Here is a 144,179-nt window from a genome sequence, read left to right as displayed (position 1 = left end):
GCACACTTTGTAGGGCAGCTCTTGAAGACCACTTGGGAACTTTGGTTAGTGCTGAATCCTGCAGCAAGAATCATGACTGGGGCCTAGTCTTGGAATCATGTTACCAGATATATTGGTCATTCCACTATTTTTAGATGCAATTTGCAATGCTAGTTATTACTTTGAAAGCCCTAAACAGCTTGGGAGGACTGCCCATCTGCTCTGTGAATTTACTGTTTGTGCCACTACATGCTGAGGCAGAGTTGGTGGCAACGCGGAAGACGACTTTCTTTCTCTGTGACAACACTGCCTATGTGGAATTTACTGCACCGGCAGGTTGGATGAGGTAGAAAGGTCAGTGTTCTACTGCCATCTAAAGGTTTAACTGTTTCAGCAGAACTGGGTCTTCTGCTGGTGAGTTTGGGATTGTCATTTTGGCTCTTTGCTGTTGTGGCATTGTGTGTTGTTTTGCTCTTTTACTTGATAATAGGATTGGGGTTGTTTTTGTCAATTTGATTTGTCTCATTACCACAGTTAATGCTGCTACCTTTGTTTTTAACTACTGTCATTTTTAAGAGTGTCATCGGAGACTATAAATGCAGTCAGCATTGTATGAGCAACCGAAACAAGTTGCAATATTTGGGGGGTGGGTGAAGAGCCTTGCAATCATGTCGGCACTTCCTCTGTGGCACTGGGAAGGGGTCCAGGGCTGCATCTCATGTGTTGTAACTGCTGGACTTGACTCTCATTTCCTTTGCTTCTATCCTCCTTTGGTGCACCTTCAATAATTTAAAGTTACTTCACCATTCTGCTTTCTTTCTGGGGAGAGAGCGAGAGAGGTGGGCATGAACAGTGTCTCTTACAGGGATCCTAGAGAAAACATCCATGGATCTTGCTGGAGGGCGTGTAAGTGCTTCCACAAGGTGTGCTGGTGAGTCAAGCCCCGAAACCAGTTCTCCAGGAAAGCCCAAAAACATTTAAATGCTTGTGTATGGAAATCTGAGGGGACACAGGTGGCACTGTGGTCTAAACCACTGAGCCTCTTGGGCTTGCCAATCAGATTGGCGGTTCGAATCCCTGAGACGGGGTGAGCTCCCGTTGCTCAGTCCCTGCTCCTGCCAACCTAGCAGTTCAAAAGCATGCCAGAAGAGCAAGTAGATAAATAGGTACTGCTCCTGTGGGAAGGTAAACGGCGTTTCTGTGCGCTGCTCTGGTTTCACCAGAAACAGCTTAGTCATGCTGGCCACATGACCGGGGAAAACTGTCTGTGGACAAACGTCGGCTCCCTCGGTCTGTAAAGTGAGATGAGTGCTGCAACCCCAGAGTCGTCTGCAACTGGACTTAACTGTCAGGAGTCCTTTACCTTTACATCGAAATCTGAACTTGGCATCTCCTTCCCTCTCCCCAGCAGTAAAAACAAAGTGTAGATGTGTGTGAATGGACTTTTTGGAATGCTAGATCACAGGTCACCAACCATTTTGAACCCATGAGCAGTAGTTCCAAGCATGAAACTGGGCATGTGTATTCAGGTGAGATTTTCTGAAAGGAGGAGACAAGTCAGTCACTGCGACATTTTAAAGAGGGGCAGAATACTTAATGTTTAGATCTCACTACAGCCATCCCATGTCTGGGCAGAGGAATCCCTTTGTTGAGGCTTGTTAAAAAACTCTGTGTAATAAATGCCTTGCTATACTTCTAAGGCTGGAGATGGGTAATTAAGCATTTTGAATACGAACCATGTTGCTAGATGCTGGCTGGAATGAACTTGAACATTATTTGTATAGGTCTACTTTCTATGGTGACAAATCACAGCAGATATTCCTTTAATTCAGTGCCTGACGGTCAAAAATATTTTTACTGAATATATATATATTTAAGTGCCTTTCTTTCTTGAAATAAGAGACTGAAACTCCCACTTTCCCTTCTGTGCTTATAGCCACTCATCTTCTCTTGTGTTGAGTTCAAGTACTGGACCAATGCTCCCTCTGTATTTCTTTGCTCAAGGTCTGCTTGGTGTAAAACATTGACCAACAGAATACCTTACCTCATATTTTAGCTTGTTCTGATAAAAAAAACCACACACAGAGTTATGCAAAAACGTATGTTTTTCTTAAAGCATGGTTTAAGGCAAGCCTTATCGTCTCAACAGCTTCTTGTTAAGACCATTAGCAACCCCTCTGGTCCAGAAAGTATTCAACTCTATATGTGTCACAAAGGACCTGTCCTTTACTGGTGGGATTTGGTGATAGAAGTCTGTATAATACCTTGACATCTAGTGCTGCAGCAAGATATAGAATTGGCGAGAGAGAAATTGTGTGTGTCTTGTAAGTAGTTCAGGGCTCAATGCAAAGATGACATAGTCTGTTTGAAAGGCTCGCTCTAATTCAACTATTAGCTAATTGAAGCACTATTAGTAGTCTGGTACTGTGTGTAGAACTTTGTACAATTACACATTTACTTGCATAAATCAGGTACAGCTGATATCATAAAAAACTAACATATAAACACTGAACATGTTTTATTTTCTGCGTAAATGAAAACATCCAGTTGAAAATAATTAAAATATATATTCTGTTACAAACACTTGATAAGAGTTGATATCATGCTATATATATAGTACAAGGTTAAGTTTCAGTATGGCATTCTTGTTTCGTGTACACAATGCAATGCACACCCTTTCCCCTATTCAATGGCAAAAACCCACACTCCCAAAATGCATGAAGGAGGCTAAAATATTTGTATAAACATTTTAAAACCAACTGTAGGTTATATAAAATGAGTTGAACTATAAGATACTTGTTCTTCCAGTTGACGGCTAAAAATAACCACATGCATGCAAGATTGGGGTTTTCTCCATATTCAAATCTATTTTTTAATATTCTCTATTATGGAGTGGAATAAGCCACAGTTATTAGAATACACATTGTATTTTACAGTGTCTCTCTTCCACATGCTAGTTTGTATTAACAGCATTCAGAATTGCCACATTAGAAGCAAAAAGTTTGTCCAAGTATCGCGGATTAAAAAGTGTGGATAAATTTGGTAATTTTTTGAGTATGCGTAAATTTCACTTAGCCAATAACCGCAGAAAAAATGTGCGGGGGTCTCACAGACTGCAGCCACCAACATAAATGCCAAGTATTTGCTATCACATTACCCATGTCATGCATCTATTTTTCATTAAGATTAATTTCATAAAATATATTGCAGCCCTTGCAGCTCGATTCCAAACATCTGCAAGAGCTGTGTGGCACAGTTCCAAAGCCATTCTGGGCTGGTATAATGGTTTGTACACTTAATAGAGGGAACTATTTAGCAGACACAACAAATATTAACATCAGGCTGTTCATAAAATACAACACACCTCTGAAGTGAACTCATTTAAATCATATTGCAGTGATTTAAAGAAATATTTAAGCCTGGAAATTGTTTTGAGACTTTGCGGTACTTTTTGCTGAACCTGAGTAATACTAGTATACCAGCAAGCAAGGCATTTTCAAATGAGTAATGTGTAAAAATACTTTCTTTAACTAGACACATTTGATATAAAAAAGGCAATAAGAAATATAAAATCTACCTTCCTTTTTGGACTACATCTTCTCTATCATCACTTGTACTAGTACATACAGTACATTCCATTTCCTACACAGCAAATGTACACAATTGTCCCTGATATGATATTGGCAGTGACAGCAAAATGTTTTACTATCAGCACTTCTTGTAGCTTATAGAAACAGCACCAAAGTGTATAATACACACACACATCCATGTGCAGTTCAACTTCTTTGTTAAAATTGTAAAAAAAAAAATCTACTTTAAAAGAAGCTGAGGGCAAGATAGAAATTCAGAACAAAAAAAAAGTCACCACACTTTTTTTCCAGAAATCTTCCCAGAACAAAATGGCTCAGCACGACATGATGAAAATCCAAAATATTGCATAGTACAGGGACATTCCCCTGCATGAATCCACCTGTCCTTTGATTGTTTCTTATCCCTCCAGAAATGGAAAGCAAAGTAGACAGGTGTTAAGTCAATAACAGCAAGAAGACACATTCACTTTCATCCAGCAAGGGTGATCCACATGCAGCAAAAGGTGCTTTGTGGAGTTCAGACCCGTGCGTCTAGTACTAGAGCTGCGTGCAGAAATACTTGCTGGATTACACAGAACCTAACAAACTTCAGTGCAGTCAGGCCTGAAAGCATGAAATCATCTGTTTGGAGTGATAGAGAAAATGGTTATAGGCCTTTTTCTTCCCCTCCCCACCCTGTCCTCCAGCAAGAAGCCTGTAGTTGTACGAGTGTCAAGAAATGATCATAGTGCTCAGCAGAGTGTTCACAAAGCCTCATACTGGGCATAACAATCTGTAAACAGAGGCCAAAATGGATTGTGCATGGGGGTTTTTACTGGTAAAACTTTTATCTCTACAGTTTGTCATCTGTCACAGTGCAAAAGTACCTTTTAAAAGACTTTCCAAAAAAATGAACACTATGTACAGCACAGAGGCATGTATCGTACTCACACACAAATATACAAGCGCATGAACGTTTTATGTTCACGTTAAGCTCCAGAGACGGAATGATTCAAAATGATAGGTGGCACAGGTTCCAGTGAGCGAGGAGGAAATTTGTTCACTCACCTGGAAAAGTTGGCTGTTCAAATCAGCCACGAGAACTTCCTTCTCAAAAAAGAAAAAGAAATACTGCCAGCTTAAATTGTCAACACTACAAAAATTCCCCTCATAATTTAAAACTCTTTACAAAAGCTTTCTTTTGTTTTTAAACACACAGCGCGCACACATACAGAACATTTCATATGGCTATTCCCTTTGTGGAAACCTATGTAGCATAACTGAATAGTGATCTCCTGGAGTATCAGGATGTTAACCGAGAAGTGAACTCACTGCAGACATTAATACCTTTTCCCGTTTAGCATTATTAATTCAGTCACCTTTGCAAAACAAAGAATGTTAAGATCCTGATAGCATATTTTAATTCCTTTGGAAATTCAGCTGTTTTGGTTCTGAATGAAAATGCACCAGCTGAAGCCAAATGGTTGCAAATATATTTAGAACTTCCCATGTAAATACCCATGGCACTGCCTTTCCCTGCACCTTGAAAATTTTGTAAATACAAAAATGTAACTACTTTCTCTTGACAACAAATTTCATATTGTGGGGAAGAAACTTCTGGAAACCAGTGACAGTTTAGGACTGCACAGTGAATGGAACACTGGACACGATCTGCTGGAAACTTGTTTTGCTGAAGTGAATGGACCATCTCCCATCCATTTCTAAGATGCTCAGTTAGGCAAAGTTCCCGCTGTATTGTGCCTTCCCCCATCTTGATGAACCTGAGAGGTTGTCCAACAAACATGTGACATTATAGTTGTGCATCAGTTGCCTAGTATTTCCCTTGCTTAAGTCTCTCAATGTGGTAGCACAGCTTTAGTGCAGGCCCCAACTTCAGTCCCATGTATTTCATTATCATATCACTCCTCAGTAGCAAGAGAGCCTTTCCATCAATTTCCTGTGGAAAGAGCACACAATAAGGATTAACCACCTGGTAATATCTTGGTCTAGAATCCTTGAAAGAAAAAATAGTACTAGGCTTGCATGAAACAATGTGCATCTGTGTGTAATAAGCTCAACAAGATACAGTAGGTTGTAGAGTACAGCCTTGGGGAACATCATACAGAGAATGATAAATTATGACCTGGGGCAGTCTTTGACAACCTTGTACCCTCCAGAACACCTGTGCTGGCAGGGACAGATGGGAGCTGTAATCCCAATCATCTGGAGGGCGGTAAAGGCTGACCTAGGGTCTTCGTCACGATTGTGAATGGAAGGAGCCCTTCTATTTGTGAAGCCTAATTAGGTGGTCTAAACCACTGAGCCTTTGGGCTTGCCGATCAGAAGGTCAGTGGTTCGAATCCCCGCGACAGGGTGAGCTCCCGTTGCTCGGTCCCTGCTCCTGCCAACCTAGCAGTTCGAAAGCACACCAAAAAGTGCAAGTAGATAAATAGGTACAGCTCCAGCGGGAAGGTAAACGGCGTTTATGTGCGCTGCTCTGGTTTTGGTGTTCCGTTGCACCAGAAGCAGTTTATGTCTTGCTGGCCACATGACTCGGAAAAACTGCGAACAAATGCCAGCTCCCTCGGCCTGTAAAGCGAGATGAGCACTGCAACCCCAGTCGTCTACGACTGGACTTAACTGTCAGGGGTCCTTTACCTTTAATTAGGATACTTTTTACAGCAAAGTATTTGTAGACAGAGCTTTTTTTAAAGCTAGTCTCAAGGATATTGCCAAAATACTTCTGAACGTAAGTGCACTATTTGTGTTAAATTATTTTATATAGCAGAAACCCTGCCAAGCAAAGAAAATTCTAAATTCTAAATAGTTTCTGCAGGGAAACTATTTATTTGTATGCTGCCTTTCCAGAGTTCATGCTCAAGGCAGTTTACAACATGAAAAAAAAAACCCTCAACCACAACTTAACAAAAGTAGTCAAAAATAATAAACAAAACATTAAAATATACAAAACCAAACTGAACCATTTCCGAATAAATCACAACATGATCTAAAATACAAAAAACCAGCATCAACAACCCCAAGGCCCAAGAGTCTGTTCAGCAGCCTCATTTTTTCGTAGTGGGAGTCAGTCAGCTATAGCCTCAAACTGGGAACCAATTTCAATTTGAGCTGGGAATTGATTTTAGTCCTTTAAATGTTTCCTACCAAAAATGCCTGGTTGGATGGTGTATGCTTTTAACAATCAAGCAGTATATAAATTTTATGACATAAAAGTTTTGCTGGGATTTTTTTTAACCAAAAGACTGGAAAGTTTTGCCTGCCAAAATAAAAACAAAATGCAGAGATTATGTAGTCTCCAGTGGGCTGCCAGAGAATTACACAATAACAGGTCAAGCTTCACAGGCTAATAGAGGCGACTTCTACTTTGAGAAATAATGAGCATTTGTAGTGAAGAACCCAACAGAGAATGTGATTCATCACAATGGATGGCTTCTAGTGAGCTTGCTATAGGTTTTTTTTTGTTTGTTTTTAAAGCAAAATGGTTTGTGTGCCTGGAAAAAAACCCACAATCTCTCAAAGGTTGTGCCCAAGTTTTTTTACTCTCATGTAGTACAATAGACTGGGACGCGGGTGGCACTGTGGGTTAAACCACAGAGCCTAAGACTTGCCGATCAGAAGGTTGGCAGTTCGAATCCTCGCGACGGGGTGAGCTCCCATTGCTCGGTCCCTGCTCCTGCCAACCTAGCAGTTCGAAAGCACGTCAAAGTGCAAGTAGATAAATAGGTACCACTCCAGCGGGAAGGTAAACGGCATTTCCGTGTGCTGCTCTGGTTCGCCAGAAGCGGCTTAGTCATGCTGGCTGTACGCCGGCTCCCTGGGCCAGTAAAGCGAGATGAGTGCCGCAACCCCAGAGTCGGCCACGACTGGACCTAATAGTCAGGGGTCCTTTAGTACAATATACTAAATGTTGTAATATAAGCAAACAGCCTCCTTACGTGTCTTCTGAAGAGTTCTGCGTGAGGCGCTAATGCCTGAGGGTCAGCTTCTTTCACGAATCGCATGACTTCATCTATCGACCACATAGAAGGATCCTTACTGGGTACACGGGAGGGTTCTCGTTTTAGCGTGCTGAGGTCGGGTCCTGTTGTGGAGCTTGCAGCTTAAATATAAAAAATCAAGAAACTGAGGAAGGTGGAAATGCCGTTTGTATAACCAGCTCATTTTGGACACACAACATCAAGTTCTTGGGCTTCCATTTATAAATAAGAGGGGGCAGATTTCCACATGGTGATCCTTCCCTGCCATTCCTTGTGAGTGCCTCTCCATATAAGAAGGATTATATTTAATAACAATCTGTAAACACTTAGTGCTTTTTATTATTATTCATGCTGTGGTTAAATATACATTTGACTGCATTACTGGTTAATTAAGAAGGGTGGTAGGAGGGAAAATACCATATGGTGACTTTTTATATCTATAAAAGATCACATATGTTTCTCTTAAGGCTCCACTACACTTGATGTTCTGCCTACAGAAAAGAGTGAACTGGTATTTGTGAAATGCAACAATTAGCTCATCTGGCCAGACTTTCATAGGTTAGGAAGACCTGAATAATACAGATTACACCACACTATATTTAAGGTACAGCAGGTTCAAAAATAGAAGTGACAACTGAGAATTAACTACCTACCAACTTCTGAGATATCAAGGAGAGTTGAGGAAATACCTAAAACACTGTTAAGGAAGACAGGAATCTTCAAGCATGATTTTTCCCTACATTTCAGAAATGGCTCTTCAGTGACCTACAACCAGCCAATCCCTTATAAACTCATTACAACATGAGGAATCTCTACAGAGCAAGATTGGGTGGCTAACTTGATTTCTGGCATGTCTGATAACTTTGCAAGTTTTGACTTCTTTTTCAAATCCTTGCATATCAAAGCACGTTCAGAACCTGCTTTATAAACTAGTTTTTGTTCAACAAGGCAAAAAAAAGCAATAATATATGAGTTTATATATTGTTAAGAAGACAAAACAGAGCATGGACTTTTAAAGAACTAGATTGTACCTTCAATCCTCCTCTGCAGCCTATTCCTGTTGACTTCATAGTAACTGCTGTTCCCAGCAGAACTTGACGACAGTCTCCGTAGAATTGGTGCTGTGTTTGAGGTAGCAGTCACTGGCGGAAGAGAATTCCTGTAATAGGCTGCACTCCCTGAGGTTCGATATTCAGTGGAATTCCGGCAGTTAGGGCTTGCGGGATTGACTAAATTAAGTGCAGAATCCATTGAGTCCTCTGAAAATCTGTGTTCTTTGGAAGTGCCATTTTCTTCACTTGGCAAGGTTTCCGCTGTATAAAGTAATTTAACATAAATAATGCATTTACATTAGGAAGTATTATGGCAATATCCTTGATAATAGGGTAGGGGTTTTTTTTTGGGGGGGGGAGCTATATCTACAAATTCTTTGCTGTAAAAAGGGCAGGTATTCTAATTAGGCATCTATGAATGGAAGGGCTTCCTCCATTCAAAGACAAGAACAAGACAGCATTTTTCCCATCTGCAGTGGACAGCCTGATGCTGTTTATTGCCAGTGCACCATCGCTCCCCAGATTATAGTGGAAAAGACACAGAAGTAAGAGGGACTGTGGCTATATGGTAACTAGATTCCCCATAAAAAATACACAAACAAGGGCGATTTCAGAGAAAAGGGCTCCTGTAGAAGTGGCAGTAATCCCAGAAGTGTATGGATTTGGGGTGTAATTTACGAATTGGTGAAGTAAGGAAACTATGCCTATACATATTCATTTCTCTAGTTTTCATTAGAATCAACGTGCAGCTTGTTTTGCCTGTCCTAGTACTGAACAATATATGTAGATGTAAACCCAATGAAATCAGTGAGCTACACCATATAGTGCAGTCCTGAGGAAGTAGCCTAGTGTGTTATGTGTGTTGAATATTCCCCCTATCCTTCCAAGCTGGGTGTGCCTGCCACAGAATCCAGTACACGCCTGGACTGCATGAGAAAATAAGAAGAGTCCCTTCTGGACCAAGCCAGTCACCCATCTAGTCCAGCATGCTGTGGTCACAGTGACCAGATGCCCATGGGAAGCTTGCGAGGGGGACCCAAGGACAACAGCCTCTGACAATGGAAGTGAAACATAGCCATCATGGCTAGTAGCTACTTATCCTCCTATTCATGTGGGTTCTGGTGTGCTCTTGGGCTAGACTGCCTAGAAATGCAGTGCTTCTTTTGTAAAGAAATATAACAATAGTTACCTTCGGAGGGATGAGCTTCAGTCCTTGGTAGTTTAGGAGACAGGGGGGCAGTATAGGACGGCGAATCCTGAGAATATCGCTTTGTACTTCTGTTGTCAGAGATTTCCTCTTTTGCTGGGAGAGGAAAAAAAGGATTCATTTTTTTAAAAAAACAACCACCCACTTCTAATTGCCTTATGTAGTCCCTACATTTCCTTTGGGGAAATGCTTTGGGCTGGTTCCTGTAGAAAAAACACCTATGGGAACCCCTGTGGGTTTTTCTGCATTGGATGGGTCTGTGAATACCTTGCTCATAAACCTTTCTATGCAAAAATGTATGCCAATCTTCCATTCTGGTGTAACCACTTCCCTGTATGTGCTCCTCTGCAGAAATCGTTCCAAAGCGCTGTCACTGGAGAAAACAGTTACGATGATACCATTTGGTATTCATGAAGGGCTCCTTTCCCATGCATGTGCTGATAACATTAGGTGTAAAGTTTATCTCCCCACAGTAGCTGTAGGCAGAAATCCCTGTTCAGTTTTGTAGAAGCTTTTGGTGTTCCCTTGTGTTCTCAGATCAGTTCTCTAACGGAAAGCCATTAGAAAGACCAAGCTCTAGGAAGTTGATAAGGCGCTTCCAGAGCTGGCATCCAAGATGGTAACTGTCCAGAGAGGGTCTCCAAGAGGAGCTTCTTTCTGAAGATTTGACTCCTGAAGCTACCAGGGAAGAGGCAGATGAACTGACCTGGGCAGATGCACCTGATCTCTGAAATTAGTCCACTGAAGAGGTCAGGTGCAATGCCATGCCTAAGGGGTGACTTAGTTCATCAAGACCATAAGCTCCAAAATGTTTGCTAGGATTTTGGTGCAAGGAGGCAAAACCAAAACGGAGAACAACTTGACCATGACAGAGGGATGGCTATGGACAAGAGTCCTCATGAAGAGAAGAAGGAAGGCGAAATATAGAGCAGAAACCAAAGGGCCCTCTCTCTTTTTAAGTTCAGAGGTATAGGAAAAAGCTGAGGCAAATGGAGAGCAGGGGAAAAAAGTTAGCAATGAGCTGACCAAGGGGCAGGAAAAGAGTGAAGGATAAGACACAACTGAGGTAAAAAATATTTTTTAAAAAACACTACTGGAGGAAAAGACTAGAGGTACTAAACAGACACACAAACCATTAAAACAAAAGCAAAACTATATACAGTAATACGCCAGAAGCAAAGATCATGGAGAAAGCATGCATGCCATGAACACACTTGGTTCATGATCTGAGAACATAAGAAGCCTCTAAAAATATGAACAGTGATTTCTGCCTTCAGTCATTAGGGGGAGCTGAACTCCCCACCTGATGTCACCCGTAAGCAGGAAAAAAAGGTGTATTCTACACTGAAAAAGGAAACACAGTATATCACAGAGGGACTGCAGTCAATTTGCTCGTTGCAGCATGCAGCAATTGACATAATAAGCAATGATTAAAATGTGCATACTTAACCATCTGTGCATCTTTTTTTTAATGGCCATGGCAGATGCCAAACTACAATTTCTCAAAAATATTGAAAGCACAGCCTTCAACTATTTCAGCTCCTGAAAATTGTGGGTACAGAAATAATAAGCTTGGAAGGGTATCATGTGACAAAGAGAGTGAGCCAGGAAATCTGACCACTTCCCATCTCTCCCCAGTCATGCGCATCCTCAGTGGCCTTAGGCTTTCAGCCACATTTCTCTCAGCCCCTTGTTTCATATACATAATTCATACAGGGATAACGGACCTTTCATAGGACAGTCGATGAGTTACTGCAATAACACACTTGGCATGCATGATGGAAATGCTGTTTGAGCATTTTTTTTAGGAAGTAACTCCGCTTTTTAATCGCTGTTTTCTAACAGAAAAGCTTCTGAAAATGCATTGTTTTAGAAAATTAAGTAATAATGTAATGCCTAGACAACTGTGAAACATCTGAACATGGCTATCTGAGGAAACAATATATATAATCTCATGTTCACACAGCAATCCTATGTATGGCTATCTAAAAGTTAAGTTCTACTGAGTTCAATGGGACTTACTCCCAGGTAAGTATACAATATATATGGATTGCAACCACGGTCAATTTCTAATAAGTGCAATAAATAAATAATATTCCTTTATAAATCTGATGGGGGGGGGGAGACAAAAACCAAAATTATTTAATCCACACCAAAAATCCAGCAGCATAAATATGAGGCTTGATGGCGAAGAGTGTCAAATTTTAAAATTGCTTATCAAAATCAGTTTGCTTTCTTTCTGAAACAGCCAATGACCAGGATGATGCCTGAGCAGCAACTGGTGTGGAATTAGCCCTACAAAAGGCACAAGGGAATATTCTGTTTTTCTTTATATGTCAAAATCTAGGAACAAGCTAAGACACTAAAACCTATTTTTAAAATCAAGAATCATAAATTCCTATGCCACGCTACACCAGAGAGGTTTCCTTTTAAGACTTAAGGTTGCAAAATCCATTGAATTTATCAGTGCTTGCTTATGATTGTGCACACATGGTATCAGGCAGCAAAGAAAAACAACAACACATCTTAAGCACAAGACTTAAAATGGCTCGCCCTAGATTAGTTTACACTGTGTTTTGTTTTGTTTTAAATACATACCATAACTTCTAAAAATGCAGGGTGGCGGAGGGCATTACCTGGTTTGTTTCTATCATATTCGGTGGGGCTGTATGCACTTCCCATGTAAGGGCTGAAGGGCTGGCTGCTGAAAAGGTTATCACACTGCAGGCTGTGGCAGAGCTTCTCCAAGAAGCGCAGGACAAACGAGGCACTGTTTACAGAAGGAAGACTGATGGCGTGCTTCTCCCCATCAAAGGAGGCTATAGGGCAAAAGAAGACCTCAAATCACGGCGGGATTGATTGAAACACCAGTGCCTATGGGAGAAGACCTCCGGTTTGACAGAAACAAAGGGGGTAAAAGGCAGAACATTTTGCTGTGCTTCTTGTGTTGTCTTTGCCAATTTCAATACCAAAGCTTGAACGTTTGTCCCTTGGCTAATCCGGAGTAACTAAGCTACCCTTTAAATAAAGGCAGCGCCGTAGTCTGATACAAGTTTTGTTATATGGCTGTAGATTTATCATCAAAGGCCTGGCTCCCGTATCACATTGAACCATAGTAAAACAAATCAAGGTTTTCATGTGAATGAAAGGTTGCTCAAAAGTTCCCAAAACAATTCTTCCCTGCTCCGCCACCGATGAAAAAAAATTAATCTAGCTTGAGTCATGAGAATGTAGGCTTGTGGTTTTCTCTTGGCTTAGTGCCTGTGGTTTGTTTGGAGGAAACAAACGGTGAGCCAGAGGGTGAAACAACACGACTAACCAGACACTGGCTTTGCTTAAGTCTGTGGCTCAGCAGCAGCAGCATGGGAACTTTGGAGCAGCATGCATCATCACGCTGTACCTGCACATGGTTTAATATGACACGTGAACTGGGCTGGTGTCTCGGATGCAGGTAGCTTGTAAGGGGAAGCTTTTGGTCCTCCTTGACCCCTTCTCAAAACGAGCGGGACTTGGGCTACCTGTAATCATCAGAGTAGCAACTGTTCTGCTGACTGCTGGTACTGTCCCTGTTTTGTATTTTGCTTAAATCAAGGACAACAGCAAACACTGCAAAGCTGAAACTTCTGCTTTGTTTTATGCTTGGAAATAGCTGGACAGTTGTTTTCTTAACCTAGAGAGACCCCGCAATGGCAAAATTTGAGGCTGCTGTACTGGTACAACTCTGGCTGCAATCCCAGCCCACCTGACCTGAAAGTAAGCCCCAAATAATTCAATAGGAATTATCTCTGAGTAAAAATGCCTGTGATTGCCCTGGCAAATGGCACTCCTTGCATTTTATAAGACACTTTAAAAGCTACTTTATATATATGTTGCTTTGTATTCATAAATACCAAGGGCTCGTTAATTTACACCCACAGCTGAAGTCTTCTATAACTTCTTGCATCCCATAAACATCCTGTGTACAATAATGGGGTCTTACAAATGAAGCTGATATCTGACTGTTAAATCTATGCCAGTAGACTGACATTTCCTTTTGCGTACAGAAGATGTGAACAAAGATTAGCGACCATTCACAGTATGCACATCACAAGTTATACTGCGGGAAATGAAGGTTTAGGCATACCATAGTTCATTATCCTCATCTGGCATTAATACAGAGAGAATAAAGTAAGGCAAACACTTTTTAATGCCATATGAATTAAGGCTAACTTGTGTCCTGAGGATTGCTTCTGCCAGGAGAAAAGTGACAAGCAGCAGCCACTAATTTAGAACTGGAGAAATATTTAAACAACACAACTGCCCTCAGAACAGTGAGGGAATAAAGATGCTATCCCTTCCACACTTCTAAAATATAATTAGAGGAAAAGAATAGCAGCAACAGCATCTCAGTTAAAAATCCATTTTACTCTTTGCTCTTTTACTAGAAAACAACAGCATAAACATGGTTTCCATTTTTAAAAAAATATTTAGATAATGTAAGCATAAAGAAACCTAGTTCTACCATTTACCGCAGGATCAAATAAATAAAATGAAGTGTGTCATTTACACAATTGTGCCACACTAATCTTTGGTCTTGATTTTGCACCAAATCTAAAACTGAATCACATTTTACTAATAAGTTAAGAAAACCTGCTACTATTGCTCATTCATTTGCTGGATTCTACCCAAGTATACTTTGCCATTATCAACATGTTTCACGGCCTCCTGGTTTGTTTTATTAGTTCTGCTGCTGCTTTTATTATACTGCTTTATTACGTTCCGTTTTTATTGACATTTGATTGTATTTAACGGTTAGCTTCTTTGAGACTCTGCAAAAAGAAGGGATATAAATCCATTTATATATAAAAATAAAACCAATAAAATACCAGTGATGATCTCTCCCGCATGGTGCCCCGACTTCAGGAATCCAAAGACTGTTTTTGATTGATAGGCACAGTCCACACAGGCTTGCACAGCCTGCTGAAGCACTACATTCACAGGACCTGGTCCAAAATGATCAGGAAGCTGCTGAACCTTCTTTTTGTCCAGATGAGGCCCAGAGTTTCCGTGTTTGTTAACATAGACACAAACTATGAGAAAAAAGGAGGATTGTCAATATTTTTTTTAAAAAAAGAAGAATTTGCAAACAATGCATTCCAGACCAAATAATATTTCATAAAGGTTTCATTGAGAATGGACTGGATGAACATCTTCTATACATTTCTATCTATTTCAAAAGCTTGCAAATAGCTAAACGGTAATTAGATGATGAACAGAGGAGCTGGTGCTCTGCATGTAAAAACAAGGTAAAGGATCCCTAGACAGTTAGGTCCAGTCAAAGGCGACTATGGGGTTGTGGCACTCATCTCACTTTCAGGCCGAGGGAGCTGGTGTTTGTCCACAGACAGCTTTCTGGGTCATGTGGCCAGCATGACTAAACCACTTCTGGTGCAACAAGACACTGACGGAAACCAGAGTGCACGGAAACGGTGTTTACCTTCCCTATTGATCTACTTGCACTGGTGCGCTTTTGAACTGCTAGGTTGGCAGGAGCTGGGAGAGAGCAACGGGAGCTCACCCCGTTGGGGGGATTCGAACCACCGACCTTCTGATCGGCAAGCCCAAAAGGCTCAGTGGTTTAGACCACAGCGCCACCCATGTCCTGTATGTAAAATCTACCCACAGTAAACAAACTACTTCCATCAGCTTTATTTAACCTCCAACTCCAACAGGTGGTGGTGAAACCACAAATGTCCACACACTTGCCACATCTAGACAAGCCTAACTGACTTTGCCAAATTATATACCCAGATTCCTTGCTTTTTCCTGTTATCCTCCAGAACTATAGAGCTAACAAATATGCCTTTAGGAGCAAATGCTGCTCCTTCCCTTCTATATTTTGTCTGCCCTTGTAATAACCCCAGATCAAGGTACTCTTCCTATATTTGGATAGGGAACGTTGGCTACAAGTGTCTTGGTAAAGTCACACTGAATATGTGGCAGGAAATTAATGTGTTCATGGTGTGAAAATCTTCAACATATGCACTTGAAAATATAGTTTGTTGATGTTGATGAGAGGTAACTGCTGCATGCCCATGATACATGGAATGAGAGAAAAGCAGAAACAGAAACAGAAGATAAGAAGAATACAGTGGTACCTTGGTTTATGAACTTAATCCATTCCGGAAGTCTGTTCTTAAACCAAAGCGTTCTTAAACCAAGCCGTGTTTTTCCATAGCAGCGGGGGACTCAATTTACAAATGGAACACAATCAACAGGAAGTGGAACATGTTCTGCTTCCAAGGCAAAGTTCACAAACCAAAACACCTACTTCCGGGTTTGCAGTGTTCTTAATCCAAGTTGTTCATAAACTAAGCTGTTCTTAAACCAAGGTACCACTGTAGTAAAAATGAGGGGTAGGGTATAGGCAGCAGGAAAACAGAAGGTCAGAATTAAGGCAAGGAAAAATAAGATCAGAAGGCAGGGGGGAGGGAAAAGACAAGATAACAGAACATGGTGAATGAAAAATGAAAGGAGGAAAGAGGAATTTCAAAGCAAAACAAGAAAGGTGGCGAGGAAAGCAAAAGATTAAATAAACACACTTTCAGGACTGGATATGCAATGGAGAGTGAAACAGAAGGTGAAAAGGGGGAGTTAGCCGCAACATGGAAATCTAGAAGGCAAAGGAAATGGGGTTGCAGAAAAGCTGAATGGTTGTTAGATGGGTAAACGGTCAAAAACGACAGAGCAGGGAGAGAAAGAATAGGACCAAGCCACAGAGACACTTTGAATACTGCTTTGGAGAAATAATCTGCTCTTATATCTGACAGAGCCAGATACTTATTCAGCCTGTGCAGGGAAGTAACAAGCAAACTGTTCAGCCACGCAACAAGACACAAGAAGATACCAGAGACCAATAGAGGCCTATTTTGTGCAGGTAGAGCGCTGCTAACTCTGAAGGCAGCGAAAGAAATGTCTAGCAAGAAATGAAAGCCAAGTGGGAGATTTGGGAACAAGGTGCTAGCAGTAGCACACACCATTGCTTCATTTTCCAATCACTACTACTACTTCCTATTTTTATATTATATTATATTATATTATATTATATTATATTATATTATATTATATTATATTATATTATATTATATTTATTTTATTTTATTTTATTTTATTTTATTTTATTTTATTTTATTTTACTACTGTGTACATGCTAACTAGAAGTAAAACAATGCACCCAGTTACCTGCATTTCTAGTTTAGTGGACTTTCATGCATCCATAAAAGATGCTACTTAAAAAAGAAAAGTTACTGGGCCCACACTCTGCTTTCTTCTGAGAGGTGATAGAGGAAACACATATCCAGAGAGTTTCAAACCTGTACACAAAATGAGGAGTCGGATCCAGTGTCAAAGGCTGTTGTTCACTTTCACACAAACAGAGGCAGCAGCCTTACACTGAGTCAGACATAGGCCTATCCAGCTCAATAATGTTTACAACAGACTGACAGTCGCTCTCCATGGTTTCAAACAGGGCATTCCCTGCCATACCTAGAGATGTTGACGACTGACCCAGGGACCACCTGTGTGCAAGCAGATGCTCTAACACTTAGCTACAGACCAGTATCTGAATCCATTTACTTTTACCAGTGCTTTCATGACACTCTGGAACCAGAGTACCCCAATACCCCAGAAGATTTATACAGACAGACATGCAAGCTATAGATCATTTTACCTGTTGAAATGACAGCCGCTGTTACGCCAGTGATACTAGGTCCATCTTTGTGTATTTGAGGTGCGCTGTTGTCCACTTTTGCAGAGGTAAGGGGCGGAGGAAATACTGGAGATTGCACTGGTAAGATTTTTTTCTGGAAAAAGAAGAAATATATTTATCGTAAATTTTAAAAAATATAACTGTTTCTTTCCTATCAGAAGACAGACAGCCTTCAGATCACCATTTGCTGAAGTTATCTTATTTCTCTTAACTGTAGAATGCTGCCAGAAGAGTATAAAGACTAGATCTTTGCAACTCCCAGTCCCAACCCATTTTTCAAGGGTTCTCCAGAAGGGTCAGCATCAGAATCTCATCACAAGCTAGGGAACCACATGAGATAATCTGTTAAGACTGGCCAGCACACAAAAAGCCAGCTCAAGATTACTTCACACATCACTACCATATTAAGTACAGTGGTAGGTTCAGGTAGCTTCAGGCATTGTAAGCCACATCAGTTGTGTCCCACTTGCATGTCTAGTTCCCATGGATAATAAAGTTGCTGATACTTTAATTGATAATGATGGCAGATGCTGATATCTACAGCTGTCCTTGCAACCACTAGCAAAAATGCATGCTTTAATTAGCGATCTTTGCCAGTAAAGTTAGCCTGCACCGAAGCAGCTCTTTTTAAAGCAGAGAGTCAACACGAAATTAAATAAAGGGATATTTCTTTTGGCAACCACATTACATTAACACTGAATGGGTAGCAACGGGTAGCTGAGGACAAATAAGTGGTTCATAAATTAACGAAATAATATCTCTTTCATATAAGTATCAAGGTGATTTAATGTCAAACAATTTAAAAAGCAAAAATAGGTAAAAAAAACAACAACTAAGGATTGATTTTAATACCTGAAGCTCCAAGGCCTAAAATGTTCACTAATAGCATGTACAAAAGGGCAAATCCAGCTCAAAAGAAGAGGCCTACTAGGTAGGTAAGGGATAAAGTGGTCTCTCAAGTAATCTGGTCGCAAGTGTACTCTCCCTGTATCAGCAAATGTAGCAATCTAAATATATCTTTATATTTATCTTTGTCTCCAATACATTCAATAAAATATATTGTTTGCACCTTTTATTATTGTTATTTCTATACTGCCCTTCATCTGAGGATCACAGGGTGGTTTACAATATAAAAACACAAAAATACATAACATAGTAACAAACAAAAACAATGCCCCGCCCCTGTTTAAAAGGCCATAGATTTTTTTTTAATGGTCACAGGCCTAGAAGAAGGGGAATGTTTTTGCCTGTCGCCAATTGATACGCAACGAAGGTGCCAGGTGAGTTTCCCTGGAGAGAGCATTCCACAAGTGGGGAGCCACCACAGAAAAAAGCTTGTTCCCGTGTTGCCACCCTTCAGACCTCTCATGAAGGGGGCACAAAAAGAAAAGCCTCAGATAATGATTACATGATATGGGGCGGTTTATAGGGGAAGAAGTGGTCCTTGAGGTATCGTGGTCCTGAGCCATGTAAGGCTTTATACATCAAAACCAGCACTTTGAGCTGAGCTTGGGACCTAATTGGCAGCCAGGGCAGTCAGGACAGGATTGGCATTGTTATGTTCAAACCGTCTTGCCCTGGTGAGCAACCTGGCCGCTGAAGTCAGCACCAGCTGAAGTTTCACTGCAGTAATCTAGAGTTTACCAGAGCACAGATGACAGAAGTCCCTTGTCCAGGTAAGGGTGCAGCTGGGCCACTAGCCAAAGCTGATGGAAGGCACTCTGCGACACCAAGACCACCTGAGCTTCAAGTGACAGCAATGGATCCAGAATTACCCCGAAGCTGCTGTAACCTGAACAGGAACCTGTGCTCCTTCAAAGGGAGTGTAACCTTGAAAAAGATGCTGCGTTCAATACGACACACCTAGTAAACTGCTTGCACAATTGGACATTTCAAAAAGAAACTCGGGTGGGGAAATCAGTACAAAATAAGCTGGGGAAACATAAAAACCATCTACTGCAATTGTGATGGTAAACAGATTTGCTCTCACCTTCCTTCCTGGTTTCAAGCCTTTTTTCCTTTTTTTGAGATTCTCTTTTTGAGATGTGTTTTTCGCTACAGGGGTGTTTTTGGGAGACCTGCCTTTCCTAGGGACTGCAGGTGGAGCCGCTGGTTTCCCCCGGCTAGGCTTCCTTCCCCTTGATGTAGGAGGAGGAACAGGAGCAGATTTCTGAGGAGACTGCATTGAGCGCCGGGTCACTTTGGAAGGGGACGTTTGAGGTTTCGAATTATTCTTTGTACCCGAAACTGTGAAGGAAGTCAAATATACATTTATCAGAATGCATACACTTCAGGAAGCAGTATTCTTTAAAAAGTTTGATTACACTTCAAAGTATGTTGACAACAAGATATTTTCAAGTGATTTTGAACTGAAACAAGGACTGCTAACTTATAAACCAGATAGGGAAGTGGTGCTTCTGACGGCAAGCTTGATGTGCAGAAATATGCAAGTGGGTAATGTTAATGTTCATGCAAAGAAAAGCTAGTTTCTGTACATCAAGAAACTGCTGCTAGAGGCACAAAATTGGGCCATGTGATTTCTTTTCTGGCAACACCAGTTAGGACATAACGAGATAACAAAGAGCTCCACCCCCCAAAAAAGCCCTAAATGAAATTTAATGGAACTTCTTGGCAACATGCTTTGAGTTTTGCTTTCACAGGCCCTACTGAAATGAATGGAATTTGTTCAAGAATATTTGTGGTAATTCTTTATGAACAGCAAGTCTCATATATATATATATATATATATATATATATATATATATATATATGCAGGTTTTGGTGTCCTCGGGTGTCTTCCCGTGTAAAAGTTTTACACGGGAAGACACCCGAGGACACCAAAACCTGCATTCCTGTACCCGTGAAAATCTACGAAAGCAAATATATATATATATATATATATATATATATATATATATATATATATATATCTCCATGCTTCTGATTAACTGAAAAAGTTTTGATCATTCTGCCTTCTACCCCTTGGCTTTCCAGTCATGTGGATTCCTGTGATTGGTTTCATTTGGTCAAGGAAGTACGCCGTTCAATTCCTTCATGTGTCTTACAGAAGAAGATTGCTTCTCCACCCCCTTATAAAGCATATATATTTCACATAAAAATAAATGTAGTTTTGATGTTTCCGTTGAGCTTGTTTTTCTCGTATCCAAGAAAAACCCCAAAGTAATTTTAAAGTCCCACAGTTGGTAAAACAATGTCTACCCTTGTCTAAATGCAGCTGTTTCAATGTGAAAGGGAAAACACTTGTTTTCAAAAATAAAATTGTGGCACCATTTTGGACCAATTAAACACTGGAAAACTATGTTTAAAAGATATAACCAAGGTTGCATGGTCTGTTTTTGTGTAAAGCAGGTAAATTCTACAGAGAGAACACATTCATAGAAAATAAAAAATATATTTTATTTATGTGACAAAAAATTTTAACACATGAAATCTGGCACAGCTCCTATGTATATTGTTTGACTAGACCACACCCTACAGATTATACTTTTCTTTTTCATACAGCTTTATATAGTTCTGGAGACGTTTTTAGGTAACTAAACAGTGTTGCTTTTCTTCTTCATCACATTCAAAAGTTATCAACCACTTGTATTATACTACTGTTGAAGAATGAAACATTTCTAAAAAGGTACATTTGTGTGAAGTTAAATTCCATGTATTCCCATGTTCAGAAAATCATCACTGGTGTAAAAATTGAAAAATTAAAGTTTTTATTACAAAATGTAATTTCACTGCACACAAACACAAATTTCATCACACACTCTCACGCCACACTCACGCATTGCAAAACAACAGTTATCTGGATTAAACATGTTTGTGCTACAGTCTATTGCTGCCTCCACTGAAATGTCAATGGATTAACGTGCAGCAAAAATCTGAGAGGACAGCAGAGTTCACAAATACAAAGAAAACACCCTTCAATGCCACAGGTTGTAAAATAGCAGGTACACGCTTTTACACACAGTAACTTTCTGCTCTTTGGAATAAATGATGGATAGTGCCTGCTGAACAAAGGCTGCAAATGGAGTAATAATGAGCCCCTGCTGGAACGCTATATAAAAACAATTTCCTTTAAACAGGTCTCCTACCTTTATATTCCAGAGATGCAGATGTCATTTACATTAGCCACTTGTAAGGTTCAAGACCCAATCTCATAGGACTGCTTTTTTAGACTGAAAAAGCAAATCTGCAACAAAGCCCACACTGCCTGGACAGCGGGCACTGAAATTTTGCAGGAGCAAATCAGGGTGCAGCAATTTGCATTTGTTGGTTTAAGAGGAAGAGGAAGGGGGAGGGCAACAGAGTGGAGGGGAGAGACTGCTAAAGCAATTCACATATTGTCTGTGGGCTCTATTGACAGTGACCATCAGTCACCTGCTCATACTTCCTTAACCACCCCCTCTTGAGGAGGGGATCAAAGGTTACATGGGGTCAGAGAATCTGGAAAGGGTGAAAGGACAAGCCAAGAAATCTAGCTGCCAACACAACTGTATCATGTACAGAGGTCTCTCAGCTGAGCTACAGGAGCCAAAACTTGAAAACCATTTTGTAATCTCAACAGGATTTGTATTAAAACATTAGTGCATTAAAATATTAGTTTATTAAAACGGGACCGGGGGGGGGGGTATTGGCAGTGTCTCTTTGTAATTAATATATAATGTGCAGTTGGAAGGGGGTGGGCAGCCCTTTTGCTCTTTTCAGGCCATTGCTTTGCATTACAATGGCCCTCTCCATTCCACAAACAAAACAAAGCATTTTGTTTCTCGCTGAGCTGGCAAAACAATTGAGACATCAAGCATTCAGGTCTCTTGTGGGTACTCTAGCTATGCAGCAGCCCCTGCTTAAAACTCTGATCCTAAGCAACAACTTTATTAAAGTCTTTTCAAACCAAAGTCTTATACTAACTGGAGCAACAATGCATCTTGAAAAGATGGAACAAGAAGCAAAGGATGTTAACACGGCTTTCTCTATTGAGAGTACTGATTGCTTATAGAGCTTTCAGTATCACAGAGTGCAAACATATAACAGCAACTAGGATGCTTCAATTGCTTCTACAATTGCTTATCCTTGTTTTGATAAGGTGTGAGAATATGCATTAAACATTATGTGTAGACCTATGAAAAAGACTAAAAAATTATTGGCGCTTACAACTTTTCCACATCTGTTCATTTATTTTAGGATCCATAAGCAGACCCAGAATAGTCAAACCCTACTATTACCAAATAGTCAGATGTTGCAGCTCCATATAAGACAAATTATGGTCTTCTGAAACAGGAAGGAGATAGTTGCTCAGCTTTTTCAGGGAACCTGCTTTTTAATGCATCTAGAAAAAACTACTTAATGCATCTAGAAATAGTTGCTAGAAAAACTATTTGAAAAACTGTGTGGACAGTAGCTATGCTGGTGCCATAAGCAACTCAACAGCTGAGCAGCATCTCTTGACATTACTGTAATGAGAACAAAATATAGTACACCAATGTAAGAGAGGGAGAGGGAGGGAAAGAGAGAGACGCACATGCACAAGAGAAATAATGCAATCGTAATTGTGGAAAAGTTTATTAAGGAGATGTGAAATGCCACTACTTCTGACAATGATAACACTGGCTAAGTTCAGACATAACGAAAAACCATGGGATAATTTTGCTTCTGATTTTAAACACAGCTTTCATTACATCCAATGTCATGGAACGGTAAGTCTGTTTAAGTGATGACTTGTGAGAACAAGCCATGTTCCAGAACCACTTTTCCCTGATCATAGGAAACCATGGTTTACATATTATCCAAAGAAGCTTCCAACCACCTTCCTTAGCACAACAGTGGGGGAGAGGGAAGCATGCAACTCCCAAGGGTTGCTACACCTTGCTCAGGTAACATGACCCTACGGTCTCTCATTACATCTGAACTGGTGGCAAGCGTAAAGTTATCAAGGTTTGTCTCTCTTTGGCAGCAATCCTATATTCATGAACATGAGGGGAAGCTACATTGCAAGGATAGTAAATGATAGAGCAGAGTCACCAATATTTTTGGACTAGTGGGCAAATTTTGTAGGGTGACAGTCACAAAACCTTCGTAGCCACCATGGCACCATGACACTGGGATGATGATCCCTGGTGCTAGTGAATACATTTAATTAAAGCTAGTGGGATGCCTTAGGCTTTATCTCATCCTACTTAGATTTTGCTATTGCATTTAATGATGATGGGAAACACACAAAAACCAACACATTTTTCCTTAAAGCTTCTCTGTCAGCTGTATCAAAGCCTTAAAGGCACAGGCTTAAAAGCAAAGATGGACCAGATGAGCCTGACGTGTGGAATTTAACAAATAAAAAATTCTTACCACTATTCCCTGGTGGCTGTAGAGCATCTCCTGTTAAATCGCACCATCCGACTGGAAAGATATCCCGAGAATCATATTTACACCAATAGTCAAATGCCCCTCGCCAGCCATCAAAGGTAATAAAAACTTCGTTTCCTTTAACATTCCCAATGGTTGCGGGACATATTAAATAAGGATTTTTTCTGTCTATTGCTTCTAGCTTCATTCCAACTTTAAAACAGTTTGGAGAAGGCTTTGTAGGTTCCTGCCAAAACAAAAGAGCCAAACAGGTATGTACACATGAGATCTTGGAGGGAAATGAGTTTCATATAACCTTGATGCCTAAAAGGACTCATGCTCCAAAAGATACGTAGTACTGGGGGGGAAATATGTTAGCGTTTTTCCTGTATTTTCTATGGTCCAGAGCTCCTCCATGGACAAAAATTCATGTTTCTAAGCTAAATGACAGGTTTTATGAGTGATAAAAAGCAGCAAAGAATTTAAAAGCAAGAATTTAAAAGAAATCAACAAAAGGACACTTTGGAGTATTTAGTTATTTACAATATTTCTATTAACGCCTATCAACAAGAAGTCCATTTTTTGTTGTTGAAAATTTAAGATATGTATTTCTTTCCTTAATTACTGATGAAAAAAGCAGAACTACCAAGCAACATATTTCCAACGCCTTGATAATCACAAGAAGAATAAGTTGTTACACTGTTGTAAAAAACATAAAGTAGTTTGCAGTGTCACCCGTCAGTGTTGAGACCATGAACTGACCAATTACCATCTTCAAGTCTATGCCTAAAGCAGGTTTGTAAGCAAACAGGAGACTCTCTTATAAAGCCATTTGAATTTGCATAATGTGACTTCAATGCATGTTCAAATGATGAATTGCTTCCATGATGGCATTTTGTTTCCTACTCTTCCTTGGTTTTATTGTTCATTAGATTGATTTCCAAGTTTTGTGGGGAAGGACATGCATTATTAATAAAAAGGGGCATAGCTTCATTTGTAAAATTGTCCATGTAACTAAAAGGACAATTTAAGTTGTAAATATAACTTATATTCTTTTCCCTTACATAATTAAGGCACGTTATTTCATTTCTTCACTTTGTAAATCAACCCACTTCATTTTCTTTGCAGAACAGACTTGTACTGTTCCAGCTTTGGTGCAATTCATGAAGTTTATTTATTTATTTCATAACATTTCTGTTCCACTTGAGTGCAAAAAAAACCCCAACCAAACCTCAAAGCAGTTTACAAAATGAGTAACACAATAAAATAATCAGCAAAAAAGTTTAAAACATCCAAATTTACTACTACTACTACCACTACTACTGTTTGAATTTATATACTGCCTTATACCTGGAGGTCTCAGGGTGGTTCACAGAACAAAATCAAAATACTTCCGGGTTAGCGCGATCTGGAAATGGCGGATTCCCTCCGAGCTGCGGAGGGAATCGGCTTCATCGAGGACGGGTCTTGCCGCGCCGGCGACGCGGGGACCCTTAGAAACCGCAGGCGCTGAAGCCTGCGGACGGGAAGACTCGGTGGGCGCCTTAAGCACCCCCCCTGACCCTCGAAAAAGGGTACGGAGGGCGGTGTGGCGCTGAGAGTCGATCGACACCTCGGTGGAGCGGAGCCGCGAGCCACGACCGGAGAGCGCTGACTTTCTCCCTGGAAATTTGGACTGAAAGAATTAACCCGTGAGTAAATGGAATTTGGCTTTAAGAAATTTTTCCTTTGAATTGGAGACGATCGGAGGGTGTGCTAAAAGGGAGTCCGCACCCCCCCTAACTACGGACAATTTTAAAGCAAAGCTCAGAGAACTAAGGCGGAAAAGATACACTTATACATTATAAAAGAAACTTCTTCCACGATTTAACAAAGGAAGTGTTGTGCTGGAGAGTGAGGAGAAAACCTTTTTTTTTCTCTTTTTTTTTTCTTTTTTTTTGCGAAACCCCCCCTCCCCCCGGGACCAGGGAGAATCCCGTGTTTAAGTCTGGTGCAGAAAAACAAGCTGTCAAAAGAACTGTTAAATGGACAGATTGAAAATTTGTTAACTGATATCTCTCTGAACTAAAAGTTAAATTGTAACAAAGTGGTTGGAGACTCGATAGAAAGAAATAAAAAAGATTTGGACTGTTGGAAAAAGTTTACAAAGTAACCAGAATCCCTCTAGGGGGATTCCAAAGCTACTACAATGGCGGCAGATGGAAAACTACAGGCAGAGATAAACAGGATGTTTTATCTTGTGGGAATACTGCAAGAGCAGAGTCTGAGTATGAACAAACAATTAATGACCTTGACTTCAGGAACAAGCAACTCTGCTGAAAGCATGAAGGAACTGACAGGAAAGGAATCTGCAGCCGAAACAGAAAAGATACATCAAGAATTGGAGGAAAGAGAGCAAGGAGAGGAGAAAGAACAATTGAAATATACCAACAAAAAGTCCATAATGGTGGAACGCAAGGGAAAAGACTATTGGATTATCTGGATTACAACACTGCAAAAGATGTTAAGGATGAAGGAGGGGGCCCCTGAAGTATCTGCAACACAGGAACTTGAAGGATATAAGAAATATGATTGGGGCTATCCTTTTGATTATGAAAGACTGGTTGACCTTTGGCAACAGTTCCTATCAAGCATCTATGAGGGAAGAAAAATTGGAGTGATGGAGAATGGATTCTTTCGAGATTCGAGGACCGATATAAGAGACTTCCAACAGAATCGACGGAGAGGAACTGAAAGGGACTTAAAGGCTCTCGACGTGAGGAATCCGGGCTGAAAATGATGGTTGATTTTTATTTGAAAAGGGATCAGAACCTGGGAAGGGGGGAGGGGGAAATATCTTTATTATTGCTATTTAGTTACAGAAGGGTAAGAACGATGATAAATTTTGGGTTGGGTGAATAGGGTCTATATTTAAAAATGGGAAATCGAGGGAAGGGAATCTACGCCGACCTTAGGGAAAAATTTAAATGTTTATAAGAACTGGGGACAAGAGAAATCGGGCTAATTATGAAGAGATATATTTAAAAATATCAATTATAGGTTAAGAAGAAGAAACTAAAATTTGCTGAACGAATTATGGGAATAGGGATGTATGAAGAGGGGGTGGGGGGGAGTCCGGGGAACAAGGTTAAGAAAATAAGGTGTTGTGATGATATTTGTTTTGTTTTTGTTGTAACTTTTGTGTCTGTGTTTGGTAACGTGTGTTTGTCTCTAAAAAATGTGAAAACCCAATAAAAATTATTATTAAAAAAAAAAATCAAAATATAAAACCACAAAATACATAATCTAAATGAAAACAAGAACCCAAGAACCCACCCCCCCCAAAACGCCCACATTTTAAAAGGGCATAGGATGTCAACCAAATCAACTGTCTAGTTAAAAAGGAACTTTTTTGCCTGGTGCCTAAAGGTGTATAATGAAAGTGCCAGGTGAACTTCCCTGGGGAGAGTATTCCACAGACAGAGAAGGCCTGTTCTTGAGTTGCCATCCTCTGGACCTCTCAAGGAGGAGGCACACAAAGAAGGGCCTCAGAAGATTATCTCAGGGTCTGGGTAGGTTCATATGGAAAGAGGCGGTCCTTTTTTTAAAAAAAAATAAATTATTACTTTTAAACACTACAAAAAAGGAAAGGGAAAAAAAAGACAATACAATACAATATAAAAAAATTACACAACACTAACACAATAAACTAAACAAGACAAAGCTAAAACAGTTTAACACACATCATACAATTTCAATATCTTATCTTTCATTCACTTGTTTCAACGACCTCCTCACACCTCCCTTTTTGTATTCCACTTCTATTAATTATTTCAGCAATTCCTTTTCATCTTCCTCTATTTTCTATCCTATAATCCTCTTAACATATTCTACCCTTATTTTTCCTTTAATACTCTAATAATCTATTTATACCTGATTCCTTATAACATTTCTACTAAAGCCATATAACTTCATTCCAACATTTTTCTACCATTCATTAATTTTACAATATTTCTATAAATAGTCTTTAAACTTTTTCCATTATTCTTCCACCGACTCCTCTCCCTGGTCTCGGATTCTGCCAGTCATTTCCGCCAGTTCCATATAGTCCATCAACCTGGTGATCTTCTGTCCGATGCTCTTAGCTCTTTTCCAAGTCCCTTCTGCAGATCTTCTTCGTATTTATACAAAAACTTTACTTTGTCTTCTACTGATCTTATTTTTATTTTCCTTCCTTTGAAGCTGAAGAATAGACCTTGGGGAAACTCCCACCTAAAGATGATTTTATTCCTTCTCAGCAGGGCAACCAAATCTCCATAGTTAGACCTAAGATCCAAAAGGTATTTCAGGACGTCTTTAAAAATGTCCACTCTTGGCTGTTGTACTTCTGGGTTCTTCTGGTAGTGCCAACAGTCTCTTATTCTGTTCTTCTCTTTTTTCCCTCCTCTTCCAAATCTGAAGGCCCTCACAGTTTTAATCTCTTCTTGACCCAAATCCAAGTCCCCCAAATCAGCAAATTCCTGTGTGAAGAAGTCTATCAAACTTTCCTTCTCCAATTCAGGTAGGGCTCTGATCCTCATATTCGTCTGTTTTTCTTTAAATTCAATCATAGCAAGCGTCGACTTATGGTCATCAAGTTGCCTCTGTAAGGCTGGGACTCTCTCTCTCTCCAATTGTGTTACTTTACATTCAGCAGCAACGGCTTTCTCCCTAGCTTCCTCTGCAGTCTGCCGTATCAAAATAGATTTCTGTATCAATTTCTGGATTGTTTCTGTGTTGATATTCACCTTTTGTCCCAGATCATTTATACTTTCTGTATTTAAGTCAATTTTAATAGTTGCAGCGTCCACTTTCGCATTTATCACGTCTGTTTTCTTGTTAAGCTGTTCCAGTGAATAATTTATCTTACTTAATGCATCCGCTAAGGCCTCTTCTGTCGACATTCCTCTTGATTTTGAATATACTGTTACAAAAGCAATAGCAGAAGAAGCAGGGAGGCCTGATATTGAGGCTCTCCTAGATTGCTGCCAAGTCCTCCCAGACCTTAATGTTTTTTCAAGAATTGACTAGTCAGTTTTTTCCTTTCCATTTGCCATAACACTTAACCGATTCAAGGTCAGTCCCAGAGTCTCACAGCTTTTTATCTTGCAGCTGGAAATTCCCCAGCCCAGCTCTTGTAACAGTTTCAAAAGCTTCCTCTAGGGGGAACAGTTTCTGTTTATATTAGTCAATAATGTCCTCTTTTAAACACAGCTCAAACAATGAAGTTAGTTTCAATTTTCAGTTACTTTTACTCCTTTTTAAAAGCAGATGGAGACAGTAGAAACAATGTATTTCTCTTATTAGCTAGCTGTCAACGAACGTTCTAATCGCTGTCAGTGAGCCTTCCAAAAAACATCAGTCCTGCTAGCAGCCCGTTTCCAGGGTCTGAGCGGCGGTATTTTAACACTCTTCGCTCTCTCCCGCAGGCATATTCAGTTCACAACTCCCTCCCCCCTCTTCTCCTGCCTCCAAGGGGGGGGGGGTTAATGTTCTTTGCCGATGGAAATTTAGTCCTTTACAATAGGCTTTCCAAGGGTTCAGCTTACAGCCTCAATGCTTCAGTCTGTTTACAAAAGGGGAAGGCGGACTTCCTGTATTGAACCTCCCCATTACGATACCAGATTAGACGTTTAAAATCCAATTCTCCCGCTTCAGCTCTACTCACGGGTAATTACTTTAAAATTACTTTAAAATCAAATTGTCCACAGGAAAAAGTCAGCGCTCTCCGGCAACAGCAATGCGGCTTCGCTCCGTGGAAGAAGCAGACAATTCGAAGCACCACGCCGCTCACCCCACGTCGCTCCGGACCCCCGAAACCAGTGAGCAACCTGGCCGCTAAATTCTGCAGTAGCTGAAGTTTCCGAAACATCTTCAGACGCAGCCCTACATAGAATGCATTGCAGTAATCTAACCTTGTGGTTACCAGAGCATAGACAACAGTAGTTAGGCTATCCCTGTCCAGATAGAGGCGTAGTTGGGCCACTAGCCAAAGCTGATGGAGGGCATTCCACTCCACTGAGGCCACCTGAGCCTTGAGCAACAGCAAAGGATCCAGGAGTACCCCCAAGCTACGAACCTGCTCCTTCAGATCAGAAGTGCAAGAGCAGGCGATCTCCCAAACCATCTGGTCTAGTGCCTCAGTCTTATCTGGGCTGAGTTTCAGTTATTAAAATAACATGGACTAAGCACAAATTAAAACACATGTAAACATCATATACCAAGAGACAAGAAAGGAGTAAAAATGTTGAGATTGTTACAAGAAGAGAGTGTATTGTTTTTAGCATAAAAATGTGTTCTACATTGTCATTTGTGTATTATCCGTACAACAGTGACTGGAATAAGGAGGATGGGGCATAATTTATGGGTGTTCACTATGCTTAGAAGTCTTTGATACATTCACCAGACTATTCAACAGAAAAAAGTCAACCTCTCCCATACAGGAATTAACTTCTACATTTGTCTAGACTGTAATGCCCCATTTATGCCTGAACAGGAACATCACATGTAATAAACAACACACATATTTTCATATATTAATTTGACCTGTGTGGAGAGGTAAGCCTAAAACTGTTAAAACCAAAGAGATTTGTTCTGAACTCAAGACATATACAGGCATTTTCTAAATGCAGGCACTGAGGATGGAGAAAGATGTTCCCCTTCCTAGTAGTCCTGTCCTTTTAAACAACTTCCTTGCCTTTTCAGGCTGGACAGTGCAGTATAGTGCTCTGGAATCCTCAACAAACAATAGAACTGCAGCAGAGTCTCCTACCTTCTTAAAGAATGAAGCAGGAGCCATTTCAGCACCATTTAGTGTTCTTAGGAGAAACATTGGCCAGGAAGATGCATTCATCTGGAACCCTAAAATTGACAACAATAGATTAGTTGTGCATAACAGATTTACCAAAAATATGCCTTTTAAGAAACAAGAGAACCTTTGTTAAGTGGCGTTATCTCTGCAGGGTACGTTTTGACTATAAATAGAGGATGAGCATGGGCGCATCGTGCTGAGGCACTTCCCACCAGAAGCTACAACCGTAATTGAGCAATACTAACTAAGCTAAGCACCTGGTGCAACACGTGGGAATACAGCGCTACATTTCAAGTTAAGCAGAAAGGGAGCCTTTGACTCATGCTGTATTACGAGCGGAATAGGATTTCTGGGACCAGACAGTTCGACGTCACTTGGGAAATGCCAGTTTTGTATACAGTTAGCAGGAGGCAATTACACACACAATTAGCTCCAAGCTCAGCCAACAAATAAGATGTGGCAAAACTGCCAAAGGGAAGGTTTCAAAAAGGTATTTAGCTGTGCAACACCATTTGGACACTGGAATTCTGCCTATCTTCAGAAAACATAGGAGGGCCAAATACAGTATGATATATTTTATCAAGGGCTCACTTGTCTGGCTCAATAAAGATATGTGCCAGTTTACGTACACTGCAGGAGCAAACTAATTGCATTATAGTATCCAGCAAACATTACTGCAAAGATTGGGGGGGGGGGGGAGACACTCACACAGATAATTTCATTCACTGGTGGTGCTGAAACACCTGTTTCAAGCCATTTTGCTTCCAAACAATTACTTTCTCAGTATAGGCCAGGTGTGGGGAACCTCCGGGTCTCTCTTTTCCCCCCACCCCTCACTGGCTAGGTAGAGAGGAGGGTGCAAATTTGCATAGAAACTAGCCTATGGTACCAAGGCAAAAATTTTACATTTGTTGCTTCGTGCACTTTCCCCTCTGGCCACCATTGGCACGTGGTCCTTATGAAGTTTTCAGAAGGGAATGCATCCCTCACCCTGAAGGCAATAAAACATCTTGCTAACAGGAGCAAGATTTTCATACCCAGGGAAGGAACCTGTGGCTCTCCAAATGTGCAACTGATAATCTTTGGCATTGCTGGCTGAAGCCGATGGAAGGACTGGGAGTCCAACAACATTTGGAGGCCACAGGTTAGTCACCTCTGCTTTAAAGCGCCACTAAATTACTAACCGATTATTATTTCCATTATTCCTACAGAACCATCAGTGGTGCTACACAGGCTTTGGAAGACAGGTCTCTAATCTATTGCAGGCTTACGGCCTACAACAGAACACAGACATCAACAGGGAAAGAGGAGGGAAATGGAGGCATGGGGTAAACAGGGAAGAATGTGCATTATTTCAGTGACATGCAATTACAGTAGGGCAAGGAGGACCAGGAAGCTGCCCCCAAAGACTTCACACAGGACAGATATGGCTTGAGGAAGTGAGAGAGGTGGCATCACACAGGTTTTTTTCTGGGAGACAGTTCTAAAGGGCTGCAATAGAGAAGGGGTGGAATTCTTTGAAGAAGTCACGCATCAAGATGGTGCAACTGGGCAAGGGCAGAGGATAGTGGGAGAACAACGCCACAGAGGGTTTTGAAGGAAAAACCTGGGAACTTGAGTGACATTTCTCATGGCAGTGCCATGAATCCATGGTTCACTTGTATTATCTCTAGCAAACTCAACCCAACTCGCCCAGTCCAGTACATTTAGTCTATTCTTCATTCCCTTTATCTCTGGCTGCTGTTATTTTGATACGTCATTTCAAACTCTACTGTGACTTCAAAGCAAACTTTGATTTCATCCATGGTAGACTTATATGTTTTCTTACCAAGTGGTGGCTGAAGCATTCCTCCTTTCTTCTCGCAGGTTCCAATTGGCTGTATGTCAGAAGAATCCACTAGCCTCCAAAAGTCGTTTTTGTTGTCGCTTCCATCAAGCCGCAACCTTAATCTGGCACCCGTGATTCCAATAACTGTAGCTATACATACTGAGGTAATGTTTCGAGGGTCATGGGCTTCCAATTTCATCCCCACTTTGAAATCATTGCTAGGTGGAACCCTAGACTGCAAGAAAGGCAAAATAAGGCATTTACTGGACTATTTTTCCAGGAGGGAGAGAGAGAAGGAATCAGCAGTACTTATTTGGCTAGTCACAAGCTCATTTATTACCACCATAATTGTTTCTCAGCCTTTGGGGCCAAGATCAAGTGTAGCTCCTCAAAAAAATCGCTGGAAAATTTCCTGGCACCTAAATATTTGATTCTATTTCCAGTCCTGGGCAATTATTTGAGGTGCTCTAAATGCCATTTATATTTACTGTAAATCACTCTTCAATTTAACCAAGGATTTACAGTTCCTATTGTATCTTCACATTATGAGGTAGGCTAGGCTAAAAGATAACATACACTGAGCAACGACCTTCAATGGATGAGCTACCCCACCAACAAATCTAATAGATGATCCACTGTATCGAAGTTGGCTTCTTACACAAATTTATTCTTCTGCACAACTATAGTAAGCTGGCACTTCTACCCTAAACTTACAAGCTGTTTCATCCATTTTATTGTAATTTACTTCTAATTAACTTCACAACAAATCACAGCTTTAACAGGCATGAAAGGCTAATACCTTCCTGACATAAACTTTTAACTTATGCAACTAGTATTTATGATTTTAAAAGCCACTGGAGCCCCCCCCCTTCTAAATAGTGTAAGTATCTGAAGCTTGCAAAATACCCATATGGGTTGTGCAAAACAGAAGTAGACAGACTGGTATCAACTGGGAAATCTCTGGGGTGATTTGCAGTTAATTAACAGGTGGTTCTAGCTCCTCATAGTTTAACAACAGTGAAAGTTTTTAAAAGGAAGCCACTTCTCTCCTTGTGCTAATGTTATTAGGTGTTTCTAACTTATAAAAAATGCATAAAGATTGGCGGCCTTTGGCCAAGTTTTTATACAACAGTATTGGCCACTTTAAGAGTTCTGAGTTCTCATCCTTGATCTATGTTAACTCAAGATACAGATTTGTACATCAACATACAGTGAATGGCTCAGGGATTACAACAGGTTGTTGACTCCCTCTTCATATATACCAGGCATGGCCAAACTTGGCCCTCCAGCTGTTTTGGGACTACAACTCCCATCATCCCTAGCTTAAGAGCACCAGTGGTCAGGGATGATGGGAATTGTAGTCCCCAAACAGCTGGAGGGCCGAGTTTGGCCATGCCTGAACAAGCCCTCTAAACCTTGGGCTTCTTGTTAAAAAAACACACACCAAAAAAAACCCCTCATAAACCTGGTCTGCCCACCCCTGGCGTAACATATATCTATATGAAAGGTAAGCAACACAAAGAAACTACAATACTAACACAAAACACTTTCGTATACTCATTTATATTTTAAACCATTTACCTGTCTGAAACAATGTGAAGGAGCAGCTAAGGATCCAGTCTCTTTCAAGTAGTTATCCCAGTTAAAATATTCTAGGAGGGAAAAGCGTGGAAGAGCAAAATTTAAACATATTGTTGAGATAAAAAGCCTTCAATCTGCAGGAAGCACACATATTTTTGTTTATTATCTTCTTCAGTCTTTTGTATATTTGTCATCATTTGTGGCTGAGGGAAGCAGTTAGCACTCTAAGAGACTACTGGAAAATAAGCAGAAATCATCTACCCAAAGGAAAACAATGGATCTGAACTTCTTCTCTTTTCTATATACATATAGATAATGCTTTTCTTTTCTTTTCAGATATAGATATAGATATATGAAACCCTTGTTAGAATCTAGATTTATATACTACCTTTGCAGGAGCAGTTTTAGTGAAATTAATAAAAGTCGTTTCACTGGTTTACAGATTGAGCATTAACATAAGACAAAAAGGAACATTTCTTTGTGCACAGGGAGGCGAGTCACTGCTGAAAAAAACAAACACAAATGCATTCACACTTAAGCTGTGTCTACACTGCAGCTTAGAATAGCTCGACCTTGCAGTGTGTTAAGTTTGCAGGGTCTGGATTCCCTTTGTTATCTATCCACTCCCTCAGAACCCTGCTGAATAAGGATAAACTACTGTGTTTACATAGCACGAGATTTCCCGGGACAATAAAGTGGTTCTTGGTTTAACAATGGCAAGGGCTGAGCTAAGTAAATAATCCTTTTTAAAAGTTTCTTTAAAAAAAAATGCAAATGTTGATTCTCATTATAGTGCACAGCTGCATAATTTGGGCAAATGCTTGAGAATCAATACCTGCTCCACTCAAAAATCCAGATGCAAGTTTGTTTGTTTTTGCAGGTGGGTGCACAATAGTTTGCAGGAGTGGCGAGAAGGCAGAGATGGATATGAACCACCTCCACCCACCGCCAGCTAAACACAAAATGCATACAACATTGCACAACAAGCCACAGATATGCATGAAAATATACATACATGTACACGAGGGGACAGGACAGAGGAACCTGTCCTCCCCAAATACACACATAGTTGAAGGAATAGAGTCAAAAAAGGGGTGGACCACCCCCTTGTCTTTCCCCCCTGTACACCCACCCACTCATATACTTCCCACACAACCATCTCTACTACTTCATCCCTTCTTTCTGCACACCTCTAGCTATCCTCCTCCAGAATGAAGGAGGAGATGGTTGACATGACATCCCAAAGCTCACAAGCCAAGAGAAAAAAAAACAAGGTCTCTCATACGCTGGCCAGTCAACAGATATATTAGGACTACACGTCCAGATCCCACCTTACACTGCTAATCTGTGCATGTTCTCCATACCTTCATAAGAGTTTCCACTCCAAATACAAAAATTAAGCCACTGAAAAAATGATACTATGCTGCCACCTAGTGGCTTTGTTAGGATAATCTACAACCTGGTGCCCTCCAGATGTTTTCAACAATTCCCATCAGCTGATAGCGATAGTACTTTGATGCAGTATTAGAAACTGAGATATGACAGCTAGGAGCTAAATGACACCTCAAACTCACGTTATAGGCGCAACAATGGAATGTCTAGGCGTGCTTTTTTATAACAAGAATACAGAGCTGAAAATGAATGAACTGCAGCTAAAATACTATGTTCATTCCTTCCCCTGCTCACCCCCCTAATATTCTTAAGAGGGTCTCTTCTCTAGTCTTCAGAGAGTGGCTGGAAGTGGGGAGGCAGAAAAAGGCCCTCCTTTCCTTCCACTCTGAGGTTTTAATCTGAAATCTTAGGCACAGTACTGCACCCAAAGCTCAGAAACTGCTCGTGCTAATGAAATTCCCCGTCGCAAAATGCGCCTAGAACAATGGGGGTTTCGAACACTGCTTTGATGCATGTAGTCTAAAACAACCTGGAGGCTGCCAGGTTGGGGGAAGGGCTGCTTTATAATTGCTAATCAAACTCAAGAGGTCCTGGCTAATAGCAGAAACCCTCCCGGAGGCTGCCACAAGTGATGCAGCAGTGGGACTCCTGCATCTCATGTTCTGACATTAGCTTGTACTGGATTTCTACCATTCTTTATGTGGCACACGTCTCCTGTGTTTCACTCATGTATCCAGCCCATTATTTCTTTAAAATGTTAAAAGTCTTGCACAATCAGGGTCAGGAAGGCCCATCTTGAGCAGAGCTAGTCACTTTTAAAAGTCCTTCTTTAATTCCTTCATTTTCAACCAAAAAACCCTGCCTTTTGTTTTAACTCCCTCAGTCTACCTAACCAAGTTTCAGTTTCTCCCTTTGGTTTATTTTAGCAACATTACCTACCCTAAAATCTTTCTTGAACCCAAGAGCAAAGATACCAGCAAACCCAGGCAAAGGGCTCAAGCTAGGAGAACAGGAAGCAACTTACTTATTTATTTTAAAAAAATTATACACCTCTATTTCACTAAAAAGGATAAGAAGAAAAGCATACCCGGGCAGGCAGAGTTAATTATGCTTATCTGCGTTTGTGGCTGGGGAAGCCTAGCCAGATGGGCGGAATATAAATCATAAATTTATTATTATTATTATTATTATTATTATTATTATGCATTAAGGTTGTGTGTCTGGGTTAAGTGTGCATAACAGCGTGTCCCCATTTTGGAGCCAGGCCCTGGAGTGAAGTCCCTAAGAAAATAAAGTGCCCTACCCATTTCAAAACCCTAAAGGTTATTGCAGGGCCAGTAGAGCAAGGATCTTTCTGGTCTCCTTCTCCCCCACACGCAGCAGCCTTCTTAAAAGATCCCAGGATGACTGGGAGACCTCCTGAACAGCATGGACTACACTGCAGGAGGTAGTTGTAACTGTCCAAAAATCAGGAAGGAGGCACCTTGTACAGGTGAAGAGGCTATTCGGGTGAGGAAGGAGGTGATGGGAGAGATATGTGAATGAGCAGAGGTTAAACCCCATTTATTTATTTTAAAAATAATTCATAATATTTACATTTACAATACATACCATTATTTAACAATTGGTTGCTTGACAGACAACTCTTCCCATGTTTTTCTCTTTTAATAGTCTTAGAATCTAATGAAAAAGAAAGGACATAAAACACAGTATTTTTAACATAATTTTGCAGAATAAACTGTCCCGGGCTGAGGTACCCCATGCATCCCTCCATTGTGCATGGATATAGTTCCAGCTGACAACCACTGCTATGTATACAAAGCTAAATTATTTGGAGCTAATTATCTTTTTAAAGCCCCCTGAAAGAGCTCTGCCCTAAAAAGAATTTAAGTACTTTGAATGAATGAGTAAATAAATAAATAGGGGACGGACACACACACACACACACACACACATGTATATGTGTGTGTATGTATGTATGTATTTGCCAAGCAGCAGGTGGTACTGTTGGTCCCCACTGTTGCACTGGTGAGGTTTCAATTTCGCCCCCTGGTCTTCATGTTTAGTCTGGGAATGTCTTTTCAACCTTTGCAAAAGGTCCCCTTCTCCCTCTGGCACTGCACCATTCTTCTAAGAATCCCAACAATTCTGCCACACAAGAGGGAAAAGGGCCTCTTTGCAAAAGAGGCTGGTTTCCTCCTCTGCTCCCTAGAACAGTACTGGGGTAAGAGGCCCTTCTACATCAGTGCTTCCTTAGAGAGCAAAAGCTCTGCTGAATGTGTGACTCTGATGCAGCACGTCTGCTGAGTCTGTCTCTCCACCCCACAGGGTAGTATACATGTTTCATGTATACTTGTCTAGTCCTTCCTTGCTGAGGGTGTGTTTGCACTGCAATGTGTTGCAGATGGGTGGCTGACCCAAAACGTGGCCCTTGTGCCAATCAAGGCTACCCACCCCTGCTTCAGGCATATACGGTACGTGCAGGAAATGGCAGTGCAACCAATCCTGCAATGTTAAACACATTTATTAAGACGGAAACCCAACTGGACTCAGTGGGATTTATTTAGTTATTTCTCTAAGAGTAACTGTGCATCTCATGTAATAAATAGAGTTAAAAATCAGGGAAAGGTACAGTATACTAAAGCGCTTGGAGGAAACTAAAAGTGACGCATAGGTTTAAAAACAAACATTCCCTTACAAGACAAAGTACCCCGTTTCATAGTTATCTGTAGAATGTACTGCCATGGGTTGCTCTGACAACTACAGTGGTACCTCAGGTTAAGTACTTAATTCGTTCCGGAGGTCCGTACTTAACCTGAAACTGTTCTTAACCTGAAGCACCACTTTAGCTAATGGGGCCTCCTGCTGCCGCCGCGCCGCCGGAGCACGATTTCTGTTCTCATCCTGAAGCAAAGTTCTTAACCTGAGGTAATATTTCTGGGTTAGTGGAGTCTGTAACCTGAAGCATATGTAACCTGAAGTGTATGTAACCCGAGGTACCACTGTACTAGCATAACTGTAAGACCATTTAGATGCTTCAAGAAAAAGTTAAACAATGGCTGCCAGATAGTGAAGGTCAAGGAACAGGGGTGCCAACTTGAATAAAATATTGGGGGGGGTCCCAGGTATGCCGTGCCCCACATAATCCATCACATGACAGGGCACACCAATTTGAATTGCAATGCCCATCAACTTTGGGGCCCCCCAACCCCTCAAATATTTTATTGGGGGAGCTGAAGGGACCTCGGCCCCTTGGAGTTGGCTCCTATGTGAAGGAAGATGGCAATCTTGTTTTGCTTGTTGTACTGGGCTGGTCACAGATCAAAGTTGGGGAGCAATAAATATCTAACCTGGCCCAGCATGGTAGTTGCTGCATTCTAGCCAAATCAAGAATTCTCCATAATTTGGAAGGGCGTAAGCATTTTCAGTGTGCTATGTAATTAACTACAACCGCGGTGTGTTCCCTGTGGAGCTCTGTAAACTCTCTCCCAAGTGTTGGAAGTGATTTGACCTACAGCAGTGCAACAATGGGACCAAGCATACATGCTCAGCTATCTGGAGGGGCAGCCACTTTATATGGCCCTGACATTTTAATCTATCCCCAATATAAAAGGTTAGAAAACTCCATCACAGCAATACAGCAATAGTGAACATACTAAATTAGAGAGAAATACGTACGTTAAACTGAAAGGCTGCAATCATATACCCATATACTTATGGGACCACAAAATGAAAAGGGAAAAGGACCAGGGCAGAGAATAAAAATCATAAAATAGCCTGCAGAAATCTATTCCACTCTGTCATGAGATTAGTGAGTTGACTGTGGGGAGTTATATTTCCCAGCTGTGAGATCTTTCCTAGTCCACCTCCCATCTTATTAGGTCTCTTGGGGGCCTCTTCCCCCCTGAAAACCCTCATTTAAGTTGTTGCTTTGTTTCAGGAACTTTACCTTTAGCTGCTGTTTTCCCCATGGTAAAATGTTTGGTCCTCCTTTTTCACAATAAGAACACGTCCATCCACGCTTCTTTTTTCAACACAACTGCTTCCTGTGGAGCAGTAACACAGCAGGTGAGGCCAAATGCAAAATAATATGTAAATAACTTTTATACAGTGGAAGCGGAATATAAACTGGCAATGCGTTTTTAACCCAGTCGAGAAGGAAGATGGAAGATAAATGTTACACCTTAGCTCCAAGTCACCTGGAAACAAATGCTACAGAACCTTAAGTTTGGATAACTCATTCTGTTTAAACCATTTTATTAAAGGCCATGCTATTGTTTCTAATTCGTTTATCAAGCAAAATACCACTTGATGATACTGTTTCCCATGCACTGCAGACATCCTATAACCAATAATAGCTAACTAGGAAAACTGAATTCATTAGAATTCATTAAAACAGGAGGTTGTGTTAGTATTAAAATTTTAATTGTGACAGCACATAATAGTAAACAGAAATCTATTGAGCTTTTGTACTCAAGTGCACACACTTTACAACTCACATTCATAAATACTGCCAATGGCATTATCAGATCACTTTCAGCAGCGTGTCTGGCAGTAATGAAACTATAAAGTTGATGTTTTCACTCACTCCACAAATATACAAGGCACAAATTTAACTAATCGTTAAGTCTACTAGTTCCCTCGTCTGTGCCTCAACTTAAATTATGTTGTCATTTATTGCCCTTGCCTTCCTGATATGTGCAACCTTGATTAATGGCAATAATCTCTCATGCCATTTATATACTGAACAGGGAAATGATAAACATTAGGGGATAAACAACAATAGCACTTGTCAGATTACTATCCTGCATTTTTTTTTTTTTATTTTATGTTAAGGTGTAAGACAAAGATCCAAACAGCAGGAAGAGAAACCAATTTGATTTCCAGTTGCAGCCGTTCATTCCATATTGAATCCTTGCTTCATCTGGCCAAAATTCAGTATTTCAGATACTGACGTATGCCAAATTAATAGTAATCTATACTGACTGTGGATTATTAGAAGCATGTTGTATTTATTAAAACAACCATTTAGAAATTGTATTTATAAATGATATTACAAAAACAGATGTTGTATATAACTGAATAAATTGACACATGCCTTTGTATATCTCATTATATGTATAATTTAAGTTTACACCATAATTAATTTAAAAACTGAATCCTGAACACATTAATTTTCATGAAATAGTCATCTACTAACCAGAGAAGTTGAAAACAGAGATGGATATTATAGCATTACTTTATTATATTTCGTAGCACTATGCCAGCATTTGCCAAATTACTTGCTTTTCATGATGGTGCTAACTTATAGTTACGGATTTTAGGAAAATTATCACCTGCAATTTATATAACGCTCTGACTGAGAACCATTAAAGTTGAAAAGCTGTCTACAAAAACTGCAATAAATCAAACAATAAAATACTGAGCTGGCAATTGCCTCATTACACAAACAATGTAATTCCCTGGGATTATTCTGTCTGAACCCATTCTGTGACATTTTACACAGCTAACAAAAACTGAAAAATGCTTGCACGTATAATTTGAGCCTATAAATTGCTTCACGTGCTACAGGGTGCTATGAAGAGTACTGTAAAACATAAAGAAACACATAACACATTTCATGCGTCTATCGTATCCAATAAGCAGAAGAAATGAAAATCCGCTTAAATGGAACATCACCAATAGCTGCTGAAGTCAAACACATTCCTAAACTACTCTTCTCTGCCAGCAATAAACTATGAAAGGTGATGCTTAGTCCCAGTGGCCTCACTTTATGTCCAGGCTACTTTAAACAGTCTGTGGTTTTTTTATCTTTTTTTGTTGCCACCAGATTGCACTTGCTCCCATAATAAAGATTCCAACCCAGCAGTGATAATCATCCCTCTTAGCCACTGGAGTCCCTGCTAGAAACATAAAAAGAATTCCAGAGTTTCCGAAGTCTGTGCAGCTTTGGAGAGACGACTCCCTGCTAACATAGCAACTGCAGTCCTTAAGTGGGGTTGTTGATATGCAGCCCTCCCTGGCCCCAAGATACTGTTATGTGGCTTATGAAATTCCGCTGCAGGTTTGAGAAGTCCAGTTTTCATTTATGGACACATACACTGGCTTCCTAATGTATTACAGCACGGCCAAAAGGTATCTGAACTGTCATGAACCAGTGTATACATAGGGATTGATCTCTACATTGGGGGGGTGGGGAATGTATGAAACTGCCCGCTGGATTCAGTGCAGAAATACAGTCCCTTCATCATTACTATTAGTTCATAGTTACATTTCAACACGACATCCACTGCACACTTAAAACTACTATTCATGGTACTGCTACCCTCGCCTTCTCGCCTTTCTGACTCAGTGCAAGTTTACAATATAGGAGTCACTTGGATACTGCCCAGAAGTGAGAATAAATGGTGAAATACTCTCAGTTTGAAAGTATGGCTTAAGCTAAGGAATTAATTTCAAAAGATGTCATTCCAACTGTATGAAGTGTTGTTTTGAATCTAAGTTCTAACTCCCTTCCTAATTATATTTCAAAATAGACTTTAGAAAATGTTGTTGCGGTAAGAATGAAGCTTGAGATTTGCTTTTCAGACTACTATTAATTTATCCAAAGTCCTTCAGGTTTGCAGTTACACAACTATAATGAACCTGAAGTTGTGCCTCTCAAGAATCAGCTCTGCCTTGTTACATTCTGGTAAGACAGACAGACAGACAGACAGACAGACAGACAGACAGACAGACAGACAGACAGATATACATGCATGCATACACACACGGAAATATATAAATGCCTGCACTTTTTTCACCAATGAAGTATCAAGTCAGCACCTTAAATAAATTGTCTTTAAAACTCCAACCTCTTACACCAGCATATTCACACATTTACCATCACAAGCCCATTGACTTTTAACAGTTTACAAGAACTAATGCTTATTCGGTGCAAGATTAATAATGTGACTGATGAACATAACCAAGCTGTATCTTGTTTTCCTTTAAATGTACGTGATCAATCTTTCACTTAGTTCATCAACAGTGACATTTAATCTATCAAAAATGGGTTCTCTCTTCCATTGGTAAGTGAAAGTGATTAATCATGCACTGTGGGTATAAGCAAATAATCCACTTGAGAGGCACTTTAAAGAAGTGGACTCCAAATCCCATCAGCTGCAGCCAGCGTGGCATTTGCTCTGGAGTGATGGAGGAGCTGGAGTCACATAAGTGTGGCTGAACTGAAGTACAAGCGCAACGCAACCATTAATGGGATATCAGCCCCTGGAGCTAAAATTTCAGAATGCCAATTCTGCATTGGATTAAATATATGCTCAAAAGCAGCACCGACAGCTCAATGATCATCTTTCATTGACACTGTAAGCTCCTTTGAATTTTCTGTTTATAACTTGGGTTCAGAGCCCTGGGAGCTAATGAAAAAAATACTTTTTAGTTATATAGGACAGCCAACTCTACCCACACAATAAATCTAAGATGAGGAACTTGTGGCCTTCCAGATGTTGATGGACTACAACTCCCATCACCCCTGACTGTTGGCATACTGACTGCAACCAAAAGGAGCTAGAGCTCAACAGGTTCCCCACCACTGGTCTAAACAACCATCCATGTAGTGTGGCAAAATGGAAAGTATGCAAAACCTGCACCAGAGAAAGGCTGTTTGAATTCCTGCTGTGGAATCAAGTTCACTGAACGGCTGCAAGGAAGGTTAGGCTGTACGGAACAAGGTTGCAAATAACGAGAGAGACAGCTCCCATTGCGCTGCCCTGAGCTCCTTGGAAGCAGGGTAGGGTGTGTGGGAGAGAAAGAGAAACATAGGCCTCAAACTAAGCAACTCCTGCATTACCATACCTATTTCAGCAACTAATAATTCTCCCCAAGAGAAAATTCCTAAACAGTGCAGGCCCCACATATTCAGCACCCCTGTGCACCCCTGTTCCTTAAGATGCCAGCAGAATGTCTACGTGTCATTTCATGAGGAAGTGAGATTTGTAAGCATGTGATACAGAGAAACGTTCTGTTGGTGCCCTATGACTGTGGAACTCCTTTCCTGAAGAGACACCCAAAATACCTTATTTCATTGTTTTTAGAAGATGCAAGGCCTCCCATGATATGAATATGATTTATTTAGTGTTTTAATTGTAGGTTTGTAAACATGAGTCTGACCAAACTGCGGGAGGCAGTGGAAGACAGGCGTGCTCTGGTCCATGGGGTCACGAAGAGTCGGACACGACTAAACAACAACAAAGATTGTTTATATATTAATTTAATAATAATAACCACCACCAGCAGCACTACCCATAAAAGATGCTTTATTACTTTTAATAAGTACAGTGGTACCTCGGGTTAAATACTTAATTCGTTCCGGAGGTCCGTTCTTAACCTGAAACTGTTCTTAACCTGAAGCACCACTTTAGCTCATGGGGCCTCCTGCCGCCACTGCACGATTTCTATTCTCATCCTGAAGCAAAGTTCTTAACCCGAGGTATTATTTCTGGGTTAGCGGAGTCTGTAACCTGAAGCGTATGTAACCTGAAGCATATGTAACCTGAGGTACCACTGCACTACTTTATGTCACTGACAAAAAGTGGAAGAGAACTTTTAAAATAATGAAGGCTATGTTGAAGAACCATAAGGCACAACCAACTAAACAAAATTCTCCCTCTTAACCATGTATAGGACTGCCACCAATTTGATATTTTGCTTTGGTATGGGTTATAAAGATCAAATACCTAACATAGGACCACTCTACAAAACAGCAAACCTCAAAATAATGTTTTTAAAAAGAGGCTAAACTTCCTATACAAACTATCCAAATGATTTTGGAAGAAAGGGGAAACCAATTACTGAGGCAAACAACAAAAGTAACCATGTTAAAAAAACAAACTTTTGAGAACAAAACATAGGTGCTTATTGAACGGTTATGGAGTAAACTTGTTGGAAAAGGCATTTGGAAATTCGGTAATCACCAGCTGAACCCAACCTTACACATCATACTTAATCAACACTGTTTCTGCATGCAAAACAATTCAGACGTATTTCTGTAGATTTTGATTTAGTTTATTTTGTGACGAATGTGAAACGGCACTGATTCCTGTCTGTAAGTCACTGGTATTGCAGAGCTGCTGTACATAGTGCAGTGACCTGAATGCAAATCCACTGGCTATCCTATGCAAGAATGGAATATAATATTTCAAAGTATTGGTGCAGCCTTTTTTAAAAAAATTACTGCATGTTGTCATTATAAAGAATCTGTTATCATTTAAAGATTTAATTACATAATGGGATTTTAATCTTATTCTTAACAGCGAAACAGTCTCAGAAGTTATAAATATCTAAGCTACCAGCATTTAAGCATTTTATTCCCACTGATTTCAGTGGAAGAGTTGAAATCTCCCATTGAGATAAATGGAAATTAAATGTATTTAGTTGGATTACGTGGCAAGTGATTTGTACAAGATTTTGGGATTCTCTTGTTGAATTTTCCACGTGTCCAAGCATTATTTTACAGGAGACTACATTCATGAGAGCTTCACTCAAGATGGCTATTATTTATTCAATTTATATCCTGCCTTTCCTCCCTAAACAGCCCAACTCTCTCTCAATAGGTCACACCCATGGTTTAGCCAAAAGCACAATTAACAGAATCTGAAACCATTTTGTAAGCATAAACATTATTTACACTAATGATACAATTCAGAAATTACTGGCATAATTTTACTGCCAATATATGAAAGCAAATTTTTATTTCTGAAACATAACCACTTTTTAAAATTAGAAGGTACTTTAGCACCTGTTCTTTTACCGCTATAATGCTTTACTACACAATGCCATGCTGAAATATTTGTTGCAGTCAGCAACTCAATATGCAATTTAATCTAGGTACACTGATCAAGGAAAAATAAAAAGAAAGGTTGACTTGTATGGCAAGGGGAAAAGATTCGTGTGTCTTTATTTGGTTAAAAACACATCAGAAGTTTTTTTTTGTGTTTTTTTTTTAAAAAAAAACCCCATAATTTAATGAAGACTTCAAACTTCAATGGTTTATTTGCTCGTGACATCAAAGAGAAAAAGTGGAATGTATTTCTCAAAGAAATTTCTGAGCTCGAGGAACCAGAGCCAGAAATGTCCTAATGCACAACCTTCCAAAAAAAAACCCCACTTCCACAAGTCCCATCAAAATGAGTGCAGATTCCAATTTCTTTCAATAGGGCTTGCACAGGAAAACCTCTGGGAAATATTCATCTGTATGTGATGCCTAGGGCTTTGATTTTCCAGCCTCGGTCAGAAACTACAGTATTTAAGTGTATGATGGAAAGCAGAGCAGATGAAGCCTCTTTATTTCTTGCAAATGCATGTAAAGGGAGAAAGTAACTTGTTGTCTAGAGTAACTTATTCCTACTGAGAAGCCCTACTGTACTCCATGAACGACCCAAAGAACTCATGTTATGGGGCAGCTATTTTAAATGCAATACATAAAATAAAGACTGAAACCTGCCCTGCCCACCTGAATCAAAATATATAGGGCAAAGCTGTTTAGTATTAAAAGTATCTATGCATTTCATTGTAAACTTGCTACCTTCAGTCCAGGTGAACTCTTGGAGACTTTCATTATCTGGACCCAATAACTTGTTGTTTTATGTATTATTACAGTAATATTCCATCTTACTTCCAATGAGTTCTTCCCCCTCCTAATTTTGGGAAATTTCCAACTTGGTCTTGAATATATAAAGTATACGGGTTATAACTAAAGTTATTGTCAGAGCAGAGCCACTGAAATTAACAAACCTAAATTAGCCATGTCCTTTAATGCGTCTGCTCTGAGTATGGTTAACACTGGATACAACCGTACTGAAATAAACCTTCCTTCTCACTGGGGTTACTGCTGCAATAGTCAATTGCGGACTATTTATAGAAGGGGATGGAGAGAGAAATTATTATCCAATTATAATGTATGAATCAGTCCTTGATGAACAGTAACATCACGTTCCTTAACTATGTAAATGACCCCCATGTGAAATAACTGGAAACCTTAATGCCTGGTATAATTTTGGTGCAAACAAACCATGCATATATAAGAAAGTTTGGTGTCTCACACACTTGCATAATAGACAATAACAGTGCGGTTCTTTACATATCTACACAGAAGTCCCCTCAAGCTCACTGAAGCTTAACCCCAGGTAACTGGAGTTCAATTGCACCCTAAATGAAGAAAAATAGCATCTACTTCCACCTACAGCCTCACTCCAGGAAATCCTGCTGACAAGGGAAACCCGACTGCTGTAGTTCATTATGTGCAAACAACTATGTCTGAATCACGCTGGCTGACCATTTGTGCATCCAGTGTTTGCCCAGCTTTATATCAGAGCAACCATGACTAGGGGGAATAAGACAACTTGCTGGCCAGTACAACATTTGTAGTTAGTTGTTTCTATGTATGTTTACAGTGACTTCTCCTTAATACTAATTGCTGCCTTCACAATAGCACTACTTGCCAGATAACAATTGATTGCAATTCATTAAAATGACCCACAGATTATAACACAGTAGCAGATTCAAATAATATGTCATAATCATGTAAAAGGCATGTATCTTAACCTAATGTGATCATTCAAGCTATAAGTTCCATGATGCTTATTTCAACCTTTATTTCCTCCATGTCAACCTGCAGGCTGTCCAATCTAAAGCACTTCAAATTGAGGATTTTTTTTTAATGCAAAATATCTGGTTAAAAGAGCCAAAATAATAGTTGCTAACTGCCACCCTAACTTTTTAAAATACTGTTAACTCTAGTCATTAAATGTTAGTACAAATACTAAGCTCTACAAAATACATATTTTTCATTTAAACAAATATAGCATGGTGTGTTTTACTCCAAATTACTACATAGCATTTAAATATATTACTAATATAAGCTTTTATTTTGCTGTTGTTCATAATGAAAATTAAAGAATCACTGAAGAATTATTTGATAGGCAACAAATTCAATGTTGAAGAAAATATAATGGCAGGAAGAAAGAAATTAACATATTTTAGGCTACAATATGTAACTATTTAGAAAAGAAACACATGAAAGTTCTTTTTATTACCAAAGTTTAACCAAGCATGAAATGCAGCTATATAAAGTAAGGTTCCACTTAATTACTACCATGCTGCAATCTGTACTGCAATTTGCTAAACCATGGGCAGTGGCTAATTCATAAAATATTCTTTTCACAGCATCAAAGTTGAAAGTTAACTTTAAACTTTTTTTAAATTCTAAAGCATAAACAAAACCTGAAAGTTATAGACATCACTCTGCAGAACATGATCCACTCTTAGCACCACCATCCTAAACTTATGAAAGTCCTGTGGTGCCTATTTCAACATACTTGGGCACAAGCATCAGAAAATTTAAGTATCCTCAATCCGCCTACAATCAATAGTCCTTAAGAACATACATTTCTTTAGTGTTCTTGTGTACAGGATAATGGCTTTTACAGTACATAATCACAGCAGTGTGTTATTTCACACTTGGGTTATCAATACACTTTAAGTGTTCTCCTAAATCTGTGTTCAGCATTTCAAAGGGAAGTGGTAAGGATTAACTGATTAAACACTGTCATAGTGTAGCTGCTGTCAAAAAACACTTTAACATTAGAACCGTATTCTAACTTTACAAACCGTTTACTCTGCAGTAGTCCCATGGATTTCCCTAAGATTCTTCCAACATCTGATTATCTCCAATGAAAACAATATTCACCATGTCATCATCATAAGCACTTTCAGAGCTTCTAGATTCTTTGTTTTTCATTTTTATTATGTTGTTGAAATGGATCATTTAGATTATGAAGAATAAAATACCAAGCACACTTACAGAGCAATTCTGTGCATATTTGCTTAGAAGCAAGTCTCTGTGTGTTCACTAGGGCTTATTCCCTAATAGGTCTGTTTAGGACTGCTACCTTACTTACTTCAACTAAGACTCACTAAGAGCTCACAGTGAACATGCATAGGATCCATCTCAATTCTTGTCATCTGAAGCATAAGATCTTGGAAAATCACCCTGGGATCCTATGGGATGGAAATATAATGGGATTTACTTTCCAAGCAAGTGTGTGTTTAGGAAAGGAAGTACCACTTGTTTTTTACCAGAATCTAAAGTTAACAATGTCAACAAAGTATTCCTAGACACAATTTGCAGTATTGCAGCAGCGTGCTGCTCTGCAAAACTGCTCTCCACCCGTCCTCAAGGCACTTTAGGCCAAGCCCTACTGACTTACGGGAAAACTCCGTGGAAAAGGGCAAGAGCAAGTGCAACGTCTTAAGCAGGGGAAGATTCGCCGGTGTGGGGGGCACCCAAAGCACACGGACTCCTCCTCATCTGTCCGGCTGAAAGCCTTGCCTTCAATCGAGAGCTGCCTGCAGCCGGTTCTGAAGCAAGTGGATTTTAGGCGCCACTCCTCCTCCTCCTCAGGAAGGAACAAGGGAGGGGAGCATTCCGCCTGCGGGAAGCTGCAGCCCAAGGAGGTGTGTCCTCTCACGCTCCTGTCAAATATACAGCAAAGCGATACCAAACCACACACGGAACACTCCGGCCCAAAATGCACGGCGACGGGGGGGGGGGCGGTCAAAAAAGGAGGAGATCTAACTTGATCTCTGGGCGGTCAGTTCTGTGAACCCAGGAAAGGTGTCCTCCTCCGCCGCCTCCCATGTTTCCCCAGCCCCGCAAGCGCTAATCCTCCCTTCTGAGTTCTGCCCTACTTCTGCTCCAAGTTGAAACGCCTGTGCGCCTTGTTTCTGGATTTCTACGCGCGTAGGATTCAAACGCGCCAGCTGCGGAGGCTCAACTCCGGCGGCCAGGCTGCTCCCCCCCCCCCCGCCTTCCTTATTATTATTTTTAAGTCAACCGCCCAAAAAGAGCGGGAAGGAGGAGAGAAAGCACACCATCGCAAGAGCAGGAGCGCCCATCCCCGAAATCTAGGGGGCCTTCCAGGGAGCGGGAGGGAAAAAGAGACCGAGAGAGACCTGCCATGCCCCGGGCTAAACACAAGGTTAGCTCCCCTTCCAAGATCTCCCACCTCCTCCTCCTCCTTTGCCTCTCCCTCAAGAGGAATGCAATTTCCCCCTCCCCTCGGCCTTTTGATCGCAAGGAAGGTGGACGTGAAAGGTTTCGGCAGAGGGAGCGGGGGGAAGTCCCGCTTCGGCGGAGATAAAAACTCTCGCGCGCGCGCTCCGAACGCGGCAGGCGCGCAAAAACTAAAATAACAACAGGGAGACCGGGGGAGAGAGAGCGCGCTCAGCAGCAAACTGCAGGGAGAGGGGCGGCGCAGCGACACAAACGGGGGGCGGGGGGCGGGGGGAGACACACGACTGGAGCCAGCGGGATGGGAGAGCCGCTTCCCTCCTCAGCCGAACCCGCCTTGCGGGCTTCTGGGCGAGCGAGCGAGCGAGCGGCCGGCACCCACCGGGCAGCCCACCGCGTCCCTTTCTGCACGCGCGCGCTCTCCGGAAGGCGGGCGGCAACTGCTGCGCCACAGCCGCCGCCGCCGCTTCCCCTTGCACTGCCCGCGCTCCAGCGTGCGGGACCCGGGAGACGCCGCAGCGAGGAGAGGAGGAGGAGGAGGAGGCAGCAAAGGGGGAGGAGGCGGCGGCGGCGGCTCCGGCTTCGCCTCCTTTCCTCCCTCGCAAGGCTCCTCGGCAGCCCCGGCGTGAGGCAGAACCCCGGGGCCCGGGAGCCGCCGGCCAGCCGGCACTCACCGAAGAGAAGGGACCCGGCGCCCCCTCGGCGCGCCGGCGACGCGGCTCGCGTGTCTGTCAGCTGCGCGGCTGCTGCCCCCGTCGCTTGGATTCACGCCGCCTCCGCCTCCGCCATGTTCCTGGGGCGCCGCGCATGCCCGGCAGCGGCACTGGGGGCTTCCCTCCGCCTTCGCGTCCTCCCTTCGCAGCCCACTGACAAGGGGGCGGAGGGCGCGGGCGGCGGCTCACCCACCGCCTCCGCCGCTACCACCATGCTGCGGACCCGGCTCGGAGTCGGAGGGGGGCTGGGCGCCTGCTCTCCACGCCCACGCCAGGCGGCTCCTGTGCACTTGCTGCTCCGCAGAGCGCGCGCAAACGCCCGCGCGGGCGCAGGAAGAGCGCGCGCAGTGCCGCTCGGGCGAGCCAGGAGCTGGCGGGGCCGACCCTCTCGCAAAGCAACGTTTTAAACATACGTTTTCTGTTAGCACGAGTAACATCATTTATGAAAATGCAGGGCAAAATATATATTTTTAATAAACCAATATACAAAACAGTTACACTTAAAACCTGCTAACAGATCACCTTGGAAGCTGGGGAGAGAGTTTCGTAAAACGGGTGCAATTCCTTTCTGTTTAGTTCCCCAAAAAAGTTTAGTCCCACCCTCCCTTTATCTTAATTTCACTATCTTTTCCGGTGGTTCCATGCAGATGTCAGAACAGTATGCTCTGTATGTGCCACATAAAAGCATGTGTACAAAATTGAAGCAAAATGTTTCTGTCAATGGAATACATATGTTTCTCTGGACACATACATTTTCTATTATCAAAGTTTGATTTTGTGGCTTTATGCTGGAATTGAAGCAATGGTTTCCTGCAAAACTACCATGATTAATGCCCCCACCAATTACAGCTGTTGTGAATTATCACTGTGCTTATCTTGGGTAAATTTAAGCTCTATGTAGAATTATCTTACAGGGTACTTTTAATTGCCATGGCCCAAGAGTATTAGTGGAGAGAGAAGATAAAACCCTATGATTCTGATATAGTGGATCCCAGTCTGCAAATTATTATGCAGGAAAAAAGTACAAGACTTATCTTTAGCAAAATCAAGAAAATAGACTGAACACGGCTACCGCTCTGACAATTGTTATACGCAGAGTCTCTAGTAATCATCAAATATAATCTAAAAAATACTGCACATGAATGCATGTGGAAGTATCCTCTGTCAAGCCACCTTTTTTCAGTTCCTACTATCCCTAGTTGCTTCCTAATAATTCCTTCTTCCTCATCTGCACTATTCTTTATCAAGCTCCATTCTCTTTCTTCAAGCTTTTTCCCTGCTGTGATATTAAGCATATGCACTTTGAAGTACGTAAATTCAGCCTGAAATCAATTGTGCCTTAAGGATGTGTACGAAATGGTCGCTGCAAAGAAGGTGCTTTGAACAGGGACAGTATTCCTATGACAGGGGGGAATTAACACATTTGTATGCTTCCTTTTCCCCAAGGAGATCTGTATAATGAGGTCTCACTTTATCCTGAAATCAACCTGGTGGGGTATGTTAGACCCAAGAGGTAGTGGCTGTCCAATAAATAGTGGCTGCAATAGTTTCATGATACAGTGGTATCGAAATGATACACTGAAATTAAAAAATGGCACATTCAATCTCCCCATAGACCCCCCCCACAGCTATACTATCCACACTTTCATTGTACAAAATTAATTATCTTCAAAAATGGGAAGAAAGGGCCTTTATGCATTAACATATTTTTATGAAGAAGCAGCTCCTTAACAGAACCTAAAGTAAGAACGTGGATCCACTACTTGGATTTTTATATACATATTTTTCTTAGTAATGTCCTGTTTTATACTGTACTGATATTTATGTACCAAAAAATGGAATTAAACATTTGGGGAGGGGTTAATGAGTGAGTAAAGACTACTGGTCTTTCAGAAGCAAGTTAAGGCCATTTTATTTAAACACCTTTGAGAGAGTAACTTTAATTCAGCTTGTGTTCTTGTGGAAGAGGCTTTTTTAGTGGTTCCAATGGACATTAATATAATTGGACACTTAACACAGTTATTGTTTTTAGATAACTGGGGACAGGAAGGTGGGACTGAAATTATTCATGTAATTAAATGCACTTCAAGTAAAGTGACTTTTCAGGTGTTAGTAAGAATGGGTGGCATTAAGTAAGAGAGAGGCTCTTATCAAATAGCCCCATGCCTGTGCTAGACAGGACCTATGGGCAAGTTAACACCTGATTCATTTATTTTTATTGTAGCAGATTCTTTACCTCTCTACTATGTAGGGATAGGTGAATCTGTTGATGTCAGTTTCCAATCTTGAAATCAGTTCTCCCCATTAATAGATCCACTTGCACATTTTCTTAAATTTTCTTAAACCCAGGCAGAAATCCTGTACACATGCATTTTGCTGGGAATTCATCATTGGCTGCAGTGGGATTTACTTTGGAGTAGATACGCTTAAGACTGTGCAAGTCTTCCAGGTGCAACCTGTCTTTGGGTGGGGATGATTAACTAGCACCAGAGGAAGTTTCCCTCTGATCCAGATTAATCTGTCCCAAGGACTCTGGTAGCTTCAAAGTGGTCAAAGACACTTAAAAGCTTGTAACATTTTGGAGGTGAGATTAGGGTCGGAGAATACATGCTGCAATCCCATCCTTCAGGCTGCCATAAAACTGTTAGAAGATTGATCAAGACCACTTTCCAGAACCTCATGTTCTTTCTGTTGTCTCCCTTACCTTTCTGGAGGACAATTCAGATGCTCAAGTTGTTTTGCATGAGTTTCCCCCTCTTTCCTTTTCTAATTTGCAAACTGTTTCCCAGAAAACAGGTGTGGGGTCATTTGTATTAAAACAAACAGGTGGAAACCTACCACAATTTGTTGCAGTATGTCCCCAGCCTCTGAAAGGAGTGGTTCTAGAGCTCCAACCAGTCTAGAACATGAACTTTGTCATGCTGTCTGAGACTATAGGGTGGGATGTTTCAGAAGGTAGGGAGCATGATAAGGACGGACATTAAAACTTTCCCCACTCTATGCAATGACATATCAATGAGCTCAGGCTCAGTGGACAAGAAATTAAATACAGTTCCCATTTAAAGGCAAACCTACTTAATTCACACCGTCTTGAAACAATGCACAAATTGAAATGCAGCCATCCTTCAAAAAAATTGTCCTTCTCTGAATTTTGCATTGTGGTCCTCTAGCTAATTAAGATGTGCACCAATGTATATAATAGGAGAAAGTGTGCATGTTGTTGTTGTTGTTTTAAAAAAATATATATTAGTGAAAATAACACACAAAAATGCATATTAGGGAAACTTGTCTTTCAAAAATTTGTTATGAGGAAAAGTGCAAACAAAAATGTGTATAAGTTCACATCAAAACGCTGATGAATGTGAAATATGTAGAAATGAAGATGAGAAAAATGAGAAATTGAGGGAAACCGAAATTGGCAGATTAACCAATCCATAGGCTCAGGACTCCCTGCAGGTCTCAGTCATGAGTTCCTATTGCTATATAGTGTGATGCAGAGGAAGTTGCTAGCAAGTGGGAAAGGCAGAAGTATGGTACTTTTCTCCTCTCCTTCTGAAACCTCCATATAGTGCAGTGCTCCTTTCCAGGGCTCCAGTCATGCCAGATCAAGTCTTGTTATGGTGTTCAGAGGTCACGGGGTGAGGGAGACAGCAGTGAAGTTTCAGATGGGGAAAGGAGAAACTGATACCTCCCACCACCACAGTCCTCAAATTTTCTTCTTGCTGTAGTGCTATAAAGTACCAAAGGTGAACACTTAATTGTGGGGAAATTACAGTGCGTGGAAAAGAGGTGGATTCTTTTCTCAACTCCCCAGTGCATATCCAATCAAACTTAATGTTCACATCCAGGAAAACTGTAAGCTGTTAGAAGGTACCCAGCCCAGAACCTGCAGATTTAATAGCAAGGATGAGGGAGCATTTTCAGCTTTTGAGCAACCTTCTTGAAGGAGGGGGCACATATCCGTGTTGTGGTGCCAGAGGCAAAATGTGAATTTTAGCTTTCTTCAGTTGGCTAATTTTTACACACACTCCCACACCCCTTTCTCTCTTCCATCCGTGCAGAACAGAGGCATTCTCAGAGTTCAAGGACGCATTCCACTCAGGCAAAATGGCATAAAGTGGGGGGCAGGGTGAGGCTGTGGCCTGAGGGGAGAGAGTGTGGCCTGAGAAAGTCCAGAGAGTCTGATGGAGTGGCCTGAGGTGCCACATTTGGCTGCCAGGCCTGAGGTTCTTCATTCCTATTTTGTAGATATATACTGGGTGGGGGTTCTGGATACTGGACAAGGAGTTTCCCCCCATTTCATTCCTCCTGAACAATCAGAGGTGGCAAGTAGTGTAAGCTAGTTCTGATCATGGGGTAATGAAAATAAGCAACAGGCATGGCAGCCAAGGGATGATGCAAGTCTGCATAATATTAATTAATCTCAATCTGGTGCTGTACTTAATAAGAGAGACACCTGGAATGATCCCTTGCATGTGTTGGCTTTCCTCCAGCAAGCACACTCCACCCTAATAAAAGTAAGCGTCCCCGTTTCATCTCTTGAGAAATCCAAGTTTCACCCCTCCAGTGGGTCCTGGGTAGAATGCAAGACCACCAGAGACCAGTGTGCATGTCAGGACCTCCTATAGCACCTACACAAGGTCTCCATAAATATTCCCTCAAAAATATTATTTATTGCACTTATTAGTTACTCTTGTTAAAATGAAATATGACTCAAGGCAAGTTACAAAAAAGGGGTGCATAAATGAAAACCAACGTAAAACTAAAACAGAGTAAAAGCTAAAAGCACGTTCGTATTTATAAAAAGGCACTGAAGGAGACCGCTAATATAAAAAGCCCACCAAATTAAAGGCCACAGGCTTGGTGGAAAAGAAAGGTTTTTGCCCAGTGCCTAAAAATACATAACGACGGCACCAGGGAACAAGGTTTCGTAAGTGGGGAGCCACCACTGAGAAGTCTCGTTCTTGTATTGACAGCCTCCACCTTCCCTCAGAGGGGGCACACACAGAGAAGGGCTTCTAATAATAAATGCAGAGCTTGGGTCAGTTCATGTGCAGATAGGGGGTCCTTGCACAAAGGACCTGCTCAATTCCTGTTGGCATTGGCTCAGCCACACCTACATTAAAATTCTGAGTGTGAGATAACAAGCTTCTCTCTCTGCGTGTGTGATAGTGGCTGACTGTAGGTACCTTTCTCCGAATTAATGGGCAGGCTGATAAGCAGGGCATGATCACACAATTTTATCTCCTTCCTCCTTCTCTTTGAATTGTGTCACACTCTCAGGCAGCCATTTTATGTTATACTACATCCCCCCACAGCAGCCATTTTGTGGCCTGAACCCATAGCACTTTCTCAAAATTCAAAATGTACCCACTAACCCAGAAAGGTTGGCAAACCATGTTTAAAACATTATATGATTGATAGGGATGCCCATGTGTCTCTGCCACAACTGTGTGATGGGAAGCTTAATTTATGTTATTTGTAACAACTCACTTTCTGTGTGCTTTGTATGTAATGTTGCCTATGCCCATGCTGAACAGTGAGTTGATTCTTTTGAAATTTTATACAAGGGTGCTTGATAAACCCTTTCTAAGATGTGTCTGATGCCTCCTATGAAGGTGGTACCTGGTTCTCAGCAATATGGCTGTTGTCCTGCCTTTCTGCCTCCAGCTCCTTTGTTACCTTCTCCCTCTGGTCAGCCAAAGTCCTTCCATCTCCCTGATGATGCTCCTGCGCTCTACAGAAACGGCAGGGTAGAGAGCTGGCCAAATTGTTTCCTCCTCTCCACCGAGAGTCATAACCAGAGTACAGTATCTCTGTTCTCTACTGTATCCCCGAATGCCTGCTTTTCAGCCTCTCATCTGCTCCTTTTCCTTCGTCCTCCTTTTGTGTCTGAGGCTGCCAAAGAACACTTAATCCTGACTGAGCCCAAGGGCTAGTGTGAAAAGAGATATGAATCAACCTTCCCCGCTTTCAAATAATATGTCTGCAATGCACTTACCAGGGAGCATTAAGCAAACAACTCTTAGCTTCATCTGTAATATGTGGATAAATAGCCACTTACCTTACAGTGTTGTTGTCAGGATTACAAGACAACATACTGTATTGTGGGTTATTTGGAAAGACAACAGCACTATAGCAGAGATGGGGAATCTGCGGCACTCCAGATATTATTTGACTCTGCAACTTTCATCAGCTGCAGCCAACATGGCCAATGGTGGGAATTGTACTTCAGCTACATCTAGAGGGCCACAAGTTTCCTATCACTGGCCTATACAAATTCTAAACATTATTATGATTGCCACACCTCAAATCTTCTTTTGAAAAAACTCCACAAATTGTACATTACATTTGTTTTGCAGTGGTTTATAGCTTTTCTAGTTAATGAGCTCCCAGCAGAACACTTCTTCAATTAGCTCCTTTTAAGTTTTCTCACTGAATTTTTAGAGTTTCTTGATGTTCCTTTATGTAAGTCCTCAAGAAAGTGTTGAAACGAAGCGAGCAATATTGTATCTTAGTGCAAACAGAATTATAGCCTGCATGCAGCTAATCAGAAGTCTAATGTCCTATCGAAATAAATGCCCGAAAACTCCCTGAATTTAAAAGGCCAAGGATTAAATTGAATTCTGTTCCTGACAATGTGAATCTATTTGCGTATATTAAAAGGAAACGTTTGATCCTCCTCGGTGAAGAGACGCAAACTGCGTAACTTTCTTTCAGATATTCTGCAAGACACCAGTGTGGGACACTGACTTACATTTTAAATAATTTATTTCATTATGCTTTTATGTTTTTCCTATAACAAGAGAAATTCCACCTCCTGCTTCCAGGAATAAATATATGCAGTTTCAGGGGGAAAGTCAAGAATCATTTTTACAGCTGGGTAATGTAAAGCAGTTTTAACTTGCATAACTGTAATCCTATGCATCTCTACAAAAAGAAAAAGAAAAGTCCCACTGAGGTGAGTGTGGGACTGAATGCAAAGTAAGTGAGCTTAGAATTTCAGCCTTATGGGGAATAAGTGCTGTTGCACTGCCAGCTCGAAGGCAGTAGTGCTGAATATTTGCATATATAAGCATAAGTATGAAGTGTTTTCAGGAAACTCATCCAGACTTGCTTTTAGGTGTGTAGTAAATTGCTACAACAGGGTTCTTATGTTACCTCAATGGTATGGGAATTTCTGCAGCCCCAACCCACTCCACATTTCTAGGGTAATAGGAGAAGGCTGAAGATCATGCAGAAACAGTCCCATGGGGATGACACAGGGACATTGCGAAGGGAAAAGCTTTGGCGTGGGCTCCTCATCCCATGTTACAGTGCAATGAAGAGAGAAGTGCTGCTGTCATGTCAATGCCACCAGTATTAACTCAGCAAATTTATTACAGAAAGCAATAATTAAAGAAGTAATCAAAACAAGGATAGTGATATTCTGAAAGGCAATCCTGCGTGCATATATTATAAACCAGGGATAGGGAACTTCTGGCCTGCCGAATATTTGTTGGACTACAACTCCCAGCATCCTTGGCCATTGACAATGCTGGCTGGGGCTGATGGGAGATGGAGTGAAACATATCTGGAAGGCCAGAAATTCCTCATCTCCCATCCAAATGGGTGGCCATTTCTGCCTCCGGTGGGAGTGTATTCCATAATTTAACTGCACAGTTTGGAACATACTTTTATCTTGCTTGTCTACCCAGGAGCTCAAGGTTCTGTACACTTCCCTCCCCTCCCACTTTTATATTTGCAATAACCTGTGAGGTAGACTAAGTTGAGTTAATATATGTACATAAGTAACAGTTCTTGTAAATAGATTCCTGGGGGAATGGGATGCAAGTGGTCTGATCCACATACATTGTAACAGGCCCAGGAAATTCTGTTGGCATCTGTCGGCAGAACTGGGTAACAGGAGAAACTTGGGGGGGGGGGTGACTATTAAGCACCTCCAGTGCAGATGCATTTGTGAGGCTGCATGGGTTTCTCCTACATGCCTGGAGGCTTCTCATTACCCCAGCATTGTAGGAAGGGGCAGATCAGCAAGTCAAAATTAGAATCCATATTAAGGAATTCAGATTGGTTTGGATTTAGAATATCCAAAGGGCCTACACTTCAGGTGATCACTATCCTTGTTTGGAAGGGCAGAATTAACTGGAATGCATAATGGTAGGGGGGAAGTAGTGTGAACTAGGCAGCATGCAGGAACTATGTGAGCAGGCAGCACACAAATTGCATCTTCAGTTTCCATATTCGTCATGGTTAGAAAATGTCCAGATAATTAATATATGGTTGCTGGCTTTGTATATGCATCACCAAATCCATACCACTATGTCCCCTTCTTGTTATGGTTCTGATCAAGTTGACAAAATTCATGCATGTATGCAGAAGTGTTCAGTTTTACAGTGGTACCTCGGGTTAAGTACTTAATTTGTTCCGGAGGTCCGTTCTTAACCTGAAACTGTTCTTAACCTGAAGCACCACTTTAGCTAATGGGGCCTCCTGCTGCTGCTGCCGCGCTGCTGTAGCACGATTTCTGTTCTCATCCTGAAGCAAACTTCTTAACTCGAGGTACTATTTCTGGGTTAGCGGAGTCTGTAACCTGAAGCGTCTGTAACCTGAAGCGTATGTAACCCGAGGTACCACTGTATTTACATTATTTTGCAACAAGTGTGTCAAGGTTGAATCACATGCGAATATTGATTCAGAAGTTGGTGTCATGACCCCTACCCCATGCTCAAATTCAGTCCTAGATGCGGAAGGGTCAGCCAGATCAGAAGGTTCATCAGTGAATGCCACAGAAGGTTTCAGACCAGACATGGGCACCAACAGTGGCCTTGATCCAAAGCATATAATCCAATAGACCCCTAAACAAGGGTCCTGAGAACAGCCAGATGCCTCTTCATGGAGGCATCCACATTCTCTATTGCTGGATCACCAGTTCTAGCAACATGGGAGAGGAACTAAAGTTCTAGGCTCCAGGTCATCAGACCAGCCTTTTGAGCTCACCTTTCTCCAGGAAAGAGGTAGAACCTGAAAGAGGTAGTCTGGGCTGATGAGAGACCTCACTCAGTTTTTGACCTTGTCCAAGCAAGTTGTTCACTTGGTACTCTCCAAGGTCCTGTAACCCTGAACTTACCGGTTAGACTATATTGCCCTCAGGTGGTCAGACATGCTATGAGGGCTCTTGCTCATGTTCAGGTCAGACCAGAGGGAGCACAAAACACACAGAGGGAGATCTTAGTGCTCGGGCAAGATCCCAGATCAATCAGGAATCTGTTTATAGCCCTTCCTATCCAGGAAAACACAATAGCTAACTTGAGTCAGTGGGGTCAGTTCAGAGCCTGGGAATTATCCAAGCTGCAGACCAGTTCTGGGTACATCACCATGCAGGGCACTCAGAACTGAAAGTTCCTGGTTGCACCCCCAGTGCCTTTTGACAAAGTGATTGGATCTGTGGTAATTACTGGTGAGCATTAGAGCCCTAGTGGAACATTACATGGACGTGGGTCATCTCTGCCCATTTAACAGAGTGAAAATTAATATGTTTTGGGATAACCATATTTTGGTATGGATGATCCTGCTTCGTTGCTCATCTTGCACAATATGACCTTTTCGTCCCTGTGATTCTCTGGACATGCCTGGCCTCAATTAACCTCTTTAATAGAGGTTGAATAAAGTGGCATAGCACATATTGGTTTTTCATTCATAAGTATTAAGATTATTAATACTCCAAAGAAAGCATTCATTGTTGTTGTTCTTGAAGCACTTCTCAAATAATGACAAGCTCTTACAAAGGCTCACAATCTTAAGTAGCTAGAAATCACAAGAGGGAAGGGGAGGAAAGGCAGGAGGAAAGATAATATACAGAAGTAATTTGTAATTTATATAGGACAGTGCCATCATAAAAGAGGACAACCAATCAATGTTACAAGCGAATGTTTTCCCTCTCCCCCTTTTTTTCGTTGGTTTCAGTTTTGCTTTGTGTTCTTGTAAAAGAGGGAAGCATGAGAGGAAAAAATCAATCCCCAAGTTGTGCTGTTATTTCCTAAGAAGGATGAAAGATGCGTGGAAAGCCACAGAGGAAAGACACAGGGGGAAGCAAATAGAGCAGAGGGGAAACCAATGAAGTGATGAAAGGCAATAGAAGAAAACAGCCGTATCATAGGTCCAGAGACATAAATGGCATCTTGGTGCTCAGAAGCAACATATCATTAGAGAATTAGGGGATACAAGGTACAAAGAACAAGCCTTGGCTATGCGTATCTTGCCTTCCTTGTAAATTTTCAAGGGGCATCTCAGTAGTGACTAAAAAACTGGACTGGATAAACTCTGGTTTTATCTTGTAAGGCAATTTCTGTGTATATTCGAAGGTTACATATGTGATGGAGGGAAGTCATACAAGGAGCAACTTTCCTTGATTTATCAGCCAAATGCACAAAATCCTCTATCAAATGATGATCTTTATACAGTATTCCAGTTCATTTGCATATTCAGATATTTCTGCATGTCAGTGCTAGACTGCTGCAAACTCCTTGCATCATGCCACCTCCTCGGAACTAATTTAAGAGCTGTTATTCTCAGCTCAATGTAACTGTGAGAAAATTTAAACTGTCAGTTTTTCTCCATGAAGAAGGAAGTAGAATGAAGAAAAGGAATATTGCTTTCTACACACAGAAACATGTACTGCTGGATAATTGTGAGAATTACCAGAATTCAGGGGGAAAAGTCAATTCAAGAGATCTGATTTAAAAATGGAGCGGATCATTTTATTTTATTTTGTCCCTGCAGTTGCTCAATGTAGTTGCTGCATCAATTATGGACTTTTCTCCCACATCCCTTGCCAAGACTTGGATGAAGCACAACTGATGCTGGGACCATCCATCATTGGTGTGCAGATACTGCTGGCATATGGGGTGATGAATGGACTAAAAGCCTTGTGTGCTTGGTGCAACATTGACAGGCGGCCTACTTGGGAAGTACTACTCAATGGGCTCTAAATGGCCACTTTCATGTTTAAGTCAGCACATATGCGCCAGGGATCTGCTTTACCTCTCTCTCCTAAAGCTGAGGTGGTTAGTCTGCAAGCCCACAGGCTGCATCCAGCCTCCTAAGCACCTTTTTATGGTCTCCACCCTGATTTTGCATTTTTTAAAATACAGTGGTACCTCAGGTTACATATGCTTCAGGTTACATACGCTTCAGGTTACAGACTCCACTAACCCAAAAATAGTGCTTCAGGTTAAGAACTTTGCTTCAGGGTGAGAACAGAAATCGGTCTCTGGCGGCGCAGCAGCAGCAGGAGGCCCCATTAGCTAAAGTGGTGTTTCAGGTTAAGAACAGTTTCAGGTTAAGTACGGACCTCCGGAACGAATTAAGTACTTAACCTGAGGTACCACTGTATATAAAAACATTCAGTGGAATTCAGAACCACATGTTTCTGAACATTCCACATGCAGAAGAATTGCAGCTTGCCAGTTGGAATGGTTCCATCTCTCCAACATTCCCATGTGGTGTTCTGGGAATTCTCCCAACGGGTGTGGGTGGTGCAGGGACAGGAGAAAGGTGGGGAAGTCTCATTGCACAGGTGGAAGTCCTTGCACAGGGCTTCTGCTGATGGGGCATGTTAGGTGAATCTCACCCATTGACTGCTCCTATGGTAGGTCCCCTGCTGCAATACTGTAATGCCAAAAGTTTTCTTGTGGCCTTCCAAGCTTCTACCTCCACCCCCCCAGCCCAATTTGTCTAATATTCTCTCTCTCTCTCCTACTCTTGTGGGTCTCCTCTGTGATTTGGTGATGCCCCATTTTATTTTTTATTTTTTGTGTGATCCCACCTCCAATTTGTCCTGAAAAATAATTAAAGTTGGCCATGTTCCACCTTTGACGTGCATCATCTGGAGGACTGGCCATAAATCAATGCAAATTTTGGTCTGAAGAAATTTAACCACTGCTTTCCAAAGAGATAGTAAGCTGAACCACCCTATGGCTCTGACCGTGTGCTAAGAGCATTAGTTATAATTGGTAGGGGGGCATTTATCTGAACGATATTGAAGCCAGGCTGCTGAAGCTCCTTGGAGTGAAATGTGACCTGCACCAGCAGTTGGAACTTTACTGAGTTTTCTTAAAAGTTTCATTTTCGTTTGTACTTCTGAATTTAAGTCTAGCTTATTTTTTTATAATATTGAATATATTCTATGGCTGCTAATGGTTGGCTTTGTCCTGTTTTGTTTTGTTTTGTTCTTTATAAATTGACTTCTCTCCCCCACCCCAGTACTTTTGATAAGTGAATGTCTCTCAAACCAGTATGGGCACACCTCACCGTAGAAAAGCAACAGCATAGAAATAAATGGAAACAATCTATAGTATTAAAGGGCACCATCTTACAAGTGTCCAGAATAATTTTGGAGATCTTCCAAGCTGTAGCTCCTAACAAGACCACCCAGGGTTTCTGTTGGAAACCATTCTTCCTTGGTTTGCTGCATATCAAATGCTGCTGTAGTGTAAGTGTTTGCCCATGCTGAAACATCTACAAGGAACAGCCTTAAGCTAATATCAGCTGGTGCTTCGGCAGTCCTAGGCACACAATTGAAGGTACTCAGTGCACTATATATTATTGTGCCAAAACAAAAACTGAAACTTACAACTTAGTGAGATTGCCTTCTAAAGCACGTGTTGAAGAATGCAGTGCATCTTAGAATTCTTTGTTCCATTCATTTATTATATTTAACAAGATTTATTCACTTTTCAATCCTCAACCCCCCCCCCCCGGTATCAATCCAGTGTTCTATATGTGTAAATCCTGTTGCATTCAGTAGAACTTAAGCACATGTAACTGTACCCTAGATTGTAACCCAGAAAACCTTCTCGTTTCTTCAGACTGCCTTGCCTAAGGAATGGAAAATATTATGATTTTTAAAAATGTGTATTTTAAGGTGTGTGTGGTGTTTTATTTTGTTTTTTTTTTTAAAAAAATGACAACAACCCCAAAGCATAATGGGAATTTGTCTCATAATTCTTAGCACTGATGCTACAGTTAAGGAAATGAATTTGCAATTGATAAAAGGCATTAAAGTTTTCATTTTGTTTCAGAATGTAATTTTGGGGTGGGCAATCAACTGTGGGCTAAAATTATTCCAAGTAATGCTTAAAATGTGGCTGGATGGTTTCGTGGGAGCCGATTGAAACTAAATCCTTCGAAGACAAAGGTCCTATGGCTGGGTAGGGATGGCATGGTGATGAGGGACCAACTCCCTTCTCTTGCGGGGGCCCAATTAGTGCCATTGCCTTCCGTTAGGAGTTTGGGTGTAATCCTTGAAGCCTCCCTTTCCATGGAGGCACAAGTTACAGCAACAGCCAAGGTGACATTTTTCCACCTTCGCCGTATCAAGCAGTTGGTCCCTTACCTTTCCCGCCCCAACCTGGCCACAGTGATCCATGCGACGGTCATCTCCAGGCTTGACTACTGTAATTCACTCTATGCGGGGCTGCCCTTGAAGCTGACCCAGAAACTCCAGAGGGTGCAGAATGCTGCAGCGAGGCTCCTCATGGGGTCTTTGCCATGGGAGCATATTCACCCAGTGCTTTTCAAACTGCACTGGCTCCCGGTAGAGTACAGGGTCAGATTTAAGGTGCTGCTTTTGACCTTTAAAGCCCTTCACGGCCGGGGACCCTCGTACCTACGGGACCGCCTCTCCCGGTATGCCCCACGGAGAGCCTCAAGGTCCATAAATAGCAACACCCTAGTGGTCCCGGGCCCTAAGGAAGTTAGATTGGCTTCAACCAGAGCCAGGGCCTTTTCAACTCTGGCTCCGGTCTGGTGGAACGCTCTGCCTCATGAGACCAGGGCCCTGCAGGATCTGATTTCTTTCCGCAGGGCCTGTAAGACAGAGTTGTTCCGCCTGGCCTTTGGCTTGGAGCCAATTTGATTCCCTCCTTCTTTTTCTTTTTTCCTTTCCTTCTCCTCCTGCGATGAGGCTACATTTTAATATTTTAATGTTTCAATATTTTAATTTTGTATTTTAATTTTGTTTTTAAGTTGTAATCATTCAACTTGTTTTTATTATTGCTTGTAAGCCACTCTGAGCCTGGCCTTGGCTGGGGAGGGCGGGGTATAAATAAATATTATTATTATTATTATTATTATTATTATTATTAAAAGTTTGGCTGGGGAGGGCGGGGTATAAATAAAAATTATTATTATTATTATTATTATTATTATTATTAAAAGTTTGCAAAGTGCTAACAAAGAATAATAGGCTTGATAGACTGGCACAGTGAGTAGTTAAAATGCACGTGTCTCTTTTAATTACAGGCTGTATGTAAAACATTCTGTGAGACTTGCAGCTCTATGGCATAAGAAAGACTTCATAAAAAGAAATTACCGGTATCTTTTGGCCTTTTACACTGTGCATTGTTTTCAAATGATAACATTTCCCATGTCCTTGCAGTTCTTCATTGGGTACATTTGTTTTATGAGAAATGCAAAATGCTATAACTGTTGTGATTCTATGTTTGTGAGTGAGTGCAACATATTCAGGAGCTATTATAAGACTCTGTGTGTGTGTGTTTGCGTATGCATGCGTACCCTAATGAATTTGTATCAAATAATTCATGTATCCATTTTAGCAGTAGTTTACTACCTTCTATGTAAAAAAGAGGTAAAGGTAAAGGACCCCTGGACGGTTAAGTCCAGTCAAAGGTGACTATGGGGTTGCGGTGCTCATCTTGCTTTCAGGCTGAGGGAGCTGGCGTTTGTTCACAGACAGCTTTCCGGGTCATGTGGCCAACAGGACTAAACTGCTACTGGCACAATGGAACACCATGAAGAAAACCAGAGTGCACAGAAACGCTGTTTACATTCCCACTGCAACCGTACCTATTTATCTACTTGCACTGGTATGGTTTCCAACTGCTAGGTTGGCAGGAGCTGGGACAGAGCAATGGGAGCTCACTCCATCAGGGGGAATCGAACTGCCAATCTTCTGATTGGCAAGCCCAAAGGCAAGCCCAAAGGCTTAAACCACAGTGCCACCCGTGTCCCTATGTAATCCTGATTAGGCATTGTGAAGGGAGAGAACTTCTTTCCTCTAAGAAGTTCAGAGTACTATACATGGTTTAAAAGGCACTTTGGAGATTAAGTTGTGCTTCAAGACAAGGGCCTCAAATGATGATTGCAAGGTCCAGGTCAGTTCATCTAGAGGGAGGCGGTCCTTGAGGTATTATGGTCCTGAGCCATTTAAAGCTTTATAGGTCAAGACCAGCACTTTGAATTGGGCCCAGAAACTAATTGTCAGCCAGTGTGCAGACAGACCAGGATCAGTGTAATATGTTCAAGCCATTCTGCCTCAGTGAACAACCTTGCTCCCAAATTCTGCACTAGCTGAAGTTTCTGAACAGTCTTCAGAAACAGACCCACATATAACGCGTTGCAGTAATCTAACCTTGAAGTTACCAGAGTAATTGATTAGCAGTTATATAATCCACATTTGAAACAGGATGAAACTGATCCATGGAGGCATGCCCTAATGGCAAGGAGGAGCATCAGCCTGACTCCCTCAGCTGCCACAATCTGTAGGGAAGCAGGGGTGGGGGAGCAATGACGATGGAAAGGAGCAGGGAAGCAAACAGAGAAAAAGAAGCAAGCAGAATAAAATGGCTGGAATGGATCTGCAGCTCCTTCCTGCATCTGTCTCCGGAAGCAGCACAGATGTTGCATTTCCATTCCAGCCTTTTTCTTCTACCTGCACCTGTCTCTGTCCCATGGCTCTGTCTCTATCTGTGATCCACTTTCCATCATTCGCTCACACCTGCTAAACTGCATCTCATTCTCTAAGGCAGGAAGATGAAGAAACCATCTGGAAGAAGGTACAGGGTTATAAAGACTAGGACTAGCCGCCTGAGAGACAGTTTTTATCCAAATGCCATTTTGGTTTTAAATGCAGTGTAAGGCAGTCTCTGTGGGAGTATATTGTGTTTAATTATGGGGTATCAGAGTTTTTAGGGGGTTAACCAGGCTGGGATAGCTGGGATAGCAGACTTGTTGGTTTTTGAATGTCTGATGTAGATTTTTTCAATTTCGTTGTTCTCTGTGGGGCAATGACAATAAAGATTATTGTATCGTATTGTAACGTAAATCTTAATCATTTTTGGTCAGTATGGGTTAAAGATCATGAAAATTATCTTTGTATATAGTTAAAGCTATGGTTTTCCCAGTAGTGATATATGGAAGTGAGAGCTGGACCATAAAGAAGGCTGATCGCTGAAGAATTGATGCTTTTGAATTATGGTGCTGGAGGAGACTCTTGAGAGTCCCATGGACTGCAAGAAGATCAAACCTCTCCATTCTTAAGGAAATCAGGAGTGCCTGGCGTACTCTGGTCCATGGGGTCACGAAGAGTCGGACACGACTAAACAACTAAACAACAACAATGCCTAGTTACAGCAGAATAATAATAATGATAATGATAATAATTAAAAAAAATCATTTTAAGTATTTCAAGTTTTTATTTTTAAAGTAAAGTTAATTGTTAATTAAAAAATAAGTTTTGTGAAGTTTTAGTTCCTGTAGTTTGATTAATAAAAAATAATGTCCTTTGTGAATGTGTATGAGTATGCATGCAATAAACATTCGTCTTAAAAACAACAACAACCCTGGGTTCACACCCTGATGAAATGTGCTACTACACACACCTATGCAGCAGTATTTCTTTCTGTGCACCAGCTGCTGGGGAGCTGCATCGGGAAAGAACTATTAACTGCAAACCCTGCCTATGGACTTTCCAGAATCATTTGTTTGTCCACTGTAGAATACTAAACCAGGTAGACATTTGGCTTGTTCCAGCACGATTGCTCTTATGTCCCCATCCTCAGATTGCAGTCCTGTGCACACTTACTTATGAGCAGTAAGATCCACCAAATTCAGGGATTGTTTTCTGAGAAATTATGCTAGAGTTTCCTCCAAACAGAATCTGATACAATAGCACAAAATGATTGCCAAAATTTCTACTGTATTTAGGTTTTTATTATGTAATATTCTCCTTAGGCAATGTGGAATTGGGACATTTAGGTCACTATGGTGCATTTATGGTTTTCAAAAAGTAAGTGTGGAGCACTTTCCTCAAGTCACTTTAATGCACCTTCCATTTTCATTCAACAGATGTCACTGTAACACAGGCCAGGCACAGAATACTGTTTGGCAAGGAATGGGAAGATATGTGTCTAGCTGTTATGTGGGTTTAAAGAGCATTTTCAGTGTGTCAGGTTGAATTTCTATATTTATTTATAAATGTTCCCCAACATCTTAACAATAGTAGATTACTTGCAGGGTAGGGAAATGAATTCCTTATGTAAGGTCAACATTTGGAATTTCCAAGTTGGAGCACTGGGAAGGGATTCTGATTTGATGTTTCGGAAGTAAAATTAAGAAAAACAATTAAAAATTATTCATGGAGCAAACTTGGCTTATAAACCAAAGCATAGGTCAATTTTATTTCATTCATGAATCTAGACAAACTTATTTACTTCAACTTTCTCTCCATCACTTAGAATATGAATATGAATATATTTTGTTTCAATAGGACCTAATCACAATTAGCTTTCACTATCCTCTGGGAAGCCACACACACAGCTTTATTGCCGTCCATAGACCCAAAATACATAGTACAACAATAGTATATACAGTATGAATAGTTATTAAGGTGTAAGAACTGGGAAATCTGTACTCTTGAGGCCCAACTAAATGATGGTTTAACGTTATGTGCACCAGCTGCAATGAGACTCATTGTCTTCCTCCATTGCATGTTGAAAAACTGAAGGTTTTCACAATAGTTTTAAACAAATTGAAGTTTCTCGTTTAACCTGAATACGGGAAACTGTGGCTTGTGCAAACAGGACTGGCATGTTATCAGGCAAAATAAGGGAGCTGCAGGTGCTGAGGACTGGCAATTTCCTACCCCATTCACCCACTCTCCCAAGCCGTTCTTCCTGACTCCCCATCATGTTTTGATGGTGGAACACTAGAAATTATTCATTGGGTAAATGCAGCATCAGGGGAGGGCAATGCATTGGGGCACTGACAGCAGTTTCCAGACTAGGGGTGTGTTTACGTTAACACTATTTTTTATAGTACAGTGGTACCTCGGGTTACATACGCTTCAGGTTACAGACTCCGCTAACCCAAAAATAGTGCTTCAGGTTAAGAACTTTGCTTCAGGATGAGAACAGAAATCGTGCTCCGGCGGCGCAGCGGCAGCGGGAGGCCTCATTAGCTAAAGTGGTGCTTCAGATTAAGAACAGTTTCAGGTTAAGAACGGACCTCCAGAACGAATTAAGTACATAACCAGAGGTATCACTGTAATTTTATTTCACATTAACACTTTAAAGTAGTGCTTCCCAATTGGTGGTCCGCGGACCCCACGGTGTCCACATAACCCACCCAGGAGGTCCATAGCACCACTCACATAACGAAAACTACCACAGAGATGTCAAAATTTTCAAAAGTAGGGGGTACATGGCTTGGCTTTTGGGGGAAAAAAAAGGGCGTTCATAGTACTTAGCTAATTGGGAACAACTGCTTTAGAGCATAGGGTCAGCTTCACCCAGTGTGTTTCTCAGCATGTTCTCCCCAGCTGTTCACATCAGCACCGCTTCATTAGTGTCAGATTTGTTTCTGTGTACACTAAAGGGGGCATTGGTGGTTGGGAATGCCCATCCCCTATGCAAAGGTGTTCACAACTCAGTTTGAGACGAATTAGCAATGGCTTAAGGACTCCTACAATCTGAAGCTGCTTTGAGAAACTCAGCAAACTGTAGTATTTTATAAACAATGCAAGATACGTTTGCATTTTGCAGAACATCATATGAACATTGGAAACCCAGCATTAGAAATGCGGTGAGTGAGCAGTAAACTGAAGTGTGAGGACAGGCATGCAAATACAGACCCATTTCTCCTGCTCACAGATTTAGCTTTCTGCTCTGTCCTATGGCCCCAGGGACTGTAAGGTTATGTCCCATTTTTGTCCCTATTCAGCTGTAGATTGTGTGCTGGTTTGGCTGTGCTTCCTAGCCAATACCACCAAGAGAGCAGTAGGCAGGCATGGACTGATTCACGTAGCTTAGGTTATGTGATACTACACATGGAAATAAAATAGGCAATTTTGGTCCTAACAGTATGATAAAATCAGAATGTTTTGATTTGAATGTAAATTTCCAGCAGATGCAATACATTTGTTCTATAGTGTCAAAGTGAGCTGAACTCATTTATGAACAGTGCATAAAAGCAGTTTGACGTCTGAATATTTAATGTATGTATATTATATACCTTAACCGACTTTCAATAAAACATTGCCAGTTTGTTCCAGTGGTTTAGTAAAGAACTTAAACTTCAGAGTGCAGCATGTATGAAGTACAAATATAAAATTAGTGCAGCTTTTATTAGTTTTTCTGTGAAAGCTATCTTTTAAAAACAAACAGCAACAACAAAGAAAACAGTAATTCTCAAAACTGTAACCCTTCAAACTGAGGTATGCTAGGCCAGAGAAATAAAAGCTATGGAGTTGCTTTTTGTTTTATTGTGAGGTACCGAGAAGAAAAAGAAACAGTGAGAACGAATAATGACTAGTTTGGTGTTGTCTTTGTGCCAAGTCCTGCTGTTTTTATTCATACAAACTCCACTGATCTCATGCATTTAAGAATGATTTCACATGCAGCAATAGCTGTGATCCTTAAAAATGCTTCTTATGTAATTATTTTTACACCCGTGCAAAATAGACATCTAATTGGAGTTCTTTGATTAAAGTACTTTCATAATACTGTGCTGTTCTCATCAGGCATTTATTTACACACACACAGGGCTGCTTCTTCTGCTCGCTTGACTTGCCCACACTGCCCACCCCACTCCCTCTCCAAAACTATTCCCCTGATCATAAAGCTCAGCCAAACCACCTCACCTTTCCTTGGAGCTTCTCCAAGTCACCACCCTCCCTCTCCCATTACACCTCGCAGCTGTTGTGGGAGATGGGAGAGAAAAGCCTCCTTGTGCTGCTTGCTCACTTTGCTGCCCACCTGCTGTTCCAGTGGCATATTGCAGTTTGGTGGCCATGCGAACTGCAGCGTGATGACATCCTTACACACACACACACACACAATGTCCAAACTGCAAAAATAAGTTCAGACATATTGGTTGAGTCTGGATTAACCATTAAGCCACATACAGCGTGCTCTAGAGTTGTAGCAGAGTTCCAGCCAAGAAGGATTAGTCTATGTCCCAGTATATGCCTTTCAGTAGGTCATCCCATTGGAAGAAGCCACTGGTGGCCCAGAGTAGCTCTTCATCCTCAAAGCACCTGTAAGTAGCTATGGCCCAAGGTACCCCTCTAATGATCTCCTGTCCCTGTGCACCAGGCAAGAGGAGAACTGCCACTCACACATCATCATGACAGTGTACGTACTGCATTTCAGTTTTGGCTGGTGGAAACAAGGGCAGAGATTTTGTGGTTCTCTTTAGGAAAAGAAAAAAAGATGCTGTATCACGAGAGTGATGAGCAGAGATGGTACTTCTTTGTGCCTGAAAAGCAGCTGGGGCCTTCTATTTTGGCAACCAGAAGCCACTGCAGCCACTAAGAGGTTTCATATTTTTGTTTGATGCCTTGTTAAGAGACAAAGGTAGGAACCAAAGGTAAGAGTGACTTGGCTTGCAGAGTGAGCTTGTTCCGTTTCTCCTGTTAGGCTGTAGTTCCTTTTAGATCAGGCACAGGCAAACTTGGATCTCCAGATGTTTTGAGACTACAATTCCCATCATCCCTGACCACCAACCCTGTTAGCTAGGGGTGATGGGAGTTGTAGTCCCAAAACAAATGGAGGGCCGAGTTTGCCTATGCCTGTTTTAGATTATAGAATCCTTGAATACAACCAGGGGTGGTTCTTAATTGTACTATCAACACAATTTTCTGGTGTAGGAGAGAATATACACACACAGGTTTATAGCTGTTATGCATCTGGCCCATAATAATAATAATAATAATAATAATAATTTATTATTTATACCCCGCCCATCTGGCTGAGTTTCCCCAGCCACTCTGGGCGGCTCCCAATCAGTATTAAAAACAATACAGCATTACATATTAAAAACATCCCTGAACAGGGCTGCCTTAAGATGTCTTCTGAACGTCAGGTAATTCTTTATCTCTTTGACATCTGATGGGAGGGCGTTCCACAGGGCGGGCGCCACTACCGAGAAGGCCCTCTGTCTGGTTCCCTGTAACCTCACTTCTCGCAATGAGGGAACCGCCAGAAGGCCCTCGGCGCTGGATCTCAGTGTCCGGGCTGAACGATGGGGGTGGAGACGCTCCTTCAGGTATACAGGACCGACACATCTTTAAGACTGATCACAGAACACGCATACAGACATTTTGAATTTAAGACCTAATTTTCCAGGGTCTGTTATTTAATCTAATCCAAAAATGACAGTTCCCAATATGTACCATGTCACACACATAGATAAATTCAAAATTAATGTACATGAGAGACAAAAAAAATGCATTATTAATGTAGTTTATGAAAGAGCCCGAAGGTATGATTAAAATAAGTGTATTGCATGTTAAAGCATATGAGAATGTACCTCTACATTCCTCTTATTATTAGTTTTAGATATTTTGCAAGGATGAGCATCTGAAGGTAGTTTTTTGGGTGGGGGCAGGTAGGTAAATGCTAAAAGGGAGGATCATGCCAATTTCACAGAAACACGTGAGAGTAGTATCTGCACCTTTTGCCTTATATCTCAGGTTTTACAAATGATAGAAACTTGTTCTTTTCTAAAATAAATGAAAGCTGGGAACCTAGGGATTATGGTTCATCCAAGGAGACCAATTCCCTTCCCCCTGTGGACACCTGTGCTTGAAAGCCTTCCTACACGCATAGAATCTACGCTAAAATTATGAAGACTATGTTATAGGTATCCTGGCAGGTGGTATACCTAAAGTGGATTATGTTTAAAGGTTTTTTGGCAGCATTCTTATACTCATGTGGGAGTGCAATACAATACACATCTACATAGTAGGAAGCCACATTGAGTTGTTCCCAGCAGGTAAGTGTTCATAGGGGCATATTCCTAGATAAGTGTGCCTAGGATTGAAGTCTTAGAAACACATTTGATATCCATGGCGGTGATCCAGATCCATAACCATCAAACGAAGAAGGAATGTTGCCCTAGGTCACATGAGAAAGCACCTGTGTTTTGTTTTTCTTCGGTTGCCTTAGTGTGTGGCTTGGCTACCTGCCATTGTTATCATCATTATTTATACAGCGCCCACCATGTACATGGCACCTTACAAAGCTTACACAGGCAATCGGTAATCACTGTTCTCTGTAAGCACCTTACTGCTCAAACCTAAGTATACACATTCAGAATACCTACTGAGTTCAGTAGGTCTTCCTAGTAAGTATGGTTGGGTTTGCAGTTGTGATGTGCCTTGGTTTTGGCTTGCTAGAAGGCAGATACTATCTTGCTGCAATTAGCTAGACTAGATGGCCTGCTGTTTCCATTATTTCCATGAGAGCTCGCACAACCAGTTGCTGGAAAAATATGGGTGGGTGGTATTGCCCTCATTTTCTTTTGTGGGTTCCCCAGAGGCATTAGTCTAGTCACAAGAGGAAACAGGACTCAGCAGGACTCTCTGCAGTGCCGGGGGGGGGGGCAAGCTGGGGTTGGGGTTTTTTTCCCTCAGGTGAAGCCTCCAGAGGGGCACCATTGAGGCTCCCAGCCTGTGTGTGTGTTGTGTGTACACAAATACCAAACTGGCTCTTTGACCCAGGCCCTGCTCTCTTTATGCTCTTAAAATTGTCTTTGACAAGCTGGTGCTCTCCAGATGTTTTAACTGCAACTTCGACCAGGCTGGTGGAAGTTGTAGCCCCAAACATCTGGAGAATGCAAGCTTGGCAAAGGCTGCCTTTCAACAACTTGTGTGGAACTGTCCCATACTGAAGCATTCAGACACATGCAGACTTAAATTGATATGATCATGTATCATGCAAGTCCTCGGGATATATATGAATTGCATAATTTATTTTATTGGTGATGGTGAGGTAAATGTTCTAGTTATCTAACTTGGGGGAGACACTATAGCTCATGCATTGTATCCAGAATACACAAATCCAGCATGTGCCCTTATAATTCTCACAATCTAATATTCCAATTATCTGAACATTTTGGATGTCCAACCCACAAACTACTTGAATAAAGGAGGATATTCACTGATAGTTGCTTTCAGGTAAGGAGATTGCAGACTTTTTTCAGAGTACTGTGTTGAACAGGAGTTGCTTCCAAAGAAATGTTTTTAGGATTACATCCTCGAAGGTCAATCTTGTTTCAGTTGAAGTAAGTAACAAAACACCTATTACAATAAATAGGGGAGTTAATGATTGGAAACCTAAGTATCCTGACCCAAAATTAATTTCCACTATTTATGAATTCAACGTGACTTAACTTCCTAGTTAATGGGTTTACAATTAAGTGTACTGATATCTGGTACTAGGGCTTTGTACACATTCCCATCCAGCATGCTCCTCCTCCCACCACCGGTTTGGGAAGTGATGCACACACCACGGTTTGCCACAATCCATACTGACAGTGTACCTATCCTGTCGTTTCTTACGAAGTAATACTGCACACCCACGACCAGCTTCGATCCAAATGGGGAGGGGCGCGCGCGCAAGAATGATCTATCTGCATTTTAAGTCAGTAATGTATACACAGCCCTGTTTGCGAGCTACTGGGCGGAGGGGGGGGGGGATCCACCAAGAAAGGACGCATTAAGGAGGAAAGCCTGTGCATACTACTGACCTACACTGCAAACATGCTTAGCAGTTTCCTGCACGTTGCATCCTTGGCGCCTCCCCCTCCCCCCGTGCACCTCCCTGGCACATGCAACAGTAGTCATAAAATGGAGTGGGGAGAGGGACGAAAGAGCATCCACCCTGAGGGAAATCCGTGCTAGCGAGCGACGAACAAGATGAATATATATATATATTCTTCTCCCCTGCCTGTTTTGAGCCCCCACCTGTTTCTGCCTGTGTCACATACGCTGCTTAGTCATGACAGCACCAGCTGCTGGTGCTGCTTATGCCTCCCTCACGAGCACCCAGCCCCCCTCCCTGCCCCTCTCCCCACCCTTTCCTCTCTCCTTGGCAGCAGCAGCTGCTACTTCCCAGTCACGACTCCCCTGCTGCTACCAGCCCCCCTTCCCCCCCTCCATTTCTCCCTCTCCCGGCTCCAGCTGCCAGGCAGCGGCGGCGGCGGCGGCAGCGGAGGTAAACGCAGCAGCATTGGCCGCCGCCGCCTCCGTCTCCATCACGGCCCCTGTGGTTGCTCGGGAACTGCAAAGCCAACCGAGCCTGGGCGTGCGGTGGGCGGGGCCAAGCCGCGAGGAAAAGGCGGGCGTGGGGGTGGAGCCACGGCGGCGAAGGCCGCGGAGACCCCCGCCCATCTCCAGCCCACCGTGGCGCAAAGCGAGTGCGGTGTGTGTGAGGAGGAGGGGGGAGGAGGCGGGCGCTTAGCCCCATTGGTTCCCGTGGGGCTAAGGGCGTGGCCTCCTCCGCCCCGTGCTCCTTTCCCATTGGCGGGGGTGAGTGTCAGTGGACCAAACGAGAGCGCGGGCGATAGGCAAGGGGAGGAGGCAAGGCCCGTGTCGGTAAACACCTCCCTCCAAGCCTTGCAAGCGGGTAGCGGGTTTGGCTGAGAACGAAGCGAGCGAGCTGCGAGGCAGAGAGAGGAAGGCGTGAGGCAAGTGCGGGGAGGATTTTTTCTTTTCACGCGGGCGGGCAGTAACGAAGGCGGCGCCAGGGAGGCAGTGGCGGCGGCGATAGCGGCAGCAGCAGCAGCAGCGCTGAGGGACGGAGCGGCGGGGGATGCGAGGCCCGGTAAGCCGCGGGCACTCGGGAGTGGAGGCGTTTACCTGCCCCACCTGTCGCCCACATTGCAGTTTCCCCTCAGCCTCCCTCGCCTCCTCCCCCTCCTCCTCCTCCCCCTTCCCATAACCGCCCCCCTTTTTTCAAATCCCACCCACAGCCCTCAGCCCCCCAGAACACGCCGTAGTTGCCACAGATGCCGCCTACTTCCTCGCCTCTCTCCTCTCTCTCTCCCCCTCCCTCCCCCCCCCAGACCCCTCCACCTCCAAATTCCCTTCCTGCTGTTCCCTTTCCCCAACCGAAGCGCAAGTCCCATTGGGCATTTCCCCTCCCCTCCCCTCCCCTCCCCATCCATTTCCCCACAGGGCTGCTGCTTCTTTTTAAAGGGGGGGGGTATTCTGGTGGTTGCTGTTAGGGGTATTTTCCCTGCCACCATCGCCACCCCACAAGTGCAGCCGCCACCGCCTCTGTCTCCAGCAGCAGCAGCAAGACCAAGGGCTTGCCAGATCCCCGCATCCATTAATATGTTGTACTGGGAGTGATGGTGGCGTTGGAGACCTCGGCATGATCCATCTCGCCGGGCTGCTTTTATGTGCTTGGTATTCTCGTGGTGCTTTGAGATGAAGGCAAGAGGAGCCAGCCCAGGCAGCTTTTCCTCCTTCGCTGCTTCTCCTTGCCTATTTTTATTCTTCTGGTATGTCATACATGTGGCTTTCTTCCATCTCTCTCTCTCTCCTCCCCATCTCTTCTCCCCCAATGAGTTAGGTGTGAGCAATATTATGTATGCAATTGCGCTGCAGACTCATGTTCTGTGCTGTGGCTTTTCCTTCCATGTCCTGTTAGTAAAAATTGCAATTTGAGCTGAAAGCCCCATTCTATGCCATGCTTTACCTCTGGGTGCTTGACATACAAGGTTTTGTGCACCTTTCCCTTGGCTCCCTGTGGGGATGTGTATTTGAATAGGCACAGATGTGGGGGAATGTTAATTCTTACACATCACAGGTTGGCTTCAGTTCTCTTTCTCCCCCCCCCCCCAATCTTTTGTGATAGGTTTTTTAAAGTAAAGGTGTCAAAGATTGCTGTGAATGGTACATGCAGCCTTAGACGGAAACTGAATGTAATGGCAAAAGCCTGATGAAGCTCCATTAAAAATTTCCCTCTGTAAGATAGGCTCTGGGATTCCCCTTATGGTGCCATTGCTTGTCTTTGCTCTGTAGTACAGCTTCTGTGTCCATCACAATGTGGTCAACTAACAGACCCAGTAGAATTGAAAGTATAATTGAGTAATCTCTGTTCTTCGTTAAAATTTTTTAAAAATAATTTGTCTGAAGCTATTTCTTGTGAAAGGGTTGGGCTTTATAATAATGCAGGATATGTGTGTGCATTGCTTATACAGGGCAATGTGTTTGAAATTTTCAAAAACGATATTCTATTTATCTGGTCAAGATAAACATTGTATTTGTTAAACATACGCAATGTATACATCCATGACTGAAATACTGTAATTATAGTTTTAATTATTAAAAGCAGACAACATACTAAAATAAAAATAAAAACAGCCCTTTAATTACTCAACAGCCCTATTGCAAATTAAATTTGAAGTTTTGAAAGAACAGGATTGAATGAAATGTTTAATTTTCAGTTGCTCATTTCTTCTACCTTCTCTTGGAAAGGTTCAAAACCCCTGGCCTGCTTTTTCTACTTGTACATATATATTGTAGCTGCTGGCAGTTTTTAAAGATTGCTCCTATATGAGGCACTTAGAATGAAATCAACAATTGTTATATAAACTCATTGGTATAAGGTGAAATTTGGGCAACATTTACACACATGCACACACATATATATCTCTTCTGCTTTCTCCTTTTTGGTGAGGGCTTAGTTTAGGAGCTTTTTTCCTTGCCTTAGCTTATGTGATGAAATGACTTTTAAAAATAATACAATTCGTCATATAATAATTGCATTCTTTTGTGAAGAAAAGGTTATGTGAGTTTCTGTGTCTTCCCTGCCTCTCCCCGCTGCCCCCTCCCACAGAATGCTGTTTTGGGTGAATGGTGGAGGCAAAGCTCCTAAGTTAGCTCAAAACAGCCATAGGTTGCATAGGTTGCATACCTACCTGGGGTAGGGACTAAACCTTTGAACTTAATGACACTTACTTCTGAATAAAAATGAGCAGAATTTCAGTGGCAAAGTGTATAATTATTAGACTTTCAATAAAGTCTCAAATTTAGTACTTGGAAAAAGCAAATTTAAATGCTAAATATCTGTAGTTGCTTATAACAATTATATCTGATATGTATATATTTTAAAATATATACATAGTGCTTTAATGTTCAGAGTACATTATTGATCTTTACAACAATCTTTTAAGGTAGGTAGAATTGTTGTCTTCATATCACTGCTGACAAATAGTATCTTTAAGTCAAGTAGCTGGATTTGAAACAAGGACTCTGGCTCATGGCTTAGGTCCCACCCCCCAGTCGTATGTCTACTCAGAAGTAAGTCCTACTGCATTGTATGTTGCTTACTCTCAGTGAAGAGGGGTAATTAAGATTAGGTGTCTTACTTAGGAAAGTGTTTGTAGTAGGCTTGAATTATGCAACCTTTGGGATTTGACGTGTGCGGTTCGAATCCCCGCGGCGGGGTGTGCTCCCGTTGTTCGGTTCCAGCGCCTGCCAACCTAGCAGTTCGAAAGCACCCCCGGGTGCAAGTAGATAAATAGGGACCGCTTATTAGCGGGAAGGTAAACGGCGTTCCGTGTGCTGCGCTGGCTCGCCAGATGCAGCTTGTCACTCTGGCCACGTGACCTGGAAGTGTCTGCGGACAGTGCTGGCCCCTGGCCTCTTAAGTGAGATGAGCGCACAACCCTAGAGTCTGGCAAGACTGGCCCGAACGGGCAGGGGTACCTTTACCTCCTCAAGCAGAACCTTAGTAAGTCAATTTTAGATTGGATTCCTGTTGCAGAGATACCCTAGGCCACTGATTAAATTTTATATTTTGGAATTAAGTAAAAATTGAGTCAATGCTTTTTAAAAATGTATAAAGTCCTGTAGTGGCTTTTTACTTCACACTTTTTTATTTATTTAGTTTCATTTTCTTTTATTTCCTTTATTTTTAATTATGCTTGTTAATACTGACCACATTGTAGTGTATTGGGGTGCAATCTATGCTCCTATTGCTGATGGAGTGGCCCATGCTGGAAAGGGGGGCAGGACAGTTGTGTCCACATCAGATCAGATGCCATTGTGTGGTGGCAGTGAGATTGGTTTGGGATCGAGCGGATTACATGTTGGTTTTCCCTTGCTCTCAAAAAGAGCCTTTTGAGGGGGTGGGGTCCGCTGGGCTCTGCCAGTAGGCCACCCACCCACTCATTCAACAGATGGAAGGGAAAGACTGGTGAGGATGAGAGGCTGACTCACAAAAAACCTGAATAAAAAATGTTTTTTTTAAAAAATACAACCACAGACCTGGCATGATCAGGGGTTGGATTGCTCTTCCTTTCTTATTTCTATGTGCCACATCAATATTGCATTTTTTTATAATGACTAACTTTTCTGTATCATTCTCTTCTAACAGTATTATGGTCAAATCTTTCTAATGTATAGTATGTCATGGTGGGATGCGGGTGGTGCTGTGGTCTAAACCACCTAGCCTCTTGGGCTTGCTGATCAGAAGGTCAGCGGTTCGAATCCGCACGATGGGGTGAGCTTCTGTTGCTCTGTCCCAGCCTCTGCTAACATAGCAGTTCTAAAGCATACCAGTGCAAGTAGATAAATAGGTACTGCTGTGACAGAAAGGTAAATGGCATTTCTGTGCGCTCTGGCTTCTGTCGCGGTGTTCTGCTGCACCAGAAGCAGTTTAGTCATGCTGGCCACATGACCCTGAAAGCTGTCTGTGGACAAATGCCGGCTACCTCGGCCTGAAGTGAGATGAGCATCACACCCCATAGTCGCCTTTGACTGGACTTAACCATCCAGGGGTCCTTTACCTTTTACCTTCGGTACTTCGGGTTATGAACGTAATTCATCCCGGAGGTCCGTTCTTAACCCGAAACCGTTCTTAACCTGAAGTGCACTTTCGCTAATGGGGCCTCCCGCTGCCACTGCGCCACCACCATGCAATTTCCATTCTCATCCTGGGGCAAAGTTCTCATCCTGGAGCAACTGCTTCCGGGTTACTGGAGTTTGTAACCCAAAGTGTTGGTAACCCGAGGTACCACTGTATGTCATGTGTGGAAGCTATTGTATTACTGATGCACTTAAGTATGACTTTGCACTTTTCCATGGCTTGTATTCAATTCCTCATTTAAGACTTTATTTTTATGCATTGTGTAGAAGTGTAGCTTGATCCTATGCATGTTCACTCAGATAAGTCCATTTCAATGAGTTACTTCAAAATTAGTATGCATGGGATTGCAGCATTACTATTTTTTACAATGCCTTGTTCAAGATAAACAAGATTTCTTGTTGATAACATTCATATCTTTGAAATCATATTTATTGAGATTTATTCAGGTTAAGAACAATGATTTATCAGAATCTCTTGCTTGGTCTTTCAGTAAACAGTTTCTTAAAAAAACTATTTTATAGGGAGCTGTGCTTGTCTCATGTGACTACTGATTCAAAGAATGTTACTTGATTGATGTAATACACAAATTAGTAAACAAATATGTAGTGTACATACATCATTGCTAAGTTTATGCACAGCCTGATGTGTGAATATTCATGCGACTTGCTTCCAAATAAGTGTTTTTAGGATAGAAGCTTGTAGTAAGAAATGCTGTTTAGTAAAGTATTTCATCCTAGAATGATACTTTGACTTCTGTAAATTGTCACTCCTAGGGCAGAGCTTATGGCTTTGTGTTAGCATATCTGAGTTGACAAATGGTGTTGAAATCTATCAGTAACACAGTGTGACTATTAGTTTTTTCTGTTAATGCATGGACAAAGACCAGCCAGCTGGGTAGGTAGGCGGAATGAGAAGGCAACCAACCTAAATTCTCCCCCTTCTTCATTTTGGTTTTTTTTTTTTAACAGTCAAGTTAGGAGGGAAACACTAGTGGTGCATCTTATTCAAAGATGGGAATAAAATGTCTATAAACTGACCTTCAAAACCTATACAAGATGCTCCTTGATAGTAATCCATAGCCAAAGTATGCATGAATGAATATACAGGGCAGCTGAACTTTTCATACCAAGTGGGCCACCAGAATACTCTGACATGGAACCCACAGACTGCACACACCCTTGTTGCACTTGGGGGGTGGAGCAAGGCCAAAATTTGACACCCCCCCCCCCCGCAGCCCTCATGCAGCCTTCCCAAAGCTGGATAAGTGAGGTGCTGGGATTTGGGAAGGAGGTGCGAGGCTCTGGCAGGGTCCTAGAGCCTTCCCATCTCCTTTCCAAATCTGAGAAAGCGCTAACTAGGCTTTGGGAAGGAGGCCGGAGGACTCTAGGACCCTGTCAGAGCCCCCATGCATTCCCAAAGCCCAGTGCCTCACTGACTCAGCTTTGAGAAGGAGGGCTATGAGAAGGGTGTCAAATGTTGCTGAGGGCTGCCCAGAAAGGCCTTGAGGATTGCATGTGGCCCTAGGACTGCGTGTTGGACCTCCCTGTTCTATAATGTTTGAAGGCCAATTTATAGACAATTTATCCTTGATACCCTGTCACAGTTGTAGCAATCTTGGCAGGGCTTTCACTGTTGTTATCCCCTCCACACAAGCAAGGGGGGAAGGGCGGAGATGTAGGATGTTGGTAGTTAGATAGAGGGCTATCTTTGTGGTAGTGATCAAATTAAGGCACTATTTCCCTAGGCATATGTGTGCATGATGCCATCACTGCTTTTTAAACACCATGTGACCTCTGACCTATTCTGCTATGTTTTTTTTTTTTATTTAAGATATGTTTCTTGGCTACTTTATCTACTGTTCTCATTTTTATGTTCTTATTGGCACCTCTATACTTCCTTGGTTCCTAAAATAACTTAAGGAAGTCAATGGAATGAAAGTTTTGCATCTCCTCCTTCCCACTGCAGCTATGTGTGTCCCCTAAAAGTCTTAATAAGAGGATCAAGGGACTCCTGAGCAATTGGGAAGGGAAATGGTGAGCTGCAAAGGTGGGAATAATTGGGCTTGGATCCAGTAGCCCTCCCCTTCCCACATCTGTTCAGCATAGACCTCTTACCATTTAGAGAGGGTTTTAGAGGTTGCAGGTGGCTTCTCATGGGATGAAAGGATGCAAAAATGTTTTTTATGTGAACTAAAGTTACAGATAGGGTTTTCACTATTACAATTTTTTATCCATTGATTTCACAAAAATATTAATAAATACTAGTTTCTAATAAGAAACATATCAATGCTGTAATGCTGTTAATTGCTAACAATCCCCATGTTGCAGGTCTGGTTTAGGCTGCAAGGGATTGTTGTACAGCAACCCTATGCATACTCTGCTATTAATATCTCCATGGTAATAGATTATAACCCCCATATAATATAGGTTATATATTATAATCTTGGCATTTTACAAGAAGGTTGAGGTTGCCAGTGGTTTATAACAACCATCTAATAAAAGCATTTAAGCTCAGTTATAAAACATCTGTATTGCTGCCAAATAAAGTTTTATCTATACACACATACATACAGTTACAGGTTTCTCCTATGATACTACATAGTATACCTCAGTTTTTAAGTGGGAATTGTACCCTCTTCCCATCAATTGGGTTAGAGCTGCTACATAATAGGCAAGCTACCGGATATCCATCCTCAGATTATTGAAAGGGAATTGCCTGTCCTTCAGAGATTTCTCTTTTTCCTTCCTTCCTTGTTGGCAAATTCCGTGTAGTTCTGTTCTGTGCTCTTCGCCTCTCAGATGGATGGAGGGGGGAAGCAGACGCACCACCTTTCCCTCCTTTTTTCTCACCCCAAGCAGGCTCCACCAAACACAACAAAGTAGGCTTTAGATGGGTATAGTGTTGGGCTTGCTGTTATCTTGGTCATGGTGGGTTTTTTATTTCCTCTATATATCTAGTATTTTACTTATGATTATTGCACTGACTTACTGTGCCTTATTAGAATACTTTATATATATTAATGTTTGCCTTCATATTACTTGCCGCCTTAAGGATTTTTCTAAAAGGTGGGATATGCATTTATTTAAGTAAATAAATGAATAAGTTTAAAATACAGCTAGAGGATGGGAACATGGTTCCATAGCTTTGGTTTGCCTTGGTAACCAAGCCTCACATACCCTGCCTTCATAGCTGCAAGTTTAAAACAGGAAAGTGGGGGCTAAATGGTTTGGATACTCTGCAATCTCATTCCCACTGTGGGCATTTGTCCATTCAGAAATGGTGAAGGCGCTGACCATTTTCTGGTTTGGCTACTAGTAGAGGCTAAACACACTCCAGCCTTTCTGCCATCTTCTCCTTAGCCTTGAGGTTGGAAGTCCAGTTCTCAAGAAGTGGGGGCAGGAGGGTGTCACTGATGGTGCTTGTATCACCTTCAAGCAGCACTGACAATCAAGACCAGACAAAAACAATGTGTACCGCTCTGTAATCAAAAATGTCCAAGAAGTTTTACAATAAGTTGCAAAACTCAGTGGGTGGAACCCAGAGAAACGTAGGCATAAAGGAACTAAGGTAGTGGTAGCTAACCCATAGGCCAGATCTCCCCTTCCCCAAAAAAGACCCTCCCAGAACTTCTACTACCTCAGCAGAACCAATCTAAACCAGAGAGTGTGAAATGTCATCTGCATGGTGATACCAAAGCCCAAAATTCAGGATAACCTTGTTCTCAAAGGTTTCAGGTAAACTTTGAAAAGCATAGGTAATAAAATGGAATCCTGTGGCATCAGTGCCATGGAGCTTGGCAGAAGTTCCCAAGCAACACCTTTTGGAATTGATGCTATTAAGGCATGGGGCAGCAAAAACTGTGGTTCCCCCATTCCTAATAGAGCCTATCTAGAAGGAGAGCATCCTTAGAAAACCTCTAAGAGAGAGATAGGGAACCTATGATCTGCAGGTCTAACTAGGCCTGCCAAACCTCCTTATTTGGCCTGCTAGGCCATTTTGCCTGTTCCCACCTACTCTATGTCAGCTGCTGGGCAGGTAAAATACCTGGTTTCGCCAACGAGAGAGATGCTGATCTGTGATGCTTAAAAAGTCCTTTCCAAGGGACTTCATAAGATAATGCTTTGTAAACTGTTCTGTAAGACCTGTGTAGGCAAAAATGTTCTGCAAGACCTGAGTAGGCAAAAAAATCACCTGATGCTATTGTGACGCCAGACGGTGGAAAGGTGGATGGTCATGACTAATCAAATCTGGGATGTAAGCGATGGGATAAGATAACTTTGTGGCTTGCTGGTCAGATTCAGTTCTCTACTGCTGCTTTAAGAGATCCAGGTCACTCTTCCCTTGTCCCGTCTCTTATTACAGGTCAACCATTGTGACAACTGAGGCAGTTTCTCTGCCAAAGCCAGGCAAAGTTGAAATACAGGTGATCAGGTCCATCCAAGAGTGTCTGGAGTTGCATGGCAACCACTCCCTTGAGCAGCTTCCTCAAGAAGTGAATATTTGCAATTAGCAAACGATAATGTCTTCCAGTGTGGCATTACCATTGTCTTATTCAAGATAGATGGCACTTTCCCCCTTGTTGCCTCCTGAATCCATATGGTCAACTCTTCTGCTAGATGTTAGACTAAGAAGGTGAATGGTTGAGCGAATATGTTGTAGGCCATAACTTGTTTTCAATACCTGAAATTTAATTTATAGCTCAGGACTAGACTGTGCACTAAACACCTTCATAGACTGAACTCCTATAGTAGTGGATGCTACCTGCCTAGAGAAAATCTTTATATCTGATATTACCCTTAGTTTTAAGCTTGATTTGGGCTATTTGCTAAAACGGTTTCACATAAATCGATAAGACCAAGAGCCTGCAAGCAATTTTTTTCATCTTGTGCAGGTTGCTTTGACTGGTTTGTGTGCTTTTTGTTTGTTGCATTATACACTGGTACCTCGGGTTACATATGCTTCAGGTTACAGACTCCGCTAACCCAGAAATATTACCTCGGGTTAATAACATTGCTTCAGGATGAGAACAGAAATTGTGCTCCGGCGGCGTGGCAGCAGCAGGAGGCCCCATTAGCTAAAGTGGTGCTTCAGGTTAAGAACAGTTTCAGGTTAAGAACAGACCTCCAGAATGAATTAAGTTCTTAACCCGAGGTACCACTGTAATAATAATAATAATATTGTTGTTGTTGTTTAGTCGTGTCCGACTCTTCGTGACCCCATGGACCAGAGCATGCCAGGCACTTCTGTCTTCTACTGCCTCCCGCAGTTTGGTCAAACTTATGTTAGTAGCTTGGAGAATATTGTCCAACCACCTTGTCCTCTGTCATCCCTTTCTCCTTGTGCCCTCAATCTTTCCCAATAATATAGATAATAGCAATTTTGATTTCTTGTTAATTCATGCATTTTTGTCTTTAAAAAGAATGCCTTTATATTTAAAGCTGTCTTTGTTTGCTGTTGTATACTGTAACCACCAAGAGTTGGTGTACAAAGAACTTTTGTTAAACTCGTTGAATTGTATTTATTGTTCTTGCATGAGCGTACAATACAATCAGTGGCTCCTAAGAACGTTTCTTACAAACCAGCTTTGTATAGTGTCAGGCTGGTGGGTTATCTAATTGAATATTGTGTCCCTTGACTTGATTGCCTCAGAACCTAAACAGATGACTTTTCTAGTGAACCCACCTGAGGTAGCTTGACCAGAGATACTAGGGACTGAGATGGAGACATATATGAAGTGTATGTTTTGCCAGGGACCAGTGTTTGAAATTAGCCAGGTGCCAGGCACATTTTGCACCTGGCTTTCGATCACTTGCAACCAAGTGACTATGCCTGAGCGCCAGGATGGTGTTTGATATCTTCACCATCTGGAGGTGCATGCCTGGCGATCATTGGATCTGGACTGTTTTCACACACTAATATCCCATTCTGTAGAATTCTATCAGTTATATTTTATCTGCGCAATCAGAATGAATTTCCAGTACCAAAATGCTTCTCTAGTGCATCCTGAGCAGGAGCAGTCACCAGTAAGAAATAGAGGTTGGAATAGGCCAGTATATATGTGGACTGCCCCTGGATCAAGCAACTTTTCTTCTTAAGTTCTCAAAGCTCAAAGTTATCATCTGAACTAGCCAGATGTTTAACTGAGAATCAACCACACTCAACCCATCATTTGAAAAATAAGACTTTAGAACTGTCTTGCCCAAACATGGCAACTAAACATTCCATTTTGGCAACTGTAACCTTGGTTTAAGGAGCCATTTGGCACCTAGCTTATATATCTGAATTTCTATCACTGCCAGGGACACCTTGTGAGATGGTGCAGATTTTAAAATGTTGCTGCCATGTGATTCCAGGCCTTTGCTTGCAGATACAGCTTGATGCCAGTAGCAAATTGCAAATGAGGTCTAGTAAAGTTTATGATTAGACTAGGGCTGTGCCAAACTAAAACTTGTTCTCCAGTTTCTTGATGTTTTGTTAGCCTGTAAGAGCCTTCTGTTTTTCTGCCTCATTTGTGGGGTACGTAGAATGTTATAATTTTGATTGGTGCAGGGCTGTAAGACACTCTCGTCTCAATTGGTTAATATTCATTCATATAAGGAGTTTGATCATTTGTGTTGACAGTCCCGTAAAACCAGTTTATAATTTGCTTGTAAAAGAAATATTCTGGATGCAGAGTTGGAGAGTATACATTCAACAATGTTGAATAGATTCACATTCTCTAATGCATGCCAGTTTGTCTTCAGCTGTGTTGCATTACTAAAAATAAATGTACCCTCTCTGGATTGAGCATTCTGGAGGAGAGATAAAGAAATGAATTATCTGTCTTGTTAATGTACTAAATATTTGCATTTTAAGTAACTGAATAATGTGTATTCCCTTCTGATTTGAACCATAAAATGGCTTAGTAGAAATTACATGAAACAAGCTATAGCTAGAGTTGATCAAGTGCTTGGGTAGGGGCCTATGCAGGTTAGAAATAACCATGACTAATATGGATAGAGCTGTAATTGTGAACTATGACTAGGAGCAGGAGGCATGAAGAGAGTTGGCTTGACAGGAGGGAGTAAGTAACACTGGGGCCCATTCCCAGTCCAGATCAAGGGAACACCAATGTCTGTACAAGATTTGCTTCATCTTTTTGGATACAGAATTTTGTCAAACAGATCCCCATCTGCCATAAAATTCAGTGCAATTTTAAAGTCTTTTATCTTGATTAGCCTGGGATGATCAGTCTTTTTCACAATCTCTAGTTCAGTTTCATCAGCATATTGAAGAAACTGCATTCTATAAACTCAACAACCTACAGCAATTTCATGTAGACATTTAAAAAAAGGAAAAAGAAAGAAGTACAGTTAAATAGGAAATTGTTTTAGAATTGGTATCTGCTCCACTGCCATTCCACTCTGATAGTAGGAACCAGAAAGGCTTCATATGCAACAGTGGTCTGCTGCTCTGATCTCCCCCCGCCCCAGCTAGGATTGCTCTGTTAGTATGTTTTTATCTACCTTTTTTAATTGAACTTGCTGTTGATTAGAATAAAAGGTTTGGAGACAGAACTAATCCCTGCACACCCTACAGGACAACTCTCAGGGGAAGAAGCGATAGTCAGCAACATTGTTGCATATATACTGACTACCAAATATAACCAGATTTCTAGCTTTGCTGTATTAGGATAAGCACAACTTTGCAGGTTATAGTTTTCACCTTCCAAAAACAAACAAACAAATAGCCCCACCCCTTTTCTGAAAAGTGGGAATAATCTTAGACCTTAAGAAGAACATGTTAAAAACGCAGCTGTTCTGCGATCTTTTTAATGCTTGTTCGTCGCCTTCTTTTTAAAAGCTGCTTTGTCATTTTCATAATACATAAACATAATCAAAAAGAAAAACTCCTTCCTACCCACCTCCCAAGCCCCAATTCCATTCAAATACACACAGATAATTCTCCTTCAAATAAAAGTATATTTCCCTATGTCCCCGAAAGTTGCTGGTAGTCCATAGTTATGTTCTTTTGTAGTTGCTTAGTAAATAAAGCTGAACCATGTTTATTAAATTTGTCTGATCGTGTGTCGTTCCTTTGGTCTTCAGCTTTGTAAGTCAGTTTTTCCATTAATATCAAGTCCTATACCTGCTTAAACCACATTTAAAACAAATCAGCATTTAGAGTTCTCCAGTATCAAACAGTTGTAAGGTCTTCTTCCATCGTAAGGTAAGTTACAAGGTCCTTCTGAATGAGATCAATGATGTCTGTAGAGTAGATGGAACAAAGAGAAATCCTGTGGTCTATATCACTCATTTGAGCCATGATCAGTTCAGTTTCCCAATAAACCTTATAATGACCACCACATATGAATAAAACACCCAAGCTGCAACTGTTTTTCCAGCATTGTGACAGGATGCTTTTGTTAAATTTATTAAGCAGGGAGGGTTGTTTTTCAAAAAAAATAATCCCAGATCAGCTAGGTTTTTATTTTTTAAAAAATAGGAAACACGAGTGGTTTCAGCACAATAATTGAGCTTAAAAACAAGTGAAGTAATTTACCTTGAAGCATTAGTAAAGTGCTATTTTACTTTTAAGTAATATTAAGCAATCCTTCCAGGCCAGTGTAAGATGCTATACCATATTGATATTGCAGCATTTCATTTAAGAAATGAAACATTTGTTCATTGTATCTCATTCCATATAAGTTACCAAAAAAATTATAAACCACGTACTGCATTATATTGGTAACTGCTGATTTTGGTTGTATCTGATAGGCTTGTAAATAAATTGTAAATAAATGTGCATAAGTTACACATTACCTGTATTTGGGTGCACTAAAAATAGCAATGCAGCTTTGTTTTTAGGGTTGCAAAGCCCAACAGATTGGTTCATTGATCTATACGCATATGCTTATTTAATTATTTAGATTCATTCCTACCCTCAAGTCTTGTTTCACATGAGCTTCTCTGTTTCCAGGGCAGATATGTAAAGATAATTTGTTCCTCAGTCAATTTGGTTGATTTCTTCCTTTGTGTAAAGCTTTACTTTAGCTTTGATTGTGTTACAAAGTGCCTCCCTCCCCATTCTGCACTTAAAGAGCTCATATTGTATGATTTTATTGTTTTACTTTTTTAATTAAAACCATGCCATGTTTCCTGCTTGGCAGGGGGTTGGACTCGATGGCCCTTGTGGTCTCTTTCAACTCTATGATTCTATGATTCTATGGTATTGGTCCAGTTGCGTAAAATGTTTTATTGGAATGATGCTACATCTTAGTTTTTTAACTTCATTTAACTTAATAATGACACTTATCTTTACGTATTCTCAAACTTTAAAAATACAGTATCAAACTTTTTCATGGTTTCTTTAAAACTATGAATTAATATTAAAACATTTGGGATACTCCTAGCCACCACCTAGGGGTAGCATGCTTTGCATATACCATGCAACTGCAAGTATCCTCTTTTCCAAAGCAACATTACAGTCTGCCTTCAAATACAGGTGGAATTTTAGGCGCATCCAACTGATGCATAATTTCCAACGTGTGGGTCCTTTTGGACCCAGAAGAGGGCAGAATGGGGTGTGGGTGGTATGGGTAGCCAGGAATGGAACCCCCACGTGAAATAGTTACTGCTTGTACAGGATGGCTAATGATGCACTTGAGGCATAAGCATCATGACAACATCTGTACACCCAGGCCTTTGTGCACTTCTCTAGCTCTTAACAACTTGAACGATCAAAGGACAGCATGCTGTGCTTCTGTTTTAACCACAATGTAAAACTGGGCTGAAGCTTCTTGAATTATTTTTCTGTAAAAAGTGTGTGTCTCTTTTGATGGGGTTTGAGTCATAACTTCTGGAGTGCAAATAATTGACGATATAGTGAATCTGCCATTGATTGTTTTGTGAAACAGTGTTAGCTGATGCCACTTATTTTATTTCTGCACAGGAATCTCCCACAAAGTTAAATACATGACTGTAAGAAAGAAGAAATCTATATTGATAGACTCTACTATCAAAAACCTTCTCTTCAGTCTGCAAAGCCTTCAGCTTTTCTCTATGCCATGTTGTGTGACGGTTGTCCCATGAGGAATTTGTCTTCATGAAGATTCCTAATATTGGTAATGTGATGAATAAATTTGAGATCCTTGGGGTTGTTGGTGAAGGTAAGCACATGTTTTATTGTGTTTTTAATATTTTGTTGCGAGCCACCTAGAGTGCTTGGGGCAACCCAGTCAGATGGGCGGCATATAAATAATAAAATTGTTGTTGTTGTTGTTGTTGTTGTATCCTTTTTCAGTTCATTTTGGGACTACGTGCATGAAGGTGCACAGACATAACAAGAGGGAGAATAAAAATAAGATGGTGTCTACAGGAATCTCTTTTGGACCTCCAAATATGGTTATAGTTAGGGACAAGTTTTTTTTAAAAAAAATTTTTTATTGCAAATCACTTTACACAAAACATTAAAGAAAAAGAAACAATTAGGACATACAAACAAAAAAATACCCCAATAACACCACTAAACTTTAACTAATAACACAACATCTAACATCATGCACTCTTTTGACTTCTGAATCACCTCTTTGTGCTTTCAACGTATTCTTAATAGTTAGGGACAAGATAATGCTTTTTTTTAGAGAGAGAGCTAATGATGGTATGAGGAAGCTACTGGTGCGCAGGCTATGCAGACTCCTAGGTATCTGCCAAAATAAATTTTAAAAAACTCTACAAGCAACCTACAAAATCTTTTTTCTGGAGAGAAGGAGAATAACTGTCCACTATGGGAAGCATTAACTATCATACAGCCTTCAATTTTTTTTTTTCCTCTCTCTAACGGTATCTATTGCTAGCATATTCTCTTCTGACAGACAATGTTCTGTTACAACATTAGTGTAATAAGGCCCTAAACAGCTTGGGACCAGGTAGCCTTAGGTAGTCTCATCTTGGTCCTTGGGATCTTCAGGGAGGTCCTTTTGTCCATATCACCATACCATACATCCAGGAATGATGTGGAGGGGTTTTCATGGAGGTGGTAACTATCATGTGGAATGATCTCCCCACTGAGATTAGACAGGCACTGATGCTGGCCTACAATTAAAACTATTTCTATTTAGTCCTGACCACTACTGCTATTTCTGGATGTCCCTCATTTACTGCGATTGATTTTTTTAAAAATAGAAAAATTGATTGTGTGTGTTGTATCTTTATTGTGATTTTTATGGCTGTATAAAGAGCTTTGGTATATATTTTAGATATATTTTAGAAATAAAAAGTGGTGTACACACACACACCCTACATACCTACATACCATAATATCGATATTCTAATAGCTAATAGTGTTTCTTTATTTCCCCGCTCTAAATCTTGGTGTATGAAGCAGGGAGGGAATTCCGCTGCTTCTCTGAAGCCTAGAAAAGGATGGGGCCTCTCCTTAATCATAATCACTCAAAACAAGCTGTCTCACTGTTTTATACACTTTCATGCGAGCTCAGGAAGAACCCGTCTGCTCTATCGAGCTTGCAAAGTATGCAGTGCTTGCCCAATGTCCAGAAACCCTTAAGAGACAAGGCTGTTCCTTTTCCTTTTGCAAGAGAATGTTGTTGCCAAGTGCATTATTTTCCTGGCTCCATTTTTGATCCCTAGCATTAACATGCATTTCTTTTTTGTGTAACAGTGTGTGCAAATCACATGTCAGTAGTGAATAAACTAATTCAAATTTCTAGATGCTTGCTTCGCCAAATATAGGCCATCATAAAACATCCATATGTAAAATTTTAAAATATATACCAATAAACAGCCATGTAAAAATATGTAATAACGAGGATTTTCAATGGAGTTTCTTCCCACTAACTAGTGCCATTCACCACTCTGTGGGATACTATTAATAAAAACTCAGTCACCCTTGCAATTACTTCCGGGTTAAACAGCCATGTAAAAATATGTAGTAACGAGGATTTTCATTGGAGTTTCTTCCCGCTCACTAGTGCCATTCACCACTCTGAGAGATACTATTAATAAAAACTCAGCCACCCTTGCAGTTACTTCCAGGTTAATGTCAGACAGATAGAATCTGATATTTTCATTGTGCCGTGATGTTAGACTACCCAAGAAAGGGGACAGAACGCGTTTGAGTTGCTGGTTGTACAATGGACAGTAGAAAAGGATATGTTCTACTGTGTTTGGCAGATTGATTTCTGAATGCAGACTCGTCTACTTAATAACGTAGCATCTTGGTACTAATTTCTGAAATGCTTTTAGACACTTTTAATGTAAAGGAAAGTATATATTATTGTTGGACAGCCAAAGCTTCCCTGCGTAAGCTTTGCTGGTCCAACGTTTGCTTATTACTCCTTAGAAATAAAGCTGATGATATAACAGCATTTCTATCACCTCTGTATTTTTATGCTGCAGACATTCAAAAGTACATTTGTGTGCATGTGTTTATTCCTTTATAGAGTTCTGCTTTCTGTTGAAAGATACAAGCATCCATGGTTTCAAACTATGTAAAAGAATCAAAGAATTTGAAAACTTACTAGCCAATTTTCAGTATATTCAGAGTTGCCTCATATTACTAAATGTTACAGCATTTGGTCTAAATAATGAGGAGGGGTATGTGGGTATATTTTATTTATGTATGCTTGTATATATAGCAATTCCTGCCTTCTGGTGGCTAACCTCTTTCCCCCCCTCTTTTTTAAAATGGTGGTCTAGGAGCCTATGGAGTTGTTCTTAAGTGCAGGCACAAGGTAAGAAAAATACTTTTAAGCTGTGTAATTCAAGTTCCCATGATGAAATTGTATAGATGGAATTTAGAGTAAATTGCTACCATATGCAGAGCTGATTTGGCATCCCTTCTTTCCTCCCTTCTTCCCTCTCTTCCTAGTTTGAGGCAACCCATTGTCTACTGTTTTGTCTGAACCAAACTAATATTTGATTCTGGTTTGCAGAGCAAGCACAAATCATAAACTAGGGCTTGTCTCAGTAGAGGGAAGGGTTTTGCTGTGAGGTAAAGGCAGAAGGGAGTTCCTTTAAGACTTGTTTATATTTGTGTGAAGGTATCCCTTTCTTCAGGGACTTGCTGGGCAGAACACTCTTCCACTCTTTCCCCACATGCTGTCCAAGCCCTTGCACAGAGGACTCATTGCTAAGGAGACTCATTAATTGAATCCCACCTGTTGTTTTGATTTGTGTTGGACCAAATCCTATGTCCTCCAGAGGATTTTACAGTAAGCTCCTTGTGGTAGCTAAGTTTCAAAGAACATTAGAGAAAAGGGGGAACCATGTTTTTTAAAAAGAAAGCTGCATTTTATAAAGTTTCTGATTCATGATAAGGAACCATTGTTTTTTTAAAAAAGTAAGAAGTTCCACTTTGTTATGCAAGTCATCACTAGTACTTAAAGGAGCATTTTCTTTTAATTGTGCACAAGCTATGTGTATAATTCTGAACCTTGTGTTCATTTTTTTGGTTGCCTACTTTCAAAAGTATGGGTGAAATAGCCATGTATATCTAACCTCATAATATGGGGGGGGGATAGAAACATAAGCCTTTTGATGTTCAATCACAATTTCACTGTCTGTAGTCTGATTTGCACAGACGTATTTTTCATGTCTTCCACCTGCTTAGCATTTAAGTTACTCAGCAGAAGACTGCTGAGTTGCCTGCAGTTCCATGAAAAATGACATCTCTGATTTAAAAAACTGCTCAAACCAGTCAGGCTCAAAAGCCACTACATATCTTATGTTAAACAAGATGAAAAAACCTAGTCCAAAAGCTAGCTCCTGTGAAGTTACTGAGAACATGAAATAATCGCATGAAGTGAATGTATTGAAGAGCACTGATTCTCAACATTTCTATCCAGATCCTCAGCTTATTTATTTTGGAAAGAAGTATCACTGGTTTTAAATCCCAATGTTATGTTTTCTAAGCAAGTGTGCCTAGGATTGCAGCATACAGGTGTGTGAAAATGTTTCCACAAACACAACTGGTGTTGCATGTAATACCGGCGGTGCTGCTTTCAATAAATGTAGTTCAGTATACGTGAATGAAGCTTTAATCTGAAGTTCTGAGAACAATATGAAATACTGTGATTAGCACATATCTGCATCTAATCAGCATTAGTGTTTACTCTAGCACTTTGTTCTTTCATATGAAAGAACCTTATCCATTTTCTGCTTCTGAATGAAGGTACAGTGGTGCCTCGCAAGACGAAAAGAATCCGTTCCGCGAGTCTCTTCGTCTAGTGTTTTTTTCGTCTTGCGAAGCAAGCCCATTGACGGCTTAGCGGATTAGTGCTATTAGCGCTATTAGCGGCTTTTAGCGGCTTATCGGCTTAGCGGATAAGCAGATAAGCGGCTTAGTGGCTTAGAAAAGGGGGTGAAAGGAAAAAAACCCCGCAGGAACTCGCAAGACATTTTCGTCTTGCGAAGCAAGCCCATAGGAAATTCGTTTTGCGAAGCACCTCCAAAACGGAAAACCCTTTCGTCTAGCGGGTTTTCCGTCTTGCGAGGCATTCGTCTTGCGGGGCACCACTGTAATGTAAAAGAGTGCAAATACTGGAAAGATAAAATCTTAAGTTTCCAGTAAAATAGGCCAAGAAAGATTTGAAAAGCAAATCACTAACAATATGAAAGCTAGGGATAAAACAGTATTGAAGTACATGACAGATGAAAATATGACCAGATAGCCACCAAAGACTGTAAGAAGACAAAGATATAAATTAATCTGTCGTAGAAAATAGGATAATTGTTCAGAAATGTAGTGCATTCATTTGTAACTTTAATTATTTATTTTTAACTTAAATTATTTTGCTGACTTCACTGTGCTGAGACAGCCCATCAAAACTTTTTGAGGTGTTTATATTGAAATTATTGTGTAATAGAAATGGCAAAAGATGAAGATTTAGAAATAATTTAAAACTAAATAGAAAGCCACTCAACCAAGTGTTGTAATTAAATGTAAAACAGAACAGTAGACACGAAGAAAAATTATTTCTGCACACTGTGCATAATCTTTTTACACCTTTGTTGTGTTATTCCCTCACCTCAATTGTGCTCCCCTTTTTTTTAAACTAGAAAGTTTAGAATCTTTCATTACAGGGGACTTTTTTGACCCAATGAACCTTTTGGGTGCCCTGTTCTGCACCTATTTGAGCTCTACAATATCTTGAAGTCAAATCATTACTCTTTGAAGTCAAATATGAGTATGTTGGGCTTAAAATCCTGGAGTGGTGTTTTCACTGACTAGCCTCAGTCAACAGCAGGATGCCTGGATTTTGAGCTAATGGAAGTTTACACGTAATCTTCAGAGGCAGCCCTATGTTCAATACATTATAGTAGTCAATCCTCGGTATTGCCAAAGCTTGGATAACTGAGACCAGGCTCTCTGCCTAATGTGAGACCATAACTTGTTCAGTGTCTAAAACAATTGAAGGTGCTCCTTGCCACAGAGACAAGTGGCCTTTCTTGGCAGTGTTGAGTCCAGCATTGGACTCCCAAACTACAAATGCAATCCTTTATAGAGAGTGCAACCCCATTCAGAACAGGTTGAACACCATCTGTCAGAATAAAGAAACCACCAGCCCATTTTATCATGAATGAGCTGCAGTTTATTGGCCTTCATCCAGCCTCCTTCTGATTCCAGGCACCAATTCAGCACTTCCATTGCCTCGTTTGAATGTGAGGGAACTGGGTGTTGGCACTGCCCTTTTAAATTTTATCTCTGTGAGATTTTGTGTGATTGATAGTGAATAAATTGTAAGGTGGTTGGAAGAAGATAAGAATATTCACTGGGTGTGTTTGGTGTGGGTTGGTTTTTTTTAGTAGGGGAAGAGAAGTGTGTATGTGACAATTTTACTTTTTATTGAGTCCTATTGAGAATGTTTTATTTAATATGATGAAAAAACTGAAAAATATCTCAAGGATGTTATCTGGTCACTTTGCTAGTCAGGGGTTGTTGTGTTCTTGGCCTTCTGTTTTATAGAAGACATAATCCTTTTCTCCCAAGCCGCTTGAGATTTTTGACTCTGGGAGAGACTTTGCATTGAAGTGCTTCTTGAGATGCTCAAGGACATTTGCAGCTGGCTTGTATATAGTGCTAAGTGTGCAAGGTAGAATGAGCTGTAGTGAAGGCTTGAATTCATGAGCTCCCTTCTCCTCCAGAAGAAGAATTTATGCCACGTTTAATTTCATATTCCATAAATCTTGACTGCTTTCGTATGAATTGAATATTTGTGGCTTAAAACAGGTTCACAATCCATCGTTTGCAGTGGGCTTGTTTTAGTTGTAAGAGTTTGAACCATGGTCACAGAAGCATAGAATTGTAGAGTTGGAAGGGACACCAAGTCCAACTCCCTGCAGTGCAGGTATGCAGCCATTCTACTGTACATTATTGGTGTAAACTGAAAGTAGGCTAGGCAGAAATCTTTTGTCCTGCAATACAGGTGCTGAGGTAGATTTGGACTCTCACAGAGCACTATGCCATGAGACATGTATAATAAATAACTGATACCTTCTTGCTTCAGAAATATTCTTTCCATATGTGTGTGCAAATTTAGTCAACAATTAATAAAATAATCAATTTAAACTCATATAATCAATCTTAGTTGCAGTCTTTTCGCAATCTGTGTTCATGTTATTTCAGACCAAAGATACACTGGCAGAATGGCCAGTGTCCCCTGTGTCTGGTAGTGGGGAAACTCACAACCAGAAAATGGCCTATATACCCGTGGGATCTATGGAGAAGAATGCAGCTGCCCACTGATCACAGCCCTCTGCCACACAATACAGACAGAATGCAAGATTACACTTTATAAGGCCCAATGCCACAGTTAGCAGTTACCCCTGTACAGTGGTACCTCTGGATGCAAACGGGATCTGTTCCAGAGTCCCGTTCGCATCCAGAAGTGAACGCATCTTGCGTCCACATGCATGCGCCCATGTGGGTTGCAGTTTGGCGCTTCCACGCATGCGTGTGACGTCATTTTGAGCGTCTGCACGAGCGGCGAAACCTGGAAGTAACGCGCTCTGTTACTTCCGGGTAGCTGCGGAGCGCAATCCGAAAATATTCATCCCAATGCTACTTTAACCCGAGGTATGACTGTATTGCTAGCCTCTACCTTGAATACCCTTTATGCTACTCACAGCCACTGTTTTTGAGTAGAATACAGAGAGCTTACATAGCTCTCTAGGCAAGAGCCCTGGAGAGGTGCTTTCACAGCCCTCTGTGGAACGGGGTCAAGACCTACTGAAGGGAAAAAAGATTTTTATCAAGCATCCAATGGGAGTGGGCCAGAATATACAGAACTCTTTCAGGAAGGGAGTCTGAGGAACCCAAGGCAAATAGTGGCAACAAGAGGCATAATTAACAATTGCTGGAATGCTACCTGGCAGGGCTGGCATATCAGTCAAAATGAAGGAGGTGTCCCTGCTAGGTGGCATTCCTACAGACCTAGACACCCAGGCACACCTAGGTCAATTAGTACTGTTGCATAAAATAATAGTCTGCCTCCCCCATGGGAGAACCAGCCCTTTTGGCCCACCCCCTCTCTTGGCAACCCACATAACCAGCCCAGCCCTTCTCCACCAGGCTGGCTCATATACCCTGGCAGCAGTACCCACCTATTTGTGCACTCTGAGAGGACTGCCCCCTACTTTTTATGTTGAGATTCATAGAGACACCATTGACCCTTTGCTGAAGAAGCTCGCCAATCTTTCAGACAAGTCTAAACTTAATTCTCTCCTCTTAGGCAAAGATCATAAGATGACCTGACTGGTAGCCAGATTCTGTGCCCAGATTTGTAGGCGCAGATCATCCTCTAGAATAAAATAGCTTACTAAGGAAATGCAGAAGTTGCCCTTTGAGGCGCCTCAGGGTCAATTTTTTATGGTAGCCCAAATGTCAGTTGTACAGGTGTATGTATATATCTCAGTTTTAACTCATGAGCTATTGCTGCAATCTGTTCCGATTGTATATTTTATCTTTATGAACGCTGTTTTTTATTGTGTTATGTTATGTGAGCTGGTCTTTGACTGTAGTAAATTATCTAGAGGACTGCCCCCTCTCCTCACAGTACAGGGTGCTTGATTGAGCATAGAGAAGAGGGACTACTACTTCTGAGCTCATCATGGTTCACGTTCACTCCACCCACTCAGAATCCTATCCCGAGGCCAGCTGAAGCTAAATCATACTAGAGAGGGTGTGGGGGAAGAACCCGTGTGTACCAGTGCCTGCTGACAGAGAAACAATACATGGAATGTTCAAAGCCTTTATTGGGTTAGAATCAGTATATTATGAATAGGAAATAACATTATCTGGAGCGTTGCCAACTGGTCATCTCAGCAGTGGTCATCTCCTTTTCCTTGGACAAGGGCTCTATAGACAGTAGAGTAGCAGGTGCAGTGTCTCTTACGGCACTATTGCTTAAATGATATGTCTGTTCAGGGTGTGGCCCTTAAGAGCTGCAATTTCTTGGCTTTTTGGAAGCTGGGTGAATAGGGAAGCCTTTTAAAACACAGCTTGTTAAACAAAAAACTTTTTTGTTAAATGATTCTTATATGCCACCATCTTCAACCTGGATAAACACAGGGAAGTTATGTGTGGGATGGGCCTGTCTTACACTTGAAGGATCACAAGATTAGCACTAGAAGTGACCAAAAGGCCAGAGTGTATGAATTCTGGTGCCGGGGGGGGGGGGAACCCTCCCTAGTCAAAACAGGATTATTGAAAAGTCAAGAGCTTGCTTACTAATTTACAATCTTCCATAGCTTACATCTTCACCAAGTGTAGAACTTGTCTTCCGGAAACTAATTAACATTTATGGCAAATATGGAATACTGCCATGATTATGTAAAGAGTAATTCACAAGCAGTGCCATCTGTAGATTGTTATGACTTTCTGCCTAGCTTCTGATAAAGCAACTTCCTGTGCAGTTCTTGTATTTCAGCTTTTGCAGGGAGTAGTTAATTATTGGAATAGCATCAAGAATATATATTGTTAATTGTTTGGCTTTTACTCTATATGCTCTTGATTATTTAGTAAGAAATCACCTGAATTCTCAGTGTTGGTACTGTGCAACCTGTTTAGCATGAATAGAAGCTCACAGCTTTTATACCATAGTCTGTGCAATTTGACGAGAAGACTCACTATTCAGAACTAGGTAATTAATATGGTAGAAAGTGGCAAAGTGATTCTGTTCAGTGTTAATATTCGTTGGATCATCTCTTTTGAATGTTCTGGTAGAAAGGGACATGGAGCCACTTTTGGCCAGAGAGCTGGATCCTGTTGTGGTCAGCCTTCTACAAGCCAAAACTGACATCAAATCACCTGACATTATACAATGGTGGATCTGATTTGAGTCTTGTATTTGGCACCCACTTGAAACAGTGGAAGCCTTTTGCTTGCAAAGGAACAAACAGGAGCATACTCTAGGGTTCTGGATTTTTTTTTATAGCCATAGCTTTGCCTATCCCTGATCGTGGCTGGGGGAGACAGCCTAGTGAGCCACAATAGGCCTGGTGACTTTAATTTGGCCCAAGCACCAGAGGTTTTCTTACTTGTATTCTAGAAGAACCACACATACATAAAATAACCTCCCAAAGTGGCATCCTGTTTTATCCAAAGGATCTAGGATGGTATTTAGTTTTAGACAAGTAATCCCAATTGAACAAGCTTCAAATGCTTGTGATGCTTATCTCATACTATGAACCTTTATTTAATTCTCAAAAGATTGATTTAATGCCAGGTATCAATCTAAGAATAGTAATATATTAAGTGTATCCATATATTGCATTGCACCTGGTGATTAAAAGTATTTTTTCCTTCTAATTTCATTTTTAATTTACTTTATTTCTTTGAAAGTATGTTTACTGTTGTTTTAATTTCTGTGCCACATCTCCAAGGCTCCTGGTGGCTTACCAAAGAAAACAAAAACCCAAACACCTTGCCATAACAATAGCAACCACCCATGGCATGGGTGTAAGTAGAGTTTTGGTCACATGAAAAGGCTTTCACACCTTCCTCCTCCTCCTGCAGCCCTGAAAATCCACTTCTGAGAGCTGGAGAGCCCTCATGTCATAACATGATATGGTGTGATGGCTGCAATGAGAGGAGAACTTGGTAAAAAGTGCGGAAGGAGTTCCTCCCCTTGCACTAGCTGAAAGGTGTTCCTGTATGCAACGGGCCCTTTGGATTCGAGCAAATATAAAACCTCATAAAAACTAACATAATGTCTATTTAGTTGATCCAGAAAGACTAGCCAGCCAGCTCAAATGCCAAGTGAAAAAGCTGATCTTTACATTCTCCACTAAAAATCCAATACAATGGAAGAACTGCAAACCTCTGAGCGAGAATTTTTCTTGTAACCTTGGGGACGGCTATAAAAGCCCTGCTTTTAACTACAACATTTCTAGGCCTTCACAGATTTGGAACACAAAACTAGATACTAACTGAAAGTAAGCGTTTATTGCAGAACCTTGATGTTTATTGGATGGTGGGATATTTGTGTGGTTTGACAAAGAGCTGATTTTGCTGCCTTTTTTATTTATAGGAAACACATGAAATTGTGGCCATTAAGAAGTTCAAAGACAGTGAAGGTATTTTTTTCCACTTGCATATATCAATGCATTGGTGATGGAATTCAGCAGGCTTTGTGTCTTAAGATAAAAATCTGTCCCATTATATAATGCTTATTTTAGTGTCGTTTGTGTTAAGCATTGACTATTTCCGAGACTCACAATAGCTACTTAAAAGCTAACTCTTTTGTGTGGCAAAGGGGACCTAACGAGATTTGTTCCAAAGCTTCTGCTGAGACAATGTTAGATGTTTAGTGTTAAACCTGTATGCTTTCCACATTATGAACAGATTTTAACTTTTATTTTTGGTACTTATGGCTCCCTTTAATTTTATTTTCAGGGAGGAAGGTTAAACTTTTTATGTTGCAGTCAATAATAATAATAATAATAATAATTATTATTATTATTATTATTATTATTTATACCCCGCCCATCTGTCTGTATGTCATGTAGATCTTCAAACTTACTAAGAATGATTTAACTGATGCAATTAGATCTTATAATTTTGAGAAACTTGCTTTCATATCCAATATAGAAATAAACTCTTATCTTATTAATCTTCAGTTCTTGAATTTTTAACTAGAGAACATGGGACTCTTGATTTCAATAGGGCCGTTGATATAATACTAGTTTATTTCATACAGATTCACAGTTTTTAACTGCTCTGTATAAATTATTTAAACTTGCTCTCTCATCTCAAAAGGCCTTTTTCATTATCAGTTTGTCACAGATGCTGACATAGTCTGTCAATGTCATGTCATACTCCATCACAAACATAATTCAGGGGAAATGACATAGTCTGTCAATGTCATGTCATACTCCATCACAAACATAATTCAGGGGAAAGCAGCAGGCATATAATTGATCGTCCCAGATTCACAGAATCGTGAATTAAAGTTGTAACTAGCTTACTATGTTCCCGATTTCTTTGTGTAAATATTCGGGAGTGAAATTCTCTTTTATCCTATGTGAGATATAATAATAATAATAATAATAATAATAATAATAATAATAATATTTATACCCGACTCATCTGGCTTGGTTTCCCCAACCACTCTGGGCGGCTTCCAACAGAATATTAAAATACAATAATCTATTAAACATTAAAAGCTTCCCTAAACAGGTCTGCCTTCAGATGTCTTCTAAAAGTCTTGTAGTTGTTTTTCTCTTTGACACCTGGTGGGAGGGCATTCCACAGGGCAGGTGCCACTACTGAAAATGCCCTCTGCCTGGTTCCCTTTAAGACTGGTGAAGTAAGGTACTTTTTTACCTCATCCAAGTGCAATGCCCAAAACTATGGAGATGTACCACCTGAGACCCACACGTGTATGAGAAAGAATTGCTTTTAAGGTTAGGAAAACACATCAATTTGCTTATAAGAAGTGGATAAAGGCCTGTACTTAGTGTAGGCACTTATATATCTCCAAAAAAAGAGGATATGCACAACAAAGAAAAGGACTTAAACAGGGATAGAATTTGCATGTGCAAATTTAGAAATAATCACTAGAATTCAAATTTCATTTGGATAAATCATTTAATTCCTATCCAGATCACCTGAAATAAAAATTTCAATTTGCATCCCACCCATATTTCCCTTTCAAATCAGACCTTTACAAACTACCCAATTGATTTCCAATCAAAATGATCCTGTTCCATAATTTTACTATTAAATGGCCTACTTTTTTCAATTAGGCAGCTTTAAGACACCATACTATTTTTGATAAATGGAAATTGAAACTTGGGCTGCCATCCTAAACACATTTAAAGCAATCTAAACCTGACACCTTGGAGTTTCAGCTAGAGCTATGTTGGCATAAGTCTTTCGCCCTGGCTCAGCGGGTGGAAGTTAAGGTGGTGTAAGGCCCACAAAGGGGTGTTCTGAGGCTGCGGATGGGTTGCCTTTTAGCTGGGTTCCCTGAACTAGTACCCCAGTGGAACTTAACCTGCAAAAAAGGGCAGTGTACGTCAAATTCTTCCCAAATGAAGTTTGGAATGGGGGTAAATTAACCTAGGGTAAGTTTTGCCAGCTTACTGAAGCTGAAATTGCTCTGTTACTCAGGTTGCTGGTGTGTTGCTGTTCTCTCCTGCTGCAGTGGGTGAGAGGCAGGGTACATATTTGATGGATATTCATCAGGCAACACCCTTCCTTCCTGGTACAGCATTTTCTTAACACATAGACTCGCCTGCTGACATTCCACCTGTCAGGCAGTTGTTGAAAGTAGAACAGTAAGCAGTATTACTTGTTCTTACTCTCCACTTGAAAGCTCTCCTAGCTTTTCCTTTTCACTCAGACTGATTCTTCAGAGTCAGAAAGGCATGGGTTCTTCACAGCAAGTGTTTAGGACAAAACAAAATGTGATGTTAATTGCATGATTGTGGTTTGTTGGCAGTAAACAAACCACAGGTAAGCCATTGGGAAAGGTTTGGATGACCGAAAAACTTCAACCTATTTCAGAGCATGTTTCTTTGGAAGTAGTTTCCCCTAAGTTGAGTTTCACCTATCACAAGCATGTTTAACAGTGTAGCTTAGGGCAAAATCCAGCAGTTACATATAATGATAGACTTCTCAATCTATCATTGTATACTTGGGAGGGAGTGTTCTAGTAGAGAATGGTTATTTAGCCCTTCATGCTGTCTGCTTTCCCATCCAAAAAAATTTCTTCTCGCAACTAATTTTTATTTTATTTATTTATTTATTTATTTATTTATTTATTTATTTATTATTAGTTTAAATAAACTAATTATTTTGTTAAATTTGTATACTGCCCTTCATGAAGATCTCAGGGTGGGTGGCAACATAAAAATACAAAATGGGAACACAAACTACATAATAAAATAAAACAAAGCAATAACCCTCCCCCCAACACATTTGGAAGGATATAGAGTTTTAATTAGCCAAAGGCCTGGATAAAGAGGAATGTTGTCTTCTGGTGTCTAAAAGTGTATGATGGACCTAGCTGAGACCTAGCTACATGGGGGTTTGTTCCATCTTGCCTGCCATTCCTGTTCCTCTAGTTTCAAACCCAGTTCTTGCTCCCACGTTATTTTAAGACCTTTTGTACCATTCACTTCTGATTTCAATAAACCACGGTACAGTATTGGAATTAAACTCTTAGTATCTTAGTGCTTCACAAAACTTTCAGACTCTGAAAGTTTATGTATTGCCACGTCTCTAATACCTTTTGAATGGAAAAAGGAGAGCTCTACCTCCACAGTAGACTTGGCACTTGTATCTTTCTAGTTTTTCTTTAGTTTATCCTCCGAGATGCGAACATTGTCTATGTAAAAATCATAATACATTTCCTTAGCCCTAGTATAATAATAGTTTTTAAGAATATGCTTTCGTACTAACATTTATGGAGTATTTGTAATGTTATATGAATAGTGGATTGATAGTGGTAGACTTTCCTTGGTGTCAGAATTTTAATGTATTTCTTTCCATACAAGGAGGGTTTTTGTTTTGTTTTTTAAAGTTAGTTTTACCAACTTTCCTTTTTAACTTTTAGAAAATGAAGAGGTCAAAGAAACTACTTTACGAGAACTTAAAATGCTCCGTACTTTGAAACAGGAAAACATAGTCGAGCTGAAAGAAGCTTTCAGAAGAAGAGGAAAACTGTATTTGGTGTTTGAATATGTAGAAAAAGTAAGTGTTTTTTTTAAAAAAAAGAATTTAAATTTAGTTTGGGTGTTCCTAAACCTGAAACTAAAAAAAGAAGTTATTTTTATCCATCAAAAATTGTTATAGTTTTTATTCTTGCAGAAATAATATTATGAACAGCTCCTACTTGCTTGATTACATTATTCCACAAAAGTAGATCCATTTCTAGCCAAAAGATAGCAAAATCAGTTGGGACTAGGAGGATTTAAAGTTGGACATGTGGGCTTGCAGGAAATAACCAAATTATTAGTGCATTCTTGAACAATAAATGAAGATAATCCTTTCTGACCAAGTAGTTCTTAAATTAAGCCACTATTCAAAAGTGGCAAAACTTCTTTTTCCAATCCTAACTAGTAGCTACTTCTACATTCAGTTATTTTTCTAGGAAATGTTTGTTTCTTAACCTGTAGTTTCACCACCTATAGATAATATGTGTTTTGCAAGAACAGCTAATAAATAATACAGTCTCCATGTGTACTCTGTATCCACGGGGCCTCTTTTAAAGGACTCACCCTGTATTTTTACTGTCTGTTGGAGACTGATCTTACCTATTTGACGTAACCAATGACAGACAATAGATATTAATTGACAAACACTTCCAGCATCTTGTAAGCCTTTTAGTAAGGAAAACTAGAAACCTCTGAGTAAAGTCTGGAGAACACAAGTTTGTAATATAAAATATAATTTGACTATATGGTGAATACCTAATAAATCCATATCCTAAATCCTTTATCAAAATCCTAACTAATTAATCATCTAGAGAGAGAGGGACCACTTTCTGTTTGACTTTATCCTGCGCTCATTCCTTTCAGAAGGAGCATGTAGTCCAAGGCTCGCTCCTGATCACACCATGGGTCTAATCCTGGGGACCAAATAATAGTCCAGGGATGATTAATGTAATGGTACTTACTTCAAAGTAAGCATGCATGGGATCACAACTTTAACATGTGTATGGTTTTTACCGTTAACCAACATCCCAAAGCTGGTAACAAATTGTGATGTGGGATATGATTTATAAAGTTACCCCAAGCAGATTACAAATTAAAAACAAGGGTAAAACCATGCACAGCAATTTGACGCAAGTATAAACAAGAGGAGGAACTAAAAACCCATTATCTACACAATTGCTTTCAAAAACCTATTTAAGCAGACATAACAATGGAACAAAATAAAACTCTGTACTCGCTATAGAAAGCTGTGGAAAAGCACTTACAGCCAGGCATAGGCAAACTCGGCCCTCCAGATGCTTTGGAACTACAACTCACATCATCCCTAGCTAACAGGACCAGTGGTCAGGGATGATGGGAGTTGTAGTCCTAAAACATCTGGAGGGCCGAGTTTGCCTATGCCTGACTTCCAGCCGTTGCTTCAACCTCACCATTGATTTTGTTCCTGGATGGTCAGCTAGTGATCAGAATTACTTTTGCACAGCTTGGGCTGGTGTGCCAGCAGTACACTTCAATGGAAAAAGTAGATCTGGTCACTGTATGTGTCTTGATTACATTCTGACTGTTGCATTGTGATACACTTTATGTAAGGCCGTCTCTGAAAATTGTAGCTGGTACAGAATACCAGTCTTTTCAGACCCAGCTTTAGAGAAGTTTCTGCTTTGTTCTGCCATACTGTAAATTCGTCCTTTTATACTATTTGTCTTTGTTTTAAGTTACAAGTCACTTAAACACTATTGCAAGTATTCTTGTTAAGTTTTGTGAAAGCAGAACCGATTTCTGTTGTCTTGTATCAGAACCAGAAGTCTTAACTAACTGCCATATTCTGGATTATTGTAAAAATTGAATGTGTGTAGACTTTTCTCTGAAATGAGGTTAGATTAACATATCTGTAATATTAATAAGTCATGATGTTGTTGCATAATTAGTTTTTTAAAACTTTGCAATTATGGTAGTAATCTAGATTAACTTTTTTTAGCCTCTAATATAATTATGCTTTAACTCATAGAATATGCTTGAATTGCTAGAAGAAATGCCAAATGGAGTTACACCTGAAAAAGTAAAAAGCTATATTTATCAACTAATAAAAGCAATTCATTGGTGTCATAAAAATGATATTGTTCATAGAGGTGAGTATATGAGAAATAAGAACACTTCTCAACAAACTTAGCTTTCCTCTAATGCATATTTTTGCCTCTCTTTACCTTGTGAACTTCATTACCCTCTCCTTGGGCACTGAGGTGTATTTTTTTAGGAACCATCTTATTTTCTGGGACTGTATCCCCCCCCCCCCGTATGCCCCAAAATATGTAACAGTGAGTCTCCCAACCCTCTAGAGCAGATTTTGCCCGTGCATAAAGGACTGCAGGGAAGGGCAGGGGAGGAAGGTCTGTTGCAAAGTCTGTTGTATGAGCCGGCCAGCAGTATTTGATACAACCTCAAAAGTAGAATTGTTAACATTTTTTTTTTTTTGTATTTCAAATAAATAGTGTGAAAAATAACTAATAAATCAATTAATAATGCAGAACAAGTGAAATGCTATGATGCTAATTTTTTCCTACGCATTTATTATTTCAGATATCAAGCCAGAGAATCTCTTAATAAGCCACAATGATATTTTGAAGTTGTGTGACTTTGGTAAGGATTTTCATTTTTTGAAGCACATTCTTATTTTAAAAGGGTGTCTTGTTTTTATGCTCTGTATATTATGACTTTTAATTTGTAATTTGAACTATGCTTTTCTTTGTTTTGCTTCATCTGAAAAACTTTTCTTTTTAACATGTTTTGTAGGATAATTAGTTTCTACAATAAAAACAAAAATGTTTTCTCTTTTGCTAGTAATAGTCCAGTTCTTTGAATGGTTTGCTAGTTAGCATTTCAGTGCAAAAACAGATGCATATACACTCATATGCACACATGCATTCACCCCACAGTAAAAGTTGGGACGTGAATGGCAGAAATTGTAGCTCCACCTGACTGGGACTCGACACTATTGAATTAAAGGAATTCTGAATAGATATAGGATTGTGACCTAATTTTGTTGTGCTGATACAGAAGAATTACTTGAGCTGCCCTGAAATGCCTAAGTGTGTGAAGATACAGCTATGGCATTCTATCTAGTATTCAGAGACATAGTGTATATGATCTTGAAGGTAGTAGGTACCTTTTGTGACTAATAGCATTGGCAGTTTTAGTCTCCATGAATTGGTCTAATTTTTATTTTTTTTTATTTTTTTTTTATTAATTTTTAGAGCCATCTCCACCTCCTGTGGAAGTGAGTTCCATAGTTAAACTACCCACTGTATAGAGAATTACTTCCCTTTCTCTGTCCTGAAAATCCCACCATCCATTAGATGTTTCTGTGTTTTTAGTACAATGGTACCTCGGGTTATAAACACTTCGGATTACAGACTCCGCTGACCTGGAAGTAGTACCTCGGGTTAAGAACTTTGCCCCAGGATGAGAACAGAAATCGCACGCCAACAGTGCAGCTGCAGCGGGAGGCCCCATTAGCTAAAGTGGTACCTCAGGTTAAGAATGGTTTCAGGTTAAGAACGGACCTCCAGAACGAATTAAGTTCGTAACCAGAGGTACCACTGTATTATGAGAGAGAGAAAGAGAAACTGTTCTTTACCCACCACGCATGATCTTATATACCTCTACCATGCTCTCCTTAATTGCCTTTTCCTAAAGTAAAAAACCCCAAATGTTGTAACTTCCTCACAGGGGAGTTGCCTCAGACACTAAACATTTTGGTTGCTATTTTGAGAGCTCTGTCATATAAGTAATCCTGGACAGCTACAATAGCCAATAATTGTGGTATTCTTAGCCAAATACTCGTCAGTATTCTATTCATCATCAGACTCAGTATCATTGAATTTGAAAGCAAAATACATCAGTGTTTTTGAGCTTTTAGAACATTATGGCTGTAATCCTGTACCTGAGAATAAGCTCGGTTGATAACAGTGAGACTTACTTCAGAGTAGACTTGTATAGGACTGTTGTAAGTTTGTGTTTCTTAGCTTCTTTTGTAGAAGCGGTTTTCATTCTATGATTCAGGAACACCCCCCCCCCCCCCAAATTCTTTGGAAATTTACCAGTTTCACAGTAAAAATGACAGATAGGCTTTTCTGAAAGATTCCTTACAGATTTTTTTTTTTTTTTTTTGCCTGTAGGAAAGATTTTCTTTTTCCACTTAGTTTCTTACTATTATTTAAGAAAGAGTCCAAAGCTAACACATGAGTGCTTTTTAGAAGTGTTTGTCTGCTTTGCCTTAAATGTGCTGTGCTTTGTACTTATACAATGTGCAGTAGCTGCTTAGACATGTCTTGTGCAGGTGCGATTTCTTGCTAGTAAAAATGGTGAGAGAACAGTACTAAGCATAGACTAATTGTGACAGATGCACTTGGCTATTATAATATGGTGTTTCATGCTCTAGTACATCTGCTCTGTTTTGAGACGGTTTCCCACCCACAAGATTAGGCTTACTCATTTGGGCAGTTATGTAGAAGTATGTAGGGTTTCACTTAGACTATTGAAATATCAAATGTGTTTGCAAATGGATCAGTATCAAATGGTTCAGTTGGAAATCCCTATCAGAGAAGTGGCCTCTAGCCCCATCCATAAACAAGAATTCATGGTAAGAATGCCCATTTTCTACAGCAGAAGCATATTAGGGCTAAAACTCACTATTCTGAAGGTTCGGCTTTTAAGAGAAGCAGCCCCCTTCCTAGGCAATACAGTGGTGCCCTGCAAGACGAATGCCTCGCTAGACGAAAGAGTTTTCCGTTTTTTGAGGTGCTTCGCAAGACGAATTTCCCTATGGGCTTGCTTCGCAAGACGAAACGTCTTGCTAGTTCTTGCGAGTTTGTTTCTTTTTTCTTAAAGCTGCTAAGCCGTTAATAGCCGCTAATAGCCGTGCTTCGCAAGACGAAAAAACCGCAAGACGAAGAGACTCACGGAACGGATTAATTTCGTCTTGCGAGTCACCACTGTAGTGATATACTTGCTACCAGCAGTAGAATCCTGATAGAATGAACATTCGTGTTACTACTTAACTGGATGACCCACTTCATACATTCCATAGAAGCAACAAGAAAGAAAGAAAGAAAGAAAGAAAGAAAGAAAGAAAGAAAGCCAAATGACTTTAGCTTCCTTTCCCCACACCTTCCAGAAAGCAAGAGATGCATACTTGAATCCCAGTTTGCTGCCTCTCCCCTTCCACAGAAGGCCTGGAAAGGAGGCGGGGCGTGAACTACTAATTATATTTCTGTTTATGCTGCTTCTGGGTTAGCATACAAATGCCTTCTCTGTGGATCTGTTTTTGTGCCACTTAATGTTACATTACTCTTCGTGGAATAACCTACAGGACTTGACTTAACTGGAAAAAGAAGATCCTTTTGCACAAAAATTTGAAGACTGCTAATGTTGAATAACTAGTGGCAAGGTAGCTTTTGTGTGGAATGCAGTAAAACTGACATGCAAATAGCTCATAAATTTCTTTAAAAAGAGCATTTAACTTAAAATGCTAAAATTTTCCTTTTCTGTTTTTGTGTTTCATTTTGCTTTGTGGTTTGTGTTATTACGGTGGAAAATTTAATAAAAAATTATTTAAAAAAATAAAATGCTAAAATAAATGTATATTCACATTCAAGTCATTTTCAAATTACCTTGATACAGGCTTTGCACGGAATTTATCAGAAGGGAGCAATGCTAACTACACAGAATATGTGGCCACCAGGTGGTATCGTTCACCTGAACTCTTGCTTGGGTAAGTAATCTATCTGTAGGTAGTGTACCATTTTGCAAATCTTATCCACTAACTAGCATTTGGTTGCTAAAGATTTAACCTTCAATAAGGAGCATATTTAATTATTATTTTCGTTGCTTATTTCCATTGGCTAGTTTCATAATCAGCACTAAATTGAAGCCTAATTTAGTCATTTCATCGTTCTAAAAAAAAAAAGGCAAAAATGTTTTTATAGGATTGGATTCTAATGAAATCTGTTAGCCTTACATGTTTTGGGCCACAGATGGTCAACTTCTGCAGCAACTAGACTGTATATTTTGGCATCTGTTTGGAGCCCATTCATTTGAGCATTCCATAGAGCCCAGGAATGTGTGTGTGAAGAGCCCTGCCCAGCAGATATTCATGTGGCCTCCTGGTAGTCGAGTTTCTGGTACCTCTGATTTATGTATTCGAAAACTGGGTCAGTTTTTTTCTCACTTTCTTGGTTTTTCTTTTATATGCACATTCTCCAAGCATCTGGTCAGTTTGTGTGTCTTATTTCCTTACATGTTACCACATTATGTACCAATTACCAGCATCTGAACTTCCTGCATGCCTTATCTTCTTCCATTCTGGTCAGCGCTGTGAGAGTCACTATGAGACTGTCATTCACCATATGCAGTATTGTAGCTCAACCCTGGGGATTGTTCTGCCCCTCCCCATATTCTATTGTCTCTTACCTCTTGTCATTTCTTTAAGTCTTGGTCCATCCTAGATCTGACTTTAAATGTTTCTCTGCATTTTCTTTATTTATTTCATAAAATTTATACACTGCTTTGATTGTAAAAAACAAACCAACCTCAAAATGGTTTACAAAAAGATAAAACACTAAAATCAAGAAAAAAATCACAGCCATACTTTAAAACATACAAAAATTAAAATACTAAAATAAATTAAAATGACCTCAACTCAATTCAGCTAGCTGCTGCTGTGGAAGGTAAATTTAACCCCTTTCTGCCTTGCTGCACAGAGAAGAGAAAATCTCTTCTCTGAAGTTGCCATTTCCATCAGGGAAGAAATTCCGCATTGGTGCCAATGTGGGTTTCCCCCTCTAAGCTTTCAAATGGGGATTTTCCTCAGGGCCACAGCAGAGGAGGAAATTGTCCTTTGATACCTGCAATCCCAGTGTTCCCATTTTTATTTGCACATAAAAAGACCTGTTAAATGGAAAGGTGCATTTAACATCAGCCTGTGTTTCTGCTTAAGGGCTGTTCAACTCAAGAAAAAATGGTCTGGGCAATAATTATTGTGAAGTGGATGAGTAGGGCCCAGAAAATCCCATTCTCTCCCCCCTAAAATTAAAATTTCTGGGTAGGGTAATGCAGCTCTTGAATAAATTTTAAATTCATTTGAATACAGTTTAAATGACACATATATACATATGCTGCAGTGTATATTAAGATACTTCAAATTTCACTATTTCTTGAGTTATGTGCTTCCAAAGTGTGGCTTTACTTTAATATGGATAAAGAAATAATTTTAGATGCTCCAGGTATAGCCCACACATCTTTCTCTCTTTGTGGTTATGATTATAATTAATATGGGTCATTTTTTGCACTTTAGCTGTTTTATATATTTTTTTTCTGAGTATTGAAAACATTAGAGTTTTGAATTCCTTATATGCTACAGTGCCATTTTAATAAGCCTGAAAGAGAGCAGGGAAACCTGACAAATAGCTAATTATACTACCAAATATTTTATGACTTTTTCCCATGGTAATAACCTATAATTTCCCTTGACTTACAAGAATTGTAAAGCTTTTACTAGCATGACTATGAAGAGCTTCCTCTCTCTTACACTCCTGTTCATTCTTAAGATAATTTGTATTTTAATTATTTTCAAATAGCTTTCATGGTTGCATTTTAGTTGTTGTATTTGTTTTGTGAGTTCACAGTATTATTGAAAACCTTTGTTACTGGGTAGTAATACAAACTTAATAATAAGAGAGAGCTTATTCCACTGCTGTTTTGAACAGAACGTCTGTTCAGATATTATCCTTAGAGGGGTGTTCTCGGGAGTTGCTTGCTGTAGCTTCAATTTTAACATTTCTATCAGCAGGAGTAACTTCTTGGCTTCGGTGCATGTTCTGATGCACTTTGCAGACTCTAGTGGGGAGAACAAAGCAAACCAAGACTAGTCCTGATTTGGCCTTTATACGCCAATATTTATGTGTGGTAAATGTGAAGAAAGCAACTGAAAATAAGCTTTCAGCAGCAGGGGACTAGTGTACTGCAGTATAAGGGGAAAGAGGTACAGTGGTGCCCCGCAAGACGAATGCCTCGCAAGATGAAAAACCCGCTAGACGAAAGGGTTTTCTGTTTTGGAGGTGCTTCGCAAGATGATTTTCCCTACGGGCTTGCTTTGCAAGACGAAAATGTCTTGCGAGTTTTTCCGACTCCCCCCCCCCTTTTTTTTAAGCCGCTAAAAGCCGCTAAGCCGCTAATAGCGCTAATCCGCTAAGCCGCTAATGGGCTTGCTTCGCAAGACGAAAAAACCACTAGACGAAGAGACTCGCGGAACGGATTCTTTTCGTCTTGCGAGGCACCACTGTATACCCATCAACTGTTGCTGTTGATGTAAATTTGGGATTTATTTTTTGCAAGGGGAAAGAGAGTGGTTATTTTTAAATGTTTTTCCCCATTGAAGTAGAAAGCAGCAGTTACTTGTAGTTGGTTAGAAGGACAGAGGGACGACCAAGGTCAGATAAACATGGGCAGTGGAAGAACACTGTTGACATTTCAAACACATAAGGTGAAAGTAAAATAGTTACAGGTAGCCTTGGATTGTTATACAGTATACCGGATTTTCACCTTTTGAAATATAGCAACCCTATTAATGTAAGCTCCTGCCAGGTAATCACATAGTTTGCTCAGATAAAACTCAAGTATTTTGTCTCTTGGCTGTTTCTCATTTATGAGATCTACATACTGTTTGCAATTCTGGCAGCAATAAATTGAACATATGCACATGCATATTCAGTTTAAACATGAGTCTCTTTTGTATCATTTAAACAATATTTGCTAGGAAGACATTCTGGGCATTCAGGTTTTTATTGTGTGGAATGTACCCATGAGAGTACATTATGCTTTGGTCTTGCTTGCAAGCTTCCCTTGTGCATCTAGTTGGCCACTGTGAGAACAGAATGCTGAACTAGATGGACGAGTAGCCTGATTCAGTAAGGATGTTATTATGTTTTTATTACCCAGTGCTTTTTTCTGGGGGTACACAGGGGTATGCATACCCCTAAACGTTTTGTGAATCTTTGTATTTTTTTCATTTACTGTATTTATTTTTCCCAATTTGAACTATAAAATGGTGATTTTCTTGCATCAAAATGAGAGTATCCCTAAACATTATTATTTTTTTAGAAAAAAGCACAGTTATTACCCACAGAAAATGGAAGGAGAGACCAGAACGGCTTTCCTCAGCCACCTTGATTCTCCTAAAAACACCATCTTACTTTATCCTAAAAACATTATCTTACTTTCCGGATATGTAAGGCTTGATGCAGTACCTTTCTGCTAAGGTTGCTGCTTATGGTTAAGAAACTGGAAATATAGAGTAGGAATAAATGGATGGACAGTTCTCCCAGTGTATGAATGTAGAAAGTAGAGTCCCGCAAGGATCAGTTCTGGGACCTGTGCTTTTTAACTTGTTCATTAGGAGTTAGGAGTGCGTTGTGAGGTTATGAGGTTTGGTGACGATACCAAATTGCTCGAGGTAGTTAAAATGAAAAGATTATGAGAAGCGCCAAAAGAATATCTCCAAACTGGGAGATTGGAAATAAATGAATGGGAGATAAGATGAAAAATGCAATCTGGTGTGAGTTTGTGGATTGAAACAAAAAACACCAGATCTCACATATATGCTAATGAAGTCTGAATTGACAGAGACTGGCTAGAAAAATGGACCTTAGAGTCATTGTCAATGAAGATACTGCTTCTGCGGTAGTAACAACAGCTGTGGCACCCTTCTTGGAGGCCAGATCTGCTGCCTCCTTAGCAGCAGCAGCCCAAGCCACATCTACAGAGGCCTTTTGGTGAATAGGCGGCGCTGCTGGTCTCCTCCCAGCCTTGTTCCCAATGAAGATATTTATTTTCCCCTTGTTACTGATGTGTTCCTGATGCAGATCTTCACTCACCCCTTCTTCTTTGGCGGGGGTTGTGTGTGGGCTATTTTGTGGTTAGCCTCAGGTGCCAAAATGCCTTTCCTGCCTGGCCCTGATGCCTCTGAATACAGTCATACCTCGGGATGAATACGCTTCAGGTTAAGCATTTTCGGGTTGCGCTCCGCGGCGACCCGGAAGTAATGGAACGCGTTACTTCCAGGTTTTGCCACTCGTGCATGCGCAGATGCTCAAAATGACGTCATGCGCGGAAGCGGCGTTCGCATCCAGAGGTACCACTGTACTCATGGCTGGGAATCATAAGTTGGGAGAGTGCTGTTGCACTCTGGTCCTGCTAGCAGGCTTAAAGAGATCTGATTGGCCACTGTGGAAACAGAATGCTGGGCGAGATGGGTCTTTGGTCTAATCAACTAGGGTTCTTAAAACGAAATGTTAGACTTTTTTTAAAAAAACAAATTTTAATTTTTAATACATTTTTGAAGAGTTTATTGCTGTTTAAAATATCATTTTGGGTTCTTTTAGCTTAATTAATGGAATAGATGTGACTAACATCCTGACCTACATGTTCAGTGTACCAAAGACATTTTGTTCAGTTCAGCTGTCAGATCAACAAGAGCATTAGTAATTCTGATTGGGGGGAGGGATATTTTTTTGAGTGAATTCCTATAAAAAGGCTGGCAGGTTTTTCCAAATTCAAAACCAGTTTTTCGATGGAAGCATGTACAATTACTATATTTTCCTCTGTATATTACCTTAACTATTGGTGCTCTAAGGAAAAGCCAATGAAAGGTGGGGGAGTGAGCAGAGAGCTTTTTTCTCTAAAGGATGAGAGACCCCTGATACTGAATTTCTTCCTAGATACAATACAGGGGGAAACCCTAAAACATTGATTTGTTAAATTTAATATTTGTATTAGTGTGCAAAGTAGCAATAACATCCATGTGTTTTCTTTTCAGAGCCCCGTATGGCAAGTCTGTAGATATGTGGTCAGTAGGCTGTATTCTTGGGGAACTTAGTGACGGACAGCCCTTGTTTCCTGGCGAAAGTGAAATTGACCAACTTTTTACAATTCAGAAGGTGCTAGGACCACTCCCTGCAGAGCAAATGAAGCTTTTCTACAGCAATCCCCGTTTCCATGGGCTGCGGGTAATGCTTAAATTAAGTTTTTCATCCATGTTTCCAGCTGGTGAATTGTTTGGACAATAGTGTGTACCAAAATAATTGTCCTGTTCAATAAATATTTTTGTAATGAGGTAGATATTTATAAATGTTTTTCCACTTCTGTTTTTCACTACTAACACAAGTGTGTAATTATGATTCATTAACATGGGTCCCTATGCACAAGGTCTAGTCGGTGGGGGGGGGAGAGAAATTTCCTAGTATTCCGTTCACAGCAAATTTGAAATTTACAGATTGGAAGGATAGATAGTCCATACTATATAGTGAATTAAATATGTATATTTCACAGATAAAATATGTATGTTTCACGTTTAAAATAATTAATTTAACATAAATAAATGATATTTATTTCAATATTTTTTTAAAAAATGGATAAATATTGCTTGTTCTACACTGTGTAAGAGTTTCCAGAAGTGTCAACACAGCAAGTCAAAACAAATTTTAACCTGTTAGCCTCTGTTACCAGATTAGAAAGAACATAACTTTTGAGCAGGACAGGACAGGTGCCATTGGCAAAAGTCAACTTACCAAGGGTTCTTTCTGGAGATTAATAACAAGAGATGGCAGCATAAGCAGTGTTTTATCTTTGGCTGGGGGCAATCACTCCTTTACAAAAAGCCCATTATATTTATGATGTTTAGGGAAGTTTTTAATGTTTGACATTTTATTGCACTCTGTTGGGAGCCGCCCAGAGTAGAAACCCAGCCAGATGTGCGGAGTATAAAAAATAAATTGTTATTATTATTAATTTATATTTGATGCAGCTTGTTTTACCATCTTCCATATAATAAAAAGTTCCATCCTCAGAAAGATTTTATCTGGACAACCAGAAGAGCCCATCTGTTGGGGAAATCTTTTAAGATATTCTAAGACTTCACTGCATATTTAAAACGTTAAAATAATCTGCAGTAGTATAGCAACTTGGGTCTGCTCTGAGTATGACTAATGTTGAACATCACCCTCTTAGTTAGGCAACTTGTAAAATTAATTGCAATTAAGTAGATACTAAGTTGCAGTAGTTCCTGTAATTTAAATGAAGAGTGCAGTAAGAGATCAAGCTCTTCACCCTTTGAAGTTTTGCGAAACCCTGCTATTTGAGATATATGATGACTCCCTTTCCAGTATGTCTTCTTACAACAGCTCTCCTTCAGTTGTTAACATTATTAATCAAGGGAGACAAGCAGTCTGGAATGTTGTATGCTAGTGCTGAAAAGTTATGTAATTAAAGCTATACTTGGGAAGAACTCTCACTATTAAGCTCTCAAACCATTTATGTGACCTACTTTTGGATCCAGCAGTTTGCCAAAGGATATTGTATATGCAAGACATCTTCCAGAGCAAGAAAATGAGCAGTTTGTAAACTCTGGTGGATCAAATTCTAGACAGAACCAAATATAATATCTGCTAGGAGCTGCCCCCCCCCCCCGCTTTCATTGCTCCCCACCCCTGCCCTCCTCCCCACCCCTCACCTAAACCCCCATCCCCTCACTGCTCCTTCAGCACCCCCAACCAACGCCCCACATCTCCTTTAAATTTCTACTCCCACCTACCCGCTGCCCCACCTACTCCCTCACCCTGCTTACCTTCTACACCGCCATCTTGCTGCCAGCGTCCATCCCCTAAGAATCCCCTTACAGCTCACTCCAGTCCCAAGATCCCACTTCTGCCACTTCTTATAGAGGAGAGGCAAACAAACAGGAGAAGGTGTTTCACCTCATGCCACCACCAACAGAAGGAAGCATATATTTAATATTGCACACTTCCTTCTGGTAGCGATGGTTGAAGGGGAGAAAGACTCTCTTTGGCAGCGGCAGCCGTGACAACAACAAGAAGCAAATGAAGGCCGCCTTGGGCTGCCTGCTCACTCGCTCTTCTGGACCACCTACTCTGAATCACTTGCTCAGCTGGACCACCTGTTCACTCAGACCCCGGACTTCCTTTGCCCTCTTGTGCATGCCTTTTAGTGAGCGGGCACACAGGTGGCAATGACAGCAATAACAACGCCTGCCTGAACTTCCAGTTGGCCCACTTATTTGCCTACTCTGCTGGCTTGCTCACTTGCACTTCCCACTGTTGTCATGCTGCAATTCGCTAGTGGTGGCCACACAAACTTGCAGCATGATGACTTTTTTCTTACAAAAATATTATATAGAAAGCAATGTACATGTGGAAGCTTACCATTGACGTATTGTTTTTGTTCAGTTCTTGACAAAAAATAAAACTGTAAATAGTGCCCTGAAACTTTACAACCTTTAGTGGAATATTTTACCTATGTCCAAACTGCATTTTATAGCATTTTGTGGTTGACTACGTAGCTACTGTGTGATTTTTAAAGAGCTACACTACACTGGCGTGGCCAGATGATCTGGTGCTAAATTCCACTCCCTAGAACTACCACAGCGCCTCTGCAGCACAAGAGTGTTACACAGAACCCCTTTTCAGTTCACTGTGTGACGTGATGATGCCATTAGCCTTCCTGCACCATCTGAAGTGCTGTCAAATTGCTGCAACCTAATGCTGGCAAGGAAGTATAGCAAGCTCTTTCGCGCTTAGTTCTAACAGCAAGTGGACATGACTATTCAACTATGCTATGCTTGAACTGAAAAACATCATCCGGCCCTTGACATATATGTAATAATAATAATATAATAATTTATTATTTATACCTCGCCCATCTGGCTGGGCTTCCCCAGCCACTCTGGGCAGCTTCCAAAAAAATATTAAAATACTGCAATACATCAAACATGTAGAAGTTTCCTTTTCACATCTGTATTTCAGTTATTCACATTTAATTAAACACATCTGTAGATAAAGGATACTTTGAAACTAATTCTAATTTCATTTTAATTGGAAAAAAATAGGGGCATTAACCCATCTTTTCCTTTCCTTCCACCACAATAGTCCTGGTCTGACTTCCTCCCTTTTCTATTCCTCCCTGACTGCACAAATGCTATTAACCTTTTTCAAAACATAGAGTGCATTTAGTATGACCTTAATAAGGTGATTGGGACGCGGGTGGCGCTGTGGGTAAAACCTCAGTGCCTAGGACTTGCCGATCGTATGGTTGGCAGTTCGAATCCCCGCGGCGGGGTGAGCTCCCGTCTTTCGGTCCCAGCTCCTGCCCACCTAGCAGTTCGAAAGCACCCCTAAGTGCAAGTAGATAAATAGATACCGCTTTATAGCGGGAAGGTAAACGGCGTTTCCGTGTGCTGCTCAGGTGCCGGTTCGCCAGAGCAGCTTCGTCACGCTGGCCACGTGACCCGGAAGTGTCTTCGGACAGCGCTGGCTCCTGGCCTCTTAAGTGAGATGGGCGCACAACCCTAGAGTCGGACACGACTGGCCCGTACGGGCAGGGGTACCTTTACCTTTTTAATAAGGTGATTATCTTTGTGTTTTTCTAATGTGTGTGATTATTTCAAGAGGCCAATCTGTATTTAAGCTATCTATGCTATTGTATGTTGTCCCAGGTATTTTAGGCAGCATATACCACAAACAGTGTTTTGATGACCTTTATAAATGTGCCTTCCTAATGTATGGAAATTATTTTTATACAGTTTCCTGCAGTTAACCATCCACAGTCTTTGGAAAGGAGATATTTAGGAATCTTAAGTGGTGTTTTACTTGACCTTATGAAGGTAGGAATATTGTTTTTCTATGTATTATTGTTTCTATGTTCCACTGCTGTTCTGATGTTAGTAGTAAATCTGTGTGATGCTGATTTCTTTTTCAAATCAGCTTCAAATATTTGAAACGGTACCAGGGATACTTCAGGGGAATTATGCCTTTTGCTGAGTATTACTCTGTTTTTAAAAAATAGAAAATTGTATTTTTCATTCATTATTTTTGTCTGTGAAAGCAGTGTAATTCTACTATTTACCACAATGTAGACCTCTTTTCAGGGGATACAAAAAACTGAATTTAGTCCACATTAATATAAATAATGTGTTAACACGTTAGCAATAGAGATAATGGTGTTTATTTCAGTAAGTGCCTTCTCCAGCTTATTAAAATAAATGAATAACCAGAGGAACAAAATGGTTTTGTGAAACTTAAGTTTTTTAGGAGCCAAATAGAAAATAAAATCTATTTCCTACCTTCTGCAGCAACCCAACTGCTTGTTATCAGGCCCAAATGTTATAGGTTCCAGTGGCTACTGGGCCCCAGGGTTATTCATGCTGAATACATCTACATCAGTTTGTAGTGTGAGTTTGTAGCGTGAGTTTTTCACAATACGTATAGTACTTAGAGTCAGTGTTTTAAGATAGAGGAAAAATAGGCAAATAGTTTAAAATAGTTTTCAGTTGCACAAAATATTTCTTAGAAATTGCAGTGTTTAAATATTAATTGGCCAAATACTTTTTGCTTCCAAATGGTATACAATTCATCTTTATTACTTAAACCTGAATTTCTGTTCAAAAGAACTTACTGAAACTGGATCCAGCTGACAGATACTTAACAGAGCAGTGTCTGAACCACCCAGCGTTTCAAACTCAGAGGCTCTTGGATCGTTCACCTTCACGGTCAACTAAAAGAAAACCTTACCATGGAGATAGTAACACCTTATCCAACAGGTAAGTGCAAACCATCTCTTGCCACCGGGATATTGGGATATTGATGCCCTAGCAATTCACATGTCCACTGGACTTAATGGAAACTGTTGCCTATTAACTGGGCACAGTGACTCATGTGAAGAGTACCTTCTGTGTTGATGACAGTTGCTGTGCCATTTGTGTTTTTGAGCCTCCTACACCTGAGTCATATCAGGAGTGAACAAAGTACTCTTCATTGCTTCTTTGTTCATTTTGATTCTGTGCATCTTTTACTTTTAAAAACTTGATCTTGCGGGTTCTCCTTTAATTGTTCTAACTTACTAGGCACTTGGAACAAACAAGTTAGCCATCTCAGTGCCAACAGTCTCCAGTCCATCCTGTATGTAAGCAAATCTTAAACACCAAGTTTACTGAAGCAACTGGTGTTTAAACGTAGAAATTAACGTGTGTTTTCTCTGTGTTTTATAATATAGAACTCAAGCTAGCAAAAGTACTGCTGTACAGTCTCATCACAGATCAAACAGCAAAGATATACAGAATATAGGAGTTGGATTGCAGAGAGAAGAAGTTCTTCCATCAAATGAAAGCTTTCTAAATGGAAATATGCCTGTTGCTTCACATAGCCCAATGCTTTCAAAAAAGCCAACTAACGCTCCTGGATCTGGAAGCAAGGATCTAGCTAATAACAACATCCCACACCTCCTCAGTCCAAAAGAAGCAAAAACAAAAACTGAGTTTGATTTTAATTCGGATCCCAAAGCATCTGATGGTCCAGGTACAAAATACTTGAAGTCAAATTCCAGATCTCAGCACAACCGTCACTCATTTATGGAGAGTTCTCAGAGCAAAACTGGCACGCTGCAACCAGGCGAAAGGCATAGCCGTCACAGTTACATTGATACTATTCCTCAGTCTTCAAAGAGTCCCTCATATCGAACAAAGTCAAAAAGTCATGGGGCTCTGACAGATTCCAAATCTGTGGGTAATCTTTCTGAGGCCAGGGTTCAAGTTGCAGAACCAAACAACAGTCGGTATTTTCCATCCAGCTGCTTGGACTTGAACTCTCCTACCACACCAACACCTCCACGCCATGCTGACAACAGGACTTTGCTGAGTCCTTCTGCAAGAAATAACAGAAGTGACGGTACGCTTGAATCACGAAGACCATCTACAAGACATTCCAAAACTATGGAGGAGCTGAAATTGCCAGATCACATGGATGGAAGCCATTCACACTCTTTATCTGCTCCCCATGAATCTTTTTCTTACGGTTTAGGTTATACAAGTCCCTTTTCTTCACAGCAGCGCCCTCATAGACATTCTATGTATGTGAGCCGGGACAGAGTGAGGACCAAGGGCTCAGAGGGTGGCTTAAGCGTAGGGCAAGGGATGGCAGCCAGAGCAAACAGCCTGCAACTATTATCTCCACAGGTGCAGCATAAGTCACTCACAAGATCTGTTGGCTCCTCCCGTGAAGACTGTACAGAAGATACCAGTAGGGTTAGTTTGAATTTTGACTGTTGGAGAGACTCCTCTTCCCCATTTTGTATGTCTGTCATGAGTGAGCATATAACTAAATTGTTAAATGTAGGAATTACTTCTACCCCACCCTGGGAGCGCCCACTTTGATATCCATTTAGAACTTTTACTTTATTATAAAAATAGGTGAAACCTGTTGTGTGAACATAAATGCTTGAAATTATTTATTACATTTATACCCCAGCCTTCTTCCAAGGAGCTCAAGGTGATGTGCATTGTTCTCTGTCGCCTTCACAATCCTGAATGTTGCATGTGTCATAAGGCTATTACTTTGTGTTGATAATAGTTTTACCCAGATTTTTGAATACATTTTTTTAAGAATAGTTTTGAACAGTAGTTGACCTTGGGATAAGTACAGGCAGATTTTAGATAGGAGAAATTCAAAGAAATTATGGGTATTTCTTCACCTTTCCTTCGAAAAGCAAACAACTAGGCTACACCTAGCATAGGTTAAAACCATATGTCAGGCATGGGGAAACTATGGCCCAACAAGGGTCCTAATTTGGCCTACAAGGCTGTTTTTCAGGTGTGGTCACAACTCCAAAGGAACAGTCGAGAAAGTTAGTGCACTCATTGTACATCTGCAAGCAAGGCTTGCATTTCAGCAGCCTTTAATTTTTTTGCCGTATACAAACTGACTGGGAAGAGCTCCACTTGAATTCAAGCCAGGGATGCAAAAGATCTTCCAAGCTGTGCCTGCAAAGAAAAAAATTAAATAATTGGGTGTGCTCTTGATTCTTTCCATTGAAGTTTAGTCACTTGATGTCATGGTGACATCAGGCGACTGACAGGTCAAAGTGGCCAATGGGGTAGGGGAGCTGAGGATTCTGCTTACTGGCCAGGTTCCATTCCTCACTCCTGCCATTGGCACTTGTACTTAAAGAAAGGATAGAACTTCCACAGGTTTTTAAAAATGAGAGATAAACAGCAGGGAAGAGCACTTGGAAACAGGATCACTAGCTGATACCTTGGTATTATCTAGCAGGGATGCTCTTACATAGTCATTGGTCTGGGAGTTGCAATATGCTGGAGAGGTAGCACGAAGAGGAGAAAACAGGAAGTAAGGTGAAGCGAAGGAGTCTAGATGATGGGAGCAGTGGGGGGTTTTCTAATGTTTTGGAAAAATTGGTCTAGCTAGAGGAAACACTCCAAAAATAAAATCTTAAATCTGTAATTTTATGCAGTAAGCAGGCATAGCCAAACTCGGGCCTCCAGATGTTTTGGGACTACAACTCCCATCATCCCTACCTAACAGGACCAGTGGTCAGGGATGATGGGAGTTGTAGTCCCAAAACATCTGGAGGCCCGAGTTTGGCTATGCCTGGGTAATACCATTTGCTTTAGCCATGTACCTTGTGATAGTTTTTGAGTGGGGGGGACTTCGAAGGTGTCTGATTTACATAGGGCACACTAATTGTGTCAGCTTTTATGTGCTGCGGTTTTCAGGACACATTTCTAGGCAAAACAGCACAGGTTGCAACTACAAACCATTCAGAGGGGTGCTGTATTGACTTAAGATCCTTCAACTTGGTTAATTAGACCAGTCTTTGTATGTTTAAGAAACACATTTGCTTCAGTGGGTAGAAACTGTGGGTTAGGAGTGCAAACAGTATCAGACTCCTGGAATTTTAAGTAGTTTTTCAAAATATGTACAGTTCTATGCAATTGCACTTTTAACTGGTAAACACAGCCAGTAAATGTGAATTGGCTTCAGTATTCAGGTGTTCCCATAAATAATACTAGAACTATAAACAGGCATTGTTGTGAATACAGGCAACGACTGTTTTAGGCACGTCTAATTGACTGTGCACGCGGGCATCACATTGACCCCCAAAATGGCTGGAAAAGAGGGTGGAACGGGCTTACACATGCTCCGCTGATGTGCCCAGGGACCAGGAACAGAGCCCCTGTACAGAACGGTTGTTGCCTGTAGAGAATATATGATGGTCACTGTAGCAAACTGTATGGCAGTTGTTGTCATTATCATCATCTATTTTTCAACTTTTAACCAGCCTTTTTCTCCCACTTATTTGTGGAGGTGTAAATATTTGTTCTAGTTCAGGCTGTTTTTAAGACAAGATGGGGGCATATTTTAGATACGGTATTCCTCTGTTACTGAGCCTCCAGGATGGGGTGGGTTTAGTAATAAGTAATTGTGTTTTTCTTTCATTGTTGGTCACCGGACTGTCCAGATTTGATTTCAGTTGCAAGAGCTCTAGGGTGGGTGCTGTGCCCTTTTTAATTCACGAAAAAATAAAATCTAGTCACTTTACAGTTCTTAACATATACGGCTTTGGAACAAATATCATTTAACATAATCCTTTCGTTTATTGTGTGGAGGCAAGTTTCATTTTAACAAATACTCATAAATGTAGAATGAGGTTATGGGCAGATTTCTTCTTGTCCTGTTACATACCAATGGAGAACAGAGCTCTTTGGCTTAACAAATTGATTGTTCTTTTATTTAGGGTGGAGCATATCATGATCAGCACACAGATGATGGAGCATCCACAAAAGAAAATAGACTTCTATATAATGATCCTGTACCTAGGAGAGTTGGTAGCTTTTACAGAGGTATTTTTATCTCATGGAATTTGATCAATATTTCTTCCATTGTTCAGATAAAAGATACTACCTATTTAACTTGAGAAGTGATTTCACTCTTTCCCCAGGCAGACAAACTCAGGACAGGTGGGAGGAGCCTTCTGTCCTTTTAAAGCTAGGCAACACTTAAAGATGAAAGTCCTTTTGTTTTAGTAGAGGTTCCTTCCCTTCTTCTACAACTTTTGCTTCTACTTGTGGGTAGATATGCAAGGTTTGGCTGCACCTTTAGACTTGTGTTCAGTTAAGTAGTCTTACAGACCAAACCTAAGCGTGTTTACTCAGAAGTAAGTACTATTGTGTTCAGGTTGCATACTCATAACATGTGCATAGGACTGCAACCTTGGTTATAGCTTTTTGTGTTGCTCCCCTTTGAGAGTGTAGCTTAGAAATAATACAACAGAAGTTTTTTGTATTAACTTACTGGCGACATTCAGAAATACCAACATATCTTGGTTTGCTGTTACGCGCAGTTTTTCACATTTAGATAAAATTGCAAACTGTGGCTTGCAGCAAATTAGAAATGGAAATGGCTAACTTCTGCTTTCATGTGTGAAGGAGGGAAGAGTATTTTTGATTACAACAGCTCCTATGAATTGGGCCTTAGTCTAGGCTCTGGACAGATGAACTTCTTTTCAGACATGACTGCAGCTACAAGAAATAATTGGTGTGATTCATCCACATTTTTGAATGCTGAAATCCCATTGTCTTTAGAGGGAAAGGTCAGCCTGTCCCATTGAAATTAGTGGTATTTTAAAATACCAAACTTTCTATTCCTTCCAAATATATACTTAAATTTGAAATATTTTACTAATGGAATATATGTATATGTGTGCAGTGTTTATGAAATGGAATGGCTTTAAGCTAAAATTTAAAGTAGCCCTCTGAATTCTCTCTGGTTTTCCATCTCAGTATTTAGTTTACGCCTGCTTGTAACCTATTGAATATATTTGGGTCCTGTTCATTTGGTATTGGATACAAGGGGTGCACCCTATCTCTCCTTTTTCTCTATCACTTGTATATGCATCATTGGTAGGTCAAGATATTGTACGACTTCAGCTTATCCAGATTTTTTTTAATTACTCTAAATATAGACATATGAGCAGCTCTGACAGATTATGTTTGGATATAAATAATTTGACCATTCAAACTCATAGGTAGTATTTGTCCAAAACCATAAATGTTGGTTTATAATTACAGAAAGGAGCCTATGTAAGCCTAACACATGCATGCTGTTTCTTCTCCAGTGTGGCTGCAAGGAGGAGACTGGAAGGTTTCACTTCCATTTTAAGTTAACCACAGTTTACCCATTATGCAGTTAATCTTAGTTATGGTTTATTGAAGCAAGCTAGCTTGGAGGAACACAATGACTTTTTTCAAAAACTGTTGCTACCCTTTGATACTGAGGGGCTTTATTCTCCCTATCCTGTGTCAGTATTGTAATACTTTCTAAGAGTGTGATATTAAATGTTGAATATCAAGACTGAAGTGCCTAAGTAATATAGGCCTGGAAATTACAGGCATGTCCATCTTAACTTTTCTAAATTGCCAACAATCACACACAGCACGGACACACATTAATAATCATCCAGACATTGACACTGTGCAAGAACCTGAAGATTCTTATTAGAGTTAAAATAGTGTAATTAAGGGACTGGTTAGACAAACGAATCTACTAAATTATTGGGATATTGGAGAAAATGGTTTTAATTTCTTCAACTTGAGAAGTTTAGTTTGCTTTTTGTGGCATTATATCAATGTCATCAACATCATAATTTATTAGTTACGTTTCTCACAAAAGTGACTCAAAAAGATTTACAGTGCCTTCAAATTTAGTCTAGAAGCCTGTAGTCCTTTGGAACCACATTCTCTCTTGTATTATGCTGAGTATTTGAATAGAATACTTTGTCCAACTGTTGGTGCTTAACATTATTACAGATAAATTGCTGTCAGTTGCCCATGTAAGAACCTATGCTCTACAGTAGAAGGTGATTCTGAATTCAGTCAGAGGCCTCAGATCTTGTTGATTCAACAGAAAATTCTGCCCGTTCACACTGGCCTCCTAACCTGTCTGCTCAAATGCGAGCTTTGTGCATATGTGTTGGAGCATCCCTACATGAAGTGAAATGTTGTAGTAATTTTTCTTTATCCTTTTTCTTTCGGTTCTGCTCCATCTTTATGTGCACTTTCTACAAAGTCACATTTTATTGGTTCAGTGAGATTCTTTGGTGGCAAAGAGGTTGATACTTAACAAACTTGAAATCCCTCCGTTCTTTTTGTTGAGCAGTGGGCAGAGGGAGGTCAATGTGTAAGGACAAACTTACTTTATGGAAGAAAAGTCACATACAAATTTTATTTGGCAGAAGTATGGATTTGTTTCAGTACTAAAGCTCAAGTACTTCCATTAGTTTTTGATTTACCTACCTTTCAACTCTTTTTGTCTTTTGTTTCCTACCTTCTTTCTCTTCTCTCTACTGATGTGTCCTCCCTGTCCTCTTTGTAAGTTTCTCATTGTCCCTTGCATTGTTGTTTTGCTTGAATTGTATTTATTTGTTAAAGTTAAAGGAATAAATATCACCAACTTTTAAAAATGTAGCTTCAGGGTTGTAAAAATACACAAATCCATAAATGGCATTTATGTGCTGCTATATTAGTTCTATGTTTTGTTCATACTCATTTAAATGCAATCTATGTTGCTTATGCATGCTTATACATTTATTGTTATTAAGCCCTTCGTGTTTGTTACTAGTTTTATTTCATAGCTGAGATGCTTCTTTCAGAAGTAAACTTATCTTGAAAGTTTTCAGCCGTATTTTCTAAAGAGGTTTCGACTACTTTGAGGCTGCTATCTCCCAATTTGCTATCCAACTTGCAGGAGCAAATTGGATAAGCTGGTTATGTTTTCCACATGCTAAAACCTAGTGTCTTTTCATTCATTTCTCAATGCTGATAGGCTGTTATGCTTCGTAAACAATTAGCATGGTAAATAGAGACAAAAGCTAGTGAGATTCAGATGACAATGGATATATGGCAGCTTTGTATTATTTTTTTTTTTCCCAATTACAGTCCCATCTCCACGCCCAGAGGGAACATTCCTAGATAATAGTGCCTCAAACAGAATACCTTCGCTGCCAGCAGAAAGTAGTAGTGTAACAAGCCACTCAAAGAGACAAACTGCTTTTGATCCCTGGTAAGTTGGTGTGTTTAAGGGATGTTTTAAAAACAGAACAGGTGATGGAAAGGGTGTTCACTTAACAATTTCTATTTTCTTTTATTGCTGCGCATTTCATTGGTATTCCTATATTCTTAACATGTTTGAAGTCAGACTCATGGTGAATTATTTAATTTCCAAAACTTTAAATCTTTTAAGTGAAAAGTTCAAGTGTTTTTCTTAATGTATTAGACCTCTAGGCAGAGTACTGTTGATATAATCAGTCAACACAAAAAAATTATTGGTAGCACATGTAGATTACACAAAACCCCTGGACAGTGGTCTGAGCTAATGTCGTCAGCCTGTACATAGAGTTCCTTAGCAAATGCACTTGGAACACCTGCCAGAACTCATTGTGGGTTTGGGTAAGTCTTACTTCTCACCTCTGGCCCCCCAAATTTGCTTTCCTTTTTGCACTGCTGATTTTCTATCATAAAAATCTAGATCAGAATTCAGGTGCAGCCCTATATGTTTTAGGACGTTTGAGGCCTGAGGAGATTCTTCATACCCATTCCTGTGAAAATGATGACTCCATAAGATAATCCAATGTAAAAACATATTTTTTTTTTTGCTAAAGTTTGCTTTCTGTTTGTTTGTTTTCCCCCTCTGTGTTAAGGAAAAGTCCTGAAAATGCTCATTCTGAGCAACTAAAGGAAAAAGAAAAGCAAGGGTTTTTCAGGGCGATAAAGAAGAAGAAAAAGAAATCTCAGTCGGTAAGTAATTTCAGTTTCCTATTTTTAAAAAGTTTGTTTTATGTCATAGTTTTATCAAGCATCAGTTTTCCTTTTCAGATGTTTACGATTATCTGCATATAAACATTTTAGGCTGAAATCTGTAGAGCTACTTAGTCATACATACAGTGGTGCCTCGCAAGACGAAATTAATCCGTTCCGAGATTCTCTTCGTCTAGCGGTTTTTTCGTCTTGCGAAGCAAGCCCATTGACAGCTTAGCGGATTAGCGCTATTAGCAATCTAGCGGCTTTTAGCGATCAGCTGAGAAGCGGCTTATCAGCGGAACAGCTGATAAGCGGCTTAGCGCTTAGGGAAAGGGCGGAAAAGAGCGGGGGGGAAACCGCGGGAACTCGCAAGATTTTTTCGTCTTGCGAAGCAACCCCATAGAGAAATTCGTTTAGCGAAGCGCCTCCAAAACGGAAAACCCTTTCGTCTAGCGGGTTTTCCGTCTTGCGAGGCGTTCGTCTTGTGGGGCACCACTGTAATTGGTTTATGCTGACCAGCAGAATTTCTCACTTTAGAGAGTTGACTCCAAGATGATCACAAGTTGCTTTTGAAGCGCATAATATCAAAAGCAATTTACTATGTGGGCAAGGGAAGTAGAGTGCTGTAATTCAAGAAAAATACCTAAAGCCACCCCCGCTTGGGCTCAGGAAACTAGTTTCACAGTTGTCAGCTATATAATTATTCATATCTGAAAACAAAAGTATCTGAAGGATTACTTCCGTGGAAATATTTTCTTTTGAAGTCTATAGTATGGCAAGACCAAACACAGAATGCTAACAAGCTGAGTCTTCATCCAGACAAGGCAGAAGTACTGCTGGTCAATAGACAAACTGATCCATGAGTAGAAGTACAAAGTGTTCTGGATGGGCTTGCGCTCGCTCTGAATAACCAGTTTCATACCTTGGGAGATGCTTCTAAATATGCTCTCTGTTCTGGCTGGTTGGTGTGGGGAGGAGGGGAATGATTGGTCTTATCATACCCACATGCATAACCTTCAATCTCATTCATTATCAATACACCATAGTAGGATCTCAGATCATGATGACATGCTGAACAGATTAAAATGCATTTGATAAAAACAGTAAATACCAGTTAGTGCAGTATTGTTCAAACAATAAATTCTTTCAGCAGATATAATGAAGGTAGCTTAAAAGGGGGGTTTCTGCATTTTAAAAAATATTGTATTTAGCATTGTATGCGTCTGATTTTTAGAGATCTCCAATCAATTTACAAAGAAAGGCATTTATGCAAACAGTTGGGCAATAAAATAGCTAAACTAGAATTGGAGTGAGGCAGGCTAGACACAGAAAATAATTTATTGCATAAATTTTACAGGGTAATGTATTAGGAATTAACTAATTAAAAAGCATATTATTGTATGAGAATGGGTGCGTCTGCATGCATGCATATGCTGTTTTAATATCAAATAATGAGTGCAGTGAAAGCATATGGTTAGAATTCATATTCTCTGGTAAATGGTATTTAATTTACATAGAAATAAGTGGCATTAATGTTTATAGTATTGTAACACCTGCAACAATATAGCTGATATCTGAAATGATTATTGTATTTAGCATGCTGAATTCTCATTTGGAAACACAACTTTGAACATAGTTTGGTTGAAATTCCATTGGATTTCTTTTTTCTAACTGTTACTGTATACCAATTTAAATCTGGATAAAATGGAGAACATGTTTAATATGGCTTCATAATTGCCATGTTTTGGGTGAGCATGCTACAAGTCACACTCATGTGAATGAGCATTATCTGGTCTTGTGATATCTGCATTCTCACATTTAACCCCTTTTCGTTAAACTCTGCAGTCTCATGCCCATTTCCCCCATTTTCTGCCAACCCATCTTTGTTCTTGTGAGCAAGTATTATTGCATGAATACAAACCCATAATGTAGTACAGTTAGACAAAATTAAAGCTGGGAAATGTTTCCTTGGAAATTGCTGGTGTGGGCTAAAAATGAGTTGAAAGGAGAATTTAGCTTCTGTTGCATGTATCTAACATAATGGAAATATCTAAAGTTAGATATTGGCAAAACTTTACCTATTGTTGCAGTAAAGGATCATAATCTGCTAAGACATTGTGACTCAACACAAGATATTGGTCTGTGAGACAGTTTAGATCAAAGCTTCTGTTCACCATGGCTAGATCAGTGTGCAAAGCTGTCATATGGCACAGAAATGAGAAAATAAGCAATATGGTGTGCATAGGATCTGAGGCTTTTTGTGTGCCAATCTGTAAAATTTTGGCCATTATGGAGCCAGCTACAAATCAGTGTGCCCGATTATTGTGATGAATCATTGTACAGTAATAAGGACCACATAGCTGTACGTAGAAACTGGTGTAAATCAACAGCTATAGGACGTCAGCATAATTGCCGCAACTGCTTCATATTCAGCGGTGAAAATATTTTGTGCTAGCTTTATTTGCCTATTTCAGGCTAGCACAATGCTTTGCCACAAGAACATTTATCACTGGGGGTTTTCTGAAACAGAGGCAAAGAGAGTGGCTTAGTTGTTAAAATATGTTGGAATAGCACTAGGGAGAACTCAGGTTAAATATCCAGTCTTACCTACTTCACAGGATAACTGTGAGTACAAAATTAGGGAGAGAGCATGTTGGACACTGTGAGAAGGGGGAATTATAGTATGGAATATATATTTGCAGAAAAAATAAAAGAATAACAAAACAACAACAATCACCTCTATTGCAGTCACTTTGGATTCCTCCCTACTGCTATGAAAAGAAGATTTCAGGATGCTAAGTAGCAGAGCTATTTTTTCTGAGCAGTTTTATTTGAAACTGCTGGCCTGTGATTAAGAATTGGCACATAACAGTGTAGTGCACCTAAGTTTATCATAGCCTGCAGATAATTTATTTCTCCCATACCATTCCTTCTGAAATACGTATGTCAGCTACAAGGCATATGCAGAGCACAACTCCTATACATATGTACTTCAGATTAAATTCACTGTGTTCAGTGAGGTTTATAGCCTAGGAATTAGGATTGCAGCCTTGGACATGCATTTTCATTGAAGGATGTTTTTCTCTTATTGTTTGATAATTACGGTAGTTTAGTTAATAAAATGAAACTAGCTATAACTTTAGTTAAGTGCATACTAGGAGTCAGTTGCTACTTTGCATGCAAGTAAACCCTTTTCTAATTTCTCTTACCACTTGCTGCATCTGGATATAATGATCTTAAACAATAATGATATAAAACCCTACATTGTGTAAGTAAACTGATAAACATTTTATGCACCTTACTACATGCAAAATCAGCTATCATGATTCTGCTAAGAGTTCATATGCTAAATTCCAAAGCCTGGTTAAATCAATTCATTCTGAACTTATTAAATACATGCATTCTTGACAGACACATTCTTGAAATGTGTTGTGGGCAGGTGTGTTTCTTCCATAGACATTTTTTTATTCAGCAGAGCAATTAATTTTATCTTGCCACAATTATATAACAGCAGATTTGGCATAAGAAATGGCTAACTTATTAAAGTGTTCATATATGTTTAGATAAGAGACATGGGTAGCTCTCCTGAATTATACTGTTATTTATGCAATTAGTCTTTTATCTTATATTGCAGACAGAATCCACCAAGGCGGAGAATCCAAGCATCAAGAAATCACTCTTTCCTCTTTTTAGTACAAAGAATCACTTAAAGCATAGCTCTTCTTTGAAAAAGATTCCTGTAGTCACTCTACCTATGGTATTGACTTTTAAAAATGGTAGCACTGAATTAAAACAAACAAACAAATACTTCAGTAAATTTATTTTACTGACCACAACAGCATGTATTTTTCCCATGGGATCACAAGCCTCTTCATGCAAGCTAAGCATCTTGAGCCAGTTCCACAAATTCAAAGATTTTTTAAGTTTTCAAAACTTCCAAGAAGTGTGGCATGGTTATATTTTGAAAAATTAGGAATAGATGTTTGTAGCAAACCATTAAATGCAACATCATCTGAAATCAGTCACATGGTACTAATGTTCAAATTATCCTTTCTTTATGTTATTTAGTTGAGTCATTTCTTTGCCATTTCTTTCCTTCGGCTTAAGTAAAAAGAATTTTCCTTTGAAAAACAAAACAACCTCTTATTAACTTGATTTGCCACAGAACTCTATATTGGTCTGTTTTTAATAGCTTTAATTTCCTTAGGTTTTGTGGTAATTAGCTGCCTTGTTGTTTTGATTGGCAGAATAAAGGCTAAGCTCCCTACATTTAATGTCTTAACAAAATTTTAATCCTAAGATTTAGTTGCTGAGAAAACACTCTCTAGCCAATAATTTCCCGTCCCTCCCCAATAATTCTATGAATACTCAAACCATCCCGGTGATGAGTTCAGCCATCATTTCGCCTTGCAACTAGTGTAGCATTACTTAGCAACCTGTGTGATTAGAAACTTCATTTTACTTTGGTGGGGAATAAATTGTTTCCTTGCACAAATAATGCACAACTAACAGGCTGATAACTCTCAATTCATATATTGATCTTTTTTCTTTAGAAGAAAGAAAACATGTTTTGTTTTTGTTTTTTGTGGAGGTGGCTCATGATCTTAAGAGCAGTATGGAATGCTATGGAAATGAGGATGAAACACAACAATGCACTTATTTAACTGCTCTTTCTCTCTTACAGTGATTTCACTAACAGCATGTGAATGCCTTAAAGGTGGAGGTTGTAACAAATCTGCATGGCATCTACAAATGTGATTATTAATATGGACATATTAAAGGGGCATTGCAATAACAGGCTTCACCTGCATTGCTTTGATCTGGGAAGCTGGGAGAAGGGAAGCAGTTTGGAACATCTACTCCTTAGGAATTGATCATCCCCCCAAATCTTTCTGTGTTGCAGATGCCTGGGAGTGATAGTCAGGATCTTTTGGCATTACAGAAAGCTATGCACTCATCTAATCACCCTGGCAGCAGGCAGAAGGATTGGCATTCTGATAAGATGACAGAAATCCAAAGTCATGTAAGTGAAAGTGTTGCTTCATTCCAGTTTAAGGTCAGGGGAATAGTAGGTAGGTCTGCTAAGTTGCAACCCAAAGTACCAGTATATACCTTTATATCATAGGAACATATGAAGCTTATACTGCATTCAGGTCATTGGTCCATCCACTGAGTACAGTGCATGCTGACTGAATCCATTGCTTCTCTAACCCACTTTTCTCGAGTTTTTAGTCCAGCCCTACTCTCTCTTTCAAGCAAGTCTCTAGGTATGCCAAACAGCAGGATGGAGCGGATGAAAGAACCAGAGAAATGCTGAAGGGAGAAGATAAAGCTGCGTTGTGTTTTGATGTCACTGTCTTTCCTTCTTCCCTCCAGAATCAACCTAGAATAGTTACTGTTGCCAGTCTCACAACCCAGAGGACCATTTTTGCTTTAATTCCACTGTGACCAGCAATGTGTTGGACAGGGGGCAGTATTTCGTTGTTGTTGTAATTAGAAACTGTATACAGTTGTACCTTGGATCCCGAACACCTTGGGAGCTGAACGTTTTTGCTCCTGAACACTGCAAATCCAGAAGTGAGTGTTCCGGTTTGCAAACGTTCTTTGGAACCCGAACGTCCAACATGGCTTCTGATTGGCTGCAGGAGCTTCCTGCAGCCAATCAGAAGCCACGCCTTGGTTTCCAAATGTTTTGGAAGTCGAACGGACTTCTGGAGTGGATTCCATTCAACTTCTGAGGTACTACTGTATGTTATTTTACATTATTGGCAAATACCCCGAGGCAGAATAGAATACATTCTATTCTGTGATCAGAATTAAATACATTGGGGAGAAATCTATAGCAAGTCAGCAATGTAAGAAAGATAACACTTTCAAACCTCGAAACAGGCCTGGTTAAAGAACTGAATTTTCAGGAGACATTTGAAACATGCAACTGATGGTGCTTCCCAAATCATTTTTGGGAGAGTATCCCAGAGGGTTGGTGCTGCAGGTGAAATGGCCTTTTCTGAGAGGTTTCCAGATTGCAATATGCTGGCCGCAGTATGGCCAGCAGGGTCTCCTCTTAGGTTGATGATGGTGCTTCCCAAATCATTTTTGGGAGAGTATCCCAGAGGGTTGGTGCTGCAGGTGAAATGGCCTTTTCTGAGAGGTTTCCAGATTGCAATATGCTGGCCGCAGTATGGCCAGCAGGGTCTCCTCTTAGGTTGATCAATAAAGGTTGATTTGGCCTATGGTAGAGGCAATCAGTACTTCGCCATAGCTGCTCAACAGCAGCTGAGTGAGTTGCTGGCCACATGTTCATACTAGAGAAAGCTGTAAGGTAGCAGCTGAGGCGGAGACAGGACACATGATCACGTGAATGATCAGCATTTCCTTGTGCAGGGTTCTGACATTAGCAGGCTTCATGGAAAGCCTGCCTGGACTGCCATATCATGGTTACCTCTACTCCTTTTGCTGCTACTCAGCAGTGGTGGACAGGTACTATCTCCACCCCTGTTCTTTACTGATGACATTGGCAGCTTCAAAGGAGAAATAGTTCCCCAAGGTTCTGACCCGGCTTCTTTAATAACTACTCCATTTGCCAATTAGTGGCATACTTTTTTGGATGATTTGATGTCCTTTACATTCCGCGGTAAAATATAAGAATAGCCCTAAACTTCTGCTTCACTTCACTTCTGAAGCATAGGTGAATTATTTGCCAGATCCTATAACTGCTAGTGAGCTATTGGCCACATTCACATGTCACTCTAAACCATGGTGTGCAATGTGCACGATCCACACTGAGTGCTCCCCCTTTCTTCCTCCTACATGGCCAGTAAGATTCAATCAGATCCTTTCACTTCTGCTTTAGTTAGCCAGTTTGTAGTGTGATCCAAGCCTGGAATTGTGGTTAACACTAGCTGTGGTTAGTTTCAACAAGCCAGCTTCAGAAACCGTGCTTTAAATTTGCCTTGTTTGAAATGAACCGTATTTCCTGTTTGCCACATTGTGTTACACCAGCAACAAAAGTTTCCAAACTTCTTATCTCAGACTCATGGCCAGGAGGAGTCAAAAATCTCATAAGGATAGATAGGAGTACAGGAGAGGTTTCAGTTTCAAATGTGAGGTGATGAACTCTCAAAACACACATGAACTCCCTTCAGCTAGATAAATTGATTTGCCATCTGCATTCCATCCTGTCCAGCAATGCTAAAATGACCTCAGGAGAGGAGGCTAAAGCACACCCCCTTAACACATATAGAGAACTGGAGGTACTGGGAAGCCATAGCTTCTGAGAAGTGCAAAGCATGGCTGTTATGGTATTATCCCATATGTTGTACTAGATTGAAGTACATAATTTAAAAGTGTCTTGTGGAAATTAGTCATTCAAGACAGATGGATGTTCAGGGATCTTACATTGGAAATATCTTGAGTCTTAGCAGCTGTTTTTAAAAGCTTCATTATTTATAAACTTATTTCAACTGTTATTTGGGTATTTTTTAATTAATTGAATAAAATCTCTATGTAGCTGTTGCATCTATTAGAAGGCAGCTAAAACTAACAATAATAAAGTGGTACTTTGGTTTTCAAACGTAATCGGTTCTGGAAGACTGTTCGGCTTCCGAAACATTCAAAAACCGAGGCGCAAAGGGCGGTCTGCAATTGCAGTGGAGAAAATTGAAAAAAATGCAACGGAAGCCGTTCGACTTCTAAGACGCATTTGAAAACGGAAGCATTTACTTCTGGGTTTCCAGCATTCAAAAACCAAAATGTTCGGCTTCCGAGAGATACCACTGTATAAGAAATCATCAAACCTGGTGGAAGAGTGAAGAATAATGTTTATCATTTATATCAAAATTTGAGCACAGAATCTTCAAGTAGAGAAATGTTCATTCTGCATGCAGATGCTGAAAATGCAATAGTGTTTAAAGCTATAGAATATTATAAAAACATACTGGGGCACTGTATTTCTAGACTATACTTTCTTGAGTGAAAAGCGGAAAGTGGATGGAAAAAGAAATATATTGTAAATAATATACTTACAGCTCAAAGCATTATTGAACAAAGGCTGTTTTCGGTGTTTATAAGCAGAAAAGGGAGTACAAATAAATAAAAATAACAAGGCCCATGAAGTTTTCTTCTTTTTCTTTAGAGCCAGCCTTTAAAATCCCTCCGCAAGTTGTTGCACCTTTCTTCATCCTCAAACCATTCAATTCCTTCTGAACCTCGATTCCAGCCCTTACCAAGTCAGCCAACTAAAACATCTTTTTCTGAAGTTCGAATTCATCCCATAAGTCAAGTTTCCTCCAGTAGCAGCAGCAACCTACGGCAGGAGTCCCAGTCAAAAGGCAGAACCACACTCCAGATCCCGGGCCAGATGGAACCCAGTTGGCATGTTTCCCCAGTGAACAGGAGTGCCAATGATGGGACTTCATACTCTGATCAGATGCCTTCTAAGAGTGGGCAAAATGGCCATACTTACAACCGAACAAATAGATCCCGAATGCCAAACTTGAATGATTTGAAAGAGACAGCTTTGTAATAATACTCCAGGAAATTCTATTGCAGGGATTTTATCAGGGGGCATGGCAGTGCTGGTGATCGTGGTGGTAACTAAATTCTCAGCTTTATAAAAGGTGTGCAATATTGAATACGTGGAGCTACTGTTTGGTACCACACCAATAGGGATCTTGCAGTGAAATTATTAATTGCCATTCATCTAATCTCATGACAAAAGAATGTGCACTTCAGGGAGAATGAACTTTTTTGCCCTTTTCTCTCATTTTACATTCCAGCTTAGTGCACTCCTCCGTCTGTATAGGCACTTCGGAGAGTTGAAAGAAATGTCTTTAGACCTGTGCCCTTATGAAAAAAAAAATTGCTGCCTAGATTTAATTTTTTTTAAAAGAAACTGTGGGGTTTATGTGAAACACTTGTATCCCTAATAAGGGTTTAAAGTTAAGTTGTATGTTTTTATTTGTTTTTTAAACTTCCATATTTGATAGGGTTTGTAATATTTATTTATGATCTACTATTGTATTGTTATAATCATATCTTATGTTACAATGTATAGTTATTTTGAGCTGTTTGAAACATTGTGATGCAGTGCAACAGCTACAGTAGTTTCTTTAAAAACTAACATACATAGATTGCATCAGGAGTATTTTATTATATACATAAATTATATATATGAATATATATATATATACACAGATATATATAAATGGTAAATAACTGTCTTTTTAAAAATATACTCATTTAAAAGAAAAGTATTGTTATGACACTATCTGCCATATTTTTATACATTTGTGATATAAAGTGCAGTATTATACTTCTAATAAAAGGGAACTGAATGTGGATTGAAGTGTGAACTGTAAGAAGTTTTGCCCAGCTAGTACTAGATGCAGTGTCGTTGCTGACAAACAAAATACAATAGTAATTCTCAGACTTTGCTCTTAGCTTGTTTCTGCAGGTAATGGCTTATCAAAAATGGAAACCCTTAAAGTCAATTGAAAAGTGATATATTTCCCCCTAAATGTGTGCTTAGCTTTTCCCATTACTCTTAATTGAAGATGGGCATCTGCATTATCGTGGTAGAATCCCACCTTGTTACAGTTGTCCATGCAGAAAAACAAGTTAACGCAGATCCTCTTCTGTTCAATATGTGAGGTGAAGACCAAAGAGCCACAGCAGGAGTTGCAAGTGGCAAGCCAAAGTTGGCATGACTTAGCACTGTAAATCATGGTGAAAGGTTTTAGGCCTCTATGTATTCTTTGCACTTTGCTTGAAATTGTACCGACCAGAAAGTAAAATATTGTATTTAAATGTAAGAGAGGATGTGGCACTTCTATTTTGTTTCTAAGATTTAATAAAAACTGTGACATAATATTTGAATATGGAAAGCAACACTTTTTCTGCTAAGTTTGATTTCCCCCTATATCACTTATAAGAATATCTATGTGGACATTAAAGCTTCACTCTCTTCAGAGTGCTGGATGTTTTCTAATTTCCTATAGAATATTATTTTTAAAAAATCAAGTGGACTTATAGCAGAGTGTATGTAGAGTCTAATATTCCGTTTGCTCACAATTACTATAACTCAGGAAAAAAGATAATTGGAAAAATGTTGGCCCATTATGGAGCTGGTATAAATGAAAAAAGAATGAGACAATAGTGTCAGAACAATACATGTTTTAAGTCTTAACTCCTCAGACTTACACAACTCTTGAAAGCATAGCTTAGTCAACTAGTTGTTTTTCTAGCAGTTTACTGCTTTGTCCTCCAAAAGATTACCTGAAAAGCAGAAACTTGCTGGTTTACGCGGATATTTAGAAGTACAGACGAATGGAAGAGATGTACTCTTAGCTTTGCAGTACATTAAAGGTATATGTGAATTTTTAAAAACAGCATCAGCAGACTTCATAGCAGGAACAAAATGTTTTTCATTGCAAAAACCAAAAACTTGAGTTGGAAGGATAGTATATGTGTCTGTTTCCTATTTAGAAAACAGGTATTAGAACAATACATGAAATAATGAGTGTGTTGTGGGGAATATGAGACCGTATGATGGAGTTTGTTTAGTAACTGGGTTTCAATTTGATTAATAGAGTATCTGTCTTCTAACAGTCTCCTTCACCCACCAACTGCCAAATTGGCCTTACTATTTGTTTTGAGACTGCAGCTCTGAGCAGTACTGTCTGCGTTACACTAGTTGTAGCTGTTTAATTATTGCTGTACCCCATTTTGATTACTAATACTTATTACACTGCAGGCAATTTGCACACACAGTTTTTTGTAATGCTATTTCTAGCTCGTGTGTGGAAGCCCTCTGCCTTGAAAAAATTTAGCATCAAAGTTAAGTATATCAGAAAATCATTAATTGTATTGTTGCATTTAAAATTAGTATTGCCATTTTCAAGGATAAACCTGAAAGTATCTGTCTGACTTTCAGGAGAGAGTGAAGAAATAATATAATTTTCTCTTTGTTAAAATAAAAACTGTACATCATGCTTGAACACACACAGTTTCCAATCTGTTAATATAAAGAGTAAGTCTTATTTCAAAAGCCTTGCACTTAATTTGGTTTATGTAGCCAACTTGTAATATGTTAGACTTGTAAATATGCTAAGACATCCAAAAATCTTATTAGGCTAATGGAGATTTGCTAGCATCAGAAGAAGAGCAAAGCCTATTACACATTAAACTATTATTCAAGTGTGAGCTTTTCTCTTCGCTGAGATTAGAAAAGTAATTTGCTGTACTCTCTGTAGCTTTACCAAGGATAGAGCAGCTAAACTTAGGTATGTGTTTTGCTCTCTGATGGTATTCCTAGTGTAAAATAATCAGTGTCATGTATACTACTGGAAGGCAGCATACATTTTCCTGTGGGATTGTAGGGATATTTTAAATAAAACCTTGATATATTTAACAATATCTGTGGAACAAATCTTTGATACTTTTGCAAAATTGTCCATTCAATAGCATTTCGTTTGAAAGTGCCCATATTCCAATAAAATGCATCAAAACCGGCCTAAACAGTTTATTGAAAGTAGAATTTGGTTTCCAAATTGTAAACGTGCTGCTGAGATTTTTATTTTGGTAAACGTTAATGATAGTAAAAAGAGAAGCAAGTTAAATGTGGGGAACGAGCCTATTTTTAAGGTTTTTTTTAAAAAAATTGTAAGTTGTTTTTAAAATTTGAAAGATTACCGAGATTTATGACTGAGATCTAGCTTGTTTAGTGCAAGAGGTTTGAGAGCTGACATTACACAAGCATAAATGGACAAGCTTAACTGTGACCAACTATAATAATAATGGCAGTTGCGCTAGTTATCTTCAAGCATCAGGCACCCACTGGATTTGGCTGTTGCACTACGCTGCTAATGAGACTCCTACTAGCAGACTGGCTTGTCACGTGAGCAGGTTGCCACAATTGGATATCTCCCTTTTTAAAAAGAAAAGAAAAAGAAAAAAACACTACTTTGAGCAACAGACAAGATCACTGGGGAAGGGCAATGGCAGTCACTCCTTGTTTCTTGGATTTGGCATACATTTATTACAAGCATTTCAACCCAGTACTTTATAACTTCAGCCCAAGATCAGGAGGTATGGTTTTCAGGTGTGTTTTTTAAAAAACCGTGTTCTGTTTTTAAACTCCTATATCAGAAGGCTTCCCATATAAATCCCCAAATAGTATTGTGATCAGCCTCCCGCTCCTGATTCGTAACTATTTTTTAAAATATTTTTTAAAAATCATTTATGTCCTAGAAGAGAAGTATTGATACAGTCTTTAGTATTTCATTTGGCTTTTGTATAGAAAACAGTTATTAAAATGTTCTCTCTTCCATTCCGCCATCCCCCCACACCACAAAAGTATGAGTAATCCACAGTTTCCAGCTGCCTTAAATATAGCCAACTTTTTATTTTTTACACTGTATGGTAGTTCAGCTAAAACTGAAGGCATTTGTAAAATAACCAACAGAGAAGAACCAGGAATCCAAATATTTTAAGGCTCCTTAAAATACCAAATTGAATTATGACCGAGAGCAAATGTGAAATTGGCAGAGAACAGGTATATCTGTGTCACAGTTCTATTTGAGTATTGGACTAGTGTTTGTTAGTTTTGCTCTGAGGTAGAATAATAAATCTTAGTCAGACTTTTGCCTAAAACACTCTCAACTGAGAATGTGAATGTGTAGCCTGACTCTTGCATAACAGTAATGCTATGATAAGTTTTTGTGTATTTGTTTTGTGTGGTGGCGCAACTATTCAGGCATTAGATGAACATGCACAGGGAGTGTACAATGGTTCTGTCTTATAGTGCAGTTATTTGAGCTAGGCTTGGTATATGTTGCAAGGAAAGCATATTACAGTAGTCTTCAATAAACATTCAAACAATATTAAAGTATCTGTGAAATTAAGATATTAATTTATAACAGCCTTCCTCAACCTGGTTCCTTTCAGATGTTTTAGAGTACACGTCCCATCATTCCTGATGATTGGCTTTGCTTTTCTGGAGCTGACGAGAATTGTAGGCCTCAACATCTAGAAGGCACCAGGTTGAGGAAATGTTCTAGAAGAAAAGGTGCCTTTCTGTATCCAAATTCATTTTCCTGTTATTTTTTATTATGCTAGCTGGCTTACACATAAGAATTAGTAGCAGATAAGGACAAAAGCCATTTTTCCTAGTGTCTAGTATAATCCAGCTGCTGTTTAAGAACTTTAATACAACACAGTTGCATCCAGACAAATGATCAAAATAAATTAATGTATCTTTATTTCCCAGTGAATTCTCTTCATTCAGCTACCGTAACAACAGTGTGAGAGCCTTTCCTCACATGTCCGCTTGTGTCTGCTCACACAAACTCACTTATCAATATTCTGCATTATAGAATAAAAGTACCATGAAAACAAAACTGACCAGTTTGTTAACAAAATCCTTAAATGAATTTTATATGTTAGCTGAACACAGTTCCATTTACTTTTAAGAGTAATGAATAAAAGTTGACGTCACTTGCTTCAGCGTAGCGGTGTAGAAGATTTGCCCACTCCTGTGAAATTTACCATTAAATGAGCAGTGCTTCTGGAAAATGTCGATTAAGTTCATTCAGCCAAATAAAGGTGACCAAGCTCTCTTAAACAAGCTGCTGCAATACAGTACCATTGCTTCTTGTGGCTGTTCGTAGAGCATGTTTACTGAATGTATAGCTAAATAGTTGTACACAGTTGTTGTTTGCTAGGACATTGCTCAACACAGGACTTTTCAGTTACCTCTCTTGGTCAGTTAATTACAAATTATAATACGATGTTTGCTTTACTTTTTTTTTTAAGAGTCCAGTCTTTTGGGGTTTTGGTCAGGAATGGGGAACCTGTGGCCCTCCAGATGTTGTTGAACTACAACTCCCATCAACCCTGGCCAAATTCCAGCATGACCAATGATCAGGAATTATGACAGTCTGGAGAGCCACAGGTTCCCCATACCTGTTTTTAGACAGTGCTTATATTAATTTTAAGCTGCTCAGTGCATGCCCATTGTTAAATTGCTTTAAGGTCTTCCTTTATTTCTTTATGCTGGATTGCCCTTTTGGTTTTGGTTTTGGTTTTCGCTCCGGGGGGGGGGGGAGGGGGGACAGATATGAAAATATTTAATCTCCCATTCTGAAACGGTTGTTAGACCATTGTTAGATTTTGTCCAGGATGTTCATTTGCTCATTTATTTGCTAGATTATCTGAGACATGCATTTTTAACTCTCCTCATATTCCAGCATAACCATTATCTTAAAATGTGCTTTAAAAAAAAACAACAAACCACAAAAATTTAGTCCACAGGACATAATGTGGAAAATACATCATGTGGGGGGTTATTATTTTTGAAGAGTCGGTAAAATGCATGGTGGCTTAAGAAATGTATGGAGCATCACAATTTAATATTTGCAAATAGAATCACCTGAGATGTGTGCTAATTCTAAGATTGCAAAATATACATTGCTGTAATGAATTCTAGTGGGAGGACTTAGAGTTCGTAAGTGGCGGGAAATCTACCCCCTTTAGATTCTTTTTCTCCAACCTCAGTGTTAGAAGAATTAAAGTGAAGGACATACTAATTCCATAGTAGAACATTTTGACCTATAAATTCAGGTTCTCTGGAGTGGGGGGGGGGGGAATGCCAAATAGAGATCTTCAGGGGGAAATAGCTTTGGCTTTTTAATATATTTAGAAATCCAGGACTGCTGAGATCTCCACTGTCAAAATATTGAATAAGAATTGTAGATGAAAAAATAGGGGAGAGGATGCCTCTTGGAGAAGTTAATAGCTTTGGGAAAGTCAAGGTAAACCCAAAAGATCTCATTAAAAAGGCAGATTTCTTGATTTTTGAAGCATTGTAAGTAAAGATTACCCACTTTCACTATCCCTTTTTTAGAAAATCTCAGATGCGCAAACTTAAAATCAACCTTGCTTTCTGTTATGAAAAAGATGTTATGTAAATCTTTGAATTAAAACTGATTTTGAAAATATGTTGGGTATTTGAAGATTTCATTCCAAGTTAATAAACCATCTGTAAAGTGTTTATAGAACTCTTTGTATCATGTTGTGCTTACACCGTATCAGATTGTTTTCAGGCATGTATTCCATTTTTAACTCCTGTATAATTTTTATTGTTTATGTAAATAGTATGAGAAAGAGAGAAAGAAATGATCCTATGTTTAATCTTTAATTATCAGCATGGGGATTATTCATTTTTACTGAGCACAATGTATTTTTGAATGGGCCTTCCAAAACATGTCTTTAATAAAAATGCAGGTTTTGCACTAGAAAACTGAGGTTGTCATCCCTCCTGTCCTCCAAAGCATTCCGTGCATCTGTAGTAAGTTTCCTTCAGCCTTTGCTGATCTTTTATTTACCCTCCTGTGCTTAGCTTTTTTTGAACCTCTAGCTCCTTGAATGTATTTGCCAAGAAATATTTTTGACTTGTCTGAAACATTTAAATGATACCAGTTTATGTACATTACTTTTGAGTTCAGATAGTACCTGTTTTATCTCAAATGGACAGTGACCTGCTTTTGGACATAGCTGTATAGCTGACATAATATGCTAGTGTTCCCTTTACATCTTCGTCCCATGGGGTCACTGAGCTACAGAGGTCACTAGAAGAAGAATCTGTCCCGGAAAAGAATATCAATTTTCTCTCTGCTTCATTCCAGAACAGCCCACAAGTGTTTCATCTACTTTATTACTATGATCTTATAATTTCCCCAAGCAGAAAAATTGCCAAGAGAACAGCAAGAAGTATACAGATACATGTCAGCATCAGAATACTAGTGTTCTTCTTAATTAAACTGACTTCTTTGGTTTACGTATGGGAAGGCTAGAGTTGACCATGAATCTCAGATGAGCATGTCACAGTAGGCCTATTCACACAGGTACAGGGGGTCTGTGTGTGTCCCATTAGCCCAGCCAACGTGTCCATACGTTGAGCAAGGTGTTCAAAAAGGAGCACCTATATGTGTACAGTTGTATTTCCATGGGTACATTTTTTCATTCCACATGTGGATAAGAACCTAAGAGCCTACTGGAGCTGGCCAGTGGCCCGTCTAGTCCAGTATCCTGTTTTTACGGTGGTGAACTAGTTTCCCAGAGGAAAGCTACAATTGGAACCTGAGCACAACAGCGCTCACTACTGGCAGTTCCCAGCAGTGGATATTCAAAGACCTACTACCTCCCATAGTGGAGATAGGACATAGCCACTGATAGCCTCCTATTCCAGGAATTCATTTACTCTTATAGCCATCCAAGATGGGACCATCACCAGGACAACATCAGGAGTGGGGTATGTTCCTGTTTCCCTCCACACATTAGTGTGAAGCATATGTAAACACAGCTTAACTTACTGCCCAGCTTCAAAGATGGTTGTGTAGGAAAAATCAGAGGGCTGTCAAACACTAGTCCAGACTTGGGCTTAATGTTCACAATTCCTTTTCTGTATCTGGGAGAGCCTTTTATTCTCAATATTTTCTTCATCTCTTTGTCATCCTCTGCTTCATTGAGAAACAACTATTGCTCTCAATATTGGTTTGGAAATGTTTGTCAGCTGATGTATGCTCACTGATTCTGTGTTTCTAACAGATGAGCCAGTTACTTGTGGCAGCAATGCTGTGTTGCATATTAAACCATCTAGTTCGTCAAAATCTTGATAACTGCCATTCCAAATGGTATAATCATGGTCAGCAGTTTGTGTTCCACATCATTTCAGTCATTTGGATATACAGTATGTTTGAAGTTTTCCATTTCCTTTAGGTATCTCTATTGCTTGTTGCCATCACTTTTTTGGGATTTTGGTGAGTTTAATAAAATGCATTAGCCTGGAGTGACAGATTTCTAGTACAGCATTTAGATAATTCCTCCTTTGCAAATGTCTTACGGAAAGAAATACCCACCTTTTGTCCTCTATAAATAGCGTTGGATGCAGATGCTTCTGTTCCATAAAGATTTCTTGCTTTCTAATTTGACTACTTGGCTGCCAGAAACTGCCCTGTTACTGAAGACGATAAAAT

The 144,179-nt window shown here is 40.3% G+C and overlaps 2 protein-coding genes and 1 long non-coding RNA gene across 8 annotated transcripts; 2 read left to right on the top strand and 1 right to left on the bottom strand.

Annotated features, from left to right (window-relative positions):
* Positions 1-2,480: 2,480 nt before the first annotated feature.
* Positions 2,481-50,542, bottom strand: SCML2 (Scm polycomb group protein like 2). 3 transcript variants are annotated; one of them, XM_081859086.1, is made up of 15 exons: positions 50,279-50,542; positions 39,486-39,582; positions 37,148-37,216; positions 34,145-34,215; positions 32,564-32,798; positions 30,697-30,785; positions 23,910-24,153; positions 19,543-19,799; positions 17,514-17,646; positions 14,671-14,874; positions 12,442-12,624; positions 9,788-9,901; positions 8,578-8,859; positions 7,505-7,668; positions 2,481-5,505 (listed from the first exon to the last, which is right to left on the bottom strand). In XM_081859086.1, exons 2-15 carry the CDS (start codon positions 39,505-39,507, stop codon positions 5,380-5,382), a joined length of 2,193 nt encoding a protein of 730 aa, XP_081715212.1. In that variant the 5' UTR covers positions 39,508-39,582; positions 50,279-50,542; the 3' UTR covers positions 2,481-5,379. The 3 variants fall into 3 exon arrangements, with proteins under 3 accessions (XP_081715212.1, XP_081715213.1, XP_081715214.1); XM_081859087.1 differs by lacking the exon at positions 50,279-50,542 and adding an exon at positions 48,802-49,386; XM_081859088.1 differs by lacking the exon at positions 50,279-50,542 and adding an exon at positions 48,493-48,592.
* Positions 15,360-18,620, top strand: LOC309340401. Its single transcript, XR_014155974.1, has 2 exons — positions 15,360-16,721; positions 17,770-18,620. It is a non-coding gene; the product is annotated as an uncharacterized lncRNA (long non-coding RNA).
* A 24,398-nt stretch (positions 50,543-74,940) lies between the features above and the next one.
* Positions 74,941-142,444, top strand: CDKL5 (cyclin dependent kinase like 5). Of its 4 annotated transcripts, none has more exons than XM_081859061.1 (18): positions 74,941-75,085; positions 89,209-89,425; positions 91,974-92,008; positions 99,806-99,851; positions 103,337-103,473; positions 105,445-105,565; positions 106,014-106,073; positions 109,116-109,206; positions 114,307-114,496; positions 118,084-118,164; positions 118,949-119,100; positions 119,553-120,579; positions 123,087-123,192; positions 126,304-126,409; positions 127,047-127,143; positions 130,781-130,903; positions 132,050-132,169; positions 135,281-142,444. In XM_081859061.1, exons 2-18 carry the CDS (start codon positions 89,362-89,364, stop codon positions 135,668-135,670), a joined length of 2,946 nt encoding a protein of 981 aa, XP_081715187.1. In that variant the 5' UTR covers positions 74,941-75,085; positions 89,209-89,361; the 3' UTR covers positions 135,671-142,444. The 4 variants fall into 4 exon arrangements, with proteins under 4 accessions (XP_081715187.1, XP_081715185.1, XP_081715188.1 ...); XM_081859059.1 differs by having other exon boundaries at positions 126,286-126,409; XM_081859060.1 differs by having other exon boundaries at positions 74,945-75,222; positions 126,286-126,409.
* Positions 142,445-144,179: the final 1,735 nt, after the last annotated feature.

This window comes from Podarcis erhardii, assembly GCF_964252035.2.
Source record: "Podarcis erhardii genome assembly, chromosome: 4".
NCBI lineage: Eukaryota > Metazoa > Chordata > Lepidosauria > Squamata > Lacertidae > Podarcis > Podarcis erhardii.
The sequence above is the reverse complement of the archived record's forward strand: the minus strand, read 5'-3'. Positions and strand labels throughout refer to the sequence as shown.

What these genes read in the sequence shown, in the direction of transcription:
- SCML2 (XM_081859086.1), bottom strand. Translation starts at nt 39,507, where the DNA reads ATGGGGAAAACAGCAGCTAAAG. An exon ending in CTTCACATTGTTTCAGACAG is followed by an intron (nt 32,799 to 34,144) that starts GTAAATGGTTTA and finishes CCTTTCTTGCAG; the next exon opens with TCTAGGGTTCCACCTAGCAA. An exon ending in GCTTGAAACCAGGAAGGAAG is followed by an intron (nt 17,647 to 19,542) that starts GTGAGAGCAAAT and finishes TTCTTTTTCCAG; the next exon opens with AAAAAAATCTTACCAGTGCA.
- CDKL5 (XM_081859059.1), top strand. Translation starts at nt 89,362, where the DNA reads ATGAAGATTCCTAATATTGGTAATGTGATGAATAAATTTGAGATCCTT. An exon ending in TCACCTGAACTCTTGCTTGG is followed by an intron (nt 109,207 to 114,306) that starts GTAAGTAATCTA and finishes TTTTCTTTTCAG; the next exon opens with AGCCCCGTATGGCAAGTCTG. An exon ending in TGACAGAAATCCAAAGTCAT is followed by an intron (nt 132,170 to 135,280) that starts GTAAGTGAAAGT and finishes CTTTTTCTTTAG; the next exon opens with AGCCAGCCTTTAAAATCCCT.